The sequence below is a fragment of the Eublepharis macularius genome, chromosome 8, assembly GCF_028583425.1.
Source record: "Eublepharis macularius isolate TG4126 chromosome 8, MPM_Emac_v1.0, whole genome shotgun sequence".
NCBI lineage: Eukaryota > Metazoa > Chordata > Lepidosauria > Squamata > Eublepharidae > Eublepharis > Eublepharis macularius.
Genome location: NC_072797.1, coordinates 93,506,295 through 93,650,473, shown reverse-complemented (window position 1 = coordinate 93,650,473; position 144,179 = coordinate 93,506,295). Strand labels below are relative to the sequence as shown.

General features: G+C 41.4%; 1 protein-coding gene across 2 annotated transcripts; it reads right to left on the bottom strand.

Moving 5' to 3' along the window:
* Positions 1 to 38,538: 38,538 nt before the first annotated feature.
* Positions 38,539 to 128,001, bottom strand: LOC129334262 (transducin-like enhancer protein 1). 2 transcript variants are annotated; one of them, XM_054986203.1, is made up of 20 exons: positions 126,789 to 128,001; positions 126,024 to 126,124; positions 124,187 to 124,250; positions 124,052 to 124,096; positions 110,098 to 110,160; positions 108,852 to 108,956; positions 91,264 to 91,468; positions 90,481 to 90,497; positions 72,912 to 73,028; positions 71,288 to 71,341; positions 70,079 to 70,231; positions 64,509 to 64,653; positions 61,437 to 61,627; positions 59,972 to 60,048; positions 55,564 to 55,813; positions 53,581 to 53,828; positions 41,750 to 41,897; positions 41,056 to 41,206; positions 40,419 to 40,495; positions 38,539 to 39,184 (listed from the first exon to the last, which is right to left on the bottom strand). In XM_054986203.1, the coding sequence occupies exons 1-20, from the start codon at positions 126,810 to 126,812 to the stop codon at positions 39,077 to 39,079; spliced, it is 2,343 nt and encodes a 780-aa protein (XP_054842178.1). In that variant the 5' UTR covers positions 126,813 to 128,001; the 3' UTR covers positions 38,539 to 39,076. The 2 variants fall into 2 exon arrangements, with proteins under 2 accessions (XP_054842178.1, XP_054842179.1); XM_054986204.1 differs by having other exon boundaries at positions 108,882 to 108,956.
* Positions 128,002 to 144,179: the final 16,178 nt, after the last annotated feature.

The window sequence follows — 144,179 nt, the reverse complement described above, 5'->3', positions numbered from 1 at the left end:
AGCTGGAAAAACTCTGAAAAAATGGGGGGCTAAAACCCCCAAAAGATAGAAGTGCACCCACAGCTTTAAGAAATAAATGCCCTCAGTAACACATGTTTGGCAACCACAACAGTATTTCCAGGCTTCAAGGGTTCTGTCAGTTAAAGGCACAGGGAAGGGGCAGGTCCCTTTCCATAGCTGTTTTGGCCTTTGAGTAGGACTCCTCAGGGCCAGGCCTGGCAACAGCCACATAGCAACTATACTTGCCAACCTCCAGGGGGAGCCTAGTGTTCTCCCAGAATTACAATTTATCTCCAGACTATAAGATGATTTCCCCTGGAGAACATGGCTGCTTCAGAAGACAGACTCTGTGGCATTAGCCATCTGAATTCCTTCCACTCCCCAACTCCCCTCTCCCCAGGCTACCTCTTCAAATCTCCAGGAATTTCCCAACATGGAGCTGGAAACCCTACCAGCAACTTGCATGACTTGCCTAGGACTGGCTCCTTACTGCTGTTCACGAGCAGCAACTTCACAAAAAGCGACTATGGTATAGTAGTTTCATACTAGAATCTGAGAGACCCAGGTTTGGATCCCTACTCTCCCATGAAATCATTCGGCCAGTCACACATTCTTAGCCTAAACTACTTCACAGAGTTGTTGAGGATAAAATGAAGGGAAAGAGAATGATGTAAGCTGTTTTGAGAAGCTGGGGGACAAATAGAAGCTGGGTGGGAATGAGGACAGAAAGCAAGGAAAGGTGAGAATATGGCAATTGCCAGAGAAGGAAAAGATAAAATAGTGTGGGAAGAAGGTACAGGGAAAGCGAGGTTGCTCTTGTGGGTTCCTCACTGCACAACTGGGCCAATGGCTGACACCAAGCAACTAGGCCCAGCCTCGCCCAGCATTTGGCACCAGGGAGAGGTTGCCAGGGGGAGGCAAGGTAGGAAAGCTGAAGACGGGGGACTGACAATGGTAAGTTGGCTGGTGGTTGGGAAGAAGAGAAGGAAGGAGGAAACAGGGAGGAGCTATATGGACTTTAAGGAAAGGGAAAGCGGAAATAGGTGGTGCCCCACTTGTTTTATTAAATAGTAAAATGTCCTCTTGTTCTAGCAGAACATTAGTTCTAAAAAGGTCAGTGAAACCAATTAGGGAGGTGCTTCTTTGAAAGAAAGATAACAATCTTCAGGGTCCTTGTTGAAGGGAGACTTCCATATGGAATGTCTTCCCCACTAATTCAAGGATATATGCATCTGTCCTTGACAAACATCGGCATTCCAGAGATATGATTTATCTTGTAATCACAAACAAAATGACCAGTGGCTCAGTAAAAATCAAATACCAGCACACACCTTTCTAAACCTGCCCACCACAGTTTAGGGGATCTGTTTATTCATTCAACAAATATATGTTGAAAGATTAGATGGGTTGGCTGCCATTCAGTGAGATAAATGTAGACTCATTTTCTGCCTCACTTAATGCTTAAAGATTTGTGTTAAAAGGGTAAAGCAGGGAGGGGGGATTGCAGGATCCTAAGATCTGTGGTGTGTGATTATTTTGTAAAGGACCTCACACAGAGGGTCTGGTCAGCCCCTCCCCCCATACATAATGAACAGCGTACTTTTTTGTTTCTGCAGCAAAGAAAGAAAACTGGCAATCAAGGAGCACCAGTTCTTACTATTCAGACTCTGAGGCCTATTCAGACTAGAAAGCTGCTCTCAAGCAGCGGATGAGCCTGTAAACCTGTGTACGGATTATACCTCTTCAGACTTCAGGCGGGGACTCACATGAGGGAATGATACCCCATGAAAAAAAGAATTCTATGCATACAGATTAGATGTCAGAAAAAAAAGACTAGGATAGGACCTTTCTCCCCACCATCTAGTTTTCTATATGCAGAGAAATGGGTTTTTCATACAGAGAAACATTTAATCAAGTGAGATCCCATCTGCAGTGGGACACTGCAGATATGGTTTACCATTTCATCTGACGCTTGCAAGAGCTAGGCCTTACATAGCAAGAGAAGTAACAAGACAGATGGAAATAGAGTTTTACGCTGAATTAAAACAGAGATAGCTAGGGATGTCTTAAAGCTATTGTTACATGTCACTGTTACAGAGCAACCCCACAAAGGATCTACAGGCAAGTGGATATGAGCAAGAACAGAAGGCCTCTAAAGAGGAAAAAACTATTTGTGCTGTCCAGTGTTGTTCCCTGGCAGCCAGCATTCACACCTTTTACCCAGCTCTTGCCTGTTGACACCTTCTTCAAACATATACACATGTCAACTTTTGTCTACTGAAGAATTTTTCTTTTACACTGGAACGAATTTTGTTTTGGAAAGTACATTGCAAGAAGAGTATTACATATGTGTGCACATACGGTGCCAAGTTACTCAGGCTTGATTTTTCTTCTACACTGCTTTTTCCATTTGGCAATAGAATACTTTTTAATGCTGCTGGCTTCACCTCAAAACAGATTATATATTTCCAATAACTTGAGTATATAAGGAGTAATAATGATGACAACAGAACATTTTTGTTGTCAAGAAAGTTTTAAATATTAGAGGGTTTCTAATATTTCTAACTCAAACAAAAAGTCAGCTGAAGGATAATAAAGGATTTATGCAATCACGTGGCTTTCAAGTTGCCAGCACTGGCTTTGACAATTCCTGGGCAGTTCCTGGGGAGGGTGGATTTTGGTGAGGGTAGAGAAGTCAGTGGGATTTGATACCATACAGTAGGGGTGTGCATCTAGATAGTTTCCATTTAAGTTTCACTTCCGGGGGTTACGGAACAATCATGTCTCATTGTTGGCTTGTTCTGGATGGGGCGGTACTGGCTCAGACCTGATCTGTTTGGGGGGGGGGGGTTGTTCCATGAATTTTGCCCCTTTGTATGTGTTGGCCACACATGCGCAAATGCATGCTCTTCTTTTCAATAGTGCGAGGCTCTGGGGCAGCTGATTTTACATTCAACTGCACCAAAATTGCACAGAAAACACAGTCCTCCCTCTAAACCATCAACTCACTGAATTTGAGAGCATGCAACAATGGGGTTCTGTGTTTATGGACCCCAAGGAATGGGAAGGTGCATGTCAAGGCGAGTGTTGAGCAGCTATGCATGCACACAGTGTTCTTTTTGCATTGTCTAAAAACCCATTGATCTAATGAGTTTCTCCTCAAGCACATGAAAATGAATGAACCCCAAAGAAGGTGAGTGTTGGTGGTGGCCAGATGTGCACAATAGTAAGAAACAAGCAGCGCCATCATAGCATACAAGTAGGAGAACACTCCATTGCCAACCAGTCTGGTACAGCACAGCAATTAAAAAAAAAATATTCCTGCTTTAGTGACAAAGCCAATGAGTCCTACCATTATGCCATGTTTCCCTGAGCCATTTCATTTCCATGATGAAGGGCAATTCGGGCAAACCCTCCTCCCTAATCTGCTGTAGGATCCCAGGCCAGAACTCCCAGCATTGTGCATAAAAGTGCACAGAAAGGGAGGGCTAGGGTTTTTTCCTTCACAAGAAGGAAAGTAAAAGTGGGAGACTGGACAGGTTGTTGGCTGCCATACTCACTTTCCAATTAAAACTGCTAACCCAGAGTTAATTGAAGATGTAGAGAAAGTGTCAGGCAAAAAAAGAGGAAGTGTTGGGCAGAACTGAACAAGTCCCCCCAAATCAGTCCTTCCAGTACTGATGTGGAAAAACTTGAGGATGTTTATGTATGGGAGTGTGCAATGTGCAGTTTGCACATGCCTGCTACCTCTCCATCATTTAATACCAGGTTAATGGTTTTAACCAGAGATGCTCAAAAAACCTGAAGGCTTTCTGGGCCAGATGAAATTCTTCCTGGTACTCCTTGACCCTGGGTGACCCTGGGGAACTATGGCACCTGGTCAAAGTCACAGTGAGTAACCCTGGGGGACTATTGTATCTAATCGAAGGACAGCCTCAGTAAAAGGCCCCTGGATGGGCATGAACCAGCTCCGAATGCCTGGGACCTCCTGGCTCTCCTTTAATAATCTCCTTTTCTCAGAGGATGAAGGAGACCTCTCCCTCCTCAAACCACATATGTGTGCACACCTGCATGAATGTTGCTGGGACAGCCTGTCCTTACATTGTGCATAAAAGTGCACAGAAATGGATGCCATCAGCGCATTGAAAATAAATGCACTCATGTGAGCCATGCACACCCCCTTTCTGCTAATGGAGTTAACACTAAGGGCTCAGTCTCTCCTCTTTGGAACCAACTGGTTCCATGATGAGTACAGACAGGCTTGACATTAAGGAAAACAAGATGCTGCCAGACGGCCCAGCCCACTACCTGGCCTGCTTGAGCGGCTGATATGCAGTAAGTACTGAAATGAAACACAAACTTATTTTATATTTATATATTTATATTTCAATTTATATACTGCCCATCCCCAGGGGCTCTGGGCGGTGAACAGTTTAAAATCAATAAAAACAAGAAAACAACAATACTAAAATCAATATACAAAACAATAATGAAATAAATTAACCAAGTGCAATGGTGGGGAGACCCCCCCCCCGAAGGTGGGAGGCCGACATGGCACTGCCCCCTTCAACCACCAAACGCCTGGCGGAACAGCTCTGTTTTACAGGCCCGGCGGAATGATAATATGTCCCGCTGGGCCCGGGTCTCCATTGACAGAGCGTTCCACCAGGCTGGGGCCAGGACTGAAAAGGCCCTGGCCCTGGTTGAAGCGAGGCGGGCTTCCTTAGGGCTGGGGACCACCAGTAAACATTTATCCGCTGATCGAAGCGGTCTCCGGGGAACGTACAGGGAGAGGCGGTCCCGAAGATATGCTGGTCCTAAGCCGCTCAGGGCTTTAAAGGTAAGAACCAATACCCTGAACCTGATTCGGAATTCAACTGGAAGCCAGTGCAGCTGGCGCAGGACAGGTGTGATATGTGACTGGTAAGATATACCAGTCAGGACCCGCGCCGCTGCATTCTGGACCAGTTGTAGTTTCTGGATCAGGCCTAGGGGTAGCCCAGTGTAGAGTGAGTTACAGTAATCTAGCCTGGAGGTGACCGTTGCATGGATCACTGTAGCCAGGTCCTGGGGCATCAGGTAGGGGGCAAGTTGCCTGATCTGATGAAGATGGAAAAATGCAGACTTGGCAACCACCATGACCTGGGCCTCCATCGATAGGGAGGCATTGTCATAGTACAGCCTGAGCTTGACGAGTCCTCAGAGGAGGAGGAGCTGGAACAGCTGACGCTTGCTGACAGCCTTGCTCCTCCTGAGGAGGAGCAGCCTGCCTCCCAGCAGCCAACCACAGCTGAACGGTCAGATGCTGAATCCCAGCCAGAAGCTCCCCTTCCCCACCCAGAGCCACCAGCCCAGATGCAGCCATCTTCCTTATCCCCTCCAACATCTCCAGACTATCGAGAGCAACGTCGGCGTAGCAGGGACAGAAGAGACTTACAGACCCGACGTCAATCTGCACACCTCCGGGTTCTGAACAGGCCAGCCTTCTCAGAGGAAGGAGGGGCTTCAGAGGAGGAGACTTGAAGCAGCTGTGTGAGCTGACTGAATGCTCTCAGAGTATAAAAGCCAGAGGGAGGGCTCCTTTCAGCGTGGCTTCAACGAGTTCTCTAAGCTGCTACTGTACTGCCTGTGTTTGCTCCTTGGAACTGTCTCTCTGACCTCTGACCCGGCCTGTCCTCGACTACTCCCTTGATGTACGGACTTTGCACATTCCTCGCCTTGCCAGCTGGACCTTGTTACCTGTCAGCAGCACTCTGCAGACTCGGCAGCCACTGGAAGCAGGACAGGCATCCAGGAGCACACCCAAACTCTTCACCACTGGCAAAGTTGCCAGTGGTGTCCCATCCAGGGCAGGGAGCGGGATCCCAACATCTGGCAGCCCCCATCCCAGCTGCAGGACCTCTGTTTCAACCATGCCATCACAGCCTCCAGAGCTCTGGCCAGATTGTCTGGGGCCGTGTCTGGCCAGCCGTCCATCAACAGAAAAAGCTGGGTGTCATCCGGGTATTGATGACAGCCCAGCCCAACCCTCTGCACCAACTGGGTGAGGGGGCGCATGTAGATGTTAAATAACATCAGGGAGAGTATCGCCCTTGGGGAACCCAGCACACCAAAGGGTGACGGGGCGATAGATCTCCCCCGAGCGCCACCCTCTGTCCCCGACCCTGGAGAAAGGAGACCAGCCACTGTAAGGCTGTCCCCCTAATCCCCATGTCGGCAGTGGGAGAGAGTCATTACAGCCTCATTTCCAACATTTAGTTCAGCATTCCAGAAGCCACTTTAATGAGTTGAACCAGCGAGTCCTATTTGTATTTTTGGCTCTTTTTGTTGTTTTGCCATACAGTCTTCTCTCTAAACTGTCCTTTCCTCCAGAGAAACTGATCTGTGTAGTCCAGAGATCAGTTGCAATTTCAAGATCACTCCAGGCCCCACCTTGAGGTTAGTAATCCTATGCATTTTTTGAAGAGAATAAAAAGAGAAATGTTCCTATTCTTGCTATCAAAATACAAAAATATGGAGCTGTGGAATCCAATATGTAGCACTTTATATCTCCTTACAGCAAGAGAAAGGTGGTGGATACCTTTATTCCCCTCCACAAATCCTGCTATATTTGACCAGTTGTTCTTATCATTCTCATCAGCAGACTCTGCCTCCATGTATTATTCCATCTTTTGTTGGGATGATGAGTATATGCCTTTCAGTGGAGTGAACTTTGTTTTCAGTTTCTGTCTGTTTGCAGTCAAAACAACATTTAAGGAGTCAGAAGATATTTGTTAAACTGTACCTTTTCCACCAAACCTTACATGGGATCATCCACTTGTTTTGTGATCTGAATTAAGAACACAGTAGCAGCTCATAAGGGCGGCCAATAGGAGTGCTGTGTGGCACAGCACGCCCTCATCCTACATATTCAAGAGTCAACTTTCACTGAATCTTGGCAAACATAGCAAAGTAGAGAGGCTTATCTTAGGCTACATTCCTGCACCCACTTACCATACTAAACTTGGACTGATTTCAATATGGTTTAAGTATTATTAAGTATACAATAGAAGTATTAAGATTATGGGCACACAGGATTACAGGTTTAGGCTTCATAAATATAGCAGATTCCAAATGTTCTCTTTGCTCTTTTATGTGTTGTTTTGTGTATAAAAAATGGAATGTTGCAAACTCTATAGAATATGCAAATTAGTCTTATTTTCATAGTCCCAGTTTGCATAATTTATTCTACCTCTTCTAATCATAGAGGAGACCAAGGGAGTTATATCAGCCCTATTCCCAAATGCTACACAGCAAAACTGGATTTTGTTCCTAAAAAGGAATTCATTTGTTCACTTCATTTATACCTGGTGTTTCTCCACAATGGGATCCTAAAGTGGCTTACATCCATATCTGTTTTGGTTCTCTTACAAAGGCCATAGAGTGGGCAAAAGATTGCAAGGACAGGTACATGGAAGGCACAGACTTGTTGTGTAACGGCAATAAAACAATAGCATCAACAGAGGCATGGCAGGCAGATGGGGCCATTAGGAACAGAGGTTGACAAGTATCATAGCCAGTCACATTTGTATGCCGTTAACCGCTACATATATCTATGTTTCTGAAATTGTATGTGTCAGTCTTATGTCTTGCAAGTTGCAACCCAAGGAACAAAATTCAGTACATATATAAGATAAAATTCAGTACACTTCATATATAAAAAAGGACAGAATCACACTAACATCAGGCAGATGTAACAAGCCATCAATTGTACTAAATAGACTGCAGAATTTAGTAGCATTTCAAAAATCAAGAACAAAAATGAGTTAATGTTGCATGGATTTGGAAGAGAGTGAAAAAGAATTTCTTATCTTTATTGTTGCCACAAATTACTTCACTATAATATTTCTTTCACCACCCATTATGGGATAGGTAGGTATCCCATGTCTTTACCTTTGCTTCCCCTTTACCTATCCCTTTACCTTTACCTACCCAGAAACCTTCAATGAAATCCTAAGAACACTTTCCTGAGAACAAAGCCTATTGAATAGACCTGAATAGGATTCTGAGAAGACCTGCTTAGGAATACAAATCTGTTTGCAATTTGAATTCTTTAATGTTAAAGATCCAAGTACTATTTCTTACTATGAAAGACTACAAGTGTCTACCAGGTTGTGGTTCAGTATGATATATGTTATACAGCTTAATATTTTTCCTGTTTTTTTAATCCTTTAAAGTAGTTATGTTTGGAGGTACCTTCCCAATTTCCCTTTTCATGATTATTTCATACAGCCATAAATTGCTCCTTACTGTCGCATCAATGCTCTTTTTCTCAGTTTCATTTCTTGTTGAGTGACCCAGCTGGTCACTCAGAGATCACATACTGGATGATATCATGAGGTTAAGTAGCAAGATTCAGTTCTGTCAGGAATGGCAATGAGGTCAATTTTCATACTAATCACATATGTAATTCTGTCTAGTTGGGGATCATTAACAACTGAACAGCTTTGCAGTGAGCCCCTTCTGCAAAACACCAAAAAGGGATACCCATTTGAAAATGAAGGAAGATCTTTGGAAAACAAAGACCCCTTTTTGTTAAGTTCTAATACTTAGTAAGCACATAAATCCTGTGTACTGAGGGATTTCTGCTATGTCAAGTGTCTAACATTATCTTCATACTTGCCACCATCAAATATTAGAATGCCATAATTTTTGTCCTATTTCTTTCCTTGGATGCTAAACCCACATATATCATATTTACTCCCTATGGAAATACACTATTTCACGTCATCCTTGTCAATATCCTTATTGTACTCATTATACATCATTTTATGAGGAAACAGTACATGTGCTATTCCATATTTTAAGTGTCTATGTCTGAGTTTAATTTGGAAAAGTTAATCTTTTAAAAATTGCTGACTTTGAACTGCTTGATCTTAAGCATCTGAGTTTGGTTATAAAGGATATGGGATTGATACTTAAAAATTTAACCTAAACACTACAGTCATGCTAGAAAAAGCCATAATGTGGTCTAATGAATGCACTAGATAGTATTTGCATTCTGAAGTGAACATAAAATATGACCATGCTATTAACTTTTGGCAGACTGCACGGTATTTTGCTGCATTCAATCATCTGTTCCTTCCACATATATATCTAGGACCATTATGTTTGATACAACAGTAATCCAGAATAGCCAATTTTTGAAAGCTCGTTGATGCCTACCCCAAGTCTTTGAAATTTAAGCCATTATAATGGACATCCAGGCTGTATTTATATTTTACCTGCTTAGGGCTAGCTAGGCAATTTTTTTGTCACACTGTGCATGTATCATTGATTCTTCTTCAAAAACAGAAAATTTGATAAATTTGCTCAGTGTATTGAAAAAGCAAGTATCTATTACATGGAAAGGGTGAAAAAACTGCAAAATTGTCAGATTTTTTTCTCTTCTGCCCCCTGAAATATTAACATACATATGAAATAATAGTTCTATGTGATCTGTTAAGATTTAAGGAGACTGTTAGTCATGGTGCTGATGAAACAGAATGAGTACATTGAAATTTGCCCATATTTCTGAATTCTTAAGAGGCATGCCATTGCCAGTACCAGAGTGATAAAGCCATCACTCAATATTACCTCTAGGGTTGTCCCACTTAACATCAACAGCCTTTTCTGTTGCAGCCCCCACCTAATGAAATGGCAGGTCTGATGAAGTTAGGAGGACCTCCACTCTCTTGGCTCTCCACAATCTATGCAAACCTGAGTTATTCATGAGGGTTTTCTTACACAGGTAAGACAGCTGTACTGTAAGGAAACAGTACAGAGGGATGCTTGGACTGTGGACTATATTACTGTGTACCACCTGACTAGTTCTGTGTCATATAATATGTCATGTTTAATTGCTTATATTTTGTTTCAGCATTGCTTTCAGTTCTATATTGGATTAGGCTTGTATTCAAATTTCAGCAGTCCATACCCTATTGCAGTGTTTTTGTGTGTTTTTATTGACCTACACTGTGTAATTCACTTTGGATCTCAGTGTGAAAGCTGGTCTATAAATAACATAAATAAAATCAATACAAGCCATCCAAAAGTGATCCGACTTGGTTCCAAATTTATGTCAGCAATATCTCAGGATCAACTGTAGCAAAGGCCTCAAAATATCTTACAGAGTGTGAACTTCAGGTGGAGTTTTCTATAGTTTAAACAAAGAGCCCAAAGCAGAGCCTCAGCCCACGCTGTAAACCAAATTGGCAGAGTCCAAAAAACATATAGAATGTAGGCATAACAAATAAATAAAAAACACAATTATGTAAGGAGAATAAAATACTTCATCTTAAAATACATGTTTTCCATAAAGAGAGAGAACCAGGGTGGGGGGTGGGACACAGAAAACTCAGCTTGATAATCTTCTAAAAGTTTAGCTTTACAACCAAGCTGTCACTGTGAATCCAGAGGAGTTAGCCGTGTTAGTCTGCAGTCGCGAAATAGTAAAGAGTCCAGTAGCACTTTTAAGTCTAACTAACTTTATTGTAGCATAAGCTTTCGAGAACCACAGCTCTCTTCATCAGATGCATCTGACGAAGAGAGCTGTGGTTCTCGAAAGCTTATGCTAAAATAAAGTTGGTTAGTCTTAAAGGTGCTACTGGACTCTTTACTGTGAATCCAGTGAGATGAGATTTAATAGTGACCTAGGCCATTTCCTATTTGGGTAAGCACCATCTTCTCTGATGCTCTCCTCAAACCATATTTCATTGGTGTTACTTGTCTAACTTAGAACAGATACACCTGGACAGATTCAGCCGAAATTCTTTCTATAAAGTGTACATACAAAAAAAAGTAGATGTTTTGTGTGCACGCACACTCCAAGAATCCCCTATGGTGTTTTATGGAGACTTAATTCAGCACAAAACAAGCATCAGCATGAAGAATGTATTTATTGTGTCTCAAGCACACACTGTAGGCCACTGCTTCTTTCTGTTTACATTGTAGTGGCCCTTGACACTTCTGGAGCAGTTTGTTCAGCTGTATCTACAAACAAGATAATGTGCTGTACTTCCTTATAGGCCATATTTTAAGTTTCTGTGACCAATCATGCTTTTTTATACATTTTCAGTAACACAACAAAAGCACTTCAGAACAGAGATGATTTACCTTGTGATTTAGCTATGTTAGGCAAAATACAGTGCCTATGAAAAACACTTCTGTGCCTAAGTCTTGGGATAGGAGCCTGACAGGAGGCTGGCTACAGAGGGTAAACACTCTTCCATTTCTTAAGAAGAAACTGTTTCTCACTTATAAAAAGACATTAAAGGACAGAGGCTGGTTAGGGATTGAAAGAGGGAAGTGAACATCTAATTGTAAAACATCTAATTGTAAAAAGGTTTCTACTGTTAGAACAGATTGTCTAATCTCCACCCCCCCCCCCCCCAGGGAGAGATGTGAGGAAAATTATATGGGCTAGATATGGGAACCTGTTTCTGCATGCAGAACAGACACTGTGTGCCAAAGCCCAAGTGTTTATGGAGGAAGAAAGAGTCTTAAAGGGAAGTGAAGTCTCTAAAGTTAAGGTTTTTTTAAAAAAAATATTGCTATGGGAGATCCAGACAACGCTGCTGTCTTTAATTTCTGCTTTCTTTCATTTTGCTTTTCATAACATAGGTTTCTTCAGACTAGTGTAGCAGTAAGCTCCCCCCCAAGGAGCTGGAGACACAGTCAATAACTGGCGTGTTTTATTTTTGATTGAATGTCTTGCTTGAGGCATCTTTTCAAGGCTCTGCACCAAAAACATGGGAAATTGCTATGGATAAACCTCAGACTTTAAAGTAGTAGCACAGTGAGAATCACTTGTTATAAACACAAACTGTAGTACATTTCAGAAACAAAATAGCAGAAAACTATTTTCTTCATAGTAAAAGGGAAACAGCTATATGCCCACTTTAACACTCAAACATTCACAATGCAAAAAAGCTTTTGGGGTACTTCTTCCCCACAAGAATGCACCTGTGACAATTCAAATTACACTAAGTTTTAATGTGAAATACATTTTATCCTTCAATTACTTATTGCTCATGCAAGCAAAATAATAAAATCAATTACAAAGCATTTACTGTTGTTTAGATTTAGTTCACTTGGACTTTGAAGCTGAACTGCATGGAATTCTTAGCAACTTCATACTTGCATGGCTACTTTAAGTAAGCACTATATAATCCCACCTCCCCCAACACCAAGTTTTCTATGATTGATTTCCCCTATTCTTATGGTTCGTGCTAGATGTCATCATCTGGTTAGGGCAAATGATGGGAATCAAAGCACCAAGTTGTTCTATTACCATTTTGTTGTGCCCCAACGTTGTTCAGTGCTAAATCTTGGATTTCCACGCCAACACAACCTGTAGCAAACATTTGGTTGCCTGCGCCCTCCCAGGCACTGCTGAGGGTGCTGAGCTGCCTGACGGGGTTTGGGTTGCTGGACCCTCCCTGCACAGGTGGGGGCCATTTTCCCAACCATGTCATTGACAACCTCATGATGGCCTCTTGTGCCAGCATCGCACATCCCACTGGACAAGGCCAACCTCCTCCACACACCTGTGCATATGTGGGTGTGAAGGGGGTGGCCCATTCCCTTCCCCTACCCAACTGTTGCTGCAAAGGATCTCTCTATGCAAGTGAGCGGATATCCTGGCAAAAACCACTCTTGAGCATGCCCTGCCGGGGAATTGCTCACAGAGATCTTGCTCCTGTAGTTGCTGCAGCTGCCCCATGTCCTCCACAGCTTCTGGCTGGCTTCCCCATGCCAGAGTGAAAGGGCAACTTGCTGTGACCAAAAGAACCCTTTGGAGATCACAGCCATCTGGGCTCTGAGAAGGATCAGGAAAGGGAGCTCCGAGAATGATGAGTCTTTTTCTGTTGCCTTTCTTAACTGCTGGGGGAATTTGCTGAGGTTACTGTGTGGGAGAAGAGTGTTTGGGGCTGTGTGAGTGTGTAGAGCCCGCTGTAAAGTGGTGCCAGTTGGAGTGTTTCTGTTTGTCTTTTTTGCCTGGGTTGGAGCTGATTACAGAGGGGGATTGTTACTAATTGGAGTGTGTCCATTTTGCCTGGGGCTAACTGCTGGCCCCACCCTCTACTGACTGAGCCTTGAATTGAATTAGGCTCCTCCTCATCAGAGGCACATCATAGCCATCTGGGCTCTGAGAAGGAGAAGGAAAGAGACCTGCAGCTAGAAGAATACTCTTGGAATATACTTGGAAGGCAATGATGTCGACAGAAGGCCCCTTTCCAGTCACCTGCATGGAGTGTGCCATGTTTGTTTTCCTCCTGGAAGAGAAGATGGACTTCATTTGTCAGAAGTGTAAGCTGGTCAGGCTTTTGGAGGAGAAGATCCAGAGCCTGCAGGAGAGGATAACTATCCTTCAGGAAATCAAGGAAGGGGAGGATTTTATTGAGAAGAGCCTGGGGGCTCTACACAAGCATGAAGAAATAAGTCCAAGAGAAGAAGGAAGAGTCAATCTCCCTTCTGAGCCTCCTCTTAGTTCTGTAGTACAAACTGGAATACGTGGACAAAGGAGATGCTCTGGTCCACTGGAGCTCAAGAATTGTTTTGAAGTGCTTGAGATGGAGATGAGTGGAAGGAGAACCACAAAAGCCTGGAGGAGGGAGTGAAGAGGGCATGGGACCACACGGAAGTGGAAGAAAATGGAAGGTGGTGGTCACTGGGGACTCTCTGCTCAGGGTTATGGAATGTCATGTGTCCAGGCCAGATCCCCTACTCTGAGAGATGTGTTGTTTGCCAGGAACCAGAATTCAGGATATTACAGGCTGACTGACAAAACTGATCGGACTGACTGATCAGTACCTGTTTGTGCTAGTTCATGTGGGAACAAATGACATGGGCGCGAATACCATTGCAAGAATTAAAGAGGACTCTTGGAAGGCAGTTGAAGACAGTGGTAGCACAGGTAGTATTCTGCTCCATCCTTCCTGTCAAAGGAAGAGGAATGCAAAGGGAGCAGACCATAGTCAAAGTGAATCATTGGCTGAGGTGGTGGTGCCGGCAGGAGCCCTTTGGATTCTGGGACCACGGGATACATTTTCTTAGAGAAGGCCTAGCACATGATGGGCTTCACCTCTCAAGGTCAGGAAAGGAAATGTTTGGAAAGAACCTGGAGAGCTTCATCAGGAGAGCTTTAAACTGATGCTGCAAGGGGAAGGGGATGATCAACATGGGGATTTCAATGAAGAAGTGATAACAGCGGGGGCCCACTTGGGTAGGATAGATCAAACAAGGCTACAAGTGCCTATATACCAATGGCCGAAGTATGGGTAATAAGAAGGACGAGCTTGAGATTCTCTTGCAAACAGAGGGCTACGATATAGTAGGAATTACTGAGACTTGGTGGGATTATTCCCATGACTGGAATCTGGTAGTGGATGAGTACAAGTTGTTCAAGAAAAACCAGAAGGGTAGAAGAGGAGGCGGAGTGGCATTGTATGTGAGGAGAAGGCTTGAATGTCAGCAAGTTCTGGAGAATGTGGTTGACAGCCCGGTGGAAAGTATATGGGTGGAAATAAGGGGAGGAAGGACAAAGGGTATTGTTGTTGGAGTCTGCTACAGACCTCCTGACCTGGAAAAGGAAATGGATGCTGCCCTCCTTGAACAGATTGGTAGAGTATCCAGACATCAAAACCTTATAATTACTGGTGACTTTAACTTCCCTGATGTGTGCTAGGAGACAAGCTCCGCAAAGCGACAAGAATCAGGCAACTTTCTGACCTGCCTGGCTGATAACTTCCTTTTTCAAATGGTGGCAGAAGCTACAAGGGGCTTGGCCATGCTAGACTTAATATTAACCAACAGGGAAGAATTGGTAGATGGGGTTAAGATGGTGGGGACCTTAGGGGAAGTGATCATGTCCTCCTTGAATTCCAGTTGCTGTGGGGGGGGGGCAAGGAAGTTCGTAGCCAGACTTGTAGGTTAGATATTTATAGGGGCGACTTCAATGAACTCAGAGGCTTGATGAAAGTCATTCCGTGGGGGAGTGTGCTGGAAGGGAAAGGAACGAGTGAAGGGTGGGCTCTTCTCAAACATGAGCTTTTGCAAGCTCAAGCCCTCACTATTCCAGCAAGATGGAAACATGGTAAGGGCTCCATGAAACCAATGTGAATGAACAGAGAGCTCCAGAATAAGCTAAGGGAGAAAAAGGAAATGTTCAGGAAATGGAGAGAAGGACAGACCTCTAAAGAGGAATATATTAGGGTTACTGGGTACTGCAGATCAGCCATCAGAGAAGCCAAAGCTCAGTATGAGCTGGGCCTGGCCAGGGGGGCTTGCTATAATAAGAAAAACTTCTACAGATATGTGAGAAGCAAACACAAGGTAAAAGAGACAATTGGACCACTGTTGGGAGTGGATGGAGAAACTCTGATGGAGGACAGAGAAAAAGCAGACAGGCTTAATGACTTTTTTGCCTCTGTTTTCTCCCTGAAGAACTCAAACCCATCTAGAGATGGTAGTAGACATGACAGGACACCTGGGTGGCTAGTTGACATTGACAGAGAGGTTGTAGAGAGGCACCTGGCTGCACTGGAAGAATACAAATCCCCTGGGCCAGATGGTGTGCACCCAAGAGTGCTCAAAGAACTTTCTAGAGAACTTGCAGAGCCTCTGTCCATCATCTTCAGGGCCTCCTGGAGGACTGGGGATGTGCCACAACATTGGAGAAGAGCGAATGTTATCCCAATCTTTAAGAAAGGGAAGAAGGATGACCCAGGAAACTACAGGATGGTCAGTCTGACTCCTGTAGCTGGGAAGATATTAGAGCAGATTTTAAAGGGATCGATCTGTAAACATCTGAAGGACCGCTTAGTGATCCGGGGAAGTCAACATGGTTTTGTCCCCAACAGATCTTGTCAGACCAACCTGGTTTCCTTCTTTGATCAAGTGATGAGCTTACTGGATCATGGGAACTCTGTCAACGTGATTTACCTGGATTGCAGTAAAGCTTTTGATAAGGTTCCCTGTGACATTCTAATGGGTAAACTGGAAGACTGCAGAATGGACTATAGGACAGTTCGGTGGATAGGGAACTGGTTAGAGGACCGCACCAAAGGAGTGGTGGTCAATTGCATTTCATCAGATTGGAGGGAGGTGTCCAGAGGGGTGCCACGGGGCTGTTTTGGGCCCAGTACTTTTCAATCAATGATCTGGATGAAGGGGTAAAGGGGCTACTCGTTAAATTTGCTGATGATACCAAATTGGGAGGAGTGGAAAACACCCAAGAAGATAAGAGTTCAAATTTAACAAGACCTGAATACTCTGGAGAAGTGGGTGGTTGTGAACAGGATGCAATTCTACATAGATAAGTGCACAGTATTACATCTGGGCCACAAAAACGTGAAGCACAAATACAGGATGAGGGATACACTTCTGGGTAGTAGTGCATGCGAAAGAGATCTTGGAGTACGAGTGGACTGTAAAATAAATATAAGCAGTCAGTGTGATGCAGTAGCGAAAAAGGCAAACTCAGTCTTGGGTTGTATCAAAAGGGCCATTGCATTGAAATCTCAGGTCATAGTCCCTCACTATACTGCCTTGGTCAAGCCGCACCTGCAGTAGTGTGCAGTTCTGGAGGCCTCACTTCAAAAAGGATGTGGACAAAATCCAAAGGGTGCAGAAAAGAGCGATGAGAATGATCAGGGGTCTGGAGTCTGAGCCCTAAGAGGAAAGGCTGAGGGCCTTGGGAATGTTGAGTTTGGAGAAGAGGAGATTGAGGGGGGACATGATTTCTCTCTTTAAATATTTGAAAGGCTGTCATTTGGAGGAGGGCAAGAAGCTGTTCCAGTTGGCAGCAGAGGATAGGACTCGAAGCAATGGGCTTAAATTACACGCAGAAAGGTACCGGCTGGATATTAGGAAAAACTTCTTCACGGTCAGAGTAGTTCAAAGGTGGAATCAGCTGCCTAGGGAGGTGGTGAGCTCCCTTTCACTGGCAGTTTTCAAGAAGGTGGTGGATGAATATTTGTCAGGAATGCTTTAGCCTCATCTTTATGGCCCCTTCCAACTGTGTGATTCTGTGAGATGGTGGGAGAACTGGGAATGAGAGGCTGATCCAGCTCATGCAGCCCTCAGGCAGCCCTTGGCTACCTGGGCCAGTCTGATTGGGACTGTTAACCAAGCAAGTACTGCAAGAGAGATGGCATGTGCTTGCACCGCCACACGCATGTTCTAATCTCCCCAGATTGGTGTTGCATGTGGTAGCACCAATCCGGAGGAGCCAGCCCTCTCTCCACCGCTTCTTTTTCTTTGGTAGTCTCTGGGTTAATGGTCCAAGTCAGAATGGGGAAATGGCTGGAAGCCACCTGTCCAGACCCCCACTTTCACTGGTGAAGAGAAGAGCCCCACAGTGGTCGCCCCCCTCTGAAGTCCCCCTGGGGATGGGGAGGTTCCCCTCACTGCACATCTGCATGCAGCATGGGAACCAGCCACCCTCCTGGCTCATCCCCACCCCTTGGATGCGTGGCCATCTGCCTGGCATCTCAGACCCCAGCAGCGCAGAGGGGGGTTGACAGACCACCCCTGAACATAGGTGAAATCCCACATCCCACCCCATTTGCCATACCACCATGTAAGAGGGGGCCAGGTGGGATGGAGGCAGCATGTGGCAGCAGCCCCCACGGGATGAACAGATCCCTGCTCCATTCAAGAGCCAATCCACTCAATGGGTCAGAGCTCTTGGGAGCCAGGTGACCTGTAAGGCAACTTGGGGGGTGATTGTTAGTAAGACATTCTGGATTTAGCTTTCCTCCCATGCGTGAGTGCAAGTTACACTTTGTTTTTCGCAAAGTTCCCCAAGCACAGACCCCACCACCTTGTTCACTCTCTCCCGCCTTGTGCTCAATTTCACCATGGCAGAGGGTTCTTGGGCAGAGCCTTTGGCCATGTCCCTACTTAGCTGGGTTCATGGTGCCCTAGCTGGAAGTTATGTAGGGCAGGAGGGGACTGATTGGCCATTGGAGAAGGGTTGTGGCTGCCGAGGGGGCATGAGCAGATTGATCACCATGGTAGATCACCTATGCTCTGTTGAGCTGTTTGGGAGGAGGCCGGGCACGGTGGGGGTGGTTCCCTACAAAGAGCACCTAAGGGCTACACTATCATTTTTCATGGCGTAACTTTCTGCCACTGCCCAGAACAGCACAGGGAGCAGACTAACTCACACCCCGCACCCCCGGCCCATTGGCATAGGGACTTATGCCCTAGTTACATCCATTGCCTAGCCGCCATGGCTGGGCACCAGTGGAGGACCTAGGCAGCAGCAGCATAAAAAAATTCATTTATATACCACCCTTGAGGACAACTCAATGCCTATTCAAAGTGGTGTACAAAGTATGTTATTATTATCCCAACAACAATCACCTTGTGAAGTGAGTGGGGCTGAGAGAGCTCTGGGGTCAACCAGCTGGCTTCAAGGAGAGGAGTGGAGAATCAAACCTGGTTCTCCACATTAAAGTTCTGCCGCTCTTAACCATCACACCAGAGTGGAGCCAGGCCGCTGCAGTGTCGTGGGTGTGTGTGTGTGTTATAATGGAGCCAGGATACACCAATGTAACTCCTAGTCGGCTTCTAGAGTGCTTCCCCCCCCCCCCCGGATTGTGCTATAAATCTCTGACAGATATTGGCAATCTGTGTAGCATTGCTGGCTGGTTGTAACAGGCTGGAGAAACTGGAACGGACCTCAGGGTGAGTCTCTGAATCCAAGCAGAAGCAATGCAGACATTTCCTTATCATCTTTATGAGCTGCAAACCACCCCCTTAAAGATGTTCTAAACTGGTTATTTATATGTTTTCCTTGGTAGTACTAAATACACAGGAGGCCTGAAACAAGGATATGCCAACACAACCTGTAGCAAACATTTGGTTGCTGTAAACACTGGGCTGCAATGGCCAATCCCCCAGCAGGCCATTATTCCAATTAGCATCCGGGAATTGCCACCCCAGTCGGAATGAAGAGGCAGACACAGGAGTTGGAACTAAAGGGCCACTTTATTAATATAACATCAACCATTAAATATGGCAAGGGCAAACTAGCGGTACAGGTCAAGCCATGGGGTCACCCCTGGACCACTGCCTTGACCTGTCTGGGCGAGCCCCACAGCCCCGGGTAGGAGCCATCCATGTAATGGCTTTTCCCGGGCCAGCCAGGCAAAATGGTTCCCCCCTTCAAGCTCCTAAAGCCTCAGCCGTACAGCATGAGGGAAGGACTTACACATGGGGTTCACTGCAGGCAGTCTCCAGGTGGTGGTAGCCGTCACAAGCATACCATCCACTCCTGGTAGACCCCATTTCCCCACCAATGGGGAATTGCCAAGGGGTGCTCACCGGCCCGCTCCCTATCCCCAAACTCTCTCCTGCCACCGCTGGGGCCAAGCCTCTGCTTAGGCCCAAGCGCCCCACAGGTGGCCTAGTGCCCACCGGAGCCCTTGCCGCTGGTTTATGATGATGTCATTGCCAGTGAACCCTGTCACCTCTGTAGAGGTTGGGAAATCCAGCCCTTATCCTAAGATGAAGTAATTAGACTAGTGAACCCCCACACCTCTGTAGAGGTTGGCAAATTCAGCCTTATGTGGAGGCGTGGCAAATAAATGCACAGTCCCTTCCCTGCTGCGGGAGCATTGCAGACCAAGCATCAACCCACCAGGCCCCCACTTGCCCACACAAGCCTGTAACAAAAGGGGAGCATACCATGCCCAGTCAGATCACTACCATGCGGTAAATGACTAAAATGAGGTGAAGGCCGACCTCCCCTCAAACCATCAGACCACTACTTGCCTGTGCGTTGCAAGTCCGTGTGAGCCTGAAAGGAAAGGGCCATGCCCTGTGAGCCAAGGTCATTACCCAGGGTGAATGACAGGTACGTGAGGCGGAGGCCGACCTCCCCTCGAACCATCAGGCCACTACTTGCCTGTGTGATGCAAGCCTGTGTGCGCCTATACAGAAAGGGCTGTGCCCTGTGAGCCAAGGTCAACACTCTCCAGGTGAATGACCAGCACGTGAGGCGGAGGACTATACCTCCCCTCGAGCCATCAGGCCACTCCCTGCCTGGGCACTGCAAGTCTGTGAGCCTGTAATGAAAACGGTATGCCCTGTGAGCCATGGTCATCACTCACCAGGTGACTGACCCGGATGTGAGGCAGAGGACCATACCTCCCCTCGAGCCATTAGGCCACTCCTTGCCTGGGCGCTGCAAGTCTGTGAGCCTGTAAGGAAAACGGTATGCCCTGTGAGCCAAGATCATCACCCACCGGGTGAATGACCAGGATGTGAGGCGGAGGACCACACCTCCCCTCGAGCCAACAGACCACTACTTGTCCGGGCACTGCAAGTCTGTGGGATCCAGTAAAGAAAGAGGGGCCAGGCCATGATCTGCCGTAGCCTACACCTCCTCAGGTGCATGACTAGATATGCAGAGGGGAGCAGTTATCTCACCACAGTGGCAGCAGCCTGGCCAACACAGTTCTAGCTGGCCCCGTGACTTGATAACTGCCATTAACAAAACCAAGCTAATTCCCAACTGGCATCCTGTAGGCTCGAATGACTGCCCGAACAACCCCATGCTGGGCCAGCAGATGAGGGACTTCACCCTCCTGTGGCAATACACCGCACCCACCAAAAAAGACATGATAAGACATTCTACAACACCAGCCTCAGCCTAACTCTGAACAATCACTGTTGGCTGGCACCAGACAACCTGCTGAATAACAGCCTGAGGTCCATGGCTGTGGCCCTAGAGGCTGCCCCATACAAACTGGGTACTGAGAGAGAGCTGCCAGGCCATGTGGAGTATCACTATCTCTGAAACACCAGCTGGGGGTGGTATGGGAGTGTCCTACATGTCAGGGAAGTGGCCACACCCTGTTGCAGGGTCTCCATTTGCTACCCAAGGGGGACATGCCCCCACCCCCCTAGGCCCCATGGCCTTCATGCCCACCCTTTGGGTTTGACCCAGTTGCCACTGAGACATGCCAACTTCATGCCATGTGCCGGAAAGGCTACCCCTGACCACTCCATAAGGGATTAGCCATAGGAAAACTGAGCAGACAATGGAAACAGAGATGTATGAAAGCTGGGAGTTACTTGCTCACTGAGGAAAAGATCTGATTCAGATCAAGGCAAAACCAGAGGCAGGGTGCCCAGTTGGAAGAGCCCAGCCTGTATTGGATTGGCCCCTGAATGAAAACCCCACAGCAAAGAGCCCCAGGCTAGGAGGAGGCAAAATGCCAACCCAGAGTTGCCGTAGGCCTTACCAACCACTGTACCCACACAAACCTCATGGCCAGTCAAGACTGTGTGCGTGTAGTGCAAGACTGCCCTGGGAGGTTCCTATGCCAAACAGGCCTGTTGAGGATCATGTTCCTGTCCCATGAGAGGACAGCACTTGAGCTTCTGACCACATAGGCTCAGATGCCTCACCAATGGGTAGGAAGCCCTGGCATGTATAGCCTAAACATGTTAATAATGTCACAAAATTAACAGTTGATTCATATACTGCCCTCCAGGACACACACTGCCCACTGAGAGAGTTTAAAAAGTGTAACTGGGCATAACGTGCCAGGGGTGAGGGGACCAGGCCTGATCAGCAAGGCTGCATGGCAAGACATACCCCAGCCAGGGCCCATGGGCCCACCCTCGTTGCCCACAGGCTCCCTGCTACAGATACCAGCCCAGTTTACTCCACAAACTCGGTACCTAACAGCACATTCGCACGGCAGTCCCACACCCTATGGTCTGGGATACACTTCCCATGCAAAACATAACAAATGCCCCCATTATCTCCTTAACTGGCGGTTGCACTCTACTGTTACCAGCACAAGTTCCAACTATAAATCTCCTTCAGCCATATCAATGTCATCTTCCCCCATCATCTCACAAGAGGCTGTGTGCCAGACTGGTTGCCACCGAGGGCGCTGGACAATCCCCTTCTGCCAGATAGACTTGACTTCATCAATCCACTGCAACAGTCCCAGGACAGGCTTATGGCAGACTAGCGCATCTCAGCTGCTGCTCATCACTTACAGTAATCTTGTCAATCAGATCCACTGTCTCCTCTGCATGACTGGATTACAGCAGCCTAGGCCAGATCCACTACTGGCTGTCAATTGTGCGAATCTGGTAGAAAGATCAGACCACATCTTAGACTACTGTGCTCTGCATGACAGCTCTGCAGATGCAACAACACAGCATGCCTTTAGGTGGCATGAGTGACATGAATGACAAAACCTAAAAACAACCCTTTAGGCCTACAAAGGCTGCAAAATTGAGCAGGGGGGCAGCAGGTGGTTTAACTAGCCATGACCCTGGGACTATAGATCCTTGCTAAACCAGCAGCAATAATATGTGAGGCAATTCACCATTCAGATGACTGCAAGCCTCCTCCCCTGCCCCCACCAGCCTCAGATAAGCCTTCTCTGCTGTTGCTGTAAGTACTTTCTCCAGACAAAGTAGAACAATGGGGTGGGGGAGGTCTAGGCAGGCTGGAGGCCTGCGGGGGCTGGGCCTAATCCTGCTTCAACCCTACTGACTGATAGACAGTGATAACCCAGTATTTCCTTCATCCCTTTGGCCTTGTCATCATCCTAAAGGTTGAGTCTGCAGGTAGCTGCACAAGCCCCACCAAAATGACTGCTAATGCCAGTAAGTAGGAGGCGAATCAGGCCACACAAATGCCACACTCAAAATGGCCACTCTTGCAGCTGTGCATGTTGTAGATGCCTTCACAACATGGCTGCACTGCCAGGAAACTAAGGTCACTGGGTGCCACTCTCAAAATGGCTGAACCCAACTGAATAAACTGCAAAATGGCCACTGCTGCCTGAAGGCCTTAGGCCAAGCTATTGCTCCTAGAATTACTCCCTCCCAAGTAAGTGTAAATGGCAAGGGAGGGAAAAGCCTAGATGGGAGGAAGGGGGGGCTACCAGCATCCACCCTGCTAGGCCAGTAGTAATAAAGTATGAATTAATCTATCTCTCAGAGGGCTGCAACTCACCCTTCTGGCCTACAGCAAAGCCTATCGCTGCTGCTGCTGAAGTACTCTCTCCCAACAAAGTAAAACAGTGTTGGGGGGAGAGGAGCCTAGGTAGGCCAGAGGCCTGCAAGGGCTTGGCCTCACCCTGCTTTAGCCCTCCTGACTGATAGACAACAGGCCCCAAATGTAAATAAGAAAAAAGACTCTGCCAAACCAGTGAGCCTGGCGCTGGGCCCTGGCTCTTCTCTTGAAGTCTGAAGGTAGCAAGCATGGGAAATTCACAGCTCTCCAAGGCAGCTACTGCTGCCTAGCCCTGAGGGCCTTTAGTAAAACCAGCCTCAGAGGAGCTCGGCTGAGAGAGCTTGAGATGTGCTCTGCTCAGGCCGAGCACGCAGAGCAACTGCCAGCAGGGAGGGCGGAGCCGTCTTCTGAAGGCTTTGTCTCCGCCCCGCCCCCCTCCCCCCCAGCCATATCCCCATATGCCTGGGAGATGCCTCTGCCTGCTTCTCCCTCCAAAGTGGCAAAATACGGTCCCCAGCTCAAGCCACTGTGTGGCAGCCGGGAGTACCGCATTGTGGTGAATGCCTACTTATTGTTACATCACTCTGCTGAACCCATTAGCATCAAGAATCCAGAATCATGTACAGAAATATGTAGAAAGAATACCTTGGATATTTATTCATCCACTGTAACTTTTCCTGGGGTACCTTACCTACAAAAGCCAAGCCTAAGCAACGAATAAGCTAAGCTGAAGCAATGAATGACAGTCCTTTTAGGATCCCTGGTCAAGGCTGCACGAAAGGCAACTGCCGATGCTAATGACAAAGCCAGAAGAAGGGGTAACAGGAATCTGAGCAAAGCTTATAACTTTTGCTCACTTACTTGCAAAGTATGAAGCCTGGTATGCATATTAAACTGCATGGTGTAGTCCTGAAATTTCCCTAATGATTAAACAAGAAATTTAGTCAAAAATGTTCCATGTATCCAGGGACCCCCCCCCCTTTCAAAACTGTCATACAGAGACATTCATATTCAGTATAACAATAATGTAAGTTAAAGACACCAGAATTGCATGACCTGTAAACATGCCAAATGTTATTCCTGCTGCTGGTAATGCTGTAAGTTCTCTGCCCTTGCACACTCAACAGCAGTTGGACCACAGAGTTATACCTAGCAGAGCCTCAGCTTCATATATTTCTCGCTACACTTTAAAGGAGCAATACAGTTCTCTAACAAAGTCTACAAGACATGGTATTCTCATGCAAAGGCCAGTTTTTATGCTATTGTGATAAAATTCTGTACAGTTTTTTCATTAGCAGAATACCTTTGGGACACTGCAGAAAATGGACATTGTTTTTTCTTAGCTGGGGAGGCATGGAGGTACACCAAGTATTTAAAGATTGTGCACAGAACACCCAAACATCCTGTTAATTTTTCTTTTCTTGTAAGATTTAACTGGGAGGGATGCATTGGTAGTTAACACAGATACTGTTTAGCTGTAACAATTAGCATTTAGTCATGATGGGAGCATTTATTTAGGAAACCAAGTGAAACATCCCCAACATTTTTAGACAAACATATTGACCTCACAAGGGTAATTTCACACATTTTCCTTTTAATTCATGGTGGCGATGGCAAAAATCTAGAAATGTCCTGATAGCATTTCAACAGTGCAAGTAGTTCAGATTCGGTTTCGTTTTCTCAGCCATGTCGGACGCTCCTCTTCGCTGGCTCGAGAGGAAGCGGCCGAGCACCCTGTCCGGGCGGCTGATCTGCGAAGATTAGCCCCCAAAACTCCCAGTGAGGGAGGCTGGGTCCGGGACGCTGCGGGAAGAGCCCCCCGGAATCAATGCGGGGGATTAATTGCCCGTTTGTCCCTACGGAGGCCAGCGGACGTGCGCGGCGCCTCGAGTGCTGCCGGGCCATGAGAAACGGCAAAGAGCAGAACTAGGTGAGAGCCTACAAGTAAGCGAATTCCTTCTGTTATTACAAGCGTACGTGAAGGAGAGGTGAGATCTGAAGCTAAGAAGGCTCACTCTTCCCCTTTGCTGAGTTTCAAAATTTGGTTGGCGGCCCCCCCCCAAATGGCAACAAAAAAACAAAGTCCTGCCCTTGGCAAGTCAGTTTCGGCTGCCTTAAAGGGAGAATCGCTGGAGGAAATAGTACGGAGGGCGGTTGGTGAAGCTATAAAACCCTTTGTTGACAAGCTGAATGAAACAGATCAAAGGGTGGGCTTAATTGAGAGCGAAGTGAAAACCATCAAAGAAGCAGCGGGGGGGGCAGAAGTCTGCTCGGGAAAGTGCGTCACTCGTGAAGGCTACGAATAAAGAGCTTAAACTGGTGGAGAATCAGTTGATCGGGCTACAAGTGGAACGAACACAGACAATTTTGCGCCTCCAGAATGTGAAAGAGGAGGAAAACGAGGATTTACGGGGTCTTGTCTCGGAACTATTGGCGACACCCGCGAGGGCAACTAAAGAAGAAGTAAAAAGCGCCATTTTGGAAGCCCGTCGGGCTACTTCAAAATATGCAATGAAGCGTCAGTTGCCGCGCGAGATCATCATCGATTTTTCATCTAAGAGGATCCGGGACACTATCCTATACAATTCATACAATGCGGATTTGGACTTCTTGGGCAACAAAATTAAGATATTGAAAGACGTCCCATTTCTAGTTCGGAAAAGACGTTTTAAGTATAAAAAGTTCGCAGCTCTTCTGAGAGAACGTGGAATAAAGTACAAATGGTTATTCCCGGAAGGAATCTGGTTCAGCCATAAAGATCAAGCCTTTAAGATATTATCAGAAGAACAACTAAGGGATTTTGAGGACAGGAACCCAGAATTCCAGTGCACCAAGCAAGACGAAAAGGAGAAGTCTGAGGGGGAGGGGGAGGAAACAAGCACTGCGGCTGCAGTTGCTCAGAGAGAACTGCGTCCGGGACCCAGGAGGGGAAGAAAAATTTAACTTGAAATTAAATTGTAATTTGCATTTAGTAAGGTCAACCACTCCATCAATATAATATAAAGCTTTAACTTTTGAATAATGACAGTATGAAGGGAAAACAGAAATGTAGTGTTTAGTGTTTGTAGGGCACCTTCCCCTTTTTTCCACCCTTCCCTCCCTCTCTCTTTTTTCTCTCTTTTTTCCCATCCCTTGTGTTATTGTAGTCTTTTGTAGTTACTGTTTTGTAGGGTATGTATGTATGTAGTAGTTGTATGTTAGATATTGAAAAATAAAAAATATTACAAAAAAAAAAACAGTGCAAGTAGTTCAGAGGTTGCCAGCCCTGAATCATTTCAGTATGTTGTGATTTATAGGTTCAGAAGACGGGGTTCTGATGCCATCTGTTCCCTAGTGGGGCTGGTATGGAGGAAAGCAGGGCAGCAAATAGTGAGTGGGGCCAGAGCAAACTGATTCTCCCCCCCCCCATCCCTCCTCCCTTGCAATACGAGGAACATTCAAACACCGTAATCAGTGTCTTAACTGGTAACATCTAAACGAACTTAAGAATCATCTCTTACCTTAGTTCAGTAGGCTTGAGTGTTTTCATCCTTGATTCTCCTAAGGGAAAAATGGGGTGGCCTCCAGAACTCTTTCCAGCTACCACCGCTGTTCACATCCAGTCCTCTAATCATTACATCATACCACCTGCCTAGGCTTCTCTTTCAAATTCATATTTAATTTCTTTTGCATACATAATAGTAATAAGTTTTATTGATAAAAGCTGCAGGCTACAATTCTACCCATGTTTACTTGAGAACAAACCCTATTAGACTGAGTTTACTTCCAATTCAATAAGCATATGACTGAGAAATTAATCAGAGGCCAGGGAGGGTCTATTTCTGACTGTGCAATCCTATGCATAGCCTAGAACTACCCTGCCTGAGTAAAATCACATCCACTGACTATGATGGTGGTGGAAAGTGCTGTCAAGTCATAGCTGACTTATGAGAACCCCTGCTGGAGTTTTCAAGACAAGAGTCTAAGAGAGGTGGTTTGCCATTGCCAGCCTCTGCCCACCGATTATCCACTGCTACAACTAGCAGCAGGGCATCCATTTCTGTTGCATTTCTGAGTCTCTGGTCAATAAATTCCATTGACCAAATCAGTCAGCCTTTCCTTATTTTAATATGCCTCACCCACTTTCTATATTTTTCCATAGTTCATCCAGGGGCTTTGTATCTTTAGAAAGAATAGAGAAATAAGCCCTCTAGCTGTGAGTATAGGGAGGAACTTTGCTGATGTCCAGAAATAACTAAACAGGTAAGATTGGTGAAGATGGGAGTTGATAGCCTGCAAGCCTGAACTAGTTGTAGGTTCATTAGGGTTGTTACTTTACCTTTACAGTGAAGGAGGCAAGCTGCTGAACTTAGTGGGGCACTGCACTGTTTGTACTCATGGACCAGCCGCCCCTAACAGTTCCCAAGACTTATGAGAGATACTTTCCTCCACTTTTATTATTTAAAGCCAAAGTAACCTATGCTTGCTATATTTAAGAAAAAGGAGGAGGGATTAACTCTTACCTCTGGCCCTTTTCCAGTTCAAAATCTACCTCCCTGGGCTAGTTTTTGACTCACTGGGGGGAAATTATGGGGACCTCACATCTTTTCCCCCCATGGATGAAAATGTAGCTAAAAAAGAACACAAAGGTATTTTGTCATTGGTAAGACAAATGCAAATAATTTAGTTATGTCCCACCAAGCTGGGCTAATTATTTTTCTTTCTAGGATTTTCTAACTAATTGAGCAAGTGTTTCAATATTAGAATAACTCTCTTTTTTCAAACATTTTCTCTGAGGGAAATAAACAGGATTTTGTTCTATTTGTGTATGCTGCCTCTCCAGAGAACCTGCTCAAGGAAGCATATAAACTTTGGGTAGAACTGTGGACTTTTTTGTAATTCTGACACAACAGGCATTTAACATCTAAGATAGGGCTTTGTGCTAGAAAGAATATTACTTTTATATTTAATTTCTACCTGAATTTGTTCTATTCTTCCATTTTGTTTTTGGTTTACAAAGTTTGTTTTATCTCCTTTGGTAACACTAAGAATCCACACAACCCTAACCTTGAGAAAGATATATAGACCGACCTAAGTATTAATTGTGTCATTTTTATGTCCCTGGGAACTCTAACTTCCCTTATAAGATACATGTGGATAAGTCCTTCTGTTTCTTCCACCCTGTTTAGCTTACTCCCGAACTGCTCATAGGTACTCAAGCACTTCTGAGGTAAGAAGTGTCTTTCTAGAACCATGACAGTGATTAAGTTTAGCAGACTGAGCAGCAGTTTGTCATTTAGTAGCTAGGAATCACTGAATTGTGCACTTCTTCCTCTACTTCTGAAGCACCAGAACAATGAGGTCAAACTACCAAAGATTAGTTCACATATAATGCCAAGCCATATGATCCCTCCTACTCCTTAAATTCTGGTATAGAGGACAAAGACAAATCACAGTTTTCACTGATGTATTGCTTGTGCTAACTAGGAAACAACTAGTGGAATCTGAGGCTGTGAGGTGAAGGGAAGAGGGGGTAGAGTACATGATCGTGTTCTTGCAGTACCAAACCATGGCTTTGTATTGCATGTCAAACAACTTTGAGTGAATGGCCCCAGGTCACCTAATGAGCTTCATTGGATAAGCAAGGATTTAAATGGGTCATGCTGGCCTAAGCCCAGCACTCTTGTCACCACACCATACTGGTTTTCTTATTGAGTCACTAATTCACACTCAGTAACTTACTGAGATTGTGTTCACAGACTCTCAATTAAACACAGGTCCCTGATTGTAACCTGCTGTGAACATTCATTACGGCTCTGCTGGACACAATGCAAAATGTTAATATGAACCAAGGCTTCCCAGAGTACTGAAGCATAAAAGGGAGCCTAAACAATTCGTTCCATTCACTGACAGAACAGTTTAGAACTACGAGGGGAAGCCATTGTGATACATTGACTGAGGGGGGTGTTAAATCTGTTCATTCATCTGAGCACAGGTGGTAGACAGGGCCAAATGAGCATGCCCAAATATTTGATAATGAATTTGAAGAATCTAAGATCAATATATGTTGTGTTATATGGGGAGAAACGGTATAATGGAAGAAAAGCGATTTCACAAGAAATCCTCAATGTCATAGTTTGGGAAGTGAGCCTTCGGTAGTAAAATTATAAAAATATCAACTGCTTCCAGTCACTGAGGCTTCCTATATTGCATCCCTTTACCACTGTGGAAATACTGGTTCTTTCAGACTAACCTGCCTCATGGAAAAGATAAAAAGTACAGATATGATGGGCAAGGGGCACCATGAGTTCCTTAAGGGGAAAGATATATTTAATGTGGATTAAATCCTGATTTCCAAGAGAGAGGAACCTGAAAAATAGTATTCGGGATGCCTAACGAGAACTCAAGATATTTAACATTCTCTGGGTTACTGGTTCTGACCAATATGTCTCCTGTCACACCATACAGTAGCCAGGCAAGAGGAAGCAGTATGATTATTTAAGATACGTTAGAAGACTTTAGATATGGATGGAAGCAGCAAAGATTTATTTGTTCTGTGGGGGGAGGGGTTGGTGAGGTGGAACTGGACCCCTGAGACATTGAGTAGAAGTTCATATAGCACATGTAGAAGCCAAAAGAAGTTCTCAGTTAATAGCACACTTTTCCACATTACTTGCCTTTTGATTCTAAGAAGCATTCTACTGTTTCAGAATGGAAAGTTTTGAAACAAAAATTAAAATGCTCTATAATACAGTATAGGTTCCAATTGGGCACAAACAACATCCTGATCATGGATTCCCAAAAGGATACTTTCATTTTATCTTACAGATCATTACAAGAAATGGGAAGGAATGAAAGGGGGTGGCAATCTCTAGTTTTTGATGATACCAAATAGTTTACAACTTTGTATTTTTAGAATGCTATGAAAGCCTGTTACTTCCAGCAATCCTGTCAAGAAGAAGTTTTATGCTTGAGCCCCAAACAATGCTTCTTTTCCATTTTCAAGATTGAAGGCAAAGTCTCTCTCTCTCTCTCTCTCTCTCTCTCTCTCACACTTAAAATCGTTCCAAAGCAGGATGGCTACCAGCCTAGCTAGGATAATAATTTGTACCTTCCTGCAACCACACATAATACAGCCTTTATTCAGTAAATAGCAAAGCCGTTTCACACCAAGCCAAAAGGTCAGCTTTTGCTGTATTAATAGCTGCTCTGGGAGGGTCAGTGTTGTGCTATCCTACATTTTTTCCAGGGCCTGGAGATGCAATTTCCTACAATCTGCAGGCAATTTCCCACCAATTTTCTCGGGGAGCTAATAGGCTGTGACAGGAGATGGAGCTCGCAAGCAGCAGGCGGCTTCAGAAAAGACAAATTGCATCTCTGCCACCTAACTGGGCAATCTAGATCGACAGAGTTTATAGCTTTGTAGTGTTATTGGGCCCCATGCTAACACCAAATCATTCAAGCTGCTATCTGAATTTCATATTCTTCTTCCATCTGAATTTTCTATCACCACATATCACCCACAGTTGCAAATAGATTGTATACGATTAGTGGTTCAACTGCCTTTCAAAATAGCTTCCTAGACATTGTTCAGATTCAAAACAGGCGAATGCAGACTTGTGTGTAGGTAGCACGGTAATGGTTTCCTTTGCTATTTGTTTTCAGAGGAGCCCACAAGTAATCAGGGTGGGTGGGGAGAATTTGCAGCCATGGGAAAAAAAATAGCAGAATTTAACAGTAAAAAACCCAAACTTCATGTGTGTATGAATGTACACACACAACATACAAGCACAAGCACACACACAGAGGAATATTAAGCAGGGCTATTCACTGAGCAAGACAGCAGAAGCAATAAAGGCAATCACTCCTGAGAATTTCAGGCACGGAAATTGGATTTCCTGATTATAAGTTTCTTATTTTAAGTATTCAGTGCCCACAGCCCAGCTATCAGTGTACAATATGCTATGGGGCAAACTAAGGCACTGCCCCCAAATTTAGGAAAGGAAATTGATGTTCAGGAGTTGTTCGTGTTCCTGTACATTAAAGAGAACAATGGTAAGGTTGCCCTGGCCCGCCTTTCCCTCAACATTCTGGAAAAAAGCAGCAGTGCCACAAGCAGCAACGTCTGAGGGTAAGACATGCCCTGAGAAGGCAGCATGGAAAGCCATCTGGAAAAGCACATACTCACAGTCCAGGATAGGTTGAATCAAGTGGAGTCAAGACTAGAGATGGGCACGATCTGCATTACGAATGTCAAAAACCCACGAAAATGGTGATCACGCGATCGCGACCCGGCGGATCATGATCGTCCACGGCCAACGATCCAGCGGTCGGGAGAGGCCTGGATCGTGGCATTCGGGCTCAATTCGGGAATCCAGACACTCAGGTGCCAGCAATCTATTCCTCTGGCAATGGAGCCAGGGGAATGCCTGAGCTCTGTTTGCCCTCCTTCTGTCGTCCTGGAAACCCAAATGGAAGCCCAGCTTTCCTTGATCAGCAGGGCTTCCTTCCAACCATGGAGCAGCAAAGCAGTCACAAGTTGGGAGAAGACACCCAGGGGAGGGAGGGGGAAGGGGGTGTTCTGTAGCCATGGGCACTCATCCCTGCAAACCCTGATAGGCAGCTCTGGCGGCCAAACACAGACCTCCTGTGTTGCTGAATGGGACCCATGCTTATAAATAGCCGTGGTCTCCCAGGCTGGGTTTCACTTTCTGCGAGCAGTGGAGTGGGACAGAGCTCTTGCTTGCTACTTGCTAGCCTTTGGAGAGAGACTGAGAGAGTTGGCTGCCGCCACAACCCACCTTCCCACATAGCTGGGAATACCAGCGTGCCCCGCTTTGGCATCCACGATCCACGGTTTGGGAATGGGAGATGATCGGTGTGGATCGTTAATTCGGGATCGTCGCCAGCGCCGAACCACGATCCGCTGGCTCATTAATTTTTTTTGGATCATGCCCATCTCTAGTTGCTACCCCACTCTGCAGGTTGGGGATCCTCCCCCCCCCCCCCGTTCACCTGGCCAGCAGGGGAAAAGGTGTGGGCAACTGTTCCAATCAGGAATGTGTGCACTCTGCCTAGGAGGCACACTGTCGAAATGGGGATATGTGCTCCTGTGTTACTGAAAAATTACATCATTTCTGGAATTACATGGAAGCTAAAATGCTATGTTTTGGGGCAAGTTTTAGAGCCTCAGCCCTGTTGTGACCCATTACTTACGTGTCATGCTGGAAATGATATCATTTCCCAGTAACGCAAGAGCATATGTTGGAGGGGTTGGGTACGCTGCCTAACCCGTTTGCCATTAAGGGGACCTGGCAACTCTGGCTGCAAAACATATAAGGTGAAAGATAAAACTGCAAATCAAATAAACTGTAACAACAAAGTATAGTAAATTAGCAGAGACATTATTTCTTCCCTATATCTTCAAACAAGAATAAATGAAGTAAAACAAGAATTTCCAGTGAAACAAGCATTTCCAAGTGGGTGAAGAAATATAACTGTATGGTACAAACTTATTTTTAAAAGATTTTAATTGCTTCAGTAAAGATAAATGTAAAGTTACTATGGAAAGAGTTTTCAGACAGCCTTCCTACTCTTTTAAATTGTGTGCCACTTATAGTACAGCTTTTTATTTGGTACCCCTAACAACAACTGTTCATTTATATACCGTTATTCTGGATAAATTAGTGCCTACCCGGAAGGGTGAACAAAGTTAGTGTTGGGAAGCTGGGGCTGAGAGGAGTGGGCTACCCAAGGCCACCTAGTAAAGTCATGGCACTAAGGAGATTCGAACCAGAGAAGTGCTGCATTGCAGCTCAGCTGCTTAAATGCTAGGCTATGCCAGCTCTGAAATTCTACTCTTAAAAGCTTGGAAAACTTGACAAATTGGACTCAGCAATGTAAAAGAATATTTACATGACCATTCTAAGCATAACTGTTTTTTAAAAAACTAACTAGAACTCCAGACCTGGAAACTGAATTGAACTGATAATAGAAAAGAACATGTGCACTCCTTTTCAATGTATCCCTCCTTCAAATCAAAGATCTTCAAATAAGCAAATTTAGAAACTATTTAAAATAATTATATCTAATTCTGAACTGTACCCTGGATTGTGTATTGAAAACCCCACACAATAAAGCCAGGGACAGACATAAAAGATTTTTTCCCCTATAAAACTGAGGAAAACCCCAGGTTTGCAGAAAAATGTGAAACCAAAACACACACACACACTTGGGTGTTAACTCTCCCCACAAAGTAACAGAAGCATAGCCTATATCTTTAAGAAATGAATGCCCACTAAGATTCATGAGGCTACATTCTGAGAAATCTATGGCCATTTGGGGGGTTGCTAGGCAGCAGTATTGCTGAGCCTTCCAAGTTGTTGTTTGTCAGTCAAAGGTAGTGGTGGAGCGTACAGGTGGTCAGCAGACTTAAACAGCCCATGGAAGAGCCTCTCTTCCTCCCCTTCCATGACCCCTTACGGAGGGCTGGCCTGGGCCAGTCTTGGCAGCCATCTGTAACTTGCTACCAAGGAACTTATACAACTTGTTTGTGGCCAGTGGTGGCTATCAAGCAACTCGCAGTACTCTGCAACTTATGAGACTTGCCTGGGCCCAGCAGCAGCCATAACGCAGCTCACTCAGGGGGCTCACCACCAGACAAGCTACTTAATTTGGCTGGACCCAACAGAAGCTACCACACATGTCATTATCATGACTTACTTGATCCACCTGGTCGCAGGACAGGCCACCACACAACTCACTCAGGCAAACTGTATCCACACAACTTATGTGACTCACCTTTAGGGTTGCCATCTCCTTGCTGGGAAATTCTTGGAAATTTGGGGGGTACAGATTGGAAAGGGTAGAGTTTAGGTGCAGCCTCAGCAGGCTATAATACTAAAGAGTCTACCATAGAAAGTAGAACTAATCTCAGTAGTCCAGATTTGTCATAATTCTGGGATATTTTCCTGGCCCCACTTGGAGGTTGGTGATCCTACAATACTGCACAACTTGCCACACTCAGGTGAACCTAGTATTTGCCACTGCACAAATTGCTTGAAAGTACTCGTTACTGTGTGACTTACAAGACATATACAGGCTCAGCAGCAACTATGCAACTTGCCTGAGAGACATACAGAGTTGCCAACTCCAGATTAGGAAACTCCTGGAGACCTGGGGATGGGAAGGAGCTCAGTAGGGATGCAATGCCATAGAGTCTGCTCATTTTCTCCAGGGAAACTGATGTCTGTAGTCTGGAGATCAGTTGTAACTCTAGGAGAACTTGAGGCCCTATCTTAAGCTTGGTAACCCTAAGGACTCACTGCCATGCAATTGCTCAATTTGAATGGGCAAGATGGTGGATGCCATACATTTTATGCAACTCACACTGCCCCAACAGTGGCTACCACACTACTCATCAAGGCAACTCACTACTATGCCTTGGATAGACTTTTCTATTGGACAATACAAGCCGGGGGAGAGCATTACTGAACAAGGTAAAAGATGAAAGGGAGAGAAGGAAGTCTGGAAAGGGGAGAGAAGGAGAAGCTGAAGGGGGGGGGGGGGCAACAGAAAAAGGTAGTTAGCTGATAAAAGGAAAAAATTGAGAGGTTGCCAGAAGGAAGTAAAACTAAAGACTGGGAGGTACAGGTAAATGTGTTTCTATAGGAAAGACAGAAGTAGAGAAAGGGGAGAGGCCATGGGGGTTGCCAGAAATAGGATACATGGAGATATGAGGTGCCTCCTGCAAGTTCTTGTATTATCTAAAGGTATGATCCAGTCATTTTAATGAAGGTTCTACAGGCAAAACCATGATATGGACATTTGGTGTGTGATCCCTTTTGTACATGGAGATTCCGTTTAAAGCTCTGAAACTTAATCTACCTCTGAGACATGGCTAAGGTTGCCAGGTTCAGGTTGGGAAATTCCTGGAGATTTTGGGGGTGGAGCCTGGAGAGGATGGGGTTTGGGGAGAGGAGGGCCAAAGCATAGTATAATTCATTAGAGTCCAACCTCTAAAGCAGCAATTTTCTCCAGGGGAACTGATGTCTGTCACCTGGAGATCAGTTGTGATTCCAGGAGATCTCCAGCCACCACACAGAGGCTGGCAGCCCTAGCCATGGCCCTTCCCTCTGTGTGAGGTAGGTGTGTAAGATTACTTCTGATTACACATAGACAGTGAATGACAACTATCAACTTGTCTTGAATAAAAGCAAACTACATTAGAGAGAAATATGCATTTGAAATAGACCAGTAAAATCTTAATGTGCATTTTCTTCAATAATACATGCAGTACATTTGCAAATACCAATATGACATTAAGGTTACTGTCATATTAAGTGGAAATACATGGCTGATTCATCAGCCGCAAGTAACTGAATGACGTTAATACAGAATTTATAAATATTAAAATAGAGCATTAATTTTAAACCTAACTTTTGCAGTGAATACTTTGTCCACGCTGTGAATTGACGATTTGGATAATTCAGAAAAATTAAGGGGAGGCTTGGAAGTTATCCAAAATATCTTGATGCAGTTAACCACAAAATAAGAGTTATTAGCTTATCATAATTGCAGCCAATTTTTAAAGTAATGGAGTAATCCACTGTGGATTGCTGCAAGGAAGTGGAACAAAGCGTGTGAAATGAACAGATGGATTTGATTTTAAACAAATTAGGCCCACTCCCTGGGATGTAACAAGTGATTTTGTAGTTTTCTATGTTATGGGTTAACTTCCCACTGTGACCTTCTCAGGCTGCTTACTAATTTTTTTTCTTGTCATTAAGCACAACCCTTGAAAGAGCACAGGGCTTATTACTTTCCGTTGCAAATCTCCAGTCTTTAGTCTCCATGCCAGTAAGGGTTGCTTCATACAAGATACAATTTACGTGCAGCAAAATCAACCTGTATATGGTTTACCAGATATGATAAGGTGCATACAGTATTCATATACTTTCCTATATGAATGTCCCCTTTTCCAATTTTCTTAAGGAGCCCTGAAAGCACTTATGGTCAAATAAGCAGAAAATCCAGCACTTAAGAAGTTAAACAATTTGTGACCTTCATCTTTAATTCATTCTTGGCAAAAATATGAAGAAAAAAAGACGAAGACAGCTCCTAGCAAGAGCGATGTGCAGCCCCCCATATGTTCATGGAAGATGCACAGCTTCTGAAGCTGGAACGCTACATCCATAAGCTAAGGCTGTGCACATGAAAACCAGTGTGGTGCAGTTAGTGTGCTGGACTAGAATCTGGGAGACCGAGGTTAAAATCCCTAGTCTGCTGTGGAAGCTTGCTGGGTGACCTTGGGCAAGCCACACACCCTCAGCCAAACCTACCTCACAGGGTTTTTGTGAGGATAGAATGGAGGAAAGGAGAATGATGTAAGCCACTTTGGACCCCCATTAAGGAAAGAAAAGTGGGCTATAAATGAAGTAAATGATAAATTAAAAACATGGCATCTGTTTTCAGTTAGGAAACCATGTATATACATCCCTGAGATGGTCTACATATATCACAGGAGTGAAGGGGATGCACACTAAATGCAACTTCCATATGAAGTGTCTGGAGCGCAGATGACAGTGCCACCAATCTGAACAGAGGTAGATGCATTTTTAATGTGCGTGTAGGAACAGCATGCATGCATCTCTGCAGTATGGCTCTTACATCAAGGCTAGATGCAGCTGCAGAGATACGTTTTTGGGTGGGATTTGTTGATGACCTGGCTTTTCGTAATGTTACAGGCAGTGTTTCTCCTGCAAGTCAAAAGGGAAAAAATTACGCAACTTAAACTGAAAATTACAGAGGAGGATCAGCCTCCTGGAGTCAGCTATTACTGGTTGCTGTAAATCTACTTCAGGAAGGTCAGATAGCATGCACACAATCTCATCTGAGAACTTGATAGACAGAGGAGCACAAACAGATCACCCCCACAGTGTAGGTTACAAAAGATAGATGGCCTTGTCACAGATTACCATAAGCCTCATAGCATATCTTGGGGCGGGGGATGGGTGGGATCAGTTCATCTCAAGTACAAAGTGCTTAAACACACATGAGTGCTGGTATTTAAAGGTAAGAATGTCTACAATTCTGTGATAATTCAAAAACTCCACAACAGAAACTTCAAATCTTCAACTAGATGTTGTGTTTTCTTTATTTGCCTAAAAAGAAGTAGTAGGAGATGAGTGATCACTTACCAGCAGCTGTACAGATTCTTGATCTTTAGAAAGGATACAGGTTGAGTGGAAACACATTTCCATCTTTAGCTTACTCAAACAGAATCAGAACCGTCACACTTAACAATCATAGCCATTGATTCTTTTCTGAACTAGGTAGCACAGCCTCCTCAAAAAACAAATACAACTAACATGCCATCAAGTAGGTGTTCTGGGCAAGTTGGGGGGGGGAGTTATAACAATATATAAACTCAAGAAACAATCATTAAAAGCTATTTGGGGGTCTTCTAAGATATATTTGACAGGACTGATGACCAGTCGAAAAGTAGAATGCAAGAAATTCACACCTCAAATGTACACAAGTTTCTCATAACCACACCTGCTCAGTCACTCATTTTCATACAGATGCAAATCTGAAGTGTGGCCACAGGTATACAGATCGACAACGGTACTAATTTTCAAGGCTATTGAACTAGGCCATCACGAATAGTTAACATTTTACATTCCAAATGCAGAGTTATATATATTAGGGCTATTACCATTCTATACCGCTATAAAATGGATTCAGTAGAACGAGCATGTAAATTGAAAAGAAAACTAATGTCTCTTCAGACACCGAAAGCAAGGAAGGAAATTTGTTCCTAAATGGGAAACTTTGCCTGTAGTTAAGTCAATGAACCTCTCACATAGGCATTGCATTGGCTTCCAGGCAACATTCTTTTGCACCAGTATAGGTAAACTGGTTAATTTCTGGATAAACAAATGAGAAAGAGGAGGCTGTCTGGGAGAATTGGACCATAAAAACATAAAGATTTCTTCAAAACCATCTAAGATTCATTATTAACCTATGCATCAAATGTACCACTTGAAGATAATTATTCAACTTGCAATAATACTCAGATTCTTCTGGAAACTCTTGTCCCCGATTCTTTCCTCGAAAGCGCTGTGTGCTTTGCAGCAATATACCACCTACTGTAACAATGGGAGTGACTCAAAGGTGAAACACTCAGAAGTGTTCCTGGTTTCAGCTGCAACACTGAAGGCAACCCACAGGCTATAACCTATAGGTGCATCATAGATTCGAATCTTTACAATCTGTTTATAAATCTGTTTCTGTATAAACTGCTTTTGAAAATTTCAGTTTTATTCTAAATGTAAAAGTTCTTATTTTTCCATTTTTTGTAGTACAAGACAATGTCTGAATGCTACATCTTTTGCATGAAACTCAAATTCTAATAAAACAAGTTTCATGGATACTTCACATATAAAGATCCTCTCAAATGTTTCACATAGTCCTGATCTAGCTTATTAAAAGTTTTAAATTACAAAAAGGGAAAAAGCCTTTAAAAGATCATTTCAGGGGCATCGGGGGGAAAAGAGACAATTTATTGATACTAAAGCCTTTACTGTAATAAACCAAATATATTTACAATTTGTACAAACGTTTGATCTTCAACAAAAAATACAAAAACTCCCATGTCCCAAGAGGCAAAACCAGGAAACAAGTTTATCCAAGATACTACTGCTCTACACAAAACAGAATGCAGGTGGAATTGTAAGAACTGAAACATAACCCACGTATTCAGGCAATGAGCATGATCTTTGAGGTCATAAAAGGAGAGGGGGGAGCTGTAACAGTCTTCAGCATACTTTGCTTTGAAAAGCCACCAAAACTATGCTACGTTAATCCATCTTGCCTTCTTGCTTCACATCGTTCCAACTAGCCAATAGCTGGATGTCCAAAAAGTCGCCTTCTGTTTAATACATGCTGAACAGCATCATGTGAAGATGTGAGAACCAAGTTCTTCCTTTTTTATTAAAAAAGGTAAAGCATTTCTACTTCTACAAATTAAGAACATTTTGGCCCAGTTCAACTCTTAGAAGTTACATTTACAACATTTTTTCAGTAGATTACTTCATAGACAGTAGCTTTCTTGTCTCCCGAGCCCGTGACTATGTATTTATCATCCACAGAGATATCACAACTCAGTACAGATGAAGACTCTTTGGACTAGAAGAGAAAGAAACACAGCCATAGTAAAAAAATGGGGAAAATAACAAATACTTCTTTTTTCTAGCTTTCGTAATAGCAAGGTCAGGATTCATATGGCATGAAGCAGTTTGGTGAAGATCTGAACCAGCAGCAAGGTTTATATGTACTGACAAATGGTAGTTTCTCATGTTTATTTAATATAATCTTATCCCACCTCATTTACTTAGACTGAAGGAGGTTAACAATGCAATATTAGAAGACCAACCCTTGAAAGTTCTCAGGCTTGCTTACTCTCACCTTCCCTTGCACTTTCTGCTTTCGTGGTGAAACTTATTTTGTTGTTACAGCCAAACCTATTTATTCATTTAATGCTCTGCCTTTCTCCCCAAGTGGGACCCAAAGCAGCTTACATCATTCTCCTCTCCTCCACTTTATTCATGTGACAACCCTGTAAGCTAGAGTGCAGCTGAGAGAGTGTGATGGGCCCAAGGTCACCCAGTGAGCTTCCCTGGCAAAGTGGGGATTTGATCCTGGGTCTCCCAGATCCTAGATCTATACTCTAATCACTCCACAATGCTTGGTCTATGCTTATAATTAGAGATGTGCACTGAGAAAATTTCTGTTTCAGTTTTGATTCTGAATCCTGTTCCATTACTGGTTTGTTCCGGGTCATCTGGTGCCAGTTTGTATCTGAACCATTTGGATTTTGGGTTTGGGAGGGGTTTGTTTCAAATCAGTTTCTCAGTTTTGATTCAGCATTCCGGAAGCTGCTTTAATGAGCCAAACTGTGCAATTGTGGCTTGTTTTTTTCCACTATGCACACCCTTACTTATAACAGCTTGTACATTTTATTTTGGAAGGAATATATTTATACATTTTGGAAGAAATACATTTATTTTGGAAGGAAGGAAATTTGGTGATCAGACGTAACAACAAACTATGGTTTCATGCAGAAGCGGAAATGATTCATTTGCAGACTTGTGAGGAGGAGTAAAAATAAGAGAAGTGCAATCCTGAGAACTCCTCCAAGCTCAATTGTATAACATCAGATCATGATTTGTTTTTGCATGCAAACCTTTCCAAAAAAGCACAATACTGGACTTGGCCAGGGAGACCTGGGCTCAAATTCTTGTTTAGCCTAGATTTGCTAGCTGTAGGAAATTGCCATTTTCCACCCTAACCTACCTTGCAAGGTTTCCCAAGGATATAATCACCAGCCCCCACATCAAAATCCTTTTCTTGTTACTCTTACCTGGAATATACTGGCACCATATGGAGTTCGCCAAGCATTTAGGAGGTTATCTTTTCCAGTACTTACAAACCATTTGCCTGAAAATGATCAACAGAAGCTTAGTAGAGCATCCTATATAAATAAGCAAATACGCATGTTTTTCTATTTGCAGGTACATTTATCATGTGGCTAAAATATAATCCCGATATGATTAATTTGTCGATAATTCAATATGGTGAACAGCAGAGAATATGGAAGGCCAATCATATAGGTTAACTCCAGCCCATATGCATGTCCTTCAACAACTGTCCACTGCATAGCTAACCAACAAAGATTGCCAACAAAGCCCCAGGTGCCATCCCTAGGCTCTGATTCAGGGCACTTTGCCTTTGTAAGGTGACACATATCACTCATTTAACAGGCATATAGAGCTCAATAAGCAATGAGCACCATGCTAAATTCTTGGCAACCCAACTACCACATCCATGCCTTAATGATATTGCCACTTTACATACATGGACTCTCTTTCACAACTTTTCTGAAAGAGCTGGTATAAGGATGTGAGACTTATTTTCCAGCTATTAAATCAAAATGAAATAAAGGCATTTAAACAACTTGTGTTTGCCTTAAATCATCTAGGTGGTTTATTCCAACTTACCACAGTAGGCAAACTTGAGTGACAGCACACAGCTCTCATGAAGATGGAGCTGATACTTGTCTGGTTTATTTACATGAAGTACTTCCACATTACTGCTTTCCATTCCTACAGCAAGCCATTCACCAGTGGGACAATAGCCAAGGGAAAAGATCTTTGGGGGGAAAAATAGGGGTTTACTCTCCTTGTAAAAGTAACAAGAGAAAAAAATAGAAACTAATCTAAAGCATTTTGCATGTCGTAAAACATGAGAGTGAAGATTGTTCCTTCCCAGTACCAAAAGGTAGGATGGAAAAGTAAGAAATAAGTAGTAGATCTTGTAATTTCATCGCATGTGAAGCAGAGGCATGCTTGTCCTTTAACCCTCTTCACCTACCAATGTTTCATGGCATTTATCGCCCTCTTTGCTTTCACTACTCCAGTTCAGGCAACAAAAACAAATAAAAGAGAGCCAAATTAAATTGAGATATGCACTCAATTGCTATTTTAATAACATATTGCATAAATAAAAATATGATGTAAATTAGCCAGCAGTGGCTTTATTCCCAGATAAATGCTTTGTCTGAAAGCAGTTTTGGCTACATCAACAGCCTATGCAAATATAATTATTAATATTAATGAATAACTTCACCTAACTACAACCTGAAAGTTAAGTATGATATTTAAACAGTGTTATATAGTAAGACATATTAGTTACCTGGGACGTGAAGTCATGCTGTTGTAACTGCCTCCCTTCTCTCAAGTCCCAGGATCTCACAGTGTTGTCCAGACCGCCTGTCCAGAGCTTGGTCCCATCATTAGAAATGTCAATACAGCTGGCTCCATCTGTGTGGCCCTGGAATTGCCTGATAAAACAAACCAGATTGAATAATGATTTCCTGCCAGAACGCAAGGTAAACACTGTTTTGTTGTTAGTTTTGGACTCCGTATGTGTGTCATCTCCCCTGCGTCAACTAATGTGCAGCAAGCAACAACCTTGCCCTCCCACCAACCCAATGTGAAATATGCTCACTGTACACAAGCTGTTCTGCAGGTGCCAGAGCATATGAAATGGACCACAAAACAGCTAAACAAAACCAGCTCCACATCTATACAAATCTGCAAAGGTAAAAAGACTATTTTAAAAGCTGTAACATAATCCATTATGACATTGGGAAATAAAACTTAAGCAATTACTAAGCTAACCTAAAAAGTACAAAGGACAAATTGCATGGAAAACCAGCAGCCAGTTATTTATAGGTTTTGTTTAAGCTGTGAATCAAGAATGTAAAAACACTTTAAAAAGATTTGGCTACATAAACACATGCAGGAAGGGATCCAAAAACACTAAGCTTTCTAGTTGCATTGGCTGAGCCTGCAAAATGATGCCCTTGGTAGCAAACAGGTCATGAGCTGTCATCATTATTCAACATTGTTTTACATTTTGAACCTCAGTGTTCGGAAATCCCTCCTCTCAGTAACAAAGAGTCAGCTCGAGCCTTCCTTAATCCCTAAACTGGAGTGTTCAGAGGCGCCTGCTTTTTTCCATCCTGCAATTAGTTTTATTTCCATGCCTTAACAGCAAAAGAGGAAGAATGACTATCATGGGACCTGCTATGAATCAACATGGTATGTCTGAAGTCATTGGTCTGAAAATTCAGACTATCAGTTAGTGCATTCTTTTTATTCTCTGTTACTTTTACTCTACTACAAGTGAGGGTAAGAAGTGAACCACAACAAATTGGCAACTGAATCTTATTACTCAGGAAATCTGGCAAGAACTCACCGCTACATAGTCATTAAGTATGTAACAAGAGGGTAAGCTGAAATACTGGCTTCTATAACCTCACTATGTGAACTAAAATAATTTCTTCTCCTTTGCACAGACCAATGGGGGGGAGGGGTAAGTCAGCATTTTCTAATCACATCAAGATTTTCCAATATCTGATTTTCAAGGGTTTTTTTTTTATATCTAGTGTCCAGTAGTCAATAGTTACTTGGTCCTACTTTGGTGCTTTTGTTTCAGAAATTTCCCTAGCAATTTATGTTTATCACTATTCTCTTGGAACAACTCACTTCCACACACAAATGGGTTATTCATTCCAGTTATTGGTGTGTATCCACTGATCCTGCAAGGAACTTTCTTCTAATCCTTCTCAATGAAAGAGACACTTAAGATGGAGGAAGCCTTCTGAGGCTAGAGAAAGGCCTCACATTTTGCTATGGTATGAGAGAACAAGAGATGGACCCAGCCCGGTATATACAAATTATCTGCTGGAATCTTTTTTGCGTCATGCAATAGTTTCTCATATGATTAAATTACCACACATGTAGGTAGTTGATGCCACCAAGATGCTAATTGTAGTTCATACCATGCAATTGTAGTTCATCTGCTGGCACATTAACGTATAACAACTAAGACAGAAAGGGCTACAAGATGAAACACCATTTTTGAATTAGAGGTGGGAAGCAAAAAGAATTCAGCAGAATTCAGATTCAGTATTCAGGAATACTATAAATATTTGGTATTCCTGAAATGTAGGTCAGATTCTCAAATCGAGTTCAGTTTAAACTGGGAAAACTGAATATATCTAGCCATTATTCCCTATGGGGAAAACTAGCTGGCGGGGGGGGGGAGCATTTTTCAAGCAACTTCACCATATTTGCAGGGAACCTAGTCCTGCCTGTCCACAAAAGAATTCCCAAGTTTCAGAAAGACTGGACTCAGGGGCCAGTTCTATGAACACCTGAATAAAGTGCTCCCAGTCACTCTCCATTGTTTCCTATGGGGGAAACATTTCCAAGGCTTTCTAGGCAAAGAAACTTTAAGCAAAGGGGCAATCCCTTACCAAAAGCCACTTCCCAGTGCAAGGTTAACCAACAAAGCCAAAGTAACCAAACAGAAGTAAGGGAATCGTATCAGAACCAAGCTGAAACAAGGGGACCAACATCACACCAGAGAATCCCATTCAAACCAATGTTAAACCAGAGAATCACACAAAAACCAATGTCAAACCAGAGAATCCCTCAAGAACCAATGTCAAACAAGAGAATCTCACCAGAACCAGACGGAAGCAAGCAAAAACACTGTTGCAAGCTCAACAGAACCAACAACCAACATCAAACCATTGCCGGACAAATCTGGGAATCCTGCAAAGGAAAGAAGACTCACTAATTTACTCATTCCCCCTCCCTCCTGCCTCACTTCCCCTGGAAAAAAGCCCAGGAAAGCCTTGGAAAATTGGTTGGGAGTGGATGGAGAAAAGAGCTTACAAGAGCAGCCAGCCAACTTTAAAAAGGTTGTGGCTGTGTTTGCTAGATAAACCTGAATAAATTCAGAATGATCCTGCATTGATTTATTTGGTATCCCAAATTTATTTGGAATTCTCTAATTTGTTTTGGTACACCCAGATAACACCAAATTGGCAATTATTTGAAATTATCCAGGTATACTAGATACTGAACAGCACTCCCTAATCTGAAACTACTTCAGTCACATTGTTTTCCCCTACTTGTATAAATCGGGAAGTACTAGTAGTACATTAAAGATGTTAATCTCCTTCTCTATTCACCGATCCATGTTTCCAAAAGTAAAATAAAAAGCAATACTGATGCTGAACAGTTAATCTCATGAAGACACTTAATGAAAAATTGTAAATTGATCTCTTACAGCTATGATTATGCGTCCCCCAGAAAAGGTTCACTTTCAGGTTACAGTACCTACTCATTTAAAGGGTCCAACCCACCATGTAATGACTTGTCAAACAGATTTTCAGGTAACGTGGCTAAATTAGGGGGACAGTGTTGTGGACCTCAAAGGCAGGAATCAGAGAAGTGGTTCGAGATCTCAATGCAAAGTAACATGGCAAACATTACTGCTCCTACTGTGCTGTATGAATTACATGCAAAGAACGTAAATGATCACCAGTCTCAAGTTAAATTGATGCAAGCTCTGCTTGGATAAGACAAAGACATCTACATTTCTTTGACCTTTCCCTATCAACCAGGACAAATATTAGTCTGAATGTATGGATTGTATCCAAATGAAATTTTCCAGTGGCAGAATGGAACTCTTCTGCCTCCTCCCTCCCACTGCAGACCACCGATGTCCATGAAATGCTTCTCCTGGAGGACAGGGCCTCTAAGGACTGACATGAGAGGAGTCTTCAGCAGGAAGGGGCGATCAGTGTGTATTTTTCAATGCAAGGATTGCACCACACAAGCAGAAACTGGAATTCTGATATTCCCTTTAGATGCAGACTTTGCATAGCCCTGTTTGTAATTAAGATAACTAATTGGGTCTAAGTATCCAGAAATGCTTAGTGCCTAAACTTTGATGCTTTAAATAGCCTCTCATTACCAAGGCAGGTGCAAACTTCAGTTGTGCTTGCTGAGATTTATCATGGACTGCTGCCAATTTTATAGTGATGTATGAAAAGTTAAGTCTTGTGGCCCACCATACTGTCATATTACAATGCTATTTTAGGAAGATAAAAGCCACTGCCATGCCAAGATTTCTCACATCAAGGTGTACCAATACATTTATTCTTTACTCTAGAAGACTCAAAAGGAAACTGGCCAGGAAAATGACTAATATGGGCATTATATTAATTGCACCCCTCCCCACACACACACCTTTCAATTCTTTGGAAATATTAGAGACTACAAAAAAGAATCACTTAGGCTCTCAGGAGGAAAAAAACCCCACTGACCAGTAGACAAATGCACACCAGGAAAAGCAAAAAAATATAGAAATCATGAGCTAATTTCCAATTTATTTATCCTTTCAGTTAAGTGAAAGCTTTAAGAACTGCCCCATGCTTTTATACCTTTTGCTGGCAATACCTTTGGGATACTCCAACAACAGAATAACCAACTCAAAAAAATGAAAATAAAAATAGTGATGTTTATAACAGCAAACTGGTCTGGAAATGAAAGTTCCTTGATGGAAGAAGAGTATAACTGCAAACCACCATCTGGATTCTCTTGACAAAAGAATTCTCAGTCCTTCTCAGACAATAACCAGTACTATGTCACTCAGAATTCACATCAAGCAACTGGAATGGAAATTCCAAACACCTTCCAGAAGTTAAAAGAGAAGAACAAAGATGAAATATGGAAAAGGTTCTCTTTTGCCTTAATGTGCTTTTAAAGCTGATCACAGTTTAGGTGGAAGAGCCATACTAGAGTACCATTCCAGAATTCATTTTTTTAATGAGCTGTGAAACCTTGTATCTTTTATGTCTAAGAAACCTTTGAAGACAGGATTCTATCATCTGTTACCACTGTCAATTAACTAGAAGAGAAAGAGAGAGAGATTTTATCTTCCAAACATTCAAATGAAAGAAAGGGCTTTGATTACAAGACAAAACAGATGAGGAATGCAGTTAACTGGAAATGCTGAAGCAGATGATACAGAGGATGGGCACTGCCCCATGGGATATACAACAGAAAGTGGTACACAGCAAATGGAAATCAATGAAGGATAGGCTGAAAGAGAGGGAGGGAGAGTCCTCAGTGGAAGTAGGCAGGTTAGTATATTGATGTTAAGGAGTGGCAGAGGAATTAAGGGGTCAGTTGCAGACAGTAGATGTTCTGGAACTGAAAGGGCCCACAAGAGTATGAAAATGTATTAAAACATCACTGGCAATGGAGAAGGGACTCGTGATGATCTGCATATGAAAGGCAAGCCAGTTAATTATGTAATCGCTTGCCATAATTTCACTATAATTCTGTCAACTGCCCATAACAGGAACAAATCCAATGGGAAAAAACTGCTCAGCCTCTCATTATTTACACATCTAGCATAAGGATTTTTGTTTGGCTTTATACTTTCTCCCTAAATGCATGCTATGCTAAAAGCAATTGGGGGCAACCAGATAACCTGAAAATGAGCTATTAATATTCTGGCCACTCAGCATTTCCAAAGATGTTTGCAGAGCACACCTGCTGTGCTTTGAGGAAGCAAAGATGGCTAGCAGTCTGTCACTTAAAAAAAAGATTTGTTTTCATATAGTCACAAATAAAAATTGTTTGAATGAAAAGTCACATGGCATTCGGGCATATGGTCACTTTTTCGGCATCCTGCAGATGCTCCCTCACTGCCTGTGGTCATCCAGTCACATGCAGCTGCCACCATGTGTATGCGTAAGCTTTCTACGTGCCACTTCCGCTAGCCTGCAAAACTTCATCTGCATATGGTAGCAGAGCTACAACTCAAGCTAGTTTTCACCTAGGGTTAAGGGCAGGTTAGCCTGGAAAGTTCACTAATTTTTGGAAAGGAGGCAGGATTGGGTGTACACCACCTCACTGAAATCTGGTGCCAAATTCTAAAAAATATACTAAGGAAAGCTTAATTCAGAATGAATAATATAAATTAACTTTGTACAATTTCTCTTTCCATTTTTACAATTTTGCTACATGTGGGGATAGACCAAGAGTGTCCTGAAGGGCAATGATTCCTATATCTGACTACTGAAATCTTGCCAAGTACTTTGCCTGACTTGGGATTCCAGAGAGTGTTGCCTACACACTTGAAGCCATAAGGTATTGAATCTTGTGGTTTTAATGAAAATTGAGTTTTCAGGAAGCTGAATCCTCTATCCAACAAGACATTCTGGAAATCTTACAAACTGTCATGGAATCACTATATGACACAGCTTTGGACAGAGGGAATGGAATGCAGTAGGCATTTTTTTTTTGTACTGGCATCCATCCAACCATACAGTTCCTCTGACAGACCAGCATTTCTGTTTGCAGAAGAGGGAGCAGCTATTTCTACCAATTCCACCCCTCTCATTTTACCACCTATATTCCACTGAGACACCTTTTTGTTCCTGCAGGCTGAAAACCCCCAGGACCAAAGGGTGGGTTCAGTGGGCTGCAGCAGGAGGCAAAAGTCCTGCTCCACAAAGTGTGGAGACAGATACATGCCATTCAATGTTAAGATACAGAGCTAGTCCAGATAAGGTAACAGAAGGCAGTGCGTTGAAGCAGTAAGCAAGGAAGGAAAGAACATGTACAGACTTTCTAGTCAAAGCAGAATAAATGCTTGTTATCAGACACTTCTTGGCCTGCTAGTTACCAAACACTTAGCAGATGCAAGCATAACATTTAATTCTGAGATCTCTGAAGCTAGCAAGACAATAAAACTATTTTCCCATGCTATCAGCAAAACTGGTTGCTCTTTCTGCCATTCTCAGACTAGTCTGGGATTCTGCTTCTACATTTTGCATCAGATGACTATATATCATAGAGCTTTTGTCAGCTTCCAGGAGTGAAAGAAAGGCAGCACTAGTACTGACTTGAGTGCCTACAAGAGACTTGTGTCTAATCAAACAGAAGAGTGCACTATGAGCCTGAAGTTGGAGCTTGACATAAACGGGGATAAAGCAAAACATCTGCATGTTGTGATGGCTAGGGCAGGATACAGGAAGAGAAAAGGACAGTGGTCGCTGAAAGAAAAAATCCAGCCAAAATTGTTAGACCAATCAAACATCAATCAGATTTGCCCCAGAAAGCAGGATTACACTTACCAGTGACTGTTGCTCATTGAGGTCTTCTGTGCAGGCACACATGGGACTGCACATGCGCAGGCCTGCTGATCGGAGGCTTTTTGTAGCTTAAAAGTCACTAAAAGGCACACAACACCTCCCAGAGCACAGGCGCGGCTGTTTTCCCACTGAAACAGCCTATATCCGGGAGGTGCGGCACCCTCCACCCTCAGTTTCTCTTTCACTGCGTCACTCCTCAGTAATTAGAAGAGCATACAGCGGGGAAGGAGAGAGGGTATGTATGCCTGCACATAAGACCTCAATGAACAACAGCTACTGGTAAATGTAACCCTGTTTTCATTGTTGGTCTTCTAGTGCAGTCCCACATGGGAGTTTAACAAGTTTCTTACCTGGGTGGTGGAGCTTGCTCTTTAGTGGAAATTGATTGCAACACAGCTGTGCCCACTATCATCTCCTTTTTGTCGAGCATGTCTAGGGTGTAGTGTCTCATGAAGGTGTCCGCCAATGACCAGGTTGCCGCTTTGCAAATGTCTTGCAGAGGGACCCCTTCCTGGAGTGCTGCTGATGTCGCCTGTGACTTAGTAGAGTGTGCATGCACGTCCAGAGGACAAAGTAAGTTGGCATTTATATAACAAAGCTTAATGGCCTGCACTACCCAACATGAGATAGTCTGCATGCTCTCTCTCTGTCCCCTTTTTTGGTCCAGCATAACAGACAAAAGGTGTCTATCTACTCTAAAGTCCCTAGAATGGTCCAGATAGAACAGTATCACCCTCCTCACATCCAGAATGCGAAGGGCCCTCTCCGCCTCGTCTGAGTAGTTCAGGAAGAAAACTGGTAATGATATTTCCTGCATCACATGAAATTTTGATACAGTTTTAGGCAGGAAATCCAGTTTTGGCCTAAAAACAACCTTTTCAGGGTGTATCTTAAGAAATGGTTGATCTATGCATAGGGCTGCTAGTTCACTGACCCTCCTAGCAGAAGTCATCGCTAGTAGCAGTGCTACCTTCAGTGTCAGTGATCTCAGAGGGCATGTGGCTAATGGTTCAAAGGGTTTCGATATCAGTTTAGCCAGCACAAGTTTCAGAGACCATTGTGGCACTATTTTTCCCATTGGCAGAAACATATTCTTTAAACTCCTTAAGAACAACTTCAAGGAGTAATGTGAGAACATTGTCTTTTTGTCAACAAGCTCATAAAAGGCTGTTATAGCTGCCAAATAGACCTTTACTGATGAGAAAGTACCAACTTCTTCAGCTCCAAAAGAAACTCTAAAATCATAGCCAATGGGCAAGTGACTAGATCAGTCTCTCTCTACTGCCTATTTTGCGAATCTCCCCCATTTATATGAATACGATTGCCTCATGGATAGTCATTTGACATTCAGCAACACCTCAGACTCTTCAGTAGAGAAACATCCTACTGTTTCAGCAACCATGCCGTCAGTTTGAGTCTGCCTACTGCACGGCGGAGTACCCCCTGCCGTACTATCAGGTCTGGCTCATTTGGCAAGTGGCAGAAAGTCCGGTTCGTCATCTGGTACAACTGGTATAGGGGGAAAGGCATAGAATAGACTTCCTGGCCAGGTTATCTGGAAAGTGTCCCCCAATTAGTTGGGTTCTAGGTCTCCCTTGGAGCAGAACAAAGGAGCCTTCTTGTTTTACTCTGTGGCAAAAAGATCTATCTCTGGCTGGCCACAATCTTGGAAGATGGGCCCGATGTAGTGATCTTTGATGGCCCACTTGTGCGTGTTTGTGCTTAATCTGCTCAGCCTGTCTGCAATGACATTTTCTGGCCCAGGTATGTGTATGCCTGCAAGTGGACATCATGTTCGATAGCCCATTCCCATAATCTTATGGCTTTGAGACACAGTGATCGGGATGTAGTTCCCCCTTGTTTGTTAACATAAAACATTGCAGGTCTGTCATCACCTGCATATTTCTGTCCCTGACTGTCTCTGAAAAGGAAATTAAGGCATAATAAATCACCCTAAGCGCAAGTGTATTAATGTGTAGTGGCCGCTCATCCTATGTCCAGGTACCATGAGCTGTGAGGCCTCCAAACTGCACTCACAACCCGGATGAGGAGGCATCTGTAGTGATTGTTATATCAGTACATATTGTACCAAATTGAACCCCTTCCATCAAGTTCTCATCAGCTAGACACCAGTGCAGGCTAGCACTGTTCTGGGAATGGAAAACTTCTTTTCCAGCACATGAACTTCAGCACAATAAACAGAATTGAACCATAGCTGCAGTTGTCTCATACACAACCTAGCTAATGGGATCACAGCCATAGTCCAAGCCATGAGGCCTAATAGAGTCTGTATTCTGCTAGCAGATACCTGCACCTTAGGAACATCCTGACCATGCCCTTTAATTTCTGGGTTCTTCCCGTTGGTAAAAATGCCCTGTTCAATGAGGCATCCAGAATGGCACCTATGAATTGTTCCCTTTCGGCAGGAGTTATCTTGGATTTTTTGTGATTTATGATCAAGCCTAGCTCAGAACAGGTATGCAGGGTCAGTTCTACCTGTCTACTCAAGTCTTGCTGCAAATGTGCCTCAAATAGCCAGTCATCTAAGTATGGGTATATGGAGCAGCCAAGGGTACTCAAATGGGCCACGACTACTGCCATACATTTGGTAAATACTCTAGGGGCTTGGGATAGCCCGAAGAGAAGCACTTGGTACTGATACACCTACTTCGTGCAAACAAATCTCAGATATCTCCTGTGGGAGGGATTGATGGAGATATGGAAGTACGCATCTTTTAAGTCAATCACAGCAAACCACAAACCAGTGAGTAACAGTGACATTGCTATGTTCAGTGTAGTCATTCAGAACTTTTGCAATTTAATAGACTTATTAAGTTTCCTCAAGTCTAGTATGGATCTAAACACCCCCCCCCCCCCCATTTTTCTTCTCTACTAGAAAGAAGTTGGAATAGAACCCCGGTTGTCCGTTCTGCACTGGCACCTGCTGGACAGCTCCCTTATCTATAAGTGCTTTCAATTTCTCCAGCAACTCGAGTTGAGGAATCAAACCAGTTTTACCAGGAAGATGCAGACACAGTAAGTAATCAACAGTTTTACCAGGAAGATGCAGACACGGTAAGTAATCAACAGTTTTACCAGGAAGATGCAGACATAAGTAATCAACAGTTTTACCAGGAAGATACAGACACGGTAAGTGATCAACAGTTTTACCAGGAAGATACAGACATGGTAAGTAATCAACAGTTTTACCAGGAAGATGCAGACACGGTAAGTAATCAAATTAAATTTTATATCCAAATTGAATGATATCCAGTACCCACACATCTGAGGTGATCGAGCACCAAATTGTATGATAGGCATGGAGCCTATCACCAAAGGATTTCCCACTGTCCTGGTCTATACAGAACTGTTTCTGACCATGTTGTTGCTCTTTGCCAGTGTGAGGCTGTGAGACATGCCTATGTGATGGCTTCCATTTAAAAAATGCCCCCTGACTAGGCTGACAGGGACAGTTTTGTGGATACGGATATGTTTGATACGGCTGGTAATGGTATTGTCTCCCTCTGTATTATTGCTGCTTAAACTGCAGCTTGCTGGATCCATGTTGAGTCGGTGGGAGGATTCCATATGACCTAGTGATCTGTCAATCCTTTTGCTTCTGTGATTGGTAATCATCTGTCTTTTCAGAAAACAGAGTCTTGCCCTTGAAAGGGAGGTCCTCTACTTTGTTCCTAGTGTCCACAGACAGAGCCATAGACCTCAGCCATGCACGCCTCCTTAAAACTATGGCAGATGTCAAAGTTCTGGTCACAGCGTCCACCATGTTCCTGCCTGCATTGATCTGAGGTCTAGCAAGACACAATGCTTTTTCCCTGATGATCCCTGCCAGAGGTCTCTGGTCCTCTGGTAGCTTTTCATGAAAGGTGGCCACCTTGCCCCATAGGAAAATCTGGTACACTCCCATCATGGCGGCATAATTGGCGATTTTGATGCCTAATGTCACCAAGGTGTAGATCTTCCTGCCAATAGCATCCAGCTTCCTACCCTCCTTGTCTGAGGGTGCAGCATGTGTCCCCTGTTGTTGTTTTGACTGCATCTCCTCCATTACTAAAGATGAAGGAGGAGGATGCATTGAAAGAAAAGAGCAGGATTCATCCTTAGTCTTGTTTAGAGATTCTGCCTTCTTAGTTGTAGGCATGTTGGAGGCTGGTGTCTTGCACAATTAGGTCATCATTTTGACAAATCCTTCGATAATGGGGAAGGTCACACTAGAAGTAACCCCTGAATAGAGGTGCTGGAGTATCTTGTCCTTAGGTTTGGGATTAGTTGATGCAATGTTAATTTCCAGCGCCTTAGCCATTCTCATTAGCTGCTCTGAGTAAGAGCGGAAGTCATCAGTGGGTGAAACTCCACCAGTCTCACTTAAGGTCTCATTTGAAGAAGGGTCAGAAGGTTCACTAGGGCTATCCTCCCTCTCACATATGTCAGCCTCTGGTTCCTGGAGCTGAAATGCCACTGAGGACCCTTAGATAGAATGCGGCTGTCTCACCATTTCTGGGAGGGATTTAGTAGAGAAGAGCGATTCTGTGTGAAAAAGTTTGCCTACATCCATTCCATAGTGCGTTGGTATTCGCCGGTGGTACCATGGAGAGAACCCACGTGAGCAGCATCACTCTGAGTGAGTAGAATGAGAGCTCCTTCTGGATTCTTGGTCCCTCAGTATTTCCCCTTCTTCCTCGGATGATAGAGGTGACAGGGATCTGAATCTAGCAGACAGGGTCCTTGGTGTCTCCAGAGTTTCGGTGGGAAAACAGCCGTGCCTACACTCTGGGAGGCATCATGCACTCTCTAGTGACTTTTAAGCTACAAAAAGTCTCTGATTGGCAGGCCTGCACATGCACAGTTCCATGTGAGACTGCACTAGAAGACCAACAATGAAGCAACTGTTCATATAGGCTCTCCAACATTAATCATATGACAATATAATTCCACACAGCAAATTCATAAAGAACTTGGCAGAACAGACCAAACTAACCTGACTAGAGTCTGGTTGTGGAGATCCCACACGGCAATGTTCCCATCACTGCAGCAGGAGAAGCAAACCTTGGAGTCAGGGCTGATTGCTAGAGCATAGCATGCAGGAGCAGAGGACGTCAGTTCCGCTTTGATACGTGGAGTTGGCGCTGCCAGGTCCCAAATGGATAACGTGCTGGCTTCCCCACCGACAATCAGGGTGCATCCATCAGGGAGCAATTTGCAAGATCGAATGTAGTTATCTCTGTTCTGTAGAAATGCAAACCACCATAATTACACTAATATATTCTTTGTAATAATGGCCAACAGCATGTTTCATGTGGTATCCCTATTTTAAACACACAGACTCTTCTGAGTGGTAAAGAAGAAAAGTCACCGGCAATTCCTGTCTCCTACTGTTCACTGCCATGCAGTGTCCATACCTAAAGAAATTAAAGTCAAGTTCTGCCTTTGAAGTATGGCACTCTACTTCGTGTTCAGGATAATGGATGGTAGTTCCTTCCATCTTATTCACAAATAAGTTCAACAAAGAGAGGCAGAGCCATGACAAGTTGGCTTTTTGTACAAGGGGCAATGTGTGGCTACTGCAGCCAACTCTACATGAATCATTTTGACTAAGCCACTAGGCGTTCATTGGTCAGGAGAGACTCTCTTTAGACTTTAATTATTAATCTCTCAAGTTTCACATGGAGAATAATATTTACTGAAAAAATAAGGCAAAAAAGACATGGGAAGCATTCCAGGCCTCAGCTATTACAGACTTTAGTTCATAAATGCACTAGTTGTCAAAATTCTCATTTTTAATAAGAACATTAGAGTGGTAAAAATTCTGTAGCAGCCAAGAGGATAAAACCAATAACAAATCATGCAGAGCTAGAAAGGGAAAAAGCATTTTGTGTGTGTTTTTCTCGGTGTTATACTTTCCCCTTACTATATCAGAGAAGGATTTTGTTATTCAAGGAGATTTGTCCTGACCTCATGGGCCGCAACAAACAGCAGTACATCCTGAAGTTAAAAAACTTGGACCACTGTGCCAGAAATGCATAATTCATACATGTATATTCAGCAAAGATATTTGATATCTAGTAACGGGGTGTCAGGAGAAAAAGCCATAGTAACATATTCAGTATATGGCTTGGCATAACACTCCATTAAATATAAGGATTGTTTTTATATGGCTTTAGTACTTTTACAGCAACTTTTACATCTCTGCCATCTTTATCTCCCAAACTTAAAAATCACTTATTTCAAGAGGGTGTTAGCCAAATCTCCTTGTAGTAATGATTTGCAGGAAGAGCGACTGTATCATGATGAAAGTTCCTGAACTGTTTACAGGTCAGTTGAATTTCTTACTAAGCCCATATCTGTTAAGGGGGTATGGTAGCATATTTAATACCCTGTACATATTTTAACCTCACAACATCCCTGTGAGGAAGTTTAGGCTGAAAGTATATGTTTAGCCTGCAGTCACCCAACGAGTTTCATGGCAGAGTGAGAATCTGAAGCCAGCTGTCCCCACTCCTAGTCCACTATACCACAGTGGTTCTCTGAACCATGCTTACTCAAGTCCGTTGCTTCCTGTTAGTCAATTTTCCATTACATCTGAAATGTCCAAATTTTAATGACAGGCAATTCACTGCCTATTGCCATGACTATCATGATTTTATGATAAAAGTCAGATTTTTAAGCAACATCCTATGTTTGGCAAAAATTCTACTTGTGTTACAAATGTGGACAAGTTGAAGGGGTTAGAGTAACCATCAGAATTTTTTCTCACAAAACCAAAAAGAAGCAAATGGAGTCTTATAAAATTTTACGATATATAAGAGCAGAAACTCAGTCCATCTGCCATTGCATTTTAATAGAAATGTTGTTTGTCTTTACAGTGCCCCTGGACTTCTGTTTTATAATAGAATCTTGACCAAGTTTCTCTACTGGATACCCAAGGAAAATCTCATAATGCAGTAGGGACATGTTCACCTACCAGACAGTCCAGCTGAGAAACAGGACTCTTGTTGCCAGGTTGGCTTATATCCCAGACTTTGACGCATCCCTTCCCGCCAGTATATACATGTCTTGTTGGGTTGCTGATAGTAACTGCACACACTACTTCTCCATGATTCAAGGTGTTGATCTGGCGAGCATGGCGAGGTATTCCTGGCCCAATAAGTGCATCAGGAGGGAAAGGAACTGGTTGCATCTGACCATCTGCAGTGACGTGAAAGGAGTAAGCCCTGTTTGGGATATAAAAGAAATGTACAGGTCAAGTTCTTCAGCTCCTAAATCATAACTGTGGTCTAATTCATACACTGGATTAGACATGTGGGGTTTCAGCTGAGAAGGGTTTCTGCTCATGGAGTATGACATTCTTGTCTACTGCTGCACTCCCAAAATCCCACCAATGCGTTCTTGGAGGGGAACCTTGTTTTCCTGCAGCATCCTTTTGGGGAGAGACATTTTTGGGATGCAGAAAGAACTGGGAAGCAAAAAAGTTGCTCCATGGGATCCAAGCAGTTATGAGCAGCAGTACAGAAATGCCACTGAGTGGCCACTCCCATCTAAAGAAAGCTAATAATCTGTTCAGGGATGGAGACATAGCCAATTATCACAGCAGTGCCATCAGCCTTCAGGCCTGAATGGAAGATTCTGGCGAAGTAAACATGCCACCAGTTCCACTCAAGTGATTCATTTCCTTCAAATGTGACTGCTAATGTATAAACTGACTCTTTTTAAAAGAAAATAAATCAATACATGAAAATGTTAATGACAAGAGCAGTGACATACTACAGTATAAAATACTTTACAAAGGATATTGTGGAATTGGGAAAGTTATATGACAAGGGCATTTAAATAACTTCTATATTCCACAAATTTATATTCTCACCAGGCCCCAGTGTCTAAAGGCTAAACTTCGTATTGTTGGAGAAATACAAACGCAAAGTGGACGATGGCCATTAAGGTCCTGTGAACACAAGCTAGAGAGAGTCAAAGTGCTGGGAACAGCCAAAGAATCTCTCAACTGGAGAAAACTAGATTAATAAAACTAATAAAACATACAGGTGGATGTAATTCTGATGCCATCGTATTTGAATTCATGTACATTTTTATTTTTTAATTTACAATTGCCAGTGACTGCTACATACAACTGAATACGCACAACTGTGTTTATCTGGAGATAAGGTCCCATAATCTGCCAGTAAGTATTTGGCTGTTCCTTTTAATCAATTCTTAAAGAGGAATTTGGGTCACTAATGGTACAGCACTCACTTTCCCCTGTTCCAAGCACTTGCCTTTCCAGTTATTCACATCTGATGCCAAAATGTGCTGATTTGATTCACAGTCATTTGATTCATAGTCCCAAAGACATCCACACAGGAATTTAAAAAATAAATGGAAACAGAGAATCAAATACAGCACTTTCCCCTGTCCCCTTCCATTCTGTTTTTTCACTTACTACCTCTCTTATTTGTGAGATTATCTCTGTAGGATTAAAACACTGATTCTTTAATTTAGTTAATTAGTCTATCCTTCGTTTTTAACAGAAGAAAACATAGCCAGATAACCACTAGTCTGGACACACAAAGTTAGTTAGCTTTCCTATCAACAACAATGGCTTGGAGCAATTTAATTAGTTGATATGTGTTCCTTATGGCTTTTTACATCCTTTGAAAAACCAAAATGGCCATATGCCACTTTGATCATACAAATGTAATTGCTAGAATGTTGAATTCTCTCCACCACACTGAAGTCAGAATTATCAGAAAGTTACACTGCCACATGCTATTGCTAGACAGAGATAAAATCATGTAGGTTTTAGAAATCTTTGGTTTGGAAGAGAAAAGACAATTGCGTTGATGTGCCAAAGCAGTGCAAATTCTCCTGCAAACAATTCCTCACCCCAATACCAATTTGAAGAATTTAAATTTGAAATGTGTTATTTAGAATATTTGTATAAACCACTTTTCTCCCAATATTCAGAATCCCAAGGTAGATGACAAAAAATACATACAAACATACAAAAAACCAAAAATTATTAAAACACAATTAAAATCAGATAATTAAAACAGTTGACCAAATTCAAGTTCAAGCTGCCCCATAAACTCTTTGAATAATTATATCTTAGAGCTACACCAATAGGCAACATCCTCAACCCTTCTGGGAGACCATTCCATAGAAGTGAGGCAGCAATGGAAATGCCCTCAGCCATCACAGAGCATATCCTTTTTAGTAGACCCTGGCCCTTTTCACACTACTTACTTGCTTCCAAAACATCGCGAGATGTAGTGCAAAAACCGTGGAAGATAGTGCTACATATAGTTTTTTGCACTACATCGTGTGATGTTTTGGATGCAAGTAAGTAGTGTGAAAAGGGCCCTTGTAGTAAGGAGGAGTGCCAAAGGTTCCATAAACTGGATTACCTGAAAGGATACAAAAGGTACTCTACATTAACAGCTTGAGCTATGTATTAAAACAATATACGAAGTTGCAAGAACCACAGAGTTCTTGCTCCTTAAATATGCATAGGACTGTAGCCCAAGTGTGTCAAACATACATAAAAGACTATATAAACAAACTACAAACAGTCATTTTACTCAGGTTTGATGCAGTAATTTTACAGCTGCTTGGGGCACTGATAATATGTACAACTAGAGAAAGCATAATTCTCATTCAACTAATATCTGAGCATATCATTAATGTTGAAAGTCACTTTTAGATTTTTAAATACAAGAAGCCTAAAGGATTAATAACAAGGGTTATTAAAAATAGTTGTGGACCTTGGATTCTGTTACCATGTTATTTTGTGGTGGTGAAGCAACAGGAAACAGCAGAATGGAAAACAAGTTTGTATTCCTAAGAGGTTGATTAATTAAAAAATGCTGCAACTACTTTTATTCTAATTGTTGTGAACTTATTCAGAAATAACTAGTATTTATTGTTACACACGCAACACATTCCAAGAGCTGCTGTAAATAAGAGATAATGTAACACTAGTCAACTGAGACATGAAAATATTCTGGGAAGGGAAGGGAAATCTCCTCCTTACTAAGAAAAGGATACACAGCTTGGATGCTGCATCCCATTTACAAAATAAATTCAATGTGACATCTCGATTTGTGTGCCTGAAAGAAACTAGCTTTCAAACTGAAGCCGAAAACTCTCCTGCTGTCAATATGAATCTGCAGCAGACGGCACATTATCTGTACTCCCACACCAGAAATTTTCAATAGACTTATCTATCACAGATAAGGATATGCCATCAGAAAGTTGCTATGGGTAACTGAAGGCATCCCGCTGCCTTGGGGTGATCAGGCATAGCGTCAGTCTAGTTTCAAAGGCAAATAATGAAAGGAGATCAGCTCAGCACCTAGGATTCTCAAAGTTTATCTTGTCTATTTATATAGTACACACAGGCTAAAATGGAAGGAGCTTCCAGCTAAGGGGAGGGATGAAGTAGAAGAAGAGAACTCCAGGTAGGCTGGAGGAAGATGGTTTATAAAGTAAAATTTAAGCAACCAGGGCTGGGGAACAGTATCCATGGGACATGTAAATGCACCGTGCAAGTGCAGAAATTGATCTTAGATGTGGTTTTCTATGCCTTGGTTTTCATTCTAGCCCTTTATACCAGAAGGATGGGCTTGAAAAAATGTCAGTAACGTCCAATATAATCTCATAAGTCAGATGGGAAGCTGAGCAGGCCTTCTATGGCTAGGATTTCAGGAACATCACAATTCCCCCCTTCCCTAAGACTGGAAGAAGCAGAATTATGCAATGAATCAATCTGAGTTTTATAACACTATAAAAGAAATAAGCAATAAACTACAGCAGGCTACCCACAGTTGCTGTTTACAGGTAGACCTGGAACTAATATGAGTTGCCTCCTGGTACAATAGAAAATGCATATGGAGTCAACAACAGTATTGTGCCCAAGCTCACTTATGATTTCAGTATTGTGCCCAAGCTCACTTATGATTTCTAAAAACAAACCAGCTTCAGGTCACGCTAAAACCAGAAGGAGTGATTTCTCCTACTATTTCCACTAGAGATGTTTCTTCCATCAGAGTTCTATTTTCTACCCTCCTCACACTTCTCATGAGGGAAGATAGGAACAGTTCTTGGGCTAAATAGGAAAAGTGAGATAGAAGTACTTTAAATAAAAAAAAATCTTACTAATAGGAACTAATGGTATGCATTACTAATAACAGCAGAATGAAAATGCTGTGCTTCCATAGTGGTGAAGTTATTTAAAACTCAGCACCTAATCAGCAGAAAACTGTCACATCTCTGGAAAAACTCAACATACCATTACCTCTGGATTTCTCAATTGATGACATAAGATAAACAAATGTGCTCTGGCTAATTCAAACTTAACAGCAATATCAGAAGTTACTTACGGTTTTCCTCCAGGGATTCCAGCCAGATTTGGAGGGATTCCAGGTACTCTCATATGAGGAGGAGGGTCAAATCCAACCTGAAAATGAACAGAAGGGGACATCTTAAATCTCACAATTCAGGAAGAAGCCTCACCCTTTTCAGCTCCCCTCACTGGCCATATTAATAAACATACAAAATACTATTTAAGAATCAATTAAAGATGTGATGTTGCCTCTAAACCATATATTTATTTTATATAATACAAAATGATTACAGTTAACAATAAATCTTATTTATTCTTTAGTGTAGATTTAACAGCTTGGTTTAAAAGACAATTAAAATGAACCTGTGGCCTGCTCCCAGGCCATAAGTTCTAATAGAATGTAAGTATTCACTATCCTTTGTGGTAGACCCATCATGATTGCAAGATATAGATACATACAGATATATATGTTATGTTCTACAAGGGGTGCAAGGGCAGAAGGGCACAAAAAGTTCTAGGTTGAATCTCCTACTCAAACCACACAGCAGTCTATAGGCCAGGGAAAAGAGTGACATAAACATGTAAGGAGTTTTCATAGACAATCCACCAGGAACTTCTCCTGGATGAGAAATAAATGAACTGAAATAAATGAACATTATGCCAACTCACTGCAATTTCTATTTGCTTCACTAGGTTGTGCCAACCATTAAAAGTGCTGTTTCCTTCCATTAAAATAAGTTTTTAAAAGAACTAAAAATTTGGAATGGAGCCTCCAAACTTTTTGAGCCTGTGGACATCTTTGGAATTCTGACACAGGATGATAAGAACAATCATAAGACGGCCATCACAGAAGGCAAAGCCAACCACAAAACAGCTGCCACAAGTCCAAGTGAAGAGGACAAGAGGAGAAGTTTTTAAAAATATGCTGGGAAAGAGGGGTGGGTGGAGAATAAAACCAGTACTGTGGTGGAGATCTGCACTATCAGATCTCCCATGGCCGGTCAGGAGCCCTGCTGGACAGGACCACCATCTGGCCCACCATTTTCTAAAAATACTTGGTGTGTTTCAGGAAAGGTATCAGCAAGCACCATGACCTTCATTATAGATCAGAATGTGTATATTGTCCCACAGTTAAAGGGAGCGGGAATCTCTCTAATTCAAATGCAAATAAATAAATAAAAGCTTCCTGTCATACAAGATGAACTTAAGATGCTCACTAAACATATGTACCTAACATCCTCAGGAGAACAAACATAATGCAATGAAACAACATGTTGCTTTCAAACTACTTTCTTAATGTTAAAATAATATAGTATATTTCAGTGAAGCAAAACAAGAACTCAAGAACTGTTTAAATTACACAGAAATCCTTAGGAGGGGTAACTGAAGACTGCCATGGAGCTACGTGCTCCACTAAAGCTTCTTGTACTTCCTGGGAGTCTGACACGCTAAACCAAGAGAGCAGGTTTCTCTTAGTGAACAAGTACACAGTGCAAACCTACCATGGGTGACCGTCCATAGGCAACCACCGCGGCTGCAGCTGCAGCAGCACTCATCTGTGGGGACATGTTGTGTAGACTGGCGTAGGCTGCCCCTGGGCTGGTCAGCTCTCCATTCATGCCAGCATGAGGTACCATTCCAAACGGTGCAGGATACGGTCCTGGCACGGCCAATGGCGTTCTCAAGCCAGCAGCTGGAGTTCAATGAGATAAGGTATGCATGCAAATCACTGGTTTTCTTTGCATCCCTCCACACAAAGCAAAGAGCACACTGTAAATCCAGATGGCCAGTTCTTCCAAAAACCCCAGTTCTTCCGTTCCTTACTATTAGATTAACCAAGAGTCTTGTTTTATACTAGGATTTCTGAAAATAAGCTTCTGAGGCATGGAACGAAAATGATATAGATAAGTATAATTGAAATTAAATAAAAAGAATCCTGCTCCGGCACACGGTTCAGGACGTGTCAAATATTTCCAACCCATGGTTCCAGAGTCTACACGTCCAAAGTTTTTATGGTGATGTTAAAATGAAAAACCATTTGGATGGAAGTCTTACCAGCTTTGAACTATGGGCGGTTCAACAAAAGGGCATAGCAAATGCTTGGACAAAAGTCCTGCTACAAAAATCCATCCTATGTAAAAATAAGACTCAAAAATACAGGAAAAGAATTTAGAAGATAATGAGTGGACTAAGTTATGCTTGATTATACCTTTCAGAACTACTTCCAATAAAAATTAAAGCAGCAACGTATAATGTATAAAATACTGGATTTCTGCTGGTTTTAAATCTTTGCAAATTTGCACCTATATACCCTATTACATTGTGGATTGAACTGTCCTTGAAATATGACTGTATTATCTCACACAGTGTAATCCACTTTAAATCTCAGTGAGAAAGGCAGACTATAAATGACCTAAAGAAATAAAATAAATATATACCAGGTAACACGTAATGCTGGGCAGGGGAGATAGTGGGAAAGCCCTGCTAGGTGGTTAGTAGCAGCTAAAGATGAACTGGCTGAAAGTGTTCTTCCCTGCTCATACTATCGGGCATACCCAGAGGCATTCCTAGCAGGAGAGAATGTGGGGAATACCTTGCTAAGTGGTTGGCAGCAGCTGAACAAGATCTGAATGTACTCATGTACATAAGGCCTTGGCATGCCTTAGGGTTGCCAACCCCAGTCTGTACCATATGTACCATCACCAAATCCTGGAGATTTGGTGATGGTACATGTGGAGGACCCTGACTTGGACAGTCCAGGCTCATCAAATCTCGGAAGCTAAGCAAGGTCAGCCCTAGCGCATAGGAGACCATCAAGGAAGTCCAGGGTCATTCCACAGAGCCAGGCAATGGCCAACATCTGTTTGTCTCTTGCATTGTAAACCCTATGAGGTCACCATAAGTCAGCACTTTAGTCACACACATGTGAATGGAGGAGTTGGGAAGCAATTTCACCTAGAATCTATGATATACCATAAGTTTGCCAACTGAATCTTCCATTTTCTTCAGGGGCACATATCTATATGGTCTGGAGATCCATTGTAATTTCAAGAATGCTCCAGATCCCACTTGGAGGTTGGCAAACCTGGTATGCCCAAGGGCTGGGGTTGCAGCATAGACTGTGCAGAGTATCTGCTAGGAGAGAGAGAACCTTCTTTGGACTCAGAAAGCTTTCCCTGTTGTTTGTTTCCTTGTTTTCCTTCCACTCAAGCCACTTTGGTTCCCCACTGGGGGAAAGGGGGGATATAGATAGCAACATCTCAAAACATATGGGAGATGTGGTCAGTATCCTCAAACATATGGGAGACCGGGCGAACATATTTCTTCTAAACATTTCTTCTCTATCTCAGTGTCCAAAGGTGTCAGTGTCCAAAGGTGAAAAGGTGTAACAATAGCATAATTATAGTGCCATCCTAAGTAAATCTACTCAGAATCCTACTTAGGTCTATTTGACGGGGCCAATCCCAGGATATTACTTAGGACTGCATTGTTAGCCCCAAAGGAAAAACAACTTTTAAAAATACAGTATCCCAACTACAATATCTTAGGGCATATTAAAAAAATCGCTATGTTCCCAAGAGTCTCATTGAATACATTCTTCCTTTAAGCTGCAATAATGTGCTTTTTTTGAAAAGCTATAAGCATTAGGTATGATGTAGTGTGAGAAATTTTAACAGGTGATAAAATAAAAACACAAATTAAATCCATACAAAGTTCCTTTTATATAGAACAATGGATTCCTTTTTATCATCTGTTGGCACAAATAAGCTATTTGGCATATCTGTTTTAGGTGGGTAGCTGTATTGGTCTGAGGTAGAACAGAAGGATTTGACTCTACATTAAAGACCAACAAGATTTTGGAGCTCTGACTGTTGGAAGCTCATACCCTGGAAATCTTGTTGCTCTCTAAGGTGCCACTGGACTCAAATCCTGGCCCATCTCTGTTAGTGTGTGCACATATATATAATTTTTTAATTAGCCTTCATACAATAATATTTAAAATGCTACATTTCAGCTAATTTTTGCTACGTGATCAACGTGTTATAATTCTGCTTCTCTTGTTACATTTTATAAGATCATGTGTGTGACTGAGGGATGTGTTATTTGTCAGCCTGTACTGAAGAATGTTTTGAAAAGTTTAAAATAAAAATATTTTTAAAAATACAGGCGATGTCCTAGAGTAGCTGTGTAAATGAGAACTGTTATCTGCATCGTTCTCCCTTACTGCTTTCATTATATTGCTTCATGATTTATGTGCTGTTCATGATGACACACTGCCACTCAGGAGCCCTGAGTATTATTCGGCATTTTCAGTTCAAGAAATATTTGCTGCCTTGATTTCAAACATAGTATAATAGAAGTGAGAAGAAATTGCACTCTAAATAATGATCAGAAACTCCAGTGCTTTTATTCTAGCTGGCACTGTTCAGGACAGTAACAGAAAAAACACAGATTAGAGAGAAACAAGTACACGTGGTGATAAAAGTTCCTGTTCTTAATTAACCCATGAAATCTTCGGAATAGAAAGGCACAGGAGAACCACAAAGAATGCTGACTATCAAAAGGTGCATTACCAGCTTGGTTAACCAGAGGGTCCATTGTTGGAGGTTTACCAATGCCTGCACGAAGTCCTGGTGTAGCGCTCGTTCCTGGGGTAGGCACATCACTTCGTGGAGTTGGTGTGCTGGACTTAAGAACAGGTGTGCTGGCTTTTTCATGCTGGAAACAAATTAAATGAGTATTTTAAATATTTATTATTTCAAAAAACCTTATGCTGACTTCCCAGGGAACCCTGCCTGGGGCAGTTTACAAAATAAAATATAATAAAAACATAAAACATTGAAAGTTATTGTTATTATATTTAAGCTGGGCCATAATACAAAATGTATCACAACCACAGCTGGGATGCAGTACTTACTATTAACTCTTCCGCTCAAATTTCAGTAAATGCAAGTGAAGTTTACAGAGGGTTACCTTAAAACAGGGATCAATAAATCCCAGGTGCTAGATCACCATAGCACTCAAAACTGTCATTGTGGTGCCACTATTTTCAGCAATTATTTATTGTAGTGTCACCTGGTGATCCACAGAAGTACAAAGGTTATCATTTCAGATCAGAATGTTGTGTTAGATGACATAAAATGCATGTTCATGAGGTTCTTATCATTGCTTGTTTATATGTTAACTTTACACCATTGGGTAGAGAGAGGTGAATCAATTTCCTAACTAGTTGATTTCTATTCTGCCTCCAATATGCAATTAAATGTAGCTTTTTAATGTAATAATGGGATTAGGAGAAACTGGGGAGACGTCAGGCCTTAGGTTTGTTTTTTGTTGTGGTGATGGCCAGCCTGCACATGGGTAAAAGCAACAGCAGCCCACATACAGGCTTTCTCTGTGGTGGTCCTGACTCCCTACCCTGTGGAATGGCCTGCTTGAGGGGGTCAGGAGCGCGCCTACTCTCCTAGCCTTCTGCAAAGATGCAAAACCGAATTATTCAAAAAGCCTTTTTACTCAGATAGGAGGGAAGTATTGTAAGGAGGGGGTCTCAGATGCTTCGCTAATGAGTTAGGGACCATAGATTTCACTACTATGTTGCCTTGCATATTATTATCACTTTGAATATGTACTCCTATATACTACCTGTGCTTCATGTTATCTAATGTCAGTCCTAGAATTGATTATGTTCTGTTTCAGCAATTCTTCAACTTTGTATTGGATCCTTGCTAATGCTATATCATTGTAAAATCCTATGACATTGTTTATCGAAATGTCCTTGACACTATATGGCAATGTCCTTGATACTGATTGTACTAACCTCACACTATGTAATCCGCCTTGAGTCTCAGTGAGAAAGGCAGACTATAAATGACATAAATAAATAAATATTTAATTACATTACTACAACTCCTTTGCCATAACTCTAATAAAGTTTAAAGAAAATGTAAAGATTTAGGATAGGTTTTGTGATAGCAATAACTTGAAAATATAGTCATTAAAATACAAAACCCTGCAGGCAGAGGCATAAGTCTGGCTCCTAAATTCTGGGGTTGGCTTATAGAGCCAAAGAAAATTGGTTAAGGCCTGCTTTTTTGTTTTCATTTAAATATATAAATTGTTTTCATTTAAATATAGAGGGTTGGATCCAGACTAAATTGGTAATTTCCACCAAATCCCCCTTCCCACTGCAAAATTCTTCATGTTATTCCTCGGGGTCTCCTATTCCCCAGCAGCAGCATTTTGAGGAAATCAGTGGCTTGCAGTGGGAGAAAGGAGGCAGGACCATTCCATCTAACCATTGGGAAATTTGACTTGGACCGAACCCAGAATCTCCTAATTACAATTCCAGCACACAAATGATGTTCTTTGGCTAGGGTGCTGACACCAGGTGACATTTCCATGTAGGGGTATGTGATCCAGGTTTCTGATTCAGGATAAATACCTGAATCAGACTCAATTTGTAAAGATTCAGGATTTCCAAATCAGCTCCAACATCACAGGCCTGATTCGGGAATCCCGAATCAAAGCTTTCCAAAATGATTTGGGTTGCTTTGGAAAGCTTCGGGGCTTTAAACCCCACACCATTGCACCAGCTGACTGGTGGGCTCTGCCAGTCAGCTAGTACAAGGGCGGTGGGGGGGTTACATTTTAAAGTGCCCCCCACGCTGCTTGCAAGCTGTGGGGGGGCACTTTAAGTTTGCACCGTTGCTCCAGCTGACTGGTGGGCTCCAATCGGAGCAGTCAGTTAAAGCAAGGGGGGTTAAATTTTAAAGCACCCCCACGCTGCTTGAAAGTGGTGCAGGGGGCGTTTTAAATTTGTGCCATTGCTGGAGCAAGGAGAAGCCACCAGGGAAGCGAGAAGGGCGAGGTGGCCGCCAGTTGAGCCCACACCGCCCAGCCAGGCCATGGCTCGGTCACTCGGTCCGGGAAACGTCGAAGAGCCACTCACCTGGGGAGAGCCTGGGAGACAGGCTGTGCTTCTCCAACCCACCCACCTACAGCCAGAGTCCTCTGGGGATGGGACACAGAAGACCCAAGAAGGAGGACGCCTCTTTGCCCTCCTCCAGTCCCTGGCCCTGGGATTGTCTTGTGCCCGGGGGCAGGGCTAGGGGTGTGGACTTAGAAATGGGGGAGGGATATAAGGGGGGCTCAGGAGACAGGAAGGGGTGGAGGAGAGGCTGGTGGAGAAAAGGAAACAAGAGAGAGAGAGAGAGAAGCAGGCAAGGGAGAGCCCCCACACCAACAGAGGTAATCCCAAGGGAGCCAGGGCAAGGGCTGTGTGATGCTTAGCAAGAGCTCAGCAAGAGGGCTGATAGAAGAGGGTTGGAGTCTGCTCCCCAGAGGGCCCCACTAAACAAGCACACAATCTGGTACAACCTTGAAACTATTTTTTCCTTCAACTACATGCACAGTCACACATTTTGATGCCCTTTCTGCAAGTATCTATGAACTGGAACAGAGTAGAAAGAATTTACACATTGCCATAGAATTTGTGCATTGCCATGTTCCTGTTCAGCACAACAACGCAAAGACAAACTGCAAAGAAAAAGAACCATATGAGCAAGGAGAACTTTGTATATCTTTCCTCTTAGGTTAGTTCTTGATAGTAACTGTTTGTTAACCTGTGTTTGATATGGCCCATGGGCATAGGATTACCAGGCATGCTGCTGGCTGTCATCTCTCTCTCTCTCTCTCTCTCTCTCTCTCTCTCTCTGCGTGTGCGCGGGGGGGTTGGCTTAGTGTCTGGGAGAGATAGGGTTGGGGAGAGGGAAAAGTTTTCTTTACTTTGCATTAAAAAAAACTTTTTTTGCTATGTGGGGGGTGCTTTGGTTGGGCTTTTGTGGGGGGTGTTCTTTTGAATTTGGATGTATTTATTGTTCATTTTGCTGCTTGTTCTTCTGGGGGAGTGTCTTTTTTGTTTTGCCCTGTTGCGGGTGATTTGTTGGTTGGTGTTTTGCAGTTCCAGTTAATTTTATTAAATTCACCTGCTTTTGCTGGTTGGTCTGGGGGGTGCTATTTTCCCCTGTTGTTGGGGCTTGGAGGTACTGTTTCTTTATAGTGTTTTTTGCTTCGTTTTTTGGGGGGGGGCTGGGTTCTGTTTTCTGTTGCTACAGAAGTTTGGTTTGGCTTTGGTGTTCAATTGTTGTTGGTTGGTTGTTCTTCAGGGGAGTGGAGTGTTTGCTGGGGTGCTTGTTGTTAGCTTAAATTACCTAGCAGTGTTTGGGCGTACTTTGTATATTCTGAGAGGGCTGTGAACTTTTTAAAAGTGTTTTTAAGATAGGCTAGTTGTAAGCCTTGTAAAGCAGAATTTAATTGGTAGCTTTTAGGTACCAAACAGAATTTTTTCCCTTTAATAGGCTTGTGTAGGAATGAAGAGTTCAGGTTCTAATCAAATCTATAGATAAATAGGTGGCCCATTAATGACACTTAACAAGGCTTTCCATTCCCAACTTTAGCTCCCTTGCTTCAGTTTGCTTCTAGTTGCAAGACTGTCTCTTGCTTCAGTTTGGTTTGGATGATTCTCTGTCATGATGCTGGTCCTCTTAGGGAACAATGGAGAGTGACTAGTCAGCCTGGTTAGGGGATGCTGGGTTTTTTTTTTGGGGGGGGTGCTCAGTTTAGTTCTGTTAAACTGTCTGGTATGGAGCTTGCATTTGAGAGTGTGCCTCTGGCCATGCCAGCCTTGGTCCATGCATTTTTACAGTGGAAGTCAGCTTGGACTTTTCCATCACATTAGGAACAAATGGAGCAGCTGGGGGCACCTTGTTCAGGGGCCCATAGAATTTTTTGCTGTGCACACCCCAGTCCCTTGTTGTGGAATTTGAACATGTGCTCAACATAAAAATATAGCATAGCATATTTTATAAGATTATATCATTATGTGTAATTCTGAATGTCGTCCAAAAATGCTAATTCAAATTTGGTAGAATAAGGCCATTTAAAGAAAATGGGGGATTTTCTACAAGCCTGGAAGAACATATAGATCAACAGAAAAATCTGAACAGTGAAAAAAGGCAACAGGGATTTACAAATCCACAAACTTATAGAAAAAAATAGATCTTTGCAATGATATGACACAAGATCAGCTGCCACCTTAGGAGTTGTTTAGCAACCCTCAACATTAAATGATGGGAGGAAGGGTGGCTGGTAGGAAAAGAAGGTGGCAGCCAGAGGAGGAAGACACGGAGTGCTGTTGTTGTTTGGACTGGGAGGGAGCCCATGGCTACTCAGTTTGCTGTTAATCAGCAGTCCCCAAAACAAATGGGCAACGCTTGAGGGGGAGGTGGCAGCTTGGGGAGATTGCTGCTAATCACAAACCACGTTTGGGCTGGCAGGGAGCCTGCAGCTGTCCACAGGTTCCCTTCCATCCCAAACAAGAAAAAAAACTGAGAGAGAAAACCGGGACCAGTGAGGGAATTTCCCCTTGAATTTCTCAAGGGCTCTCTTTTGTGATTTTATGTTCTGCATACTGTCAATCTCATATTGGATTGTACAGTTCATATGTATCTGAAGTGTTGTAAGTCAAGCAAGGGGTCCCAAGAGAAAAATGTAAAAACACAGTCCCTCTCACCATTTTTCATGCCCTAGCCAGATAAGGCATGCTCTTTAACTTAGAAGGATACAGCTTACTGAGAGGTCCCCATAGCTTGTAGTCTTGATTTAGGCCTCCAGCCTTCACATGGCTGATGGCTGCCACTTGCAAGAGGTATGTGTGCCTTCTTCTGAGATGGAATTGGCCAAAAGGAACCAAGGGGTTTTATTACCTCTGTTTGCCCACCACTTTTCAGGAATATTTCCTGGAGTCTCCAGGAAGAGACAGTTCTGGTATTTTAGACCTTCAAACCTGCCCCCTCCCTTTCCTAGAAGTGTCAGCTTTCAAAAAGTCAGCTTTCAGAAAGCCTTAGCTGACCTTTCCATCACTTGCAGCCAGGTAGGGCCATTTGCATTTGATAAGTCTAGCTGGCTGTGTCTGGAGCACCTCCAGCTCTCCCTCCCTCCGGTCAGCTAAGAGGGAAGAAAAACTTCTTAAAAATCACAGGACAGGTTGAAAGTTTTGGAGTGCTCCAAAACTCCAAAATAAATCTATTTCTCCACAGCTGTCAAAAAGGACAGTTGAGAAACAATGCATTCAGAAACAGCTTACCAAACCTATCTCTTTCGATTTCATAGAAGCAGAACTTCCTGATGAAGCTGTGGATGCTGGACTGCTAGAGGCATCTTTCTTCAGTAGGCGACTTTTGTCTATGCCATTCTCACGAGGTGAATGAGCAGGACTTGCCCTTGGAGATGAAGGGTCCTGAGCAGATTGAGGAGACACAGCAACAGAACTATCACTGACAAAGGACAGCAAAGTTATGCAGCATAAGAATAAAAATGATCAGGATGTTGAGGTGTGCTGATTTAATTGTGATTTTAAATTGGGGTCTTCTGTGTAGTTTTATGGTGGTTGTTTTATTTATATTGTAAGCCACTTTGAGTGCCATAAGGTGTAAAGATGGCTAATAAATGTTTTAAATAAATATAAAGAGCATTATCCATTAAATCCAAGTTTGGAAATTACATTTACATGCAACCCAGTGGCTAGGGATAAAAAAAACCACCCTAGATTGTATAGTAATTTGGGTAATTTAAAGCCGATAAAATAGATTTCAGACAATTTTTTTCAATTAATGTAAGCATTGAATATATTAGGCACTAACAAATTGAAATTGTTGACAAAGCAAAAGTAACACTATGATACTGCTTCCTGCTGTTTCAGTTGGTTAAACATTACAGCAATCTGTGATAGTAGCAGTCATTGATAGACTGACCTAAGTGAACCCAGCTTTCCAGCATTATTGTGCCATGTACCTCAACTCTCCTCTGAAATATCCTCAAAAGACACAAAGCTCATTAATGAAGAGTAGTTCAAAAATGTGAGTGGACAACTCTCTCTCCCAGTATTACTGATTACCAACCCCCACCCTCCTATTTAGTTTAGTGCTGGTTATTCTCCCCCTGCATTAGTTTGCCCAGTTTATCACTTCTAACACAGCAAAACAAACCAAATCACTGGTATGTTACGGTGGAAGTACAGTAAGTTATACACCCTCTGGAATGCAAAAAATCCTCACCACATTGCCCAGCTCATCCAGTCCAAAGCAACCCATTAACAGTAGGAAGTCTAATAAAGGCATTCAGCAGGCAATTTGACAGTGGAATTCTATGCATAGTTATCTAGCGGGCTTCAATTGGAGTAAATAGTATAGTACTGTAAGTGACAATAACCTATAACTGTTTAGAATATATCTCAGTGTAATAACCATCTAGTCTTCTTGCTCCAATCATATCAATACAAATGCAAAGCAATTACCTCATTGGATACATCAACAACTAAGTTGTCATCACTTTTGTCACCGTCGCTGTCCTAGATGAAATACAATGTTTATTTGGGTCAATACTCTTGACTACAAGCTATTTTTTGCATTTTAACACACACAACAAGAACAGGGTCTTGACAATTTTTATTTGAGATTATATTTTCTTTACTATTTCTAGAAACAAGAGTTAATCTTAATACAGCATATGCTAAAATATAAAATAAATTTAAATTATTTGCAATTAATATAAAAATTCAATTCTTCTTTGACTATTCTAATAATATAATTAATGGTGATGCTTTGGAAAAGCATTCTTCTATGAGCTACTTAGAAATTAAGAATTCATTATACAGATACGCTGTACAGATGGAGCTTACACACAAACTCATTCATACAAGACATACAGAAGTTTGTTGATTTCCTTGTTATTTGAAAATCTGTGAAGATAACAACAGTAAGTGCAATTGCAAAACCTCTGATATAGCGGTTAGAGTGCTTGACTAGGATCTGTGAGTCCCAGATTCAAAGCCTCACTATGCTATAGAAGCTTGCTAGGTAACCTTGGGCCAGTCACACACACGCAGCCTAACCACATTCACAGGGTTATTCTGTGGATAAAATGGAGAGATGGGGAAAAGATATAAGTTGCTCTAGGTCCACACTGGGGAGAAAGATGGAGTATAAATTAAATAAATAAATACACCACATTGGATGTACATGGTAATACCAAGCACTGATCTTCAGCCTACACGCCTCTTTCCTTGCCATCTTCCACCTATTCTCTGTGCATATACTAGAGCACCACAAGACAGTCCACATTGTCCTTAATTTTTTGGATGTATTATTACAATAAAAATAATTTCCACATAAACTTTGTAACACTTAAACAACCCTTAAGGTAGTTATTTTCCTAATCAAGTATTTCCATTAAAGTATTCATTGATACCAGGACATAAAATTAACATGAGGGTATTTTTAAAATTTTGTTTAATAATTATAGGTCAGAATAAACATACTAAAAGAAAGCACACTCCGTTAGGGTAAGGAAAATTTTCAAATCACGGTTTTTGAGAAAACTCTTGTCACTGATCCCAATATCCTTAGTAATATTTTCTCTTTAATTCTCTACAAATGGCTCAAAACATTCTGCAAATGGTCCTGGATGGTTTTACATCTAAGCAGGGTGCACCCCCACACTTGCCTAGGTGCATCAATAGAATTGTATCACCTGCCTTCTGACCATTAACTGGCCCAGATACCGTACACCACTAATAGTATCAGTATGTATGCTCTGCTTTATGAGATCACTTAGAATAAGGAAGTCACCCCTTGAGACATAAATGTGGCTCCTCCGCAAGCACCTTGGGATTGTTCAGGATGCCTAACAGGTTTGCAACTTAGCAGCACTCATGTAAAGGCACTGATTGTGAGAACCAGGAGCAGAGGTCCTAGAATCATGAAATAAGGTCAAGAGACCAGTACACAGCATAAGAGAAGATGTTCTTAGCATTCCCACTTGCATGTACTAAACAACATGAAAATTAAAAATGCATAACAATTTCCCCCCATACACAGTAATCTCAAAGTAAGTATATCATCTTTGACAGATTTACTTACGTAGTGGCTTGAATCCTTATCATCCACTTTTCTTTTTTTCAGGTCACTGGAATAGTCAGGACCATTCCTCCGTTTATCTGTGCTCCGCAGGCTCTCCGGAACCAAAAGTGAATTACTCTGTAAAGACAAATGCAAGGTCAATTGACATGTTCTTTGAGGATCCTCTTGTATATTTACACTTTCGAAGCCAGAACTGGATACAGAATGCTTTTGTGTTCTTTAAAAAAAAATAGATTTTTTTTTATTAATTGACCTAACAAGAACTCAAGGCAATGTAAGGTTTTTTTTAAAATATATATATAAATCCTTAACATACTTATGAGAGGCAGTGAAACTCACTGAATGCAATGAAAGTTCCTGCTGAGTAGACGTGTAGTCTTGAACTGTGAATGGTGAAACACCTAAACATTAACTGCAGGTTTTGGTGCCTAAAAGGCAGTTGCTTGAGAAAAATATACTATAAAATATACTATACTTTAAAAGGTTTAATAAAGATCTAGATAAATGGACTTATTATAAGACTTTTACATGGAATATTTTTATTTAGGAGTACATAAATAATTGCCCATTACAAGACAATGTGATCTTGCTCCTTTAACTAAGAAAAAAAATTGGCTGAGACCATTCAACTTATCCAGTGTGTTTTAATCATGGACATAATTCAATCTGAAAGGAAGACCCTTAAAAACAAGTCAGTGCTCACAAAATTCAAGAACAAGGAATAATCTCTTCCACAATCCATGGGCTACTTTTTCGGATAATGCTAAGTACAAACTGTTGACCCAAAGGGGAAAAGAGGCATTTGAGATATTTTTGGGTCACATGACAATTTGACATGCCTCCAATTCTCATCTCCCCTCCAGCTAAAGCATTAAACATGTCACAATGGGCTCTTTTTAAGTTCAGGATTAGCATATGCAAGAAGGGCAATTTGTTCAATGGTGTGTTAATGCCATGAACAATGCTGAATAAAGGATGGGGGAAGGGGGGTTCTTTCCACAAAGGCCTAACAAACCTCATTTCTGAAAGTCATCTTTACAAGTAACAGGAGCATGATTTTATACACAGAGAGAGAGAGAAAATCCAACATCATACTATTTGAAAGAACACATTTATGTATATTCAAATGATTTTTCTACCTAGGAAGCAACACAAAAATGTTAACATTGCTATTTAACCAAAGACTTGTCCAATTGAAAAACCACAAATGAACCTAGGAGGTTTGTGGTCCTATACAAATTCTCAACTATAAGGCAGAAGAAAAAACACAACACACAAAACAACTGCACCTAAAAGCAATCTGAAGTTTCTTCATCACTCAATAAATTAGACTTTAAAGTAAGCTTTTTATTTCTGACTATTCAAGTGCAAACACACACTAGGCGTCTTTTAAAAAGTGTAAGGGGAGGCATAATGGAAATCCACCGAAAACACTTCGCAGCCAATCCTCACCACAGTGTTGTGTGTCTAAAAGGTGGGTTTTGTTGGATCATAGAACCAATTAGCTTGATATACAGACTTTTAAAATTGTTTAATCTAAGAATCTAGAAAAGCAGCAGGGGAGCAATTTAGGGCCAGGATTAAATTTCCTGTTTTCTTTTTTAAAACTTTTTCATACTGAATACATGCTCTTTACAGCACGTTGGCAACTCAATTTTTAATGATATAACTGGAATTGAACAAAAGCTGGGGTGTTTTTTTCACATCTTTAAAATAGCGCAATACTCACAGAAGGCTGCCAGCTTCCTCCAACGATTTTTTACACCATCCGTGATGATGGCACTTTCGTGGCTGCCTGCATCCAATTTGTAAGTGGATGACATCAAAAATTGTGTGAGGAAGCCAGCTCCTGACATGCAGGAGCTCTGCAGCAATGTTTCTCTAGGAGTTTGAGCTACATGAATATTATTCCACATTGTGTGACTGCTTTGAAAAAAGCAATGAAATGGGACAAATGCACCAGACAACCTGTTAGCTAGTCACAGCTGATTGTCTTTTGGGCTTGACAAAGAAAGAAATAACTGACAAAAAATATACAACAGCAGCTTGGAATCTGAAACTGGACTTTGCTATCATCCACTGAATAGTCTGAGGGAAATATGGATCTCTAAATATATATATTTCCTAGCATGCTGTTTTGAATTTTGGGACTGTAACAGTGTATGGACTAATGCAATATTGAATTATTTTTTGATATAGTTATGAATTGTATTTATGAAATGTATTTATTGTATGTCAAGTATTAGCACTTTCTTGTTACAGAGGGATTCATTGTAAAGTGAGTTGCATACTGATTTGGAGGTTGACTTAGAACGTATTTTCATAAATGTGTACTTTGGATATAGGACTTCTACCCAGGGCTTTTTTTCAGTGGGATCTCCCAGGATCTGAGATCTGGCACCTCTGAAAAAAGATCATGTGACTGGTGGCCCCACCCCCAGCACCCAAAGACCCATGGGCTGTCTCCCTGGGTGGAGCTTCTCCCAGGCCGCCTGCTTCCCCAGCCTCTTCCCCGGCCTTTCCCTCTCTCCCTCCTTCCCTCCCTTTCTCTTTCTTTCCTTGCTTCCTTCTTTCTTTCCCTCCCTCCCTTTCTCTTTCCATGTCTTTTTTTCTTCCCTTTCTTTACCTTCCTTCCTGAGGCACCACCACCGCCTGGCTGGCTGGCTGAGAGGCAGGCCGGGAGGGAGGAAGAAAGGAAGAGAAACCCGCCCTCCTGTACATCATCGTTTCTTTCTGGCAGCGTGTACGCGCACTTTGCGCACACACATGTGATAATAGAAAGATCCACCACCTCTTTTCGCAGAAAAAAAGCCCTGCTTGCACCCATAAAATAGATACACTTCTGTAGTAATTATTTTATTGAATGTCAAGTGGCATTGATTTAGACATCTTAGTAAGCTTTCACAATTGTTCTTTTTCCTTTGATAAGCTCTTAATCGTGATACTCTCCATTTGCACACACTTAAATTACTATATCAGTTCTCGTTTAGTCTGTCCTTTTCCAAAATGCCTGCAGGGTGCCACTTCCATTGCTTCCTTCAGACTGTAGCTCATGCTTCACTTCTTCCATGAAGCCTTTGAATTTATCTTGTAATCCCCATCACCAACTGAATTTTAGCTAAACGTGTGTACTTGCATTTGCTTGTATTTTTACCTTTATTACTAGCCCTCTAGTGGCATCTTCTTCCTCAATAAGTTTGTGAAAGCTCCTCGCCACAGGGATTTCTCTTTGGCCTGTATTACTCAGTAAAGCATCAGGAACTCCAAAAGTACCATATAAGCAACTCCCAAAAAATCCACATTGGATTTGGAGATTCACACTTGTTGACCCCCCGCCCCCCACCATTTATGTGCAGTTAACACCACAATACTAAGAAGGCCATTAGTAATTAAAAGGTCTTCAGAAACAAAGTAGTCCGTTGACCAAAAACATATACATTAGACAATACAAAAGGCATTCTTGACTAGGGAGAAAGTGAGAAAGATACCACTGGTAGCAAGGTAGCAACAGCAGGTGAGTTCCATCTGGAATTAGCTGTTCTTTCTGTGCAGGTAATTAGTGCACAACTAGATGTTACAGTGTCCACGAGTCTGACCCATAGCCGCTGCCATTTTAGAGTCAGATGTGGGATATTTAAAAATGCTACAAGGCTCAAAGCATGGCAGGATCAGGTCCTCATTTCTCCCATGTGCAGCTCCCATGTGAGGGGCATCTGTTGCACTTGAAAGGTATGAAGGGAGCCTGTCATACTGAAATACTAAACAAGGTTGGGCCCCCTTGGCATTTTTAAGTTGCCCATGTTTGGTATTAGAGGTTTCTGAGATAAGTTACCTTCTGTGCTGTTTACTCATCCCTCTCTACAGCCTCCAGAGTTATCCAACGTATTGGAACAGCTGACTCTGCCTCAGGAAGGGAACAACAGGCACAGAAGACTTAAAACCAGGTTCACACAGATGATCCAAAGAAGTGCCCAGAATAGTGTACTCCTCCTGTCTCCTTTCTCACTTCTTGGTTCATTGTAAGCAACAAGTTAGATCCAAGCCAAAGCTTTTCTTCCACTAATGCCTACTGGGACAAGGAGCCTCCTCTTCAGCAGAAGAGACATGTTCTACCCACAGTAGGCTTCTTGCTCTGGAGGAAGGCTTCACCAACATCTGAAGAAGAATCAAATATCTGAAGAACTGAGCAGTGATTCATGAAAACTCACACTGATTTTTGTTTTATTTTGCTAATAGTCTTAACACAGCGACCTCTTTGCAAGCATCCAGAAATAAAAGCCTTGATTTGAGGGAGGAAAAACAGTGAAAGCCTGAGACGACATCATTTGGCCACCACATCTCAACCAGACCAACATCCAACAGTTGCCCAATTTATTTATTTAATTAGAAAATGTGTACAGTGCATCTCCAGACCTCCTGTTTGGGGCATCTCACAACAATAATACAAAACCAAGTACAATAAAAATAAACCATACCAATAAAACCAATATTGATAAAAACAATCCAAGTCAATAAAAATCATGCCAACAGAAAACAATCCAGGGCATAACAGCACATAAAACAGCGGTCTAAAATGATATTTGTAAAGTAGACCTCTGAGTTGGAGCAGACCATAAAACACCTAAAAAAGATGAAGCCCCTTAGTTAAAATCCTGAGCAAATAGACATGCTTTTGGCCTGGTAATTGACGTACTGCAAATCAAGCTTCGAGGGGGAGAGCATTCCAAAGTCAAGGTGCCACCACCTTTCTCACTTGTGAAGGAAGGGGCACAAAGAGCAGAGCTTCAAAAGAAGCTCTCAGCTGGAGGGGTGGACAATATGGGAGAAGGTGGTAACAATGCCCCAGATCCTGTCAGTCCCTTACAGACCTATTTTGGAAATCCAATGGTTTCAATCAAGAAGTGCTGCCAAACTTTTGAGGACTCCCTCCCCTAATTCTGGCATTAAAAAATCCTAGTTGAACTGGAGCTCAGTGTTATTTTTCAAGGCCTGTATGAACTTTGATGAAAGTATAGCCGTTCTTAAAATCATTAACATATATGGCAGAATACCTGTTTAAACATGACAAATTCCCTCTGATTTGTTAACTTAAGTAGCCCCTGGTAACTCTTAATAATACACAACATTGTTGGTGCTTTCTATTGATCAAAGCTTTTATGTACTTAGCAATGGAAATTGGGGAAACATATTTATTTACATAGAAGTTGAAAATTCAAATGGAAGTCACACAGGTTATCAATACCACTGCCACACCTACCACTGGAGATAATCGGGCAATCCAGAAGGCCCTTGTGCTTGCTACTGAGAGTCTCTCTAAACAATACTTTTGACATGTGTTCTTCACGTGTTGGGAGACGCAACGTTAGCCAGGAAGCATAGTTTTAAATGACAGAGCTAGCAGAGATCTCTCCAGAGAGGACAGATTTCTCTCACAGCTCCCCACTGCCTCTGGTGTCTCCCCTTCCAGAGCCTTTGTCCTGCCAAGGCTTGGTTAATTCAAAGTTTTAAGCAGCAAGAGTGGCAGGATAAAAGCTCTGGAAGGGGAGACAGTCTGACATGCCAGAGGCAGCAGAGGGCTGTGAGAGAATCTGTCCCCGCCTGAGTGTTCTCCGCCAGCTCTGTCTTTCAAAACTATGCCTCCTGGCTAATATCGTGTCTCCTGACACTTGACGGGAACATGCCCTGGCATTTTGTTGAGAGACTCTCAGTCAAGGACACAAACCATCTGGAAGGTTTTTCTTTTTTCAGTGGCAGCTACACTGCAACAATAATTATTAGGCACTCCGGTCTGAGCTTGTAGAGCAATGGAAGCATCACACATCCTGATCTTTAACATTTCAAGTACTGTATCTGCTGGCAATACTGACGCTATTCGAATCATTAACAGGCACTGTTCTATGGCCCTTATGTAATAGCTGCAAATTTTAAAACTTGTATCTTCAAAAGCAAAATTTAGAGTCAAAATCCTTATCAACAAGAAGCTTACAATGTGCAGTTTATTAGCTATCAGCAATCAGTCCCATTATTCTTTTATAGTTAACTACACACAACAAAAGGGGAGGGGGTTGAGCTAGAGCAGACGATTGATTTGACATGTTGGCTCAAAGCACTAATTTCCCCCTAGAGTATGCTACACTTTTTGAATAGCAAAATATTTTTGTTGATTTACAGTCTATAGTGTGAACTAATTTGGTTGCATGGCTGTCAAATAATTGTTAGGCCTTGGTAAGAGAAACAACATGAAACCAGTCGTTTTGTCTTAATTTCAGTAGACTAGACATTTTAATTGAGGATAATTCTTGCTTTCATGGTCAGAACACAATTTATCAAGGACTAAGAGCATGAAGCCTACATTATTTATCTAGATTCGCCTAAATTATTAAATCAACTTTATGTGCAATATTTATATTTCACCCAGTCTTTTAATGCTTTTGCAGAACGATTTCTATAATGATTCAAGGTGGGGAACCTCAAGCACTTCAGCTGTGCATTACCTACTGTGATGAATAGGATTTACCATTCATTTCAATGAGTCTTGCACAGCAAAGCACTCCTGTTAAAAGAGGTATCATTCAACCACAATTGTAATCCTCCCTTCCTTCAAAGTTCCTAGAACAGTATTTTAGCCTCCTGGTGACTGATCAGGTAGATAAGGTTGAAAAAACAAGAGAGACATGTGCCCAAACACGAACAGTGAGTTTCATACCTTAGTGGGAATCTCATGTCACGCCCAGCATGCTAATCATTACCCCATACCAGAATCTAGACGACAAACTAGACATGTGGTTGGGAGTTCCATGACTGAAGTTTCTAGCATTTTTTTAATTTAAATAGCAAGTGCATGGAATCTGATTTGGACTGTGATCAAACCATTTCACTGAATTAAAATGGCCCCATGGACTGAACTGGTTGCCCCAAAGGACAGCAGCTTCACCAGGCTGTTTTAGGTCAGAAAAAATGTTACATGGGGAAGACTTCACCACCACCACAACCATTACTTCTTAGAAGAATATCTTTGAATGCAAACCATTTTGATTGAACAACTGATAAACTGACATTTGAATGTTACAGTTTAAACAGAAATTGTTATAGAATTCATACAGCCCACATGCATATGCTTAAGAACACTTTTCTGAACTTAAACTCATAGATAAAATGGGACTGACTTCTGCTTAGCATTGCTCCCTTAGTCACATAACTGATGTCCTTTTTTCATTTCCAAGGACAATTCACATTGAACTGTATATGTGGTACTTGTCTTTTGACTCTTGTTGAACAACAAATCACAGTAGCTGCTGTATTTGTTTTTCTTCATACACTAGCACCACTCTCCATTTTTTTATTACACAAGAAAGAGGTGGCCACACCCAACCGTTCAAACCAAACAGCTTTGAAATGTGTTTTTCCTTACTGACAAGTGATACTGAATTTCTGTATGCCTTCCTCTTTCTTGTTTGAACATATAATGTTGACAGGAATGCCATTTGTTGGGCTGGGGGCAGAGTCTAAAAGGCAACATGCAGACAAGACAATGGGTATCACATATTAACTCTGGGGGGAAAGAGATGTGCATTGTACGATAATCAAATGTATGCATTCTGTTAAAGCAGAATACTCATCTTTAGCAATCATAAGCCTAGTAAAATCACTTGCGTGTGTTAAATGTATCTCAAATAGCCAAACTGATACTTCAAAGAGTATTATCAGATTAAATAGGCTTCTGTTCAGTCTAATATTCTCAAACTACAGTTTTTCAAAAAATCATGAGAAGGAATTAACATGCTTCTTCAGCCACCATTAGTAACGACATGAGATTCCAACAACACACCTTCCCTACTATAACGAACAGAAACTGAAAGTAATGTTCATATTATTCTGGATAACTCTGGTCAGATCTGATTTAGATATAGGTGTGAACTTAAGTAGCCCTAAGCATCTAGTTAGCTTTCCTATATCAAAGCATTTAGATGTACACCACAGATAAAATTTTGGGTTTGTTACTCGTTACAGAACACAAGTAATACTATTACAAAGTCTCTGTATTTATTAATAAAACATGATTATTCAGCATTCATAATAGTGGCTCAATCAACAGAAAATCATATCATCCATTATAATTACACAGATCATTAAAGAAAAGCAATTACATGAGTTTAAAAAGGTATCTTACCAAAAGATAAGCATGTCACAAGCCCCTTCTAGGAAGAAACTCCTGATAAGTTCAGTGTCTCATATTTATAGGATTTAAAAACCATCTCTTAACAATAACTGTCTAGGGATGTGCACAGGGAAAAGATCTGGGTTTCCTGCTTCGGGTTTACAGGAAGCAGGAAAAGAATCCGAAATACCCCTAAACCCAAAACAGCAAAACGCTTCGGGATTAGGGCATTTCAGCCACTTCAGTATGCTCTGTGAAAATTCAGCGCATACAGATCACAGCAAGAGCTGTCGGCTTTTTCACCTGATGGGAGGGGGGAAGACGGAGCTCCCTCTTCCCTCATCCCATTGGGTGAAAAAGCCAGCCTGAAAACTTTCAAAGTTCAAAGCAGCGCTGAAAAGCCCTGCTCTGAGGTTTGAAAAACTCCAAGCCATTATTATATACTCCAAGCCAGCTATTTCACCCAATGGGAGGAAGCTCCCTCCGCCTCGCTCCCATTGGGTGAAATAGCCAGCCTGGATATTTTCAAAGCTCAGAGCAAGGCTGAAAAGCCTTGCTCTGAGCTTTGAAAAAGTCCAAGCCGGCTATTTCATCCAATAGGAGGGAGCTCCCTCTGCGTCCTTCTCATTGGATGAAATAGCCGGCTTGGAGTTTTTCAAAGCTGAGAGCAGGGCTTTTCAGCGATGTTCTGAGCTTTGAAAATATCCAGGCTGGCTATTTCATAAAATGAAAGGGAGACAGAGGGAGCTCCCTCCCTTTGGGTGAAAAAGCCAAGGGCATTTCCCGTGCCCTTGGATCAGCTGTTTGGCAGGGATTTCTCCATCAAACAGCCGATCCCAGTTTAAATGCCTCTTTCCCTGCTGCTTTGCAGGGACAAGGAAAGGAGCATTTAAACTCTTGACCCGAAGCTTCCCAAAGCAATATGAATTGCTTGGGGAAGCTTTGATTCGGGGTTTCCGAATCGAGCCCAGTGTGCTGGGCCTGATTCGGAAGTCCCGAATCTTTGCAAATCGGGTCTGATTTGGGTATTTTTCCTGAATTGGAAACCCGAATTGCACACCCCTATAACTGTCCAGATTCAAAGGGTGCACATTGTTGGCTAACTTATAACTTCAAACACCATACAAGATTATCTATATTTGAAACATCATCTTAAAGTATATAAAAACTGCTCATTCTTGCTGCATTTTAGCTTAACAATGTTTATGGAAAATTAGTGATTACAAGTTTCTCATACATATGAACATCTTCTGGCCCTCCACTAATATGGCACTCTCAGCTAGCAGCAACAGATGCTTTGGCTGGGGACCACAATTTGCCTCCCTGGAGGAGAAGGCAGCTATGCTTTCCTAGCCATATGGGAATGTTGGAGGGGGTGGAGCAAGAGGCCTTACAGGGCTGCTCCACCCCTCAGTGTTTCATTCGTGCCTCATGCTCGGCCCACCCACCTCACCTCACCCAATTTCAGTGCAGGTTTAGCCAGTTGCTGTTCATCAGGGCCAGGTAGGAATTTTTGTCCTTTCCCACAATTGGCAACATGGTGAAGAGTTTTTCGCCTACTTTGCACTGTTTGTATAGAGACGTCACTGGCTTAAGGTGGGTCTGTTAGGAGCTGCTTCTGGCAGGTTAGAAGTTTGGGAAAATCAGCGGGCAGGTGAGCCCCCTTGGCATATCCCCATTGGTGGTGAATTGGGGTCTGTCAGGAGTGGCTGGCTGCTTTACGGCCCAGTTGTGAGGACAGACACCCTGGTGGGAAACCCCTGGACAAGCAGTCCCCCCCACAGCTTTACAGCTAGGTGGGGGAGCTTTAAGGGGGGGAACCACTTTGCCTGGCCAGGTCCCAGACATGCACATGGCTGGCTCACACCCAGGGTAGCAGGGGCTTGCCCAGGCAGGTCAGGGCGGAGGTCCAGGAGTGACCCCAGGGCTTGACCTGTACCACTAGTTAGGCCCTTGCCATGTTGACAGTTATGTTGCTGTAATTTAATAAAGCGGCCCTTTAGTTTCCAACTTTTGTGTCTGCCTCTTCATCCCAAATGGGGGGTGGGGGGCAATACATCTATCCTTTAATCATGTCTTCAGCTTCTGTGAAATTAGACATTCCTGCCATTCTCAGAGACTTTGCACCTGGTCCTCAACATCTTGTATCTATTGATATGGGTTAGATGGCTCCTCATCGACACAAGGCCATACAATTATGTTACTCCTCTGTTTCATGTCCTTCTTGAAGGTTGTTCTGTTTTAGGCCTCTAGACTCTCATTGTGGAATGTCTAGCTAGGAGCCGGACTAGCCCTGTTTCTGTGTGCAAAAGCGTCTGGTATGACGGTCTTGGTCAAATCCTGTTCTCCTATAGTTCTAGCTAAATCCATCATAATATAATATTCAAATATAGCACTACATATGCATGGTATCTTTAAAGCATATTAGTAGTTTGGCTTCTTGAAATGCTCATTCCAATAAGAATACACAAAAAATCCAATTTGGATTGTTTCGTTCACAAATAGCCTTTATCACTGTTCTTCAGCTTATGTCATCACTACATTCAGTTTCATTGGTTTCTATGAGAAATACATTTCTGGGTTCCAATTGATTTCCCCAGACAATTGGGATGAAATTGTTAGGTACTGTAGCCATTATCATGTAATCTTCTCTGCCAAATTTCAGGGATGCAGAGGAAAGAGGTTCCCCTTTACAAACACAATTCACCCTTATAAAATGGGAATGGGTAGCATGGCAACGTAGGTGCATCAGCTTTTGCTTCATTCCAGCCAAACAAAACAGAGCATGCAAGTGATGAAGCTAAACCTGTCTGCCTACCTTAACTAGCTATGTTTGGTTCCCTTCAGCATTTTTCTTCCAGCCTCCTGACTTCTGGTACTGGAGCTGGGCTGGAAGAAAAATGATTCAAAGAAAGTAAAGTAATGGGAGAATGAGAAAAGACTGGTTTGTTTCTTTTTTTCTACATGCTCTTTTTGTTTAAAAAAAAAAGCAAAGGAACACCTCCCAACAGTTTTTTACATGTGAACTGGACTCATACATACCCCCCACACACACATCTGCTTTCAAATAAATCTAAAACCATTGAGAGATTTTGGATCCTTAGTCATCAGATCTCATATGTGGGGTAAGAGTGTGTGTATTATCATGAAAGGACAAAATCATAGTCACTTTTCCTCCATTCTGAAAAGCAGGCATATTGCCCATTATGAGTGACGGAGGAGGCTGGAATCTCTGCCTCATCCCTAGTCTATATTTGTACCCATCAGACAATTTAGATCACTGATGTGCAAGCAGAAATATAAACAGACTTAGTGCTGTTCCTCTGGTGCAACACCTAATGCTTTCTGCCTTAGACATTACAATGCCCAGAAACTTGCATAACAAGAAATGCAAGTGGTGGTAAGTTTGACTCAGCACAAGCAGCTACCAGTCTTTTCCTTGCATTTCTGCTTGTGCAAGAGCTCTAGTACAAGTGAAATTTTTACTCTTGATCCAGCCCAACGTGTTTGCTGGTGAGGTATGCTGCTTGTTACCAGGGAGGCAAGAGATAAACCTGGGCCTCTAATTTCCCTAATGACCATTAGGATGACCATGTTCTGTGGGAAGATCTTCTAACTGGTTGGATAACCTCCCAATCAAGCACACATCTACAACCATTCCCTCCCCCATTCCCCTTTCCATTACTTGTAAAACTGAAATAAGACAGCGAGATGCAAGACTTGTCAGCCCAAATAAATGTTTTCATTTGCTACTTTTGCTAATGTTGGCACTTGGATTAGCTATACTAAAGAATGGTCACAGTTAAGGGTTAAATCTGTGTGATACACACTTCAGGATGAATGCATACGAAACAAGAAGTGGAACTCTTAAGCATTTGTCTCTTTTTGATATGTAGTCATGTACATTCATCCACCTCACCTGGACTGAAGATACATTCAACAGGCAGTAACTTTGCTACAGTGAATGGAAATTTGTGATCATGCACAGAATGTCCTCAGTCTATATGGTGATATACTTAGAATTTGAGAAACAGCTACCAAGCGTAGTAAATTAAAACTGTATCTGTACTGCAATTGATTCAGTACCATAAGAACTTCATGTGAACCAGAGAGAGTAGCTTCACTCTTAGCCCAGCCTTTACAACACTTACATGACCAGTTTAGTCTACTTGATTCTGGCAGGCAGGCTAAGAAATAAAGCTATTTTTCTAATGGTATTCTCTTCCTACTAGTGTGCCTTCCCAACACCAAAAGAACTTCCACTGGAGAAAAACTGGAAGTGATGGAATCTCCGAAAACTCTATGGTAGAACCTATTTTTCCTGGAAATGATGTCATCACACCTGATATGTTGCTGTTTTTTTATTTTCCCCCACCCGACTTCTTGATGTGGCAGGGCAGTGGTCAATGGGAGCTCAGGACATGGGATTGAGCATGGCTACCCTGGTTATATAGTCTCCAAGCCCTGTAATATGAACATTCCTACGTAAAGTCTTATTTCTTGAAGTTAAAACCCAGCTGAAGAACTAAAATCATAAAACTAATCAAAACTTGGAGTTCCAGACAATGAAAATGGAATATGTAAATTCAGCATATGAAGTTAGCTTTGGGGCTTCAAGACCACAGGGACAATTTGAAAGCAGCAACACTTTTCTTGTGTGGAGCCTTGGTGCAGTTTCAAGCTTTCAGAGCTTTGCAATTCATGTCACACTTTTTAAAAAAACATTGAGCAGGCATAGTAACATTGCAATGTTGGAACACTCCTCCCCCCTGTATTTGTGGGTTGGGCTGTCCCCTGCCCACTGGAGAGGCAATTGGTGACGTTCTGGGGGAAAACATGTACTTTCATGCTTGTTTCACTCTCATTTTTTTAAAGTCAAGCCAGGAAAGGGTTAAAATGCTGCTGCTTCATCCCGTCCTGGCAGCTTCCCTGCCACTTTGTTTCCAAAGGGCTGTGCAAAGTACCTGGGTTTTTTTCTCTTTGGCAAAGCCAGAAACGTGCCTGGGAGGGAGAGAAAAGCAGCCATTTAATCCTTCCCTGGCTTTTAAAGCCAGGAGGAATGTGCAGTAACATTACAATGTTACAACCCATTCTTGCCTTTGAAAAAAAAGTGTGTGCATACCTCAAAAAAGGGAAAAGCAGCCACTTAATCCTTTCCTGGCTTTTAAAGCTAGCATGGAATAAGCAGCAACATTAGGAATCGTTCCTGGCTTTGGAAAAAAAATAAGAGAGTGTTTGCATATCCAGGAGGAAGGTTAGCCAATGAAGGAGCAGCCTTATGACCCTTAACTTGCTTTAGCTCCCAGAGAAAAGAAGAGCAGCGGGCGTTTGAAAGCAGCAACTTGCTGCTTTCAAATGCCAGCAGCTTTTTCAGCTGATGGGGAATCTCCCTCCCATCAGCTGAAAAGCTGGTGGTGTTTGAAAGGGGGAAACAGGAAGCACACACCCCTATTCTGCAGACCTTCTGCTACCCCAGAAGTGACAGTTTCATGAACCAAACGAATCATGAACCACGGCAAGTTCGTGGTGGTTCGTGAAACACCACGAACCACAAATCGCATGGTTCTGCATTTTTCTGGTTCATGCCCCCTCGTGCCTATTATTTTGTATTAATCATGTTATTTTAACACTCCCTGAGCCTACTCATGGGGAGGGAGGACTAAAAATCAAATAAACAAACAAATAAATAAATAATGCTGATCCACTATTTCAATTAATGTCTTCTAGCTGTAGTGAGTGCTTGAAGTTTTTGTTAAAAACCACTGTTGGTTTTTAACAAAAACTTTTTGGTTTTTTGTGTACAATAACCAGACAAAAATTAGAAGCATGACTTATCTGGACAGAAATTTATATTGCAATCACATAGCAGTAAGTTGGGAAGTATTTTTAATACTAAGTTTTTAATTTTAAAAAATCAGTATGACAGAGGTAAGTCAGAGGAATGTTCACTTCAGAAAAAGGTTGTCTGAGAGTAATATGAAAGTATAAGGCAACATACACAAATAAAGTAACCAACTTGAACTGTGTTCTTTATGGCATATAAAGTGACTTTTTCATTACAGTATTCAGTGCATTATTTTATTGTAAACCATATCTATTTCTTGCACACTTCTGAAACAAGGATTATAATATTGACATTTATTTGGCTTTATTTTTACCTATCTTCCACTCATTGAAGCATTTTTTATACCTCACACTAGACCACTGAGGGGAGAAAGACTAAATCAAAATTTCCATCTAGTTATGCAAAGTCATCTGCGTGAAGAACTACTATAGCACTTACTTCAGCCAGTGCTTTGAAAAAAATCTGCAGAACAGCTATTATACATAAACTTTTACTTCATCATACCCTCTAAGATGTTCACAGTGGTGTACACAGATTGCCCCATTGTAGCATTCCCCTGCTTTCATGAGGGTTAAGCTGTGTGTGACTGGCCCAAGTCACCCAGCAAGCTTCCGTGGTAGTGTGGGAATCTGAATCTGGGTCTCCGAGATCCTAGTCTGACATCACAATGGCTAGTCTGACACTAACTTGCTGTCTACCTAATATTTTCATTTTATTCACTGTTCTTTTGATCCAACCCTACAACTACTATTACACACAGAGAGACACTAATTTGGGACTGGGTGGAGAAAGCCTAATGTCATGGATATAACTTTATTTATAAGGGAACAGTTGCTGGATATGACCAAGAAAGATACTCAAAATACCTTTGCACACAGAAACAGGGCTAGTAACTAGACAGGTCACAAATGGAGTCTAGAAGCCTGGAAAAGATGAACCTTGGAGAGGGGTATAAGACAATAACATTACACAGGTGTATTGCCTTGTGTAGGTTAGAAGAGCAGTCTCATTCACATCAATAAATATGTACCAAGGCCCAGGGAGTATCTGAGAGTGGCAAGTATGTCCAACTTCATAGAAGCTTGTAACACTGTTCAAGGATAGATGTATTGGTGGAGATATTCTGATGTATGAGAAATTTCTTTAAGAAACTTGTAATTAATTTTACTGACTTTGTTAAAACAAGAAATAGCAAGAATGAACAAACTGTTGTTATGTTGGATGTTTCAAATATTGATAACCTTGTTTGGTGTATGAAGTCATAAGATAATAAGTTACCCAAGAATTTGAGTCTTTGAAGTGGGACAAACAGCTACGGTTAAGAGAAGGTTTTGAAACCCTATATATATGACAACCTAACTGGATCAAGAGCTTCTTCTTCGAAGGGACTCCTTGCCTGTGACCATATCTTTGGGCTCATGTAATTGCTCTCCTCCTCCTCCTAACTATGTAGTGGATGGTATGTTTTTTCTGTTGATTGAGTTGCTATTAAGAATACTGAATAGTTATTTTGTAATAATAAAGACTTAAATGGAAGCAAAGATTCCATAATTGTATTACTTGTGTACAATAACCAGTAACAAACCTAAAAAGTTATCTGTGGTTTACCTCTTGCTAGGAATTAAATGATTTGATATAGGAAAACTAACTAGATGCTCAGGAGTTCCTAAGTGCATGCCTGTATCTGCATCAGCCCTGACCAGAGTAATCCAGAACTCTAAGCATCTTCCCAGTAAGTCACTGAATGTTGTTGCTATTGCTGAAGTCTATAGTTTTGGTGTTAGCTCTGGGTAATGAGACATTTCATTACAAAGGACACTTTCATAAGCAAGTCAAATTGTTTAAGACTTCTAGAGTGGGGATTTTCTCCTCCTTCCCTGATCCAAACTGTAATATTTATCCCTAATTGAACATTTATAGCACAGTATTTTCTAAGATGTTCCTGAACAGTTAAAAGGTGTAGTCCCCTTTCATATTATAATGGTCTTGTGCAGTACGGCAGTTCAGGGAAGAAACCAGTGCAAGGGGTAGAGAAGGATAACATTATTAACAATCAGGTCGTAAAGTTCCATGAAGTTCAAACAAGTGGAAGCAAGCAGTAGAGGTTAAAGAGGACTTCTTATGACACTGCTGTGCCTGACCAGCTCAGCCATACAAGTACACTAAATTAAGTACTCCATAAAGTACTATGAGTACTGTTGGTGCTATGTAAGCAATATAAAATAATGTTTTATAGGAGACAGCTACTTGTGGCAGCATAGTTCAAAGGGAATTTGCCATGCTGATTTTAGCAACCCTCATTTTTAAGGACAGTTATACTCACAATACCACAGGGGGCTCAGGGGTATATCCGCCCCACACACAGACACAACATGAAATGGAAGTGAAAATTATCAATACCAATCCCACTATTCTTGATAATGTCTACACAGCTCCAGCATTTATGCTATATCAAAGACTTGGAACAACTTTGAAGTTTTAGACAGCCTCAAAAGGAGATGCAATCAGAGCTACCTGACTATTTTATATACTATAAAAAATCTGGCGGCAACTAAAGCCACAGCTGTAAATACTGTGAGGTTAACACAGCATGGATCAAAATGTAAAAAGTACTGGACAAAAGGCCAAATCAATAGAAATTGTGCTCCTAAGACCCTGACATGCTTTCCCTTACATTGTAGTAATGCAGATATCTGCTGACAAAATGTAAGGGAGGTAAAAAAATTAACTTCTCATCTTTCAAGAGAGTTATGCATATCAAAAGGCATCCAACTGCAAGGGTAACCCCAAACATAATGTAAAGCAATACATAATACTACTTTATATTCTAATAGTATTCATTATACTAATAGTAGACGTGTTATTCTCCAAAATGGAAGCATGTGGGGGCAAAGAATTATGATCTTGTGGTATCAAAAATGTTACCTTAGGAAGCAAATGAAAGTGTGCATGTTTGCATCAAAGGTGAATTTACCAGATTACTGCTTTAGAGGTTGAAAGAAGCGGAACTCTTATACTTGCACACATACAAACTCCACACAGAAAATCACAATAAATGTAGCAAGAGAGACCAAACAACTTTTTTAATATATTAGTATGTTAAACGTTTTGCCTATGAACGCAAAAAAAAAAATCAATCAACATAAATAAAATGGAAAATGTCTGATATCTAACCACATATAAAAGATGTGTGTGTGAGATGACAAAGTTGCTACAGAGAAACTACAAATCTCTGATGATTGCTAATGTGTGATTTTTTTTTGTCTCACCTGTTTTCTAAGTACATAGATATTTAAGGCAATTAATGTAGGTTTGTTCAGTTACTAACCAAAACTAGATGACTTTGCAGGGATTTTATCTTAACAGCTACAAACGCTGTTTAACATAAAAATGTGTTATTTTAATTGTTCCAACCAAGTACTGCATTATTCAAACAGAAAAACACCATGCTCATTCTAAACTAGAAGAGAAGCAGAAAGCCTACTGGAAAGAAAATGTGTGTATCTAGGCTATCAACTACATCAGTAATTGAAAACATTAACGTTAGCAGGAATATGGGTACTTACTGTGCCCGGATCTCTGTCTGTTCCCGTAGTAACCAAGAAATGCACAGACATGCCCGTTCAGACACAGAGGCAAGAACAGAAATAAAAAGGGGGGAAAAATTAGAACGCAAGCCGCGAACAGTTTTAAAATGGCTTTTATTTATATAAGTCATTGCACATTCCTAATACAGTGATTTCCTGAAAATTACATTTTGTAAACATGATTTACAGTTTAACCATACACAAAGCCTAGTTCTTTCCATGACAGAATAAATTACTTTTTCTTCAAAAATTATTCAAGTGCAATTTTGCCCAATATTTAAGGATGTCCTTAAACAAATCTACAAAACAGATGTAAATGCTCTAAGCTTCTCATTTCAAACACATTTGCCTCAAAATTTGACTCTCCGTTTGCCCACCCTTCCCACCCAATCCCACTTTCATTAAACATTACTTTCTTTTTTAAAAAGTGAAAAGCATCACTACTTATTCCATATAACAGTTTTCCACAATATTGTGCAGGCCATTGAGGTTACAATTAAGCATCTGTGAGGATGTCAAAATGCCCTGCATTTCATAAAAGCAGGAGACCCTTAATGATCTCCCAGCTCAAATACTGGAAAAAATCAAGTTGAATTCTGCTTCAGCAACATAAATGCAGAGCACTAGTCTTAACATTTGGCAATCAGTTTGTTCTTGGCTTTCACTCTACAGAGCTCAATTTCTTTATAGATGCCCGTAACTTGCAGCAATGCGCATACACTCATTTGATACTGTCCTAATCAGGCTTTCCATGCCTCTCACCTCTGTGGTGGTCTGCATCATGGTGCTTCTTGTCATCTTTTATGGCCAAGTGAGACTGCCCACCCAGAGCACTAGAAAGGGCAAGAAGGCCAGCGCTGCTCCCAAGGGGTGGAATCCCAGGAGGCTGAAGTCCTGATGGGTGTGGCGTTAGAGGCACTGGAGGTCCATGGCCATGCGAGAGGTGCTGAGCTTGCAACTGTTGTTGCTGTCATTTGGGGTGCAATATCCAAGCAAAGGCAGCACATACGGCAAGCCATTTGAGGGGAGGAAAGAAAAGGGGGGGAAGGACTGGTTAGCCAACTGAACAGTTTTCAAAGCAAATAAAACAAACTGCTGCTGCCTGCCCTACTTAAAACATGCCCCAGCGAATTACCCCCATACTAGATTTCACAACTGCCAGAATATTTCCTCAGATTATTGATCCTTCCTTTGTATTGTAGAGCTGAGCCATGCAATTTAAATCTACTGCCCGACTAACTGGAGATTTGTGCAGTCTAGACTCTTAAAGACATCTGGCATCTCTCCAAATCCACTTCCATATTAACGGAATTAGTGCAGACAAGACTACAGCTTACCCATAGCTCCCCACCCCAAAAGCCTATTTTTACAACAGCTTTGATTAAAGACAAAATGATGAAGAGTCCTATCTGAATTAAGGTTTCACTGCTGCTTCCATTGAATATTCTAAGCACCCGAAAAGTGAAAAAACAACTTTGTGCTGCAAAAGCTGCATGTTAGCACTCAGGAGCTATGAGGGAATCTCTAATAAATATTGGTTTCATGATTCCTTTTTCCCACACACAAATGCATATCTTACTTTAACATTGATTGGACCAACATAGACCAACAACTGATCTGGATGAAAAATTAACTGTGATTATAATGATACATTAATCAAACTTCTCTTTGGAAAAGACTTCATTTCCAAATTGGTCACAAAATAAATATATCTTATTTTGACCAACCAGAACCCCTTCTCAAGTCCCTTTACTCTCTTCCATTATTTGTATCCTACACTACTCCCAAAGGTCTTTTGGTGAACAGAAACAGCTTTTCAGGGAATGTGGGGACTGATTGCAGAAACTGTCCCTTCCTGTTCTTGCACCAGCTCTCCCAAGGAGCATGAACTTGCACATGTGTAAGAAGGCGTGACTTTCCACTGATTCCCCCTTCTCGTTACAGTCCATGTGCTATATCTTGTATTTATTTTTCCTTTAGGACAATTTTTTCTGGAGCCAGTAGCAAAAACTCTTTCTGTGAACTGTGTCAACAACAGCTGGTTGGATCCCTTCTAAAACATTTTCCATTTTACTTACAATATAAGTTTAAAAAGGAATACAACTCAGATATAGTTATTTGAAAGATTTATTCTGCCTTTCATTGAAGGTGGCTTACAGACTAAATACAGACAAATCACAAGAAAAAAGCTACTTTAACTTCTGGCCAATGGCAGGAAGGAATTTAAGCAGAGTTTTTCTGGCAGAGAGGGAGGAAGCAAGCCACCTCAAGCTTTTTCTTCTACAGCTTACAGACGGACACATACTCTTAAGGGAAGGTGTTTGTACAGCTGCATAAAAACTACATGCAGTTCTGTGTCATCATCTACTTTCTCAACAAACATTAATGGATTAAATTCACCAGAAAAGAGAAAAAAAAGTTTAGGCAATTAAAAATTCTGACTGCAGATATTACTTGTCTACAAGAAACTCATATTAGAAAGAAAGATCAGCATTATTTGCTATACTTTTGCCTCTGCAGACTTGATTTTAAAAAGAGGGATAGTAGCATATATTAAAAAAGAATTGAGCCCAAATTTGATATATGCGGCAGAAGATGGTAGGATACTGTTAGTCGAGATTTATATGGAAGAGAAGATTTTATTGACAATGATATATGCACCTAATGATCACCAAGAAAAATTCTATAATAACTTAAATGAAATATTGGCAAGATTTAACTATATAGACATATGTTTGATTGGAGACTTTAATGCGGTATTTGATCAGGAACTAGACAGAAAGACAACAAAGAAGTCCAAAAGCGCTAAAGGATCCCTACCAAGATCCTTCCTCAGACTGGCGGAGGAATATAAACTGATTGACGTGTGGCATACAGAATGTTTCTTGATAGCAGCTGATGTTTCAAAACAAATTGCACCTAGGACAAGGTCCCCTCTCCTGTAGCTTCCTGAAAAGCTGTGTCACTACATAGACAATATGATTTGTGACCCAACAGCTATGTTGCTGATAACTTGCAGTGCTATTTGCAATGAGTGGGATCTAAAGAATTGTGTGTGGTGTTCCACACGTGCATTGATACGGAGGGGCCATGGCTTAGCAGTAAACCATGTGTTTTGTAAGCAGACGTTCCCAGGTTCAATCCACAGTATTTCAGATAGTAGATATGAGATCTCTACTTGACACCCTATCGAACCACTGCCAGTCTGATTAGCCAATACTGATGATGGATCAATTTAATTTGGCAGATGGCAGCTTAATGCATACTTTGCTAGCTTCTCTTACTTTTCCAGAAGAGTTAGCCGTGTTAGTCTGTAGTAGCAAAAATAGAAAACAGTCCAGTAGCACCTTTAAGACTAACCAGCTTTACTGTAGCAATAAGCTTTCGAGAATCACAGTTCTCTTCTTTTCTCTTACTTTTGAATCCCCTCTCCCCAAGTTGGGAGACTAACAAGAACAGAATTCAAAGCAGCATAAAAAGGGCCTGTCTTGGTAAGACAAGACCACCGTATCCATGCCCTTCATGGCCTCGGCCCCTCATATCTCTGTGACTGCCTCTTCTTCATGTACCATTATGGCAGCTCTGCTCATCTGGACAGGGCCATCTGTAGATACCACTGTGCACTGCAGTTGGCGAAATCAACAGTTGCCTGTACACGTCCTTTCTCTGTGGTAGCTCTCACCTTATGGAATGGCCTGCCTGAAAAGGTCAGGAAAATTCCCAGTCTCTGGCTTTCTGGAAACCATGCAAAACTGAATTATTCAGGAGGGCTTTCTACCCAGATTATACAGCTGTGTCATAAGAAGTAGCTCAGAGAGATGCACTGGTAAGGACAGGGACTACATGCTACTCTGTTGGGTACTGTCAGCTGCTGCAGACATGGCACCTAGTAGGGAGTTTTCCATATTGCTAAATATGCCATGCAAATTAGTTATGCTTTGTTTCAGAAAGATTCCATCTCTGTGCTGAGCTTTATGCTTGTTTTTCAAATTTTCTGCTACCATGCCCTATTGTATCTTTCACTGAATGTCCTAACATTCGTTCATTATTGTACTTTGCTCAATGAACATCTTAGTTGTTGATTACATTGTATTTTTCATTTGCACTCTGCAATCCGTCTTGGATCTCAGTGAGAAAAGTGGTGGTGGCGGCAATAAAACATTATTTACTGTTCAGTGGGGCTGTCAGACTCTGGACCCTAGATGAAGTTACCACATAAATATGACATGTTATTCTCAGAAGATATAAGCATGTACTCATCCTTTTATATGATTCACAGCAACCATTCATAACATACACCATCTCAATATAGCACTTCAAATAATGAATGTCTGCCAATTTGAAAAAGTTCTGTAATAGCAGTATTTAGCTTTTTCACAGTCTCCTAGGCTTGCTCATTAATACATAATTAAAAGCTAGACACCTGTCATGAGAAATGGTTTCATACCATAATGACTTGCTTGGAGAGCTAGGCCTAGGTGCATATGCAACTTAAAATACATTATTTTCCATCTACAGAGAATCGTAGAAGGTAAATTGCTGTTTGTGTTCTTTGTATCGCAACTGGGATTTCATCTGTATATTTTACAATATTCATTGTACATCAAGATTAAGGTGACCAGTTTTCCTACTGTAAGAAGTCTTGATTCATCTTTTCTAAAATATCCTAGTTTTCTTTTTTTAAACCTAGAGGCCCAATCCAGAGATGTTCACATGCAATAGCAGTATTACAAATTACAAGGTGCATTAAGCAGATAATTGCATATGGCAGCACAGTGGCTAACATCCATTCACACACACGAAAAGATAAATGGGAAGGCTCATACACACAAGGATGCCAGAGCTGAATTTTACAGATAACTTATAGTACTTCAACTATTTCTGTGAAGGAATGTTAAAACATGAATCTATGCTAACAAAGCTGAGCTACCATCAAGACTGAAAGATCTGTGCACACAATGTTTGTACTACCTGAACTAAACAAAGGCTCAAAAAAGGAAACCAAATAAGTGGAGGACCAGGACAAAACAAGGCTTAATTTTTAAAAATATTTTCCAACCCAAATCACTTGCATATTGAGGAAATTCTTGTACTTAATCTAGGTGATGCTTAATACAGAATTAATGATAGAATGTCTACTTAAGTTTTAGAAATTCTCCTAAACACATGTAAGAAGTGTGAGCTCTGCACATTATAGCTTTGTACTTACTAAGATAGAATTTAATACACAGTTCATTTTTTTATCTACCTAGTCTTTGAAACCTATGCATAATTGTAACTATGACAGATAGGTGCAGTGTTGTGCTTACCACCATAAATAAAATGGAAAGATGCCAATCATGAAGAAGCAGAATAGTGACTGAGGAAGGACCACATCTAACAGAATACGGCCTCCCTTGCTCAGTGTTCTGTCTGACTGTCCTCAAATTTTGCGTGTAGGTGGAAGAGCTTTTATTGATTTTGTCATCATGGACATATCATGATCTAGTAAGGATTAGACTACTGAAGACCCTTCAATGCTGGGGGGGCCTAGTAAAATAGTCAGTTTTTGGAGGACAACAGATTCATTTGGTTTTCTAGTATCTTTGAAGGAGTTGCCGTCTGACAAACTGATAGACCCAAGATCTAGATAATACCTGGAATAAAGTCACTGCACATACACCTAACTGCTCTCAAGCAACCTCTCCCACTAGTGAGTGCCTTGATGTGCTGAGGAGCTGGGAACAATGCCTAGAGTAACACAGGAAAATTCATCTCTAATGCTAATCATTTACTAAAGCTCATTTCAGATCTTACTCCATGATGACAGGGACAAAGAAATGTAACTTTTCTACTACCACTGTATCCAGTTAGTAATGAAAAACAATATTTAACAGGGCCTGTTAAATGATAAGCATTAGCAGGAATTCGTGATCTCTTGGAAATGTTCTGTGACCAATAAAGCACTCCACAGATAAAACTGATTTTATCTAAGACTTCAAATGGTAGTTCAAATGTTTTGCTGATGTCTCTGCTCATTAAGTTTCTATTAACAGAATCACAGAGTTGGAAGGGGTCTTACAGATCATCTAGTCCACCCCCCCTCCAGTGCAGGAACAGCCTAAAGCATCCCTGACAAGTATTCATCCAGCAGCTCCCTGAAGACTACCAATTCCATTGCTGAATTACTCTTAATGTGAAAAAGTTTTTCCTAATGTCTAGCTAGTACCTTCACTCCTGCAGTTTAAACCCATTTTGGGGGCCCTATCCTCTGCTGCCAACAGGAACAGGTCCCCTTCTCTAAGTGACAGCCTTTTAAATACTTAAAGAGAGCAATCATGTCTCCCCTCAACCTCCTCTTCTCCAAACTGAACATTCCCAGGTTCCACAGTCTTTTCTTGTAATGTTTGGTCTCTAGTTCCCTGATCAGTCTGGTCACTCTCCTCTGTACCCAGGTGAGACCTGACAAACATGGTATATAGTGGGATAATGACATCCTATGATTTGGATGTTCATACACACTGCTACCCAGAAGTGTATCCCTCACCTAGTATGCATGCCTTGCATTTTTGTTACCTAGGTGGAAAACCCGGCTCTTATCCATGTCAAATCACATCTTATTCACATTTGCTCACTTTTCCAGTGTTCAGATCTCGTTGACATCTATTCCTGGCTTCAAGGGTGTTTGCTACTCCTCCCAGTTTGGTGTCATCTGCAAATTTAATGAGTAACCCCTTCACACCCTCATCTAGATCATTTATAAAAATATTGAAAAGCACTGGGCCCAGGACCAAGCCCTGTGGCACTCCACTGGACACCATTCTCTAATCAGATGTGATGCCATTGACAACTATGCTTTGGGTGCGGTTATCCAGTCAGTTCCCTATCCATCTAACCATCCTAGAGTCCAGTCCACAATCCACCAGTTTACCCATCAGAACATCACGAGGAACCTTGTCTAAAACTTTACTGAAATCCAGATAAACTATATTGACAGCATTCACACAATCCAATAAGCCTGTCACTTGATCGCAGAAGGAGATGAGGTTGGTCTAGCGGCACCTGTTGGAGACAAATCCATGCTGAGTTCCCCATATCACCATGTTGTCTGTCAGATGCTTGCAAACTGATGCCTTTAATATCTGTTCCAGTATCTTCCCGGGAAGAGAGGTCAGGCTGCCTGGCCTGTAGTTCCCAGGATCATCCTTCAGCTTGTGCAGCCTGAGGATATTGTCCGGATATCTGGAGAGGTGAGAGCCAGTACCTGTGTTCTCATTCCTTGCCCTTTGTGGGTAATTAAACCTGGCAAAGAAAGGATGACCCAAACAATGGAGCAGGTAAATTAGCGCCTACTATAGGAGGAGTCAGAAGCCATGTTAAGACTTCTATTTTAAAAAACAACCTTGCATCCCAACAGATCTGACAAAAATAATCCAGTGTCTAATTTACCTTACTTGAGTTAGGTTTTCAAGGGAGTATTATTGATTCATTTCCAGGAGTTTCTGGATTATATGAACCCTGTCCAGAATGATTTGTGAACAAATTATGGAACAGAAACGACAATGCTTACTCTGCTAGATAGTCTTAATTGAGCAGCTCATGGTTCTCATGGACCTTTCAGTAACTATAATAATCAGTAATTCTTCTGCTTTGTCTAGCTGGGAGGAACAGTTTGGCAGTAGTTTCAGTATCCCATGGGAGATAACTTCTTGAAGGAGCTGCTGGGAGACTTTGCTTTAGCCTTCTCTTGTCTCCCATACTATTTAACATATATACGAAACCAAATTCATACACACAGAAAGAGAGAGAGAAAGAGAGGGAGAGAGCTCATACCCCTTAATCAAAAACTGGGGTCAAGCATGGAGAAGTGGGGGGGGGGAAGCACGTTTGGCTGCTGGCTCTGGCCGTGCGCACTGCGGGCCATTCTTTGCCTCCTCGGATGGAGGAGGAGACAATGCTCTTTCCCGGCTCTCTGCTGGGAGGAGGAGCCTTTAGCCTGTTTAGGCAGCTCTGCCTGCCCCAGCTGCAGTCTTTGCAAAGTGCTCGGCCCACCCTCCTCTATTTTGGTGCAGAATTAGCCGGCTGCTGGATTCAGAGCCAGGTAGGAATTTCCCCCCCTTTTACCCAGTTTGGCATAGAGTGTGAGGAATTTTTCACCTACCTTGCACCATTGCTGGGGTTGAGTTGGCTTTGTGGTGCCTGTTAGCGATTTCATGGCAAGATAGATTTTGGGAATAGGGAGCAGGCCAGGGTGTACCCTTGGTGCTTCTCCTTGAATGAGAAAGAGGGGTCTGCCAGGAGCGGATGGTACTGCTTGAGACGGCTGCCATGCTGCCTTGGGGAACCCCGTGTGCAAGTCCTTCCCTCACTGCTGTACGGCTGAGGTTTAGGAGTTCGAAAGGGGGGATTCAATTTGCCTGGCTGTCTTGGTTGCAGCCATCCACTAGGATGGTTCACACCTGGGGGTTTGAGGCTCATCCAGACAGGTCAAGGCAGAGGTCCAGTGGGTGACCAAGTGGCTTGACCTGTACCGCTAGTTGGCCCTTGCAGCAGTTATTAGTTGTTGTTACAGGTTAATGTTAATTAACAAAGTGGCCCTTAGATCCAAGCTTGGTGTCTGTCTCTTCATTCCGACTGGGGTGGAAAAAACCCAAATGATAAACCCATTTCCAATCTTCCAGTCTTCTACAACTCCATGCTCTGTATAGTCCCCTACTTTAATTAGGTCCATTGTCCTGTGACCTGGCTTGTAAACAGCAGTGTATATTTTAAGGGTGTTGGAGTCATTTTTACCCATATAGGATGAAACTGGCAAAAATATTTTATTAATACACTTTATTTTTAAATATTTTCTCCCTGGTATCTTTGCTGCTGTTCTATTCCTTTACCGCCAAACAAGAATGCTTAATAAATTAAGTTTTCAAACAACCCAGAAACATTCTGATTCAATATTTTTCAAATATCCCTAACCCCTCCTTCTCCTTCTTTACCAGTGTCCAACACACATCGAACAGCCCTCTTTCAAATGCACACAGGGCAAACTTTTTAGTTCCCATGGAGACCTCTATTATTTAAGGTCCTCAAAACAAACTTTTTACTAGCTTTTAAATTGTATATATTCTGTACATGGCTGTAAGGTCAGGTCTCAAAGGGCAGTCCACTGAATAGGGCCAAAATTCAAAGACCCTCACCAGGTTCTAATCAATCTCACCTCATGGTTGGAAGGGATTTTTGTGCTGGCAGCAACACCTGTTCATAATACCTTATAACTAGAGGCTGGGTGAACAGGTATGGCAAAGGGACTGAACAAACTTCCAGAGCTACTCAGAGAAAAAGATATACAACAGGGTCACACAAAACCTGAACTTCTGGCATTCAACTGAAAACTGCCATTAGCTATGGTAGAGTGTAGGGGCAGGCATCTAGAAACTTTTCATTGTGTTTTCATATCTGGTGCTGTTGAGTGAAATGTTCATCGTGACTACTTAGTTTTCTGGTGGAGCAATGCCAGGTTCGGGTCAAAATGTATTAGTTTTTGTCTGTTCTCATGATTTTTGTGGTAGATTTTTTTCAATGGGGAAGGAGAGGGAGGCCTCTGGGGAAGTTGTTTTTGCACTTAATTGCACCAAAATCACACTGAACACAGTCCTCCTCCAGTCTAAAGAACCTCTACGTTTCAATCAGAATGAACAAAGATGGACATTTTACAGACATCCCCCCCCCCCAAAATGAGATGCAGCCACACTAAGTTCTCTCTAATTCCTAAAATGGCTATCAAGCAGCAACTAGCAGGAGAGCTCCAGCTAGCCACCAGCATTTTTAAAAAGTCCTATCTGCATTCATTTCCCTATTCTTACAGTGACTAAACTTTTTTTTTACCTTTCTACTGAAAACTCTGCTTTCCTTCCTTGCTTGCAGTGGTTTGCTCTTTGTTTGCTTCCAGAAAGTGAGGAAGGTTTCTATTGCAGGAACCCCACCCTCTCAGTCATCACTGTGTTTTCATTATTCCCTTTCGGGGGGGAGGGGTCTGGAGTCATGGTTTTTCAACCAAATGTCACCAAAATTGCAACAGAGTATCTTCTGCCTGTCCTTCAAAGACCCCCCATCACCCATGCTTCAAACAAATTGGGCAAAGCCCCTAAGTCTCCACCACTATTAGGCTTTTCTACTTGCACAAGGAAAATGGCTCTCTACAGCCCTCAAGGAGAGTTGAAAGGGGAAGGAAGAGGAAAGGAGAATGATAACTCTCTTTGGGATTGGCTGGGAGTGCTCTTTGCTCCTCTCTTGGAATGATCTGATTGACAGGGAGAAATTCAGTACAGATTCATAGTGAAGTGCAAGCTCATGCTGCATCGCTGATAAATGCTAAAACTCAAAAACATATGGATTTCTTGAGGGAGGGATTTTATGACTAACAAACAACCAGGACTAGTGTTTCCATTCTGGAGAGTCACAGGTAAGACTCAAACAGTTATTTTCATGATTCTTATGGCTCATGATTTTCATAACACAGACATCTAGCAGAAAGTAGCATTTCTCCATATCTGTGGTAAAATCCTTAGAAAACAGAGGTCAGGTCTCCTCCATGGCACAGTACTTTTACTTAGCCTCAACTGATACACCAGCTATTTATGTTCATGAAAAAAAATGATCCGTCTATGATGAGCCACACTCTGATCACCTGCAAGTTGTGTGTGTGTGTGTGTGCATGTGTAAGTGAAGTACTGTCAAGGTGCAGACAACTTATGCTGTCTCCATAGGGTTTTCAAGGCAATAGATGAAAAGAGGGGATTTGCCACTGCCTCTCCTTTGTAGAATCTCTGAACTTCCTTGGTAGTCTTCCATCCAAGTATTAACCAAGGTGGATCCTGCTTAGCTTCTGAGATCTGATGAGATGAGGCTAGCTTGGGCATATGTTTTATGTGTGGGTGTCTTTGAAAATTGTACAGAAGTTTCAATTATTCCACAATGTGGCAACAAGACTAGTGTCAAGGGATCAGATACATGGATCATATCACCCCTCTGCTGAAAGATCTGCACTAGTTGTCCATCTGTCTCCAGGAACAATTCAAACTGCTTGTTCTTACCTTTAAAGCCCTTAATGTTTTGGAGCCAGGGTACTTGAAGGACAGCCTCCAGAAAAAAGGGCTTTTTCAGTGGTGGCACCTCATGAGTACAGTATGTCCCCTGGAGACTCACCTGGTGTCTATTATTTCTCTTTACTCAGGCTTTTTATTAGGGGGTTGATCTTTTAACTCTTTTTACAATCTGTTTCTGGTCTCAAGACTACTGTGAGGATTAGGCTGCTAGACGTTTTATATTCTGGGTTCTGATGCTCTGGTTTGATTTTATGATTTTATTATTCTATCTTAATTTATTTTGTGATCCACCTTGAGCAGGTCTCTGAAGAGGTAGCATATACACCTTAATGTAACTCAGTCAGAATTCCTTGGGCTGAACTACTTGATCCTAGCAAACATACCAATGCATTTTGGGGCTAGTGCTCTGGAAGCTAGGTGAAGACTGGTGTTAGTGGTTCTACAAGCTCTCACTCTTCAAAAGAAAAATAAGGTATTTCTGTACTCTTTCTCCAAGGTAGAAATTTCCTGCCCTTCTTCTTAGAAAACCAAGAGGGTTCCACATTCATGTTAGCTGGATGGGTTTACCTCTGTCCTAGCAAGGTAATCACAAGTTCCCTGGAGTATCCCTTGGACTCCCAGATCCCCATTTGAGAAACACTGTAATAACGGGATGACTTTTTTTTTCATGGCATCTGGTGGCATGCGCAATGCAACCCAAGGTTTGTTTTTATTATTTCTATGACTTGCCTTGAAGTCTCTTTGACTTCAGATCAGTTAAGTATCTTTGAAAAGGATATACTATATTTACACAAAAGGAAGACTTGTGGTTTTTTTCCCCAATTGTGCTGTCAAGAAAAGGAGGTGGATGTTAATATCCTAAGGTGGTGATAAATTTACTTTTTACTGATTTTGTTGCAAATTTTTATCTTTATAGTCTTTAATTTCAACCACCATTGTTAATGTAAACACAAAGTATTAGCTAGGATGATCAGAGAGATGCATAAAGATGCTTTGGAGCTTGATCAGTTGAAACCAAACATTATTAATATGGCCACCTCTCTAGCAGAGGTCAGGCAGCAGGCACAGCCTGAACTAGCACACGGCAATTATTAGCTGGAATTAAGAAATGGTACAAAGCCTCATCATTAAAGACCCATAACTGAAGAAGTACACACAGTGTCTGAATCAGGACTTCAATGTTTTCCATTAAGACATTCACGGATTCATCTTTAGATTTATCTTTTAAATTTCATTTCTGGGCAAAAAAAGATAAAAAATAAAATTAAAGCATTTTCCTTTTGATATACAAAGCAGTATTACACAAGGTATAGTTAGTAAATTCATTTAATAATACTTTTAGTAGCCAATACATGTACACATTTCTTGGGAGAGTACTGGTACAAGACTGAACCATAAGACTGGCAACAAATCAGAAAAACCTAGAAATACCGCAAAGGGGTTAAGCAGAAGTTCTAAACTCAATGTGGGGCAAGATTTTTTGGCTTTCTGGTTTCTCTTATATCTGTGTTTTGGTCCAAAATCTGTCTGAAAGTGCCCTTGGACAGGTGTGGAGATATTTTAACATCTACCTCTTTCTACGCTTACAATATCCAGAGTTAAGTAGGGATGTAAAACATTAAATATTTAAACAATAAGGATTTTTTTCATTATGCTTTAAATGTTTGACAGCTTTCTGAGTCTTGGAGAACATGCGAGGAGTTACCTGGGTTACGGTTAATTGTATGTGCACAAAACTAACACTGGAGCACATTAACATTTTAATTTTTCTTAACAAAAATCTGTAGCCCAGCTGATAATATGCAATTAAATGTATGTGAGCTAGACAGATTATGAGCATCTTAATAGTTAAATGTTTAAATAATGTTTAAGTTTAAACTATGTTTAAGTTTTTAAATGATACATTTTTGGTAGTTTAAAACCTTGGTTTTTACATAATACAGCAAACCTAAACATTCTTTATAACACCATAATGTAAGGAGGTAAAAGGAAGAAAGGTGTTTATTCTTAAATACGTATCCCAAATTTAGTACTGCCTGTCCCTTCCCTCTTATTTTCATTAACTGTCTCCAAATATTGATGGGCTTTTCTCTTAACTAGGTTAAGTGCTTTTCCTTCCAAAGTTTTTTTTTGGGGGGGGGGGGGGAGTAGATTCTGAGGAGTACGCTACTCAGATTATGTTGGTCTGGGGCTACTGAAACTTTATCCCATTTTTTAAATTGTGCTGGTCGCCCTTTGAGTGACTGCTGGTGATAGTTTCCGATGCTCCCCTTGCTTCTACGTCTTCCTGCTTGTGAATATTGATTTTGGTATTACTTTGGCTATGGCTAAATATTTGGTGGCAGTGGCTTCTTCTATGTGTGTTCTGCCTGCTTCAGAAGTTTGGTTTCTAAAAATAAAATAATGTTATTTAAAATTTTAGTCCAAGTTTTAGCCAACAAAAGATACTTTATAAGAATTTAAACATAACAAATCTCGAGCCCTACATACATTTATAAGAATTTAAATATAGCTTAACGCCCCCCCCCCGCAATCCTAAAAAAGTATGGTATCATTAGGCTCAAAATATACTATAAGAGAGGTGTCTAGAATCTACAAAAGGGAAGAGCCAAGCCATGATAGTATAACTTTTTGCATTCCATTTTCTTTGCATCCATTTTTCAATTTTACAACAAAATACATAACCTTGTTATTTATAGGCTTTCTGAAGATTAACTACATGCTCATAATAAACCCTCTAGAGGTTAACCTCATCCTCTTAAGCTTCACACACTACAATCTCAAAGATAGCTGGCATCCACACAGCCAAGAACAGGAAAAATAATCCAGCATTTTGCTAATCCTTTAGTCAATCACCTCATACAATGATGGATAGCCCTTTAGAGGTTGACAACTCAATCTGTTTCACAAGGACTGTCAATCCAAGAGATACATTTCACAGAACCATTTAGCAGCACACCTCAGGAGGAGAAGGGGGAACCTGACACCTACCACGTATTAAAATCTATATGAACAAGCTAAATTAAAATACCCTCAGGGCTGTCTGTATCTTGTGAATGTATCATACAACAATTTATGCTTTTTCAACTGATCATTTTTTTAAAAACCTTCCATTCTATACCAATATTGTCCAGCAATTTTACTCATTATCATGGGAAGCCAGTCATATTCATAACTGTCTTTCAATTTCCCAATATGCACAACTACACACTGCGGCCTAACTTCCTTCCCCAATCCCTTCAAATTCTACCAAGATAATCCATTTAAATCCCTTCATTCCATAATCTGGATTCCTTCTGCTCCACTGCAAAATATACCATCACATTTAAATACTGAAAGAGAGAATACTGCTTTTTATTTTTAAAAATGATTATCTTGAAAATTCTCTGTCTCCCTCCCTTAATTAATTTTATCTAAAAGTTGAAGAAACATTATTAGAGCTTAACAGAAAAGGACATCAGACATGTCTATACAAAAATTAGATCATGCACTTTTTTCTCCTCCATTTCTTTTTTGTTCATATATATATATATATATATATATATATATATATATATATATATATATATATATATATATATATATATATATATATTCTCAGTTATGTAACTATGTATTCTCAGCAGTAACTATCAAATTGCATAATTGTACTGTTTGGCTAGAACCAATATACAAAGACAGATGTCCTGCCTACAGCTTCTCCTTGGTAAAGAGCTGCCTTTGTTCTTCCCTCCAATATCCATCTCCCCCTTATATTTTACTTGCTTATCTCTTTCAGAGCCAGCATGCTTTATTTCAAAACATGCCTATATTTCAACAACTTTTCATTTTTGCTAATTAGAAGTTTGCCAGACAGCACTACTGCCATACTCTTTTCCTCTCTAATCATGTGTCCAAACAGGAACACAAATTCTGCCTTGCCTTTAGTACCTAATTCTCAATTAAAGGTGGCAGAAATTAGAAACAATTTGTATTAATCCAATATGAATACTCAGTCTTTTAAAGAGGAGGATGGATGAGGATCAAGAATATAGCTTCTACCTACATACAGAAAACTATTTACAGAGCACCTGTTAGAGCTTCACTTAACATCTGTCTCAAATACAGATGCCTCTCCATTCCCCTCTCTGTTGCTCCTACTTTTATAGTTCAGAAATATCTTTAAGACTTTGAAGCCACTGGCTACTTGACTGTGTTTCTGATGCTGGAGAATGCATCAGCCTATTTGCATTTTAAAAAGAAGCCTTTCATGCTCACAATAGAAGCCTGAACCGTTAAATTACTATTTCTTTTATTAGCTTGAAAGACACTGCAGTTTAAGAGCATGGCTTCCACTATTGTTCTTTACATTAAGTTGGGTCCTCTGAACAATACTGACAGCTGCTATCAAACTGGGCTGCGTTTACCTTCCGTGCAGCTGCTGCTTGTAGGAACAGACAGACTCCTGATGCCTCCTCCCCTCTGGGGAGACAGGCTGACACACTGCATGTTCAGTGAAGGGGAGCAAAGGTCCACTGAATTGTCAGCCTGATTTTATGCTACTCCAATTTTCCAGAGTGCGCACAATTCCTTTCAAACAAAATCAAGCATATGTCAGAGCATGAAACTTATTGTGCAGCACAGGATAAGTATTGATGTATACAGATGTACAAAGGGGGAAAGAATATTTTATTGGACCAAACATTGGTGAAAATGGGGGTGGGGAAAGTAGTGAAGTCTGCAACTCACACAACTGTTTTTCGGGCTTTAATAGAATTGTCAGAACAACTGTACAAGAATCCTCAGATTTGGGGAAGAGACTGGGCTGAAAGGTGGTTTATGTTATCTGAAGTATAAACAACTTGTTAATACCTTGAGTATTGTAACTAAAGGGAAATCACATCTTCTAGGAGATTTTTTAAATGAAATACAAATATTTCCAGATTATATTAAAATATAATTATCATCCATTAGTTTAATATGGTAGCTTGACTGAGTGTGCTCATAAGAAACAGTAAAATGGAAAAATTCTAGACTAGTACTGGAATACTAGTACTAGAATAGTAAGAAATAGTATGATGGATCTGTAAAGCAAGGGGCACACTGTGAATGAACCTGCTTAACAGATTTTGTATGAAATATTGTTGCTCTGGGTTAGAGTTGCACACTGTCCTGAAAGCTCAGCCAGACATGCTAGAAGACTGCTACTTTGCTTATCTAATATTAAAAGTTTTAATTGAAATTTTATTTTCACTGTTCAAAATATCAGTTAAGAAGTTCATCAGGTATATCTAAAATCTCTTAAAAGAAAATAGGCCTGTTAATTGGAGCTGGCTGTTAGTCTGTCTGGCACTGGCTGATACCCACATCCATACACACAGACTATGTGAACTTTGGAGCCAAATTTTTAAATTAAGAATGTATAGATAAGCAAAAGGGTTGTGAAAGCATCAGAGAAAGAAAGACTTAATTACTCTCTTTTCAAAAATAGTTTGATTGGATGTGAGAAGGGGGGAAGAAACAAGGATCTAGTTCAAAAAGGGGGTCTGTTTATGCAAAGCTAATCTGTCAAGTGTAATAAAGCAGCTTGAATAAAATTTAAGCTGAAAATCCACCAACGCTCCCCATCGTAGGGAGGAATAGCTATTAAAACGAAATGAAGGTCACCCTCCCAGTTTATTTCACCTAATTGACTGCCAATAGCTTACCACAGGCAAAGCGACAGCAGATCTACAATTCAGAAACTGATAAAAGGAGAGTTTTCAAGCTGAGGCTCATTCTTTTAATCCTCCCTTGCTCTTATGTTTTTTTTCTCATCTCCAGTTGGGATGTAATTTTAAGCACAGATGGATTAACTGGTTCCATTGTCTGTAGACGTCATTGGACTATGGCACTGTTAATCCATATAGCAGCATGTCTAATTATCATTACAAAGTGTCTGAGGAACTATAAAGACCAGCAGGGCATCTTCTCACAAGCAATTAACATAAATTGATAAATGAATAATTTGAATCTACTCAAGGCACTTGCATATGAATAAAATCAGGAAAAAGAGGACTACTCTTGTTTCCAGCTTCTTTTACTTAAAGTGGAAGGGAAAGAAACACAAGCAACATTCTAGAGAGTATGGCACTGGGACATGGGAAACGAACTCATGCAGTGTATGCACAGGACGTGGAGCTCAGCAATGCAAAACAAATTACTTTTGATTTACAACTACTCACAAAAGCATACACCATGAATTTATTTCTGCATTTTAGATTCAAACAGTTCTTAATTATGGTGTGATGAACTCCAGTTTAGCAAAATCCAACTCAACTGGGATTCTAAACTATGATGTGTACCTGGCTTGTTAACTGCAGTTTGTCATAACATAATGACTTCAGAAATCCCTGTTTTTCAATATACACAAACCAATAGAAGTCCTCCTGGCCACAGCAGCTGTATCCACAGTGCTTTCTAAAGACAGTACTTTAAATCCTTGCCCCCTTACTCCCTGCTAATGATGACTTGCCAAACAGTAACATGCTTCAGAGATTTCAACCTCTTGCAAATTTAAAAAGGCAACTAAAAACAGAATTGTTTCAGCGTACAGTTTAGGGAATGCACTGAAGCAGCTAGACAGAACAGGCAAAGACAATGGGACAGTGACTCTCCTTAGCAGGAGCAATGAGAAGGAGGCTTAATTTCCCCTAGGCTTCTTCCTTCCACTGTTCTCCTTCCATGTATTGCTTTTGACCAACAGCAAGTGCAGTGCTCATGCAGTAAGACTTTGTCAGCAGCCCAACAATGCAAGCGAGATTAGGACAGCATCTATAGATTCTGCCCACTGTTGGCAAAGGAAGCAAGCAACTAAACGAGATTTGTAAGCACTGCGGTCTGTTGTATATTTATGGGAGGATAACCAGGGGTAACAAAACTCCCAAAGTTAAACAAAACACTTCACTGTGACATCTCTGATTGCAGTCTAAGGCTATTTAAGATATTTGCTTGTTTCTTTGAAGTGTATTAAGAGTACCATGGTAACAGAAGTTCAGCTTATCACAGGATTAACATTGCACAAACAGTAGATATCAAAAGCAAGGGCAGAAAGAGATACAGTTCTGATATATAGGTATAAGGAGCTGATACTATCTTACAAATTAAGCTTTTAAAAATTCTATCATTCCTAAAAAATATTCCAGTAACAAGGCAAATCATGCTTGAAAACTAATTAAGTTATCAAATATCAAAACATTGCTTAAATATGTAAAACTACAAAAACAATAAGAAAGGAAAGCTGGTTATACACACTGTAGGAGGTAGACCTGGAAGGCCACGTACCCCGATGATGGCATTCAGTTCAGCCATAGTCACTTGTTTGGCACGTTCTACTGCTTGAGCCACTTGCTGTTGATGCTAGAAAGAAAGAGAGAGAGAGAGATCACTGGCCTAGAACCTAAGTAGGACACATGGGCATTTTATCATAGGCAGGAATATTTCCAAAGCATCCTGAAATCAAATAAATATTCCCTGTGCAAGTGCCGAAAAAATGCAACTTGCTTTTTAAGTAGTAAAAGTGGTCAGTTTATCAGATCCAGATTTTATACGACTGTCCTAGTGACAACATTTACATAGGAATGCATGCTTATGGCTCACATATTTCCTGTGTCCATTATGCATAAACCCATGGTTGAATTTCAACATGCAATAGCCAAAATGTTACACTTCAATTCTCCAAGTTACACAACTAAAATCACTCACATTATAATGTAGTTTCAGAAACATGAGGTGATTAGACCACATTCTACAAGTTTATTTTGCACCAGCAAAATAAATATTCATGAACAGCTACAATAAATACTCTAGCACAACTTGAGGCACTAAACTGGTATCCAAAGCCAAACAAAGATATTGTTTAGCCACAACTATATAAACCAAGATTGCTAAACGAATTATATCTAGTTTTGAAATATGAAACGAAACAGTACTGCACAAAGCAGAACCCAGAATTGGAAGACTGTATAGACAGACTGCATAATCCAACCGTTCAGATAAATGGCAATAAGAGGCTTTTCATAGATCACAACTTGACAAGCATCATCATGGGACAGTCCTGTCTGATATACATGATCCCATCTTGATGCATAACTGTATGGCACACATAATTCACAGCACCTTGTATTTGACTTTACTTTCAACTGTGCTTTACAAATGCCACTCAAAAGTTTAGAGTGGCACTATTAAATGCCAACAATTTTATTTACAGAGAATTTAACAAACGGCTAGACTAGCAGCTGCCAAGCTAATACTGGCATTAAATCTTGATAATCTTTACAAGCCTGCCTTCCCCCTGTCTTGGAAAGAATAATTTTGTGGTTGAGCTATTCTGCCAGTTACAACTCTCATCTGCTAGACAAAATTAACAGGGGGCTTGCATACTTCAGCTATAACAGATGTTCCTCACTCTTGTGAATTTTGATACAATTAACATCTTAAAACTAGCTAACTTACAAAGATGCAATAATTTCAACTGAAGCAAGTGAAAAATCATACTTACTTCTTGAGATAGAAATGGGATCACTTGTGCACAAATTGTATTCAATCTCTTGGCAATTTCTGTCTATAAAAAGCAGGAAACACTTGGGTTAAGAAGACATGTCGTTCTATATTAACCAGTTTATAGAATCGTACAAATTACAATTATTGTAAAATACAGAAGTAGCTCAATTTAATATAAAATGTTTAGAATATATACATGGTTTGAGGCCTAAAAGTGTATTAATTGGGACAGGATTTGGTCACCAGAAGAACTTATCTTGTATTTACAGTGCCTCATCTCTATATGAATTAGAACAAAAATCTGTTCTTCATAAGTAGCTTATTAGCAGTAAAGCACTGGTTAAAATCCCACTAAAGTGTTTAAATCTCTCCCCTCCCCAAGATACTAAGTCACATTATATGGAAGGGCACACAACAGCTTCAGGTATTTATTCTAGTAGACAGAAGATACAGCTTGAACAATTAAACTGAATGCTTATATAAAGGTATTTTAGTAGAAAATATCCTTGAAGCCAGAGAAGAGCCTATAATCTACCTCATAAGGTTGTTATGAGGATAAAATGGCAAAAGAGTGTTGTAAGCTATTTTGGGTCTCCCATCAGGGAGAAAAGTGGGGTATAAATAAAGTTAATAAATAAATTTCCAACTCAGTTAAACTAGCAAGGACCTCAAACTCAGATTGAGAAAATTTAGGGCTGGGAAGAAAGAGAGGGCACTGTAAGAGCTTGCTTGAGTTATAAGCACCCACACTACAGAAGAAGGGCCATAAAATCACCTTTCTCCCGTATCATTGTCAGGCCTTACTCTTAGCACTGAGTCCTTTGAAACATTAATTTTTACCACACTTCAAATAAAGTAACATAACAGTTTATAACGACTTTTCTAAAAAGTGTTCAATCAAGTTTCTCCAGATCTGTGGGAAATTCACCATATCATTTATACAGGCACCAGGACAGAAACACTGCTGAAAGGGTAACTAACAAGCATTATAACATCCTCAATAAATTGGGAGTCAGCAGAAGTTTCGTGGTAGGGTTTCTACAGCATCTAAACCTATACTCTCATCTTTCTCTCTCTTAGCATAATCTACATGTTTATTTTCATAGCTATTTCTTTCTGATGAAGCTGTATCCCACTACTTTTAATCCCTTATTGAAGCCATTATTGCCAAGGGGTGGGGTGAAGAGGTAGAAGATCAGACAATCCTGGATAATTAGGAATAAGCAGCCCTAGCAGATTCCACTCCTAAAAGTTTTGGTAGAATGGGTTAAAAAAATCTATTCCATTCCAACAGAAATAAACAACCATAAGGACTCTGCACAAGAAGAAGAGAGCAGCAATACTGTTATTCTTTAATGGCCTTACTGTATATAGTTTGAGCCAAGGTAAGTATCCTGGCTCTAAAGGCACAGCAACATCAGTACCCCCTCAGTGTACCAAACATCTTTATGCATGGGAGTTGGGTATATCGTGGCTGAAAGACATTCAAGGCAATAATATTTTCCCTGCATATTTCAACGCCATGAATCGGCTAAAAGCAGCATGCCTTCTGTCTACATCAGAATTACTTAGCTCAACTGCGAGTGGTGGTTTTGTGCCTATTTTGATTTAAGTATGTCACAACATTACTAGCATACCCTCATAATACTGTGTTAAAGAGTCAATACCAGACATAAATCATTGACAAATTATTGATTGGTCAGTTCAGTAGGTTGTGAAAAGGGTCATTTTTCCCCTGAAGGTGAAACATACACAAAGCAAAGTTATAGTTGATCAGACCGCAAATGGAGGACCCCATGTCCAAGCACTTCCACAGACCAAAAACCTCCTGCCCACAAACTCTAACATGTCAAAGACAAGTGTTATAGACTGATTCCGCACACGTTGGATAATGCACTTCCAATCCTCTTCAGAGATCATTTGGAACTGATTTTTTTGAGTGTGAAACAAAAAATCCACTTCCAAACGATAGCTAAAGTGCATTGAAAGTACATCATTCAACGCGTGCGGAATCAGCATAGCCTTCTCTCTGACACACTCATTTTCCACAAAATATAACATGGTTCCTAATTCAAACAACTCCTGCACTCCGAAGGTTGTACCAGTTTGTGAAAAGCATATGTTTTGGTTGTAAGGTACTCACTCAGTTCCTGTTTATGCAGCTCACTTGAAAACCAGACAAATTACCTCGCCACCCCCCACTCCCACCTTATCACAAAACATGATTTACTGCTTGGGGTTATTTGTCTGAAGCACCAAAGATGACCAAGTAGCAGTTGGTAGGGAAAGTTTCAAATACAGAACTTATGCAAGCATGCAGTAAGCTTAAAATTCACATTATGGGAAGCGGCAAAGATCCTGCTCACTGAACAATTGCCACATCCCATTTTCTTTAATACTCAAAAGGTCAGAATTCAATAACCTTCTATAAAAATAAGAAAAGCTACAAGAAGGGAAAACATTCAGCCAAACAAAATACAGCCATTATTTATAAATGTGCTATACAATACATATGATATTAAATCTTTCAAATGCCTGACAGCTTCTAAGGTACTATTTGTGTAGTATTCATGACTTCTGAACTGTCACTACTTTGACACAGCTTATCCTTATGATTTTTGATCTGCAAAGAGAGGATAGTTAAAACAATGTAGGATAAAAGAAACAAGTCCTTGCAGATAGCAGACACATCAACACTAATTGCCCATGTTCTCTTTGACTCACTAGCAAAAGCAGATTGCTGAGGTCGGAGCCTCACGTGAAAGCCCTTGTGTTTGTATGGCAGCTCTTCATGGAGCATCTCAAGTGCCCTTAATTGTTTATGTTCTTAATGCATGGCCTCTTGAATGCATTCATTTTTAATAGCAGGCTTGAGTGCGGGGCCTATCAAGGAGTACACAGCAACTCCAATCATTAATCCTTGCTATCGTGATGATGGTCTTTTGATTTATTTGCAAATGACAAGTCTGCCAGGGCCCCAGACTCAAGTGCTGCCCTCCCTTTTGAAGCATCATTAAAATTAACATGAAGGAATTCAGCTGCATTTTGCAAGATCCAAGTTCAGACTGCAATTGTATTGTCATTTCATGATGGGGAGGAGTGTATTAACTTAAGTGTTTTGACCTAAAATATAGCCAAGCACAAGTGCTATTTGTCATTTTGTCAAATTTTATTCCTGAAATGAGAAGCAAAATAGTTTTAAATAAGGTCAACAGCAACAATTAAAAAGCTAACACCATTTATACTTTTGCTCAGAGGTTTACATACGCATTCTGGAAAAGCAACCACAATATTTAAATTGATTTTTTTTATGTGCTTTTTCTCCACAAGGTGAACTCTTTGCTAAATCTTCTGTTTTATCTAGTCACTGCTTTTCATTAGAATAGATTTAAAAGGGTGTAAAGTTAAGGGATCTCCATGTTCAAATCGGATGTCTCAATAAATAAACTCACACCTAGGATCTGCACTCTGTAAGGCCAATTTACCAACTGTGGCTCCATCACTTAAGCATCAGGGGAATTATCATGCATTGGTAGAGTCCTGCAACTTTTCTAGGGCCTGTATGTGATGCTGCCTCTGAAGTATGGAGCTACTGCAAGCAGGGCTGGAGTGGGGCGGTGGACTTGCTTGGCCATAGCTGAGAGAAAACCCATGCACTATATGGTTGATTCCCCCTCTTCACACAACACTAAGCACTTGCTGGTTCTCAACCACCTAATAATAACAACAACAACAGCTGCATATAGAATAGGTTGACTCTTCCCTTCCTGATTGGCCTTAGCATTGACCAGTAACAACAACAACAACTGTACTTATATACCGCACTTCTAGACAGATCAGTGCCTCACCTAGAGTGGTGAACAAGTTACACGGGCTTTCTCTGTGGTGGCCCCTACCCTATGGAACGGACTGCCTGAGGAAGTCAGGGGAGCCCCCACCCTCCTGGCTTTCCGCAAATAATGCAAAACTGAATTATTCAAAAAGGCCGTTTTTCTCAGCTAAGAAGATAGTATTGTAGGAAAGGGATCCCAGATGTTTCACTAATGAGTTAGAAACCACAGACTTCACCATTATGTTGCCTTACATATTATCTGTTGCTTTAAACATGTACTCCTATACCCTGTGTTTTATGTTGTTCAATGTAAGTCCTAGAATTATGTTCTGTTTCAGCAATTCCTCAACCCCACACTGGATCCTTGCTAATACTATATCTTTGAAAATTTATATTCTTTTACCCCATGACATTGTTTATGGAAATGTTCTTGAAACTGTATTCATTTACCCTATGACACTGTTTATGGAAATGTTCTTGACACTGTATGGAAATGCCTGCCCTTGTCCTTGCCACTAATTGTACTAATCTCACACTATGTAATCCACCTTGAGTCTCAGTGAGAAATGCGAAATATAAATAACATAAATAAATAAACAATGTTATTATTATCCCCACAATACAGCTGGGGAGCAGGGTCTGAGAAGAGTGGTTTACCCAAGGCCACCTACTGAGCTCATGGCAGTAGTGGGATTCAAACCAGTAGAGTGCTGATTTGCAGTCAAACCACTTAGCAACTGTGCTACAGCAGCTCCTTGCTTGATAAGACCAGGCAAAACAGAATTAGAGAATGTATGTATATCCTCCAGGGCTGTCTTCTTGCAGATGATGCTACATAATAACATGCTCTTTAGAGATGTTGCTCATGTCATTCAAGAAGAAAAAGAAGGAAGAGGCGAAGCATTAAGAAAAAATAAGCCAAGCACCATCGTGGTTACAGAATAGAACCCTGCTATGTTTTAAGCACAAAATAAGAAGTGTTACATATTGCCAGATCAACATGGAACCAAAGTAGCAAGGTAGTTTGGATATAAGTCCTAAGTCACTTGGCCTTTCTGTCCTTCCTTCATATTAAAAAATTCAAAGTTGTACCACATCTTTGCAACTTCTCCTTCCTAAAGTATCAGATCAGAAAATGTACCAGATGAAGACATGACTTCAGTAATAATCTCTAGCCTACTTATGAATTGCAGTTACAGCGTACAAGTAAATCTTACACATATAAGATTTATCTGTTAGATTCATTAGTGCATCTTACTTATGGATATGCTCCATAAACTGCTCTCTCCTGACCAAATGGAAATCATCACCTTCAGACTACCTTATTGAAGACTGGATCTAGACCACTTGCCTAGAGTGTGCAGTTTTTTACCCCTCTATAAAATATTTCCCATCAGTAACTTTATAACAGGCCATAACAATGGAGCCAAACGCTAAAACAATTTGTCCACAACAGAAGAGAAAAGTTAAGGACGTAAACAGGCATGAAAGCGCTATCACAGCATTAGCATTGACCATTAGGACTCAAGAAGAAAGTAGCCTTCACTATTATAAATTTACTATTTAAAGAGAAGTCACTTTAAAGTCAGGATAGCTCCCTAGACTAGCATGAAAGAATCTTTTTAAAAGGATATTATCACCACCTAACTGAAATTATACATCAAGGTTTACCAAAGAATTGGCAACCAACTGGGTTTAATGCTCTATACTTGTGCTGTAGAAGGTCCAGCAAAATAGAGCTGAAAACTCCATCTAAATGAACAAAATGTTCTTCTTGTCATTTATACGGTGTAAGAGTAATCCACCAGGGAATAAAGGTCAAGGCTGCACTTTTGGTCATTACTGAATCATTTGAGATGATCTGTGGTGAGGAAAATCGAAGGCTGCGAGAATGCAGCAAATGGCTTGACCTCAGACCAATTTTTGTCTCCATCTGTCTAACAGACATGAGGATAAAAGCTCTTTATAGGATATTCTGGATTTTAAAAAAAACATGTTGCAAGTCAGGATTCAGTTTGATGCAACATTAATAAGGAAAACTAGCCTTTTGCACAACAGAAACACACTTCAAGATATTCTTTATCACATGAAATACTCCCTTTCCCCCTCAATGATATACTTTACTAACTTTTAAAAATTATGATGGCTTAAATCCAAAAATCTTGTTCAACAAAGTGAATGATCCTCCAGCTCTTCCAACTGCAGCCTTGAAGTTTAGTATCTACAATAAGCATACATTAACACTCTTTTATTCAAAACTAAATATGCTGGTCTCTTATCCTGGCAATGGCAGCAAAACATTAAGAGGCAATGTGCCATTTCAAAAAGTTTAAGCCCCCACAGTATATCAATGTCAAACAACAACATGTCAAACTAAGATTCAATTCAGGTAAGTGCCACTGCCAAATGTTCTTGTTCCCAGACGTGCTTTAAGATTATTTTTATTGCTTAAAATTTAATTTGTTCCAACTCATGTCTCCATGACAACATTGGCTAGCCCTGCAAATCATTTGGGTAATTGGATATCTTATCTCTCTATTGCTCTCAAATCGAATAATTCTGCTAGAATTGTAACAGCCAATCAAGTTTACTGGCCTCCTGAGTAATAGACTCAGAAAAGTAGCCACATTCATCTCCCATTTACAGCCATATTAACCATTACACAGAAAATCTGTAGAAGGTGGCCTTCGAACTGTATTTCAAGTTATCAGTGCTGTCACCATTAATACTGTCATCAACAGAAAGGGGTGGGAAAACTTATTCCGAACAGATTATACTCAAACTGATAAACAGAAATACATGCCCTATTGAAATAAGCTTTGATCGATTACTGCCTAAATGTACTTGCACCCACAGCACATCACTTCAGATACCCGTGGCTTCTTTACATATGTGCATTCACATTAATAGCAATGCTATATGACCTACATATGAATGATCATCCCTTACCCTTTAATACTTCAGATTTTCCTGTATTACTCAATTGTAACCAATAAATGTTTCCATGCTGTTTGGATAGCATGATTTTTCTTGGATGCTAAACACAAAGGAGAATACCAGATGTCTTACTGCACTTCTTTGTACCTTTCAAGAGGTTGTTCTCAGTCTGATTCACCAGTCAGTTAAAACTAGAGTAATTTAATTTAATCAAAATTAATTCCCTTAATTGGTTTGTAGAACAGGCTGTTAATTGTTCAACTTTTCAAACTCTCCATTTCCCATTTTGTGTCAAGAAGACTGCTTTGTGCATGATCAGTTCTCAATAATAGTCCTACTAGCTACAGAATCCTACATTAAAAGATATAGGGAGTCCCACCACATATGCACACAGCAAAATTGACCTGTCTGCTCTTGTCATACATTACTGCATATGTGCAAAGCATATCGGTTTTGAGGAGGAAGCTAAATATCTGTGTAGGACGTTAGTTGCAAATATCCCATGCTCTCTGAACTCAAAAGAAGGAAAGGCTATCATGTATTCCATACTGTTAGCTGCTGGCTGTTTTACTATATATTCCATATTGGTATACAATAATCCTTCTAAAGGTTCTCCCGTGCAAGCTCATTAAACTTCAATCTGAGCTCACGTCTCCCTGGTTCAAGGCTGTCACCTAATCCACTGTGCTACAATGGGCACTATTTATAATTATTATTATCCTTTGACAGGAAATGCAAAGAAAGTATTACCACTGATTTTCAACCAATTTTCTGAAGTTTTTCAAAAACTAGATAAGCTACCTGAAATGCTAACATACCTGCTAATACATAATCATACAACAATTTATCTTTCAGGCCTCTCAATCAAATACGTAAACTGCAGCCTCTTAGAAATACTGCATTTGGGGTAGATGTGTGATCTGTGAAGGCCATTCTGCATATGGAAATCACTTGCAAAGTTACTATTATTAAATATCTGTGAAATGACCCCTAAGTGACAGGGGTATGGATGGATAAGAGGAGCAGACAACACATGGAGCCAAGAAGCCTATTCACACCCACACCCTGGGGATCCTCAATGTGCATCATCTTGTTGGTGTGCTCATGCAAATCAATGTGCAAAAGATTTAGTAACTCTGTGAAACTGCTATTAGCAGCCAGAGTATTGTAGGCACTTCAGTCCAAACCAAAGAAGCCCTTATAATGGTTCCCCCCACCCCACCCCCGGTCTTAGCTGTATGTCATCTTGATTGGGCAGCAAACAAAAGCCTCTTCTACTTTGCTCTCCTTCTACTAAACTGTAAACTACCTTTGTGTTTTCACCCACTAATCCATAGAAGCCTTTCACATGGCACAAAACAGAGGTTGCAGCATTTTGTTCCCTAAATCAATTTTCTTCTCAGCCATCCACTAGATGTTTCAGCACAGAGAAAGAACAGTCCTTCCCTTCTAATTCAAAAATCCATACTGCCATTGCCCTTGCAAACTGCTAAACAAGCAGTATTGGCAATTCACTTGTGTTCAGTAATATATTTACTGCAAATCCCAATGGCTTGCCTCCTAATGCAGTTTTCTATTGTGTCTGCTCTTGTCAATACACTGACTGGTCACCTTACTCCATAAGCCGCTTTGACCGACTGTTTACCCAAGATATCAAAAGGCTGAAAACAGAACAAAAACATGGCTTGATTTTCTGTCCAATAATTGTGAAAGCTTTAATACACATAGATGTCATTTAACGGAAAATTGTCACCAAGTCCAAAGAGCCATGGCACAACAGCTATGTTCTAACTTAAATTATATCCATTATATCCACCTTCTCTAATCAAGGCAGAATTGCTGATAAAAGCTCCTACCACACCCCCAGCAAAGAATACTGCTGAAGCTTCAAAGGCTTGGCCAAATGTGGCAAAGTTCCCATTTCAGATAAAAAGTAGGCAGTTCCCTCCCAGAGGGCATGTGGCACAGTCTTCTCATAAGATTGTCCGACCTCAGTTCAAATGGGGAGAACTAATTGTTAGATAGAACTTCTTTATCAAGGTCTACTTGATTGTGGAAATCGTAAAGAGCTGAAAAGCTGGCGAAAATAAGACAAATCTAGAAAGCCAGCAAGGGGTTTTCCTCACCTGTTTCTCCACTGCAAATTCTCCCCCCAAGCCTCTTTTCCTTCCACTGAGATTTCTAAGTATCTATTTCAGGCCCAAGTTGTAGAAGAACATGGATATATTTTTCAGCAATGTGGAAAAACAGATTTCAGAGGAGCCATGTGTTCAGGAGGGTGGAAAAACACTTCATATTAATACTTGCCATGAAAATAGCAAAGAATTACCTTTGAATCTGATTGTGCAGGGGTGCATTTTTCACTTAGGTGTAAATTTATTTTTATCTTTTTAAACTATGTATATGTGACTTCCTCAGATACCTGCTTGAAAGAGCTCCCAAGATAAAATCATTAACTACTACTAATAATCTTCCCAATAAGAATCTTGAAGCTAAAATAGAAGACAAACCCCCCAAAACATATGACATTTGTCTTGTCATATGACAAGAAGAGCCTACCTGCCCAAATATAAGCAGTATAGGCCAAAACCAAGACAGAACTATGGCAATGATACAATCCTTTTAAAGACATGTGGAGAACTAAGTCTCTTAATACTAACTATGTTTAACCCATTACTAGTATTTTAATGAGTGATTAGGAAAAGATACTGATGTTAAAATACAGTGTTCCTCTCTTAAGGAGCCAGCAGTAAAAGAGAAAATTGGTACTTTTAGCAGTATACACTGTTTTTGAAGTTGTAATTATTTGGAAGTGAGAAGGCAGCAAGCCACATAGGAAAGAACATAGAAGGGTAGGGTGACAAGCTTGCCTGAAGGCAGGTCAGAAAGATCATAGCAATCCACCCAAAACAGACAAAGGCCCACCTGTCAAGTTTTAGGATGGCAGGAACTTAAACACTGCCGTAGTTTATACAGTCTGTCAGTGGGTTCAGCAGTGATCAATCATTCTTTGGCTGACTGCCATTGAACAAAGGCTAATCTTACACCTAAACAATTTGAGTTTTAACAGGAGAAGATTTACCTCCTGGTTTATTCAGACGGCTAACAGACATGACTGCTGAGAATGACACACAGAGAACATTTCCCATGTGGCTACAAGGATCCAAGAAATTCTACTTCTTGGCACCAGATTGAACTCAGTAACCCCTGCTTGCCTGGGCTGCCATAATTAGGAAGCTTTTTGAAAGTGAAATGTTGGTAAAAAGCTCACAAATTTTGCTTCCTAGAAGGATCTACATCAGGTTTAAAGGCAGTGTCCTGGTATATAAGTTTCTGAAGAAGAATGTAATTTTGAGGGCTTCCCAATGATAAAGGGAAAGTATTACTGCTATATTAATGCCAGAGGTAAGAGATAAATTGCTGCTGGTAATGATAATGGAAACAATTCTTTACAAACTGATCTGTCACTACCAGCAGGAACTGGTTGGTTATTATGCTGCTTTTCTGCCCTAAGGCCTTCAAAGCAATAGTAAACCAATAGTTAAACCCAAGCCAATAGTAGAATACAATACCAAAAAGTCAGTAATCTGAAAACACAATCAGCGCACAAGCCACTAAACATAAATTACTTCCCTTGCATCTCACACACATCTTACTGATCCCATACAAATGGCTCTGGGGTTAGTATTCCATAAACAAGGATCGGAGACAGTCAGTACCCACCTAATGGTCTAAAGCTGCAGGAACTCTGGCAGTATAAAGTTTCCAAACAAACAATCTCCAAAGGCAGTATATTATGATAAAGTGTAATTCATATGGTACTATTCCTTCACCACCTATGATATTTGAACATTTAGGTCATAAAAGTACTCACTCATCACAGTAGTTGTAACTACTGCAGTGCTTAGTAAACACAACTCAAGGCTACATAATTGGTGGCATACCACCAATTACAGCTCCTTGCAGGGGGGGGGGGATCAACCTCTAGCCTAGACCTGACTCTACAAATCTTAACCAAAATTCAATCAGAAATAAGATATAAAAAACACAGTTCAAAAAGGAATTTCATTCACTGGATGCAGCTCATTTTGTCACAAGACACAGAGATGGAAATGTACAAAGCAAGAACAGAAGATGGCTCATTGTTGTATTAAACATTATTATACCTGCCACTTCCTTATAGGAGCAGATCTAATTTGAGACTGTTGGCCAACTTTACTTAGCAAAATGTGATTCAGTATAGAAATTTCCCAGATTTCTACAAATTGTACTACCATTAGAGTCTTCAGTTAGCATACCTGAAGCAATTCACTCTGGGATAGCTGTGTACTATGCCAGGTCTTGTATTGGTGTTGTGAATTAACATACTTTTCAAGCTTCACCTGACTGCACATGGCAAGTAATAACTGCCACTAGGTGACAACACAAGTCTTTGTTTAGTATTAAATGGGAGACAACAGTAACCCGGCATGTAACTTGCATTCCATCACCCAACATTCAGGGCCTCACCCAGTCATCCACTTCCAGAAATAAGATGGATTCAAATATGCAAAAAAAGCACATGGTTGTTTCTTTCCTCCAACATACCACTTATATGCAAGCCACACACCTGCAGCATGAAGCGCTATATTTGGAAGAATTCCAAACAGAGCCAGAAGTTCTAAGATGGTAATACCAAGTTCAATTATATGTGAACAGGTAATGCTAAATTTGGTGGGACTCTTTCCCCAAGTAAAAATGCATAGGAGTCAGGTAAATTAGGGAGAGAGGGGGGATGCAGGCACTAATTAGGGCACTAGTTGCCTCATCTCTTTCCAAGTCTGGGAGACTAAGGACTGTGAACAGCAAGGAATCACCAAAAAAAGAAAATAGGTCACCAGTTTGTGTTTCTGTTGTAGAGCCCTAAACATCAGGAAAATATCAACACAACACTGAATATCAACAGAAGTGGTAATAAATTTCTTTCTTAAATTTACAGTTTCTGTAGATTTTACAACACTAGCATTACAAAGAAAACATACAGGTTATTATATAGAAGGTTATAATAATTAGGGAGGACTATGAAGAGTTTCACACAAGAGCCAATAAAGGTTGGTGAAAAGTTTCCCCATCACTGCATTTTCCAGTAGAAAAAGAGGGGGAAAAAGATGTCAGAAGTGACAACTTTTTGTGTCCCCTGATGATGCCTTGCTAAGCATTTGGTTATAAGCCATAAAGCAGGAATAATTTCAGCCTGTCAGGAGTCTAGCTAATGCCCAGTTTTCCCCTAGAGAGAATTCCTGTCAAACGTAATGAGAGCTCTGAAGGCCCTCTCTACAACATAATGAGCACTTAGGCCATGCTGGTGATCCGCTAGCAAAAAGCATCAATTTGAGCCTGGCTACACCCTGGGGGCTACACATCACCAGTTTTAATAAGAATTATGATTACACTCCACCAAATGCCTAAGAACATACTGTCCATGTTTAAACTCTGGAAGAGCCCCTCCTTCTCTTTAAGGTGAAGACGATCTATACAGACTTAAGCAATGCAGACTGGGTGCAGAGGGAATTTATTTAATGCTCCTGTGTTGATTCTGTATGTTAGGTTATTGCACTGCTGTATACAATCTAATGGACATGCAAATTTGCACTAAATAATTATTTACATGCAAGCAGAGGCTCTATTTGTATTTATGAATATGTAGAGACCTCATTAGCTTAAAATGTAGTATTCAATGGAGATAATCCTACACTGCCTATAAAACTGTTATAATGTATAATATTTAAGATAAAAAAGAAGCCTCCATTTCAGTGGTCTTTGGGGTTATGGGTTAAACACTAAGTAAACTCACTTTTCAATTCATTAAACCAACTTATTCAGGTCCTTAGACAGTGGCGGAAAATATTTTAATGTCCAAAGCACAATATTAAAGGAACCTATGTTCAATTATAGTTTTACAAAATTTCTGATTTTGCATAAAAGCTGCTAAAGTTTTTAAAGAATAAAAATCAGTAAATTGTAGCGCAAACATTTTTTTTCTCTAGATAAACTATTTTATTTGTTTATTTGTATTTATTTATACACTGCTAATATTTTCAGAATATTAAAATTATCATTACTACATGGAACATATTATATACTTTTTTAACTAAATTCAATGACACCTCCAAGCAATTTGTTTCGTATTTATGCAAGCAAATACTATGAATGTAAACACTTGCTACAGCTAAAAAGCATTTACTTCTGACATAGTGGTAACTTCACATCACCAAATAGGATGTCCTCCAATCTATGATGGGTTTTAAAGTAAAAAAAAATCAAAGAGTTCAGAGTTACAAAAGCAGAATTCAGTACTGAAACACACTTGCTTAATGGAAGTCTTTGAATATACTGAAGATGTGAAGCCTGAACTAATCAATTTCTTCGCTGTGCCCTCGCCGGTCAGCCATACTCTTTAATTTAATGAAACAAGAGTTTTAGATGAAATAGCACATATACATCAAGAAAGAATTGTATTGTTGCACTTTGAAATGTGTCCAACTGTGCAACTTCATCTAATGATAATTTTTTTAAGAGGCCATCGATTTCTGAAAGACTTATTGTACCAGCATCTTGATGAAAAAGTGGATGTCAGCATATCTACAGAATACTTATACCCTCCCATTAATGCTTTCTTTGGCAGACAATAACTACTCAATTGAAGGTCCTTTGGGCTGAGCAATCATTTAGCTTTTCTTCTCTTATGAGGTCCTTAGTGCCTTGTTCCAGTTCAATACTCTTTTTATTCACCATTATAGTAGCCATAAGTGTGAATTTTATGGGAACTTGCAAACTCAGTCATAACGAGCGCTTTCCAAGCCACTAATCTTTTCATGCTTTTAAAATGCTGGGGTTTGAGCAACTATCAACATACGCTACATGATTAAGCTGATACAGGGTTGCACCAACATAGAATACCCTCCTAGAAATTTAATTCCTTGAAATAATTAACTTAAGTATATCTTTGCAATAGTATTAAATAACATCATAGTAAACATATCAGTTGTTTCACATTTATTTAAATGTCTATATAGCCAAATGGAAATTTACCAAACAGCTATATTTTGCACTTTTATCACTTTCCATCCTTGTTTACAAAACTATTGTGATCACAGATGCTCTTGTATTAAACTCAACTGTAGATTCTGCATGAATTTCTTACCTGTTTGTGCATTTCAATATTTAATCCATATGACATTTCATAATACTGCAATTAAAAGGGGAAAAATCCAGTTAAAGACAAACACAATGTAGCAATTCTTTAACAAAGCAAGTAGGAAACAAAGATTGTATTTACCATCACATAGTGCCTCTGCATTTCTGTCTTTTCACTTGCCAACTTCTCACATTCCAATTTAAGGCTAGGAAGATAAAAACAGGTATTCTTAAGTGTGTTGCTCATATCAAGCATTTGCTTCTACTGACATATTGAAGAGTAATAGCTTAGGAAGCTGTTATAATGTATCAAGTTTCAGCACAGTGTATACTATATGACCAAGCTAGAATATATAAAGGACATAATATTACTTTAGATTTAATAAACAATTTTATTCAGATTACATATACAAGTTACACAAATAAAAGAAGACAAGTGTTATTGCAAACTGCAGTCAGTTTGCAATAACTGGACTTATAGGATTCATGATAGCTGTCCTTCCCTCAAGACAGAATGCTAGAAGTCAAAAGAACTGTAGTTCTTCTCTTCTTTGGGCATTCTTTCTAAGCCATTTTCTTAAAATGGTTTTTAAAAATCAAGAATGAATACAAAAGCTCATTTCTGTCATCTTGTCTTTTAAAATAGTTGAGCAAGATAATATTTGAATATGCAGTAGCACCTGGCCTTCCCACAATTAAAAGCTACAAACCTACCAGTACCCTACAACATGGACTAAAGTGTAATTTCAAGGACATCACTATTGAGATTGTTGTGCACATTTAGCATCACCCATATGCTTAACGAGCATATACAAACATTATCAGCCTTTTAAATTATAAATAAAAAACAGGAATCCAATTGAATAATTTCTGATGAGCAATAGCACTAGATGCAACTCAATGCATGCTTATAAATAAGGTCAAAGAACACTGTAAAGTTTACTTCAAAGCAAACATGTACAGGATCAGGTTATTGTGCCTCAAATTCTCTCTCACTCACACATAGCACTAACACCATTACTTCTGAACTGCCACAGCTTAGCTAGACCACCCCTACTAATTTAGAATACAAGGAAATTTAAATAACTCAATTTTGTTGCTTTGATCAGTCATCATTAGAAGCTTACCAATATGTCCAAGTAACTCTTACCATCGTAACTCTTTGCTGTTTGAACAGTACTTATTTGAACAGGCTTGAGCTTTTGTGAACACAAAGGTGATCAATCTGTATCTCTATTTTTTATCACAAATTAATATACTAATAGCCTGATCCTCAATTTGCTTCAATGCGTACCCTTGTTTTTGATAAAGCTCAAGCTATCTAAACAAGAGTACACTTTTACACACATAAACGACCTCCCCTAAATTGCAATTTTACAAACATGCATTTGGGAATAAGTCTCACTAAACTTAATAGACGTTACTTCTGAGTGAGTATGCACAGGATCAAGTAGTTTTTTGCCAAGTTCCAGCATTATTTTCTGAAGAGGCACTAAATCAAAGTAAAAGGTGCTTGCAACAATGGCCACTGGTGAATTCCTAATATCCTAGTACTGCTTTGTTTTCAGAACAATGAAGTTTAAACAGGTTGTTCAGTCACATAAAGTAACAGAATGCAGGAATACAAGAACAGAAATAATTGCTAACCAACTGTTAACTCTTGAAAAAAAACCAGAACAAATATTGACAGCACATTTTGGAAAAGGCGGGAGGTGAGAGTAGATCCCCTGAACTGAAGCAAATTATACAAATAAAGAGAATGCCTGGTTGTTGTTTTTTTAATGAGTGACAGGTCTTAACCTGACTCTACACGCCACCACCTGGGCACAAATACAAAGCACATTTTGGAGGAACAAAATACACCCTGCTGAACAAGCACGCTCTAGAGAAAAACCTGAAATCCCCAACACTGAAGGCTGTGGATGGTGGACAAAGCACAAGAAAAGCAAGGATCACTGAAGTGAAGAGGCCACACCCACCTGTGATACTGAGCTTGGAGGAACTGGAACTCCTCTTTGATGCGGTCGAGAGACTCGGGGATGGTGAACTTAAAGGGCTGTCCTGCAGCCTGGTGTGGCGTCTGGGGAGGAAGCAGAGTTGTAAGGAGGCCATGGAGATAAGAAACCCCGTCATCGCTGGGGTGAGCAGTCCTAGGACTCTATTAAGCCTAGCCACCCCTCCATTACATAGCCCTTGAACTGAGGACCACCACTGGGCAGGACTGAGATGCCGCACAAAGGCGCCTTTGGTGCCCCCCTCCCCCCAGGCTTCTCTCCCATGCCTCAGATTTGTATCCACTTTCACCCTTAATCGTGGCCCAAAGGGAAGCGGAGCGCTGACACCTTTTCAGGAAACTTCGAGAGCGCGCCCCGGTTTCACTTTCAGCCCGTCAGGGGGAAGGCGACTACCCCAGGCTGCTCTTCTAACCCCTGTCCACTCCCAGGTTGCCGAACGGAGACCAGAAGCGGCCAACCCTTCCCCGCCATTGTGGGCCGAAAGGCAAACAAGTCCCCGAGTAAACAAAGAAGTCCCCAGACACCCAGCCGCAGCGGGAAGCTTCCAAGCAGCCCCTGCCAAGGGGAAACTCAAGCTAGAAAGTTTCCCAGGCCTTTCCTGCGGACCGGCGGGCGGGGCCCCGGCTTCAGGCGCTGTCCTGCCGCCGCCGCCTGTCGCGCTTCTCTGCTCATTCGCTTCCCCCGCCCCGAAGCAGGCCAGCTTAGCGCGGGCGGGAGGGGGCCACTTACGGGATGCCGACTCTGAGGGAACATGGCTCTGGCCGCCGCCTGGTTCCTCCGCAGCGCAATCCTCGGGTCGAGCCCCAAACTTTAGATCCCAGAGAACTGCCCGCGGACGGGCGGGGGGCGCCGGCAGACACGCGCGCTACTCGGGCTGTGGCCCCAGCGGCAGGCTCATCCTCCCGCCACCGCCTCGCGCCCACCGAGCCCAGCCGCTTCCTTTGTTGTTCTCTTGGTTTATGACCGGCGGGGGGGGGGGGAGGGGGCGAGCTCTGGCCGCGCACCGGGGGCCGCAAGTGCTGTCCAGGCCCCTTCCTCGTGGCTGGCGAGGCTCGTCCTTTCTGGCGAAGTAAACAAGCGCCCCTTGCTCGGCCGGCGGCGAACTTGCCCGACACACTTGTAAGACCGGAAAGCCTGAGCGGAGGCGGCGGCGGCTCCCTTTCTTTTGCTCCGAGGGGGGAAATCCAAGCTAGTCAAGCGGCCGGTCCGGGCGAGGAGTCCCAGTACAAAAGGCCGCGTTGCTCCCGTGTCTGACGAGAAACTCAAGGCCGGGTCACGCTCGGGACACGGGCGAGGAAATCAGAGGGCCGGGAGATCGTGCTCGAAGCGGCCCGGCTGAGGCAAGCGAACGAGGAAGGGTCCCCCCTCCTCCCGAGAGTCGCAGGAGTCAGCCCCCTCCCCTGACCCACCCGCCGCAGACGGGACGGCAATCAAGGGGCAGCTCCCCTTTGCGGCACCCCCCGGGCAGCTTCCCTAGCCCCGCCGCACATTGGAAGACGACACGAGGCGATTCCCACACGCCAGACAAACACGCGATCGGAACAGCAGCATCCCAAGCAGGCGAAACTCTTCCCGCGGCCTTCTCTCTCTCTTCTTTCTTGCTCAATCCCGGGCTAAAGTTCTCGCCAGGATCCTTCGAGGAAACATCCAGGCCGGCGCGGGAAAAAGGCGATCTACACCCCCCCGCCCCCCGCCCCAAATAATCACAAGGATTCTTCCTCCATGGAAACAAGAGCGGCGCGTAATAAGAAAACTCCGCGGGACACACAACCAGCTTGGCGGCGACGAAATCTCAATAAACGGGACACAATGTATCCGCCCGCGCTGGTTACATTAACACGCGGTTTCACACTCCTCGAGCAAACCAGCCGCTTGGCCCCGCCCAGGGAAAGAAGGCAGAGAGGTCGGTGGCCAATCACCTGCGTCGGGACCAACGTGGGACACTGACATCAAACCAATGGGAACTGATCCTGCCAGACATCGCCTACCCTCCCTCCCCCTTGCCTTTGCTAGGAAGCCTTCTTAGCGGAGCGGCAGGACCCCTTTGAGCGAGCCAATGGGAGGCAGTGGAACGCTCAGACAGGCAGGGAGAATGGGAAGGTCGGTGAGAAGGAGAGTGGAGAGGCTGAGCTGTCAATCAAAGTAACGTGGGAGAGAGAGAGAGAAAGAGAGGGATGACTATGCTAGGCTTTCTTTTTTATTATTATTATTCCTTTACCTTGCCCGGCTCTCTCCAGAAATCTGTGAAAATAACACAGAGAGATAAATAATGCATCCCGGCTACAGGACAGGCAGGAGCTAGAGTCAGATAGATGCTGCCCTGTTTAAGATAATGGAGAAACGAGGGGCATGATGTTGCCTTGGAGGATGGCGTGTTCATACCTATCTGTATCAAAGTTTCCTCAGAACAACTCGTCTCTAGGGCTTAAGAAAATATAGCCTCGGCTCACCCTTTAATTTGTCTGAAGGGCTAGTGCGAATGCAAGTGCCAAGGTGCCCCTGCAGAGTCAGGGGCCGCTTTGTGTAACCTTCCCTTCCTTTAAATATATTCAGCGTGTGTTAAACCTATCAACATTCATGGCTGGCTGATTGCTTTGGGTTTTTGCCTATTAGCTGATGGAAAAATAAGTACCAATTCAAATCATCCAATTGATTGTTCACTTCACTGGGGGGGGGGGGCTGGTGGTCAAGATGCCCTAGTTTGAAGAGCCCGTTGGCATCTTTTGACCTCTGCCCCCTTTTCTCCTACACTTGCAGGCAAGTTGAAAATCCAAAGAGGAATTTTTGGACAGTGGTGCACTCTCCCAGTAATCAACTTCAGGAGGCTGTTTACAATGGGATAAAAGAATTACAATGTAACTCCAGTGCTGGGGATTCTGCCTTGTATCTTATGGAGCACAAACTGACTTATCTTTAATATATAAGTGGCAGCTTTCCTGGTTTCTGTCCTTGCTGCAGTCTTCTATGCCCCTATGCCCCTAAAATGGTGCTCCTGTGGATCAGTGGACCCCCACGCCCATTGTCATAGGAGGGCTGCAATGACTGGGAAGTAATGGCAAAAATCATCACCCCCTACAGGCTAGTATCCTAGTATTAGTATCCTAGTGTCTGTTATCATCAAGTCACCAAATAACACAGATCATTTCAGATTGGTCTATGACATTTGTCATATTATTTCCCATTTCACAAGCTATTTACTTTAAATCTGTTGACTATCAGAACTCAGGAATTTTTATAAAAAATTATAGCTGGGTAATCCAATGTATACAATGTGGGTTCAGACCAGAAGCCTATCTGTTCCAGTATCTTTTACCACAATTGCCAACCAAATGCCCCTAGAAAACTCACAAGCAGGCCGTGAATGCCATAGTCTTTTTTCTAGTTCGTTGTTCCCAACAGCTGCTATTCAAAATCCTGGTACGCAAAAAAGGATTAGACAGGTCTTGAATACAAGTCAATTTGCACTGTTTTATGAAAACGATTTAGCATAACCTTATACTTACCTACAAAGAGAGGGAGAAAAGTTGTGCTTTGTGGTGGGGAAATAAAGATTTCTTAAGAGATGAATTGCCTGAAGTGTCCATGGAAGTCATTTGTTTAGAAAAAATATCCACAAACAGAAAAGGCTAGATTCTCAAAGTGCCTCCGGATTTCATCATATGCTTCTTTCAGAAAGTTGCCTAGAATTCATCACTATTTATACTTAACATTTATTTAGTGCATAGAAGAATTGCAGTTTCTTGCCCAGAGGGTTTGTAAGCCTACTATGGTCTGTCTGCCGATTTTCTGACTACTATAAAGTCCAATAGTGATAATTCTTTAAAAGTGTCTCTATTAAAACAGTATTTGCACTTGCACTTTACTCACTCCCAGAGCTAGCAAGAGGGAAAACTTGTCCTTGTTTAATTAGGTATAATGTGGCCTGTGCACTGACACTGTATCTGATCTGGCAACACAAAACTCTGTAGACTGCCCCCATGACACAACCATTGGCAGAAGGCTGCAGGGAAGGAGAACCTACTGTTATATAGTAGCTAAATTCTGCAGGGGGGGGCACCTATGATACCCAGGGTGGGCCACTACAGCCCAGGGATCACATTTAACCCAGAGCAGCTTTTAATCTGATTCTCAAGCTCCAGCCAGAAGGGCTATCACAAACTTCTTATCAGTTGTCTGGGGGCTGCTGCAGACCTCCCATTGATTTTTAGTAAAGTACATGGCCAGACATTCTTCTCAGAAAACATTCTAGAGTGTCCAGCTCCTAGTTTCCAGGACTCCTGTTCTGTACACACAGAGCGGATGGCTGATCTTTGCTTCTAGTAACAACACCTTGCACCTGACAGTGTGCTTTTCTAGACGGGCCTGACCTTTGCAGGGGACTTTTGAGGCACTGTTTGATGGGAAATTAAGAAGTCCCTGTGCATGTCTGGACCATCATGGCAGAGCCCTGAACCATCATGGTAGAGCCCTGGTAGAGCCTCTATGTTATCCAGTAGGCAACTAACACTAAGCACACCTCACACTACATTATATTATAGAGATGAACACACAGGGGTTCAACAGCAAGCAAGCCAATGTGTAAAGCATTCCCTGACTGTTGAAAATCACTGGCTTACAGTGCCATCCTAAGCATAATTGACACTCTTTTAAGCTCATTGAATCTGCTTAGGGTGTCATTACTAGATCCCTAGCAATAGTAGCAAGGAGTGCCATTACATGAACAAACACAGTAAAAATATTCTGCCCATTTAAATGGTATGATTTCATTAACTGTGGTATTTTCACTGATGCTCAGATGTGTGTATGTCTATGGAACTAGTAGCTACAGACTGAGAACATTCATGGGGAATTATGATTGTTAAATTTAGGTTAGGGTTTATCTTTAACCTCTTGGCACAAGCTGTTGATGTGACCTAAAGCGTAAAGCAATGCAAACAGTGTATTTTGCAACACCATGAAGAGCTCTTCTCCCTGCCCCCATCCCTAGCTTGCTTATACCTCCATAGATGTTGAGTAGGTCATGTAATCTTATCAATCAGATTTAATTTTTGCAGGGCATGTTTTAACATATACTGAAAGAGCTTTCTGTTTTTTATGTTCTTTAGAACAAGTGTTTTTGGGCTTCCTGAGAGTTTGGCTTAGATACCAGAGAGGATTTTTCAGTCTCTTCTATTGATACTACAAAAGAAGATTTATGAATATTTAAAACAATAAACATTGGCTTATTTACAGTTTTAACAATTACTCTTGTTCACCATCACTTGATGGTTGGTTGACAAAAATCTGTTCTCTATTACATTGATTCACACATTTAATCAAAGATTACTAAGTACCTATGTAGATCACAGGGAAGTTCATATACACCAGGGGCTTTTTTGGCTTCATGACTCAGGATGGTTTAGACAGTTTCTAAAAAAACCCTTGCAATGACCTTTGAAAACCACCCCAAAATTTTTTTCACAGAATTGGGTTGAATGTATGAATCAACACTTAATGAATGTTCTTGCCAAGAAATCAGTTGTACGCTAAACTCTTTCATATATCTGGTATAGAAATTCCATTGTTTCATGAAAAGTCTTTTGAAATTGCCCAGAAGACAAGCATAGCTATTTTCAGGCAATGACATGAGATATTTATAATTCTTTTTCTAATTTCTCACATCTGTACAAATGATATTAAAATAACGGTCATCATGAAGTTTGTTTTGTGATCTTAGAGTCACCTTAGAGAAGAAAAGGCCATTTCTAAAAATAATAGACGCTATGCATTTCTCTACGCAAAAAGAAGGGGTGGAGGAACGATATGATTATCAACCAGTAACAGCATCATTAAGACTGTACCAAATGTGAGAAGCCCTATCTTAAAACAGTATACACCTCCCCAAAAAACACTAGAAGTAGGATCAACAAAATACAGCTGTGCATTTATATATGTATTTCCAAAAGCAATTCCAGTTGCACCATAATTCTCATGTTATCAACATTTCCCCAAGTAAAACAAGTACAGGATTACTCAATGAAATATCAGTCAATACTCCAGCAGACCATATCTCAACTGCTGGTCTTCCTCAGCAGTTTGTGTATAATAATTCAACTTTGGGCCCTTGGCCCAAAGAACAGTCAACTTGCATAAATCGTCTACTCTTAAAATAGAACTGTTTATATTATAAGAGTATGAAGTTAATTCTCAATTGAAATATACATTAAATCACATTATGCCATTATATAAGAAATCCCACTTCATTTCCTTGAGGTGAACATATGTATTTATAGGCAGTTGCCAATTATAATTATAAGGACATAAAAGTAATAAAGCTTTGCTTTGGTAATTAAAACTACTAACAAAGGTTTGTATTACAAATAACATTACTTATACTCACAGATTGGATTTTTTAAAACTGAGGAATTTTCTAAAACTGGATTTTATAAAACTGAGCAATTACTAAGCAGATTTGTCAACAGAAAGAGGTTCTGCTCCTGTTATACAAGGGAAGAAACACCATTATGTGGTCCTTCCTTACTCCTCTCATATCGCCCACTGTATTTATATCCTGGTTTGGAACAGTCTGGCTGTTTCAATCTAGAGGTTCACTTTGTGTCCAAATTGGAGTAATTTTGAAGCACACAATGTTGGGCTCTATTTAGTGTCCTTTTCTGTCCTCAGTATGCTCTTTCTCAAATCTGCAAGTCCAAAGGCATTATCATGCTCTTTGGGCAAGAAGATACACATTTTATATTACACAAAACCAAATATAAACTACAGAAAATATTTAATATTTCATGTTTTGCGTCGTTGGACTCAAGGTAGAATGTAGGAGGTTATCAGGAGATCTCCTGTCTTAGAAATGAACAGCCGGTTGCTGTACAAAGTGCTCTCCATTTATATGCTGGGACTGTGCTTGTGTCAGAGAACTTTAGTGACATCCTCTGACATATTGATGACAGGTCAACATTATAAGGGAATGAAGATATCTGAAGAATGAAAGATTTCTACTGGAGCTTTTGAACCAATTTGAGTGCTTTTAGAGCCTGGAAACTTCCCCAAGAATATAGCTGAACTCAAAATGGATATACAGGCTTTGACTGAAAATACATGGCTGAAATATATGCTTCTGGTATATGCACTAATTAATATGTATTTATGAGATTTTGAAGAGATATGAGCTCTGATAATGCACTATGATGTACTCTATTAGTACTTTTGAAAATGTGTATGAGTAAATAAATAATTATTGTTTGATTCCTGATCTTGAGTTTCCCTTGGCATCTTTAAGATTCATGCAAGAGGAGAATTTGGCCCCCACCCGGCCTACAGCCAAGGGCTTGAGGCCAGGGGCTGCATTTGCCGCCACGGAGGAGAAGTGGCAGCCTCTCAGGGTCATGTGGGAAGGGGGCAGGGCTAAATGCCTTAACAGGACAGCCCTACCCCTGAATCAGCACTTAATGCAACCGAAGGGGGGGGGGGTTGAACGGCTACCACACTGAAAACACACCAAAGGCAAAAGGAAGCATGCCTAGAGACAAAACCAAGGGAATAACCTCCGTGAATATTCAAAACAAGATTTGTAATTATACAGTATTCCGTGAAAAATAACACTACATAACACTGAAATTGCACAAAGGGAGAGAAACGTCATTAACTCAATCCAATATTGCAAATTAAATTCAGTAAAGTTCTAAGAAAATGCTGAGAAGTGGCGAGGGTAATCAGCTGCAGGCAATTAGGCTGTGAAGTCCTCAGATTAATGTAACGAGGTAAGATGGTAGCGCTGTGAAATTAGCGCGGAGAGGTGGAAGGGCAACGAGCGTAAGCCGGCCAAATTCTTCTTCTCTCGTTTCAAACCAAAATGATCCTTCTTCAGGCCAAAGTATCTATAAATTAATATTACACAATAATATCACAACGCCACATTCTGAAGTGAATCAAGGAGAACATTGACTACTTACATCACATGATCAAACAAACTGACTTATTTTCCATATCTCGAGTCCATATGCTCCAAGGTGAAGGTAGGACGCCGCCCTACCTGATTTATACAGTAGTAATTAATTAATTAATTGACCCGACAAAACCGAATTATCAGTAAATTAAAGATACAGTCACATGATTACAGGCACATAATTACAGCCATGTATTGCACACTTGCATGAGACGAATAATCAATAATATCATTATACCGACGAGTAATAATTATTACAAAGTTGATAAATATATTACAAAAATATCTATATATATTACACAATTAAATATTCACATATACATTTCAACTCGTCTATAACACATTAACTTAGAAATACCAGCCCGACTGAATAAACTGAAGAGAAAGAGGAGGAAAATGGGAGGGGAGAGACAACGGGGGGGGGGACTGAAGGGAATAAAATTACATTTAAAGGAAAGAGGAAAAATCAGTGTCATGATTGAGGCCATATGGGATCAAGGTTCGAAGTCTGAAAATCCACTTGATCTCAGCTTGTAGAAGAAGCTGGTTCCGAAAGCCCGGTCTCAAGATGACTTCAAGAACTGAAAACTTAAAGGACCTTTCATTATGGTGCTGATTCCTAAAGTGCTCATAAAGAGGTATGTCTACATTCTGAGTTTTAATTCTAGAAACGTGTTCTTGAATCCGTTGTCTCAGAGGACATGTGGTGCAACCTACATAAAGTTGGTTGCAATCACACTTGAGGAGGTAGATGACATTATAGGTACTGCAGGTGGAAAAAGATTTGGAGTATAACGTCTTGCCAGTCACAGGATGTATAATACATGTCACGTCAATGCTCATTGGGCAGACGCTGCAATGACCGCAGGGGTGATGCCCCTGTGGTAAACGTCTCATCGGTCCTACTCCTGAAATCTGAGTGGGCGATAATTCAGGAGTTTGGACCGAGAGATGGTATCCAGAATATTTTTCTTTAAAACCGATCGGTGATGGGAAGTATATTCAAGATAAGCAGCCCTATCGGTCGGTTTCCGATAGGGTTTCACCCCCAAGCTGCAAGTTGCCTGTTTGAATACAATGACATCAAGATACGGTATACTCTCCAAGCTGCTTTGATGTGTAAACTGAATATTAGGATCAATCCCATTGATCCATTTCATAAAGTCTGCAATCCTATTAGAAGCATGCAATATGCAAAAAATGTCATCTATGTACCTCCGAAAACAAACAATTTCAGTATAGAATGGACTGACAATAGCATTGTAGATAAATTTCTCCTCTAGGTTGGCCATGTATAGCACCGCAATGCTGGGAGCCGCTGGGCAACCCATAGCGACTCCCCTAACCTGGGCTGCTTATCTTGAATATACTTCCCATCACCGATTGGTTTTAAAGAAAAATATTCCGGTGGGCCAATTTTTGCGTGTTAGGAGAAATGCGACCTTTTGGCAGGATTATTGCCAGGAGGCAGTTCGCATGAGTACAGCTTTCAGGGCGCGGGGTTATCTTCCCTGGGTAATTGCTCGAGCAAGAAGGAAGGCAGATGCCATCTCCCGATCCAAACTCCTGAGTTATCGCCCCCGGGATGCTCCATCTAATAGAATTACTTGGGCATTAGACTATTCTCCCCTCTCTGGAGCCATCTCAAACGTTATTAAGAAGAACTGGCATGTCTTAGTAGATCTACCGGGATGTGATAATTTACCGCAAATCAGCTACCGCCGTACTAAGAGTCTCAAGGATCTTTTGGTCCACTCAGATTTCAGGAGTAGGACCGATGGGACTTGTTTACTACAGGGGCATCACCCCTGCGGTCATTGCAGCATCTGCCCAATGAGCATTGACGTGACATGTATTATACATCCTGTGACTGGCAAGAAGTTATACTCCAAATCTTTTTCCACCTGCAGTACCTCTAATGTCATCTACCTCCGCAAGTGTGATTGCAACCAACTTTATGTAGGTTTCACCACACGTCCTCTGAGACAACGGATTCAAGAACATGTTTCTAGAATTAAAACTCAGAATGTAGACATACCTCTTTATGAACACTTTAGGAATCAGCACCATAATGAAAGGTCCTTTAAGTTTTCAGTTCTTGAAGTCATCTCGAGACTGGGCTTTCGGAACCAGCTTCTTCTACAAGCTGAGATCAAGTGGATTTTCAGACTTCGAACCTTGATCCCATATGGCCTCAATCATGACACTGATTTTTCCTCTTTTCTTTAAATCTAATTTTATTCCCTTCAGTCCCCCCCGTTGTCTCTCCCCTCCCCTTTTCCTCCTCTTTCTCTTCAGTTTATTCAGTCGGGCTGGTATTTCTAAGTTAATGTGTTATAGACGAGTTGAAATGTATATGTGAATATTTAATTGTGTAATATATATAGATATTTTTGTAATATATTTATCAACTTTGTAATAATTATTACTCGTCGGTATAATGATATTATTGATTATTCGTCTCATGCAAGTGTGCAATACACGGCTGTAATTATGTGCCTGTAATCATGTGACTGTACCTTTAATTTACTGATAATTCGGTTTTGTCGGGTCAATTAATTAATTAATTACTACTGTATAAATCAGGTAGGGCGGCGTCCGACCTTCACCTTGGAGCATATGGACTCGAGATACGGAAAATAAGTCAGTTTGTTTGATCATGTGATGTAAGTAGTCAATGTTCTCCTTGATTCACTTCAGAATGTGGCATTGTGATATTATTGTGTAATATTAATTTATAGATACTGTGGCCTCGTTTGGTTTGAAACGAGAGAAGAAGAATTTGGCCGGCTTACGCTCGTTGCCCTTCCACCTCTCCGCACTAATTTCACAGCGCTACCATCTTACCTCGTTACATTGATCTGAGGACTTCACAGCCTAATTGCCTGCAGCAGATTACCCTCGCCACTTCTCAGCATTTTCTTAGAACTTTACTGAATTTTATTTTGCAATATTGGATTGAGTTAATGACATTTCTCTCTCTTTGTGCAATTTCAGTGTTATGTAGTGTTATTTTTCACGGAATACTGTATAATTACAAATCTTGTTTTGAATATTCACGGAGGTTATTCCCTTGGTCTTGTCTCTGGGCATGCTTCCTTTTGCCTTTGGTGTGTTTCCTGAATCAGCACTTGCCACCTCGTGCTCGGCCCACCCGCCCACCCAGTGGCAGTGCAGATTTTTTACTAGTTGCCTTTTGGGGTCCAGGTAGGAATTTTTCCTTTCTTTCCCTGTTTGGCCTTGGGGAAGGAAGTTTTTTTGCCTACCTTATACTGCTTACTGGAGCTGTGGCTATTGGACTACAGTGGTGCTGTATAGGCCATCAATGGCAGGATTTAGTTGGGGGGATGTTAGCGGGACGATGAGTACCCTTGGCACATCCCCATTGGTGGGGATATTAGGGGCCTGTCAGGATCGGCTGGCATGCTTGGCGGTGGCCAGTTGAGAGGGCAGGCTGCCTGGTGGGATCTCCTGGACAAGTCCTTCCCTCATGTTCCGCGGCGGAGGTGCTTGGAACTTTAAGGGGGAAACCATCCGCCAGGCCGGCCGGATCCCAGCCATGCATGTGGATGGTTCACATCCGAGGCAGCGGGTCTCGCCCAGACAGGTCAAGGTGGGGTCCAGGGGAGTGACCCCAGGGCTTGACCTGTACCGTTGGTTAGGCCCTTGCAAGGGTTTTTTAGTTGTTGAAGTTCATGTTGTTGCCTAAATAAAAGTGGCCCTTTATTACCCAAGCCTTGTGTCTTCCTCTTATTCTGACTGGGGGGGGGCAATGTGTCTACTACTTACTGTCATTTGGATTAAACAGCTACATTTTTAGATGTTATTCCTTTTTTTTAAAAAAAAGTTGCCAATACTACATTCCATATTAACAATATTCTTAAGTTTAAAAAAACACATTTTATCCTAGTGCTGTATTTCTTTGGATATAAATTTAAGGTTTGCTCTATTCTTATTGTCCTTTCTGAATTTGCTGATGCATGTTTGTTTGCTTATGATTGTTTGAAAGTACTTGTTCCCTAATGGCTGTGATTAGTAGTGCTAATCAGTTTTTCTGTATTCTTCTGGAATAATTTCTACATTAAAAGTCACTTACTTTTTATAAAGATGCTAATATCTATATTATTATCCCAGATAATTCCTGATTCCACAAAGCTATAAATCAACTTGAGCTGATTTTGTGGTGCCTGGATGTACTATCAATGAAGAACACAATTTGAAACTTCATGGAGTTTAAAGGCATATTTTATTTATTTATTTATTTACTTAAATTTATAGTCCGCCCTCCCCAACCAAGTGGGCTCAGGGCGGATCACAACAATTTAAAACACACTACACAATTCACTTGATTCTCCTGCTATCATAATTACAAGACAACATTTTAATACAGTATTTCAAAAGGCAGTATCATGTCATATCAGCAGCATCAGTGCTGCGTTTGTATGTATGCGTATGTATATATCTCACTTAAGAATATGGATGCAATTACCTAACTTGCGAAAGTGCTATCACTGATACAGACTGTATTTCATGGATGTTTTGCTTGCAAAGGAATAGCCTCATATATTAAGCCTAGCATAGTCCTCGGACTATACCAATCAAAACTGGGGAAAATCAGCTACACCACAGAATTGTTAGACACAGTCCAGAATGAGAGCCATTGGGTGGATTTTTTACCACAGGATTCAACATGTCTTGGTTTGAACGTGTTCACAAGTAGGGTTGTCAGCTCTGAGTTGGAAAATTCCTGGACATTGGGGGGGGGGGCTGAAAGGGTGGGATTTGGGGAGGGGGAACCTCAGCTGGGTATAATGCCATAGAGTCCAAAAGAGTAACTGTTGTGGAAATCCACATGCTTCCCAGTACCTCTCCAATAAGATACCTCTCCCTAATTTCTGTTTTAGAACTACAATGCTAAACCAGCCATTGGAGAAGCCGCCTTCTCCATGTGGCCCTGGTTTTGTACTCTCAAAGGAGGAGAAGAAGAATCAGTAGCAGTGATCATGCAGCACTATAAATAAGATCAGCTCCAAGGACTCTCTTCTGGTTTCACACAATATGGTAAAATTAGAGATTGCAGGAAACCAAAAGAATTAAATTGGGAACACTTGAAGAAAAATGATCAGGTTTTATGAAAATGACACATTAAATGGCCAGCATGCTATATTATTTTTAAAAAAGACCAACTATTTCTTTGTTGAGGCAAAGATCAAAAGACTCTGCACATGTTTTCATTTTGTTCTAAGCCAAACTGGAAAATTGCATCCAGATGTTTAATAGGCATTCTGCGGGGCTTTCTTTTCTTTTCTTTTTTTTTCATTGATTAGATATGTTGGTGCTGTTTACTTACAAGTGTAGCCGGATCATTAGCTAATGCAAAAAATGTTTGCAGTAAGTCGCTAATTAGGTCTTTTGGAAACCCTCCATGCTGGCAAACAATTTGTACAGTGGCCAGATGAAGAAGTGGTGATACTTGAGAAGCTGCTTTCATTTCTATGTGTGGGTGGGTAGGAGGAGAGACTGTCCCTTTCTCCAATCTCCTTTTGCCTACAGGGTTTGATGCTTGATCCCAATAGTTTGAAATGCAAATAAATTAGAAGGAGACCACACACAGAGAAAGATATAGTATCTTCTGTAAAATAAGAAGCAAACATGTAGTGTACATGTAACAAAGAGAATGTGGTAAAGTTTGAATCATAATATTATCACATTTATATAATTTTGGAACATACTTTAGAGACAGATGGGAGAGTGCTTTATGATAAATTAGTGTACTTGAATTCATTAACGTAGTGCTTGTAATTAAAGTAGCTCCTTACAGCTTCAGTACCTTTGTAGGGCTCTTGAAAGTTAAAAAAAAATTCAAAGTGACTTTATGGAAGCAGTAAGATAAAAGAGGTGATCAGAATCACAGGGAGAGACTCCAGAAAAGAAAGTAGCTTGCTTTCCAATTAGAATGTATTCTATTAAGTAAAATTTGGGGAAGGTGTCAGCGATATTACCCATTTCTGTGTTCTCAAAGCAATTGTTTGAGACTCCATGGCTCCAAACTGATAACCTCTTAAGTGCTGCTGCATCTTCCTAACATGCTTGATGTTATAAATGTCCCATATAATAAAGACCATCTGCCAGGACAGCAATTTCTCTTGCCAGCTTCTGTCCATTAAAGATTGTTAAATAAAATTATTTTACTAAAATCATACAATAGTGTACTACTTACTCACTTCATTTCTATGCCACTTTCCTCCCTGATGGGGACCCAGAACAGCTTACATCACTCTCCTGTCTTCCATGTTTACCCTCACAGTAACTTTCTGAGGTAGCTCAGGCTCAGAGAGAGAGAGAGACTGGCCCAAGACAAGCTTTCCTGGCGGAGCGGGGATCTGAGCCCAGCTCCTAGTCCAATGTTCTAACTGCTACATCATGCCAGCTCTCTTACACACTTGTATAAGTGCCATTAATATCCATGGGACTCTATCCAGATGCAAGATCACAATTAAAATATGGCATAGCATCTTAACATGGTGTATACATACCAATAAAGAAAGACTTATTCTAAAAATACTGCAGCACTTATGTTTAAATTAAACAGAATGAAGAGCACAATCAAAATTAACTCCCAGTTGTCTACTTCAGCAACTCAGCATGGTGTCACTGTATGTTCACTATTTAACTCTAACAAGCAACTGCAGAATCATATTAACCACATACCCTGTAGGATGGACAAAAGGTAATTTACAAAATATTTGCTTTTCTTTGTATTTGGACTAAACGTATTAGGCTGTGTAGCTCACAATTACAACTACATAAAGAATTGCTCTTAGAGTTGCCAGTTTCCTGCTAGGGATGGGAGTGTCTCTCCCTCAGCTTCTGTTGCCTGCTGTGGCTTGCGGGGGGTGGGTGGGTGGGAAGAAATAGGTATATGATCAGTGTCCTCACTATGCTGACATTGCTTCTGGCATAACCTAAAAGTGACATCATGCTGGGTGACTCTCTAGCATTCACCCAAAACTCTATGGTTAAACTATAGAGTTTTAGAGTGAATTCTAGAGCATCGCCAATGGTGTAATAATATTAATTCCAGGTTATGCTGGAAGTTATGTCATTGTTCCAGCTCTACCAATCACTCTCCCCTTATACTAGAAGTTCCGTGCTTCCCTCTGGTAATTGCATATTTTGGTGATTGATCTGAAACATTTCATTGTTGGCTCAGTAAGTCTAGTAAGCCTGGTTCACAGAAATCTGAAGCAGTCTCCTCTGTGAGCTGATGGTAGAAAATGATTGTAATTCACTTTGAGCTACCATTCTAAAGCAAGACTCCTTTTGCAACTTGTATATCTTCTACATTCCAAACTTCCAATAGATTGTTTGGTATGAAGCATAGTATGAGTTCTCTCCATAACAGAGAAATATGGTTGCAAATGTAAGAACTTTTTTCTGAGTGTAAGAACCATTGAATAAAAGGGCACTTACTTCTTAGTAGGCCTGCTTAGGATTACTGCCTATGAGTACTAGAAAAATGCCATTTTATGTAACCATATCTATAATTCAACCATATCTATATTTAATACTTATAATCATGAATATTTTCTCAGAAAATAATAGCCCAGACATCAGCTTCTATGAACCTTCACCCTCCCTTTAGTAATGAGGCCTAAACTAGTAATAACAACAAGATCTAACATTTATATAATATATTAAGTGTTCAGAGTGCAATTTATATACATGATTCATATGGATACATGATTTATATCATGTATCAACCTATATCATCATCAACCTATATTCAGTTGTGGAACCCAAGGATATGGACAAGATCCTTGCAGAGGTGAGACTGACTCTACCTTACCCTTCCTGGCTGATAAAGGCTGCCAGAGGGAGACTGGCAGTGATAAAATCTTTCCTGAGAACAGGAATTATGTCACTGATACTCAAGGAGGCAGTAATTTGACCTGTATGGGAAAAGCCCTACTATGTTGGAGCATTTCCAGCCAGTCTCCTATCTTCCATTTTTGAGTGAGTAGTGGCTTCTCAGCTCCAGGGGCTCTTGGAAGAGACTGATTTTCTGGATCCATTTCAATCTAGCTTGAGTTTGGAAGAGAGACTGCATTGGTCACCTTGGTTGATAACCTCTTCTGAGAACTAGACAAGAGAGAGTGTGACCCTGCTAGTCTTGCGGGATCTCTCAGTGGCTTTCAGTACCATCAACCAAGATATCTTTCTGAGTTGCCTCTTGACCCTGAGATCAAGGGGCACACTGTGTTATGATGGTTCAAATCCTATCTGGGTGATTGGTGTCAGAAGTTGGTACTGGGGGACTCCTGTTCTACTCTATGGCCATTGACCTATGGAGTCCCACAGGACTTGATTTTATCTCCATGCTATTTAATATTTACATGAAGCCCCTGGGAGCAGTCATCAGGAGGGTTGGACTGCAATGTCACCAATATGCAGATTATATCCAGTTCTGCCTTTCTTTCCCATCTAATTCCAATGATGCTCTCCTTGGAGTCAGTAATGGGTTGGATGAATGTGAGCAAGCTGCCTTAATCCTGACAAGACAGAAATTCTCTGGGTTAATAGAAAGGCTGATCAGTGATGTGAGGTCTCCCTTGTCTTGAATGGGGCTACATCCACCTAAATGTCCAGTTCACAGCTAGGAGTACTGCTTGAAACAGAAGTCACCTAGAAAGTCATGTGGTTGTAGTGGCTTGGAGTGGATTTGCCCAGCACAGTTTATCAGCTGCAAATATTCCTGGTTCAGCCAGATCTATTCACAGTAATCCATGCCTTCGTCAAAACTCTACCAGACTACCGCAATGCTCTTTACTTGGGGTCATCCTCGATGACAATCTGGAAACTGCAGCCAGTGCAGCAGAGTACTGCAGCTAGACTGCAGGTCAGAGCCAGCTATCAGGAACATGTCAACCTGATATTACAACAAATACACTGGCTAACAATCTGCTCCTGAGCAAAATTCAAGGTGTTAGTTCCATCCTATATAACCTACATGATTTAGTTCCAGGGTATCTGAAGGACCATCTTCTACCATATGTTCCTGCCTAGGAAGTATGATCACAAGCAGAGGTCCTCCTGACTGACCCATTAACCTAAGAAGCTTGGCTGGTAGATACATGACAGAAGGCCTTTTAGGTGGCAGTTCCACACTTGCGGAACAATCTCCCCAGGGAAATCTGTCTGACCCTTTCACTTTCTAGTTTCAGGAGGCAGGTGAAGACTGATTTTATTTAGGACAGCTTTTAAACTGGATTTTAATTCTTTTTTAACTGCTGTTTTTTGATACATTTTGTTTATCTTGCAAGCTACCTTGAGAACCTTTGCAAGAAGGGCAGCTAATTAATATTTTATATAAATAAATAATGATCTCAGTCAATTTTATAACAATCCTTTAAGGAAGGTCAGTATTATTATCCCTTACTGCCATGTGGAGGGGCTAACAGATAATGACCTGCCTTGGGGGGGGGGTCATTAAATAGTTCATAGCTAAGATGAAATATTAATATGATACTCTCAGTGCTGTATAAAGGACTATGTATCCTAATTGTACATAGTAGTTTAAAATATGAATATACAACCAGTAAGATGTTAAAACTGAGATGAATATATTTATTCCTATATATAATAATGAGGACTGTATTTATTTTTAGAAATCTGTCACTGTGCCACACCTAAATTTACATTGTGATTTAAAAAAATGTGGCTGCTTGGTTTGGCAGTGGAAACATAGACAAATGCTCCCTTTTTGAAAATTTGCCTTGTTTTCATTAAAATTATTTCATCATTTGGCTCCTTCCTGACGAACCACTTCATTGTTTTTGAATGCCAGAGAACTGTATAACTGGTCACAATACTATCATAACATTTCTATCACAGGTCATTTTTGAGATTAAAAAACAAACAGACAAGAATTTCCCTTGCCATCTAATTGCTATAGTTAGCCAATGGAAAGGTCTTCATTCAAGAAACATGTGCTTTTTTTCCAAACAGGAACATGTTAAATTTTGATAAAAGGATATTCAAGTGTTAGTACTTTCCCACTATAATAATGAGTTGTCTCCTACACTTCTTTAACAGGACATTGTAATCGGTTGTACTTGAATAACTAGCCATTTGGCTTATGGTTTCGCTCACTAGCTGTGAACAGAGCCAATTGGTGAGCT

What these genes read in the sequence shown, in the direction of transcription:
- LOC129334262 (XM_054986203.1), bottom strand. Translation starts at nt 126,812, where the DNA reads ATGTTCCCTCAGAGTCGGCATCCC. An exon ending in TGCAGAGGCACTATGTGATG is followed by an intron (nt 124,097 to 124,186) that starts GTAAATACAATC and finishes TTTTAATTGCAG; the next exon opens with TATTATGAAATGTCATATGG. An exon ending in TTTCTCAGCTGGACTGTCTG is followed by an intron (nt 53,829 to 55,563) that starts GTAGGTGAACAT and finishes GCATTTCTACAG; the next exon opens with AACAGAGATAACTACATTCG.